The sequence below is a fragment of the Lipophrys pholis genome, assembly GCF_963383615.2.
Source record: "Lipophrys pholis genome assembly, chromosome: 7".
Lineage (NCBI taxonomy): Eukaryota > Metazoa > Chordata > Actinopteri > Blenniiformes > Blenniidae > Lipophrys > Lipophrys pholis.
This window is the reverse complement of record NC_137638.1, coordinates 15,947,102-16,091,280: the sequence shown is the minus strand read 5'-3', so window position 1 is coordinate 16,091,280 and position 144,179 is coordinate 15,947,102. Positions and strand designations below refer to the sequence as shown.

Genomic DNA, 144,179 nt, shown 5'->3' with positions numbered 1-144,179 from the left:
TGATCACTGTCAGTCCTCTTCCTGGAGAGGCGGAGCCGGAGTACACTGTGAGAGATGGTACCACGTGGGTCCTCTTCCGTGAAGCCTCACGGCGTGAGAAGTCCTCTCGACCACTTTGAAGGGGCCAGTCCACCTTGGCTCAGTCCACTTTCGTTTGAACACCTTCAGATACAGCCACTGAGATGGTGCTGGGTCTGGAGGGGGCGGTTTGTCGTTCTCAGGAGGATCTGACGCCACCTGTCTAGCAAAAGCAGAGACCAGAGCGTTGAGAGCCTCATAGTACGGCTTATACTTTACGTGTTCCACCGTGTCTCCAAGGGACAACGCTGCTGTCGGTCCTGGAAATTGTTGTCCATGTTCCAGTTCATAGGGTGTGAAACCTGTAGAGGAGCAGATGGTACTTCGAACAGACATCAGAGCAACCGGCAGTGCTTGAAGCCAATTCATGCCAGTGTGTTTTTGGATTTTTGCAGATTTCTGTTTGAGGTTCCCATTCATGCGTTCAACTTTTCCTTGTGACTGGGGATGATATACTGATCCGAATTTATGCCTCAGTCCCAGTGCTTTTTCCACAGCCTGCAAATATTTGTTATTGAAATGTGTACCATTGTCGGACCGAATTAATTTGGGAAAACCATGTGTGGGAATGTAGTGGTTAATCAAACACTTAACCACCGAGGTCGCATCCTCCGATGCACATGGATATGCTTCTGGCCACCTGGTGTATGCATCCACCATGACCAGGAGATATCTTTTACCACTTACTCTCTCCCCCATGTCAGTGAAGTCAATCACTACTTCCTGTCCCGCGGCCGCTGGGACAGGGAACTTTCCTCCGTCCGGAGTCAGTCCTTTCTTCGGGTTCATCTGATTGCAGATTGAACAGTTAGTCACAAAGTCATTCACAAAGTCAACCATATGCGGGTGCCACCAATGTCTGAGCTTGGCCAAAACTGCTTTCTGGCCAACATGTGCCGGTGAGTGGGCTTCTTCAACTAATACCTTCAACAGAACCTGTGAAGGAATAGGACGTCCACCCTTACCTTTCCACAGCCCGTCCTCCCCTTTTATTGCCCCGGAAGAGATCCAGCCTGATTTCTCTTCAGGTGAAGCCTTACCTTGGTCATGTAGTAACATGTTCAGATCAATCTTAGGTCCCATGGGCTGTTTAGGTTCACTTACCATTAGTTGTAGAGTAGATTTGTACCCAGCTGCCTTTTTAGCTTCTTCGTCAGCTTTGGCATTTCCTCTGTCAACAAATGTGTAGCCCTTGCTGTGTCCCTGACACTTGATAATAGCTACCTGTTTTGGTTTGAATAGAGCCTGATATAACCTTTGAATCTCCGGCCCATGTTTAATTGGTGTTCCTGCTGCTGTTTTAAATCCTGCCCTCAGCCATTGTGGTAATTCAACATGTATAGCTCCAACTACATATGCTGAATCAGTGTAAATATTTACAACTTCATTTTCTGACAATTCCAAAGCCCTAACAACCGCCATCAGTTCTGCTCTTTGGGCAGACTGTTGTCCTTCCAATCTTTTTGCTTCCCATACCTGATACGTGCAATCCTGTCCTTGTCCTATCCATCTGGATGCCTGCACCACTGCATATGCTGAAAGTAATTCACCTTTCTCGTTCCTGTAGCAACAGCCGTCTGTGAAAATAGTAGATGTTAATCCCTCTGTAATAGGCTGAGCAAACAAACCTTCTCTCACCTGATCTTCCTGTTGCACTCTTTCAGCACATTGGTGTGGTTCACCTTCCAACATACCATCAGCCATGTTAGTGCCTTCATGGATATAGGTCAGATGAGGTGCACACAGAATCTTTTGAAGTCTGGTTTGTCTCAACGGAGAGAGTGTGAATGACATAGACGTGACGAATGAGACAACACTATGTGACGTCAGTATTGTCAGTGGGTGTCCCAGGACCAGGTGGGATGTTTTTTGCAAAATTTTTGCCAGTCCTGCTGCAAAACGAGTGCAACTTGGCGCTCGCTGTTCAGTGTTGTCTAACATTACAGAGCAGTACATCAGTACATATCTTACTCCCCCTTTTTTCTGAAAAAGAGCACCAGAAACTGAGTGCGGTTTTTCAGAAACATCTAAATGAAAGGGTAAAGAGTGTTACCTGAGTGTGTCTCCTTCAACTGCACACTGCCTGGGCGTTGAAGTGGAAGCCCAGGCTCTTCCTCTTCCTCTTTGACCATGAAACCTCCGTCTATGTCCATTTTACCTGAAATCTGTAACACTGGGGCTTGGAAGAACGGATTAGTGGAAGAGTAGGGTGGGGGCATTTTGTGCTCCAGCTCAGACCATTGGGGACCCTTAAATGGTTTTCTAGTCCTGTCGGTTTTGTTCTTAGTCGAGTCATTTTTTCTGTCAGCAATAACTTTTGTCTGCATCGTCGCAGCCTGCGCTAATCGCAGACAGAAGCCCAGTCCGACTTCCAACACTTCCTTCTGCTTTCGTGCTTTTCTCTTAGTCAACAGTCCTCCTTTCTCAATATCTTGGTCCAAATCTTTTATTCGCGCATTTGAAAAAGCAATCAATTGTTTTAATGCGACAACAACATCCATCCGAAATTTATCATTTGGAAATTTTCCTTTTTTCTGCAGTCTGCCAATTAAATTTTTTGCCACTGTCAAACTCTTCTCTTTCTCTCTATCCGTGCCAATTACTGCACTCCTGTAAAATGGCCATATTCTCTGCAATTGCACTCCAACCGGTTCAACATCCTCATTACCATCACCGTATATATCCAAATGATACTCCTCAATTTCCCGTTCAAATTCACCTTCCATCGTCAGCGGTCTACTGCTGACCCACTTTTATCACTTAACACAATCCTTCAATAAACTTCCAAAAATCCTTTCTCAACACGCCACAATTATTTCAACACAACAGTTTTAACACAACAGTTTTAACAGAATTATTTCAACACAACAGTTTTAACACAACAGTTTTAACACAACAGTTTTAACAGAATTATTTCAACACAACAGTTTTAACACAACAGTTTTAATACATATACTAAGCCCGGGTCTCCCTGAGACCTCTATTTGGGCTAGTCTTCTGACCACTGGGCCGCCAATAGGCTCCACAGTCGCAATCAGGCATCTGATCACTGGGCCGCCAATAGGCTCCTCAGTCGCAATCAGGCTTCTGATCACTGGGTCGCATTAGTGCGCCTCGGTCGTAATCAGGCATCTGACCACTGGGCCGCATTATAAGCTCCTCAGTCGCAATCAGGAAATTATTCACAAAACTATTTATCTCACATTGATATTTCTTCCTTATCGCACACAAAACACTTAATAAAGGACTTCCACGAACCCATTCCACCCTTAATTTGAATTCACATCCAAATCTGACATTTTTGTCTTACAGAAACAGGTAATGTCTCACCTTTCGTCTTTCAGCCGGCTGGGGTGGAATTCAGTTACGCAGAACGTCCCTCTGACTCAGTCCTTCAACTGACATCCTGTTCGTGGCGCCAATTTTGGTGCTTTCAATTCGCACCACAAGTCCTTTTGTTGCCAGTCTAACTAAAGAAAGACACATGAGTCAGGTTTCTTAAAGATTGACCATCAAATTATATTGAAGTGCGATAAGCAAGCAATATTCTCAATTTACAGAATTCTGGGTCTTGGTTCCTACTCTAAACCGAGCGACGTGAACTGCGAGCAGTTCCCGTGAACTGCGAGCAGTTCACGGGAAGAAAGACGTGTCTGCCTAGGCGACATTTGCATTTATGCATTTCCTCTGCTCGCAGGCAGAGCATTCTAAATGGTGAGTCACGGGGTCTCCGCAGGTTTAGCTGAGGTTTGCAGGATGTCACGAAGCCAGCCTGGGGTCAAGGGGTACTTGAGCGAGGTCATCAAAAGGGACCAGCTGTGACGGGTTTCCACCGATTGTAGTCTAGGTTTTCGTTCCCCCAACTTAAGATGTTGTGTCTCAGGCTTTGTCTCCTACAAACACTTGAGATAACCACATGTTACAGGTCACGTCCTGCAACCATAAAATAGAGGTGTTTTTCATTAGTGCAGACCTCAGCAAATTGTTAGTCAAGCGGTCAGCAAATTCCTCAGTGCACGTTAGTATCTTTCACACAGCTTTTAAGAATAGAATCTCTTAACAGTAACCACTGAGAAGCCTATCTGATAGGTCTTTGGTTAGAAATATTAGTTTGCTTTAAATTTACATACAAAAAGTTCTATTCGGTGTCTGTCTGGCACAAACCTGTAAGTTGTTTTTGCTGTTTCTTGACCATCTTGTTGGATTTTCCTTTTGTTGCGTGTCTGCTTATGACTTGTGATGACTTGTAGCTGCGTTTATGTGTAGATGCACGGCCCAAACGCAGAGAAATATTTCCGTTATTTAAATACCCGGGTACGTGTAAATGTGGGAGTAGGTTGATTAGTCCCAACCTGTATTGTTTAAATGCAATATAAGTTTATGTCTGAGCTTATCCATAAACCTGTCTTTGGTCCAACTGGTGAAGGTACCTGAGTTCAGCTCTTCAATTAAGTACCTTAATTCAAACAAACATTTGAATATTATTAAGTTCTGAAAAAGTGAGTGTAACCTCAGAAACTGTACAGAATATCTTATGAGTAAGAATGCAAAAAAAGATTGAGTGAGCCAGCTGATAAAAATGCATCTCACCACAATGACAACAACAGCAATCAGAGAATTCTGACGTCAGCCAAAGGTTGACCTGCCTGGGCTCAGAAAATGTTTTTTTAAAAGTTTCCGGATCACCTCCAAAATTTAATGGAATTTTCCAGGGCCTAATATCTATCTGGTGAGAATTTCGCCAAAATCCATGTGGTAGTTTTGATGTAATCTTGCTAACAAACATATTACATATTGGCTGATGGTTTTAGTACGTCGTTGGCGGAGGTAATCATCCAGCTCCTTCAGTGGCAGACTGCTGCAACCACCATCCAGGAAGGAACGCTAACACGGGTCAGTCATACCTGCTGTGATTAAGGAACTGAATAATAAACAGTTTAAATACCACTCTCCTGGCACTGCTGCACTGCAAATATTGTAAATATTAATACTATTGAGTTTTTTTTTCTCCCACTAGTATTTCCATGTGTATATATGCACATATATTTATCTAACTACCTATTTATATATACATAGTCTGTTCTCTTGTGTGCAACTATCCTGTCTGTCTTTAAGTATTTGTGCAACGCTGAGCTGTTGTGATGACTGAATTTCCCCATGTGGGATTAATAAAGTCTGATCTTATCTCTTACCAGAACCATATCTGCTGAAGGCTGAGCCAATTTGCACCTTATTTCCAAATCCCTTTAAACTTTGCCCAAACCCCTCTCACTATTTAGCAAAGTGGAACATACACATGTCACATATTTATGAAGGCAAGCATGAAAGCGATAGTTCATATTGTTTTGCGTATCTGTGAATCACTGATGGTTTTATATGCTTAAAGCTTTGGTAACTCAGACCCTATACTATGCAATGACAATATTTTTTGCTGTTGCTCATAAATGGTGGTTTTCTATCCCATAATAAAAGGGGTTCATGTATGGCCGTTGTCTTCCGACACTTCTGTACAGGATGTTGGAGTATGTACTGGTAGTACTGGTGGTTGTTACTGTCTACTCAGTGGAGGTTGACATTTTGTGAAATCTATTTTTTCTCTTGTCTATTTCCTGTTTATTTTTGAAGTCTCACGCTGCCTCTGGTTTCGGGCTCCTTGACTTCCCCTCCTCGTGTCTGATTGCAGTTCCCTGCCCTGATGCCTTTCACCAGTGTGTGATTGTCTTCACCTGGTGACAGCAGCGTACATTGAGCTTGAGTTCTGTGTCTTGTGGCCCCTTCGTCTGTGCTTCTCCATATTTCCTGGGATCCTGTGTTTCGCTGTGCGCTTGCTTTTTTCGGAAATATAAAGAAGCGCTTGTCTCAGCACCTGCTCTCTCCAGCTTTTTGAGTCCTTCCTCCAACTGTGCCTCCACAGTCTATTGCTACACTGCCTGAAGAGTTAAGCTGTCCTGTGTACATCATTTTACATGAGGGTCTACGAAAATGAATTTTTAATTGGTGCTATGAGTAAAATCTTATTGTGCTTGGTGCCAACTTCAGTGTGAAGAGATGTAATTGAGACATATTAGGGGGGTGGTTGACAGTTGCGAGACTGACATAAAAAAAATTGACAGCTGTGGCTCAGTTGTAGAACGGACTGTCTCTCAGTCAGAATGTTGCAGGTTTGATCCCCCATGTTCAAATCTTGCTGTGTCAGCAGATATGTGACAATGTAAGAATGTAAAGTACTTGGGTGCTGCAATATCAGTGGAAAATGACTGAGATATAACTGAGGACCACTACCACTACCACCGTGGGCCTGAGGACCAAGTAATGAATCAATACACAGAAAAAAGGTCACTTTTCTGTTTTCACACTGACAGACAAAATGACTACAATGTCGCTTTACAGCCAAAGGGAGAGAATCTCAGCCATTTCCTTTTTGCCACGCTCTGTATTTGTAGAGTCAAAGTTTAACGATTTCAAGGTATTGCAACCATCAAAACTTCTTGGTAAATGAGTAATATCCTTCGTTGGCCCTGTGACGTCGCATGCCGTGTGTTTGTTTAGCCTTTTGCACCTGTGGTTTAGTCATTCTAATTACATCCACTGATAGCTCTCTTTACCTGTCTCTAGAAATTAGAGTTAAGGGTTTAATTACTCTTCCATGACCCTCATCAGAACCAGTCTACCTCAATATCCCTCGCCTCAATCAAGGGGAACAATAAACACATGCAGGTGCACACAAGTGCGAATGGAAGGGCCCCTCCAGGGGTGTGTGTGCCTGCGCATTTACACACAAACACATACATGCGTGCGTACAGTCATCAGGGGCAGAGGTCCCCTTAGGATTCGTCAATTATTAAGTAGGAATGCCTCTAAGAAAGAGTGGTATTGATTGATTATCACTATAGGTTGAATAATTTAGGTGTTTTAATAGCAGAGATATGGAAGCACATGAGCAAATGAACAGCCGGGGACAGTGGTGGAGTTAGAAGACGACGAAAGAAGGGGACAAAGGGAGAAGACGTCATGAAAACAAAAAAATGATGAACAGATGAGACGTGAGAAACAAGCACTCCATGGTGATGAGCTACAGAATACTCAAAGAAATCCAACAAACAAACACAATTGACACTGAAAACAAAAGCCACAGTGATCATTTGGTCTCAACTTACCCAGTAAAAGTGGTGCAGCTGCAATTCTGCAGGACATACCTGCCTGTTTAGCAATGGCAGAGCAGATTTGGTAAATCTTTCAAGGGTATAACCAAGGGTTAAGGAGCAGGTTATCACTGTTGCAAAAACTCTCCCCCCAAAAACTGGATTATTTCAGAAAACAAAATTTCCTCTACTGTTTGTGCTCACTTTATAAAATAACAGTACTTTGCAAGATATAAGACTAACCACCACACATTATCAAATACCGCTCTTAACTATAGTGACTTTAATAGCAAAACTCTCTGAGAATATATCCAGAAGTCTGACATTCACCTGAGGATAACTACTGAGTGACAGATAAACATGTAGTGGCTTCCTGTGGATCTTTGTGGAGGTCAGCAGCAGGTCTACTCACTCCTCCAAAGAAACTGCTTCTATTATTACTGGTGCCAGGATAAAAGATGATAATCTACCTGTCTACATTTAATCACATAATTACAGCATGCAGTAACTGGCTAAATTTGCCAATCACTGGGAGCTTGAAATATTGCCATCTGTTCTTTCAGTGATTGGTTGATGGCTATAATAGGAATGAGCTATAAGCTGAATCCAGTGAAACACCCTTATTCGATTACAGTTCTACTTAAAGGATGCTGACCAGGTATTTCATTATTTAGGGTTGTTTGTGCCCCAATTTTCAAATGTTGGGAGTCACGGAGCACTGAAATTGAAGCTGTTTTTCATCAATAAAACAAAAATATTTGGGTGGAGGACATCAACAACATGATTCGTCTGTCATTTCAACCTTATCTGCAGCAGAGTTGCCTCTTGGTTCTTCCAGTGTACTTATACTCACACAGCATGACACAGCAAAGAGAGAAATAAAAAAGACTAACAGTTGCTCCTGATACCGTTTTTTCATGGACCCGGCAACCTACTAATCTCAACCCCCCTCGCTGCGTGTGGGGTTAAGGCCCGAATATGCTTGAAGCTAAAACTGCAGACAGATACTGACGGAGCCTTCTGTCCATCTTCTGCACATATTTAAAGGGAATTTTTGTTTTTATTCAAGGAGTTTTTGGATATGGAGTAGTACCACGGATGACCTGTAGGAGCAATGTCAGACAGGGTTGGTGTATAGTGGATGTAGTTGATCTTCATTATAGCACCACTCTGAATTGCTCCGCCCTCTACTGGAAGCGTGGCACACCAAGGCAACCACAGCCACAGCGACACATAGGGGTATGAACGCAGTAACACACGACAACGTATGAAATTCACCTCCCAATTTAAGCGCGATAAGGAAGCATTTTTTGGGTCTTTAAGTTTATTTCGTCAGCATGGTCAGCTAAAGATCCAGGATTGATGTTGGGTCAGCGATTAAGATGATTGGTTCATTGTTCAAGTGGAGATGGTACAAATTAATTCCTATTTTGACATATTTCCTGACGGCTGAACGAAAGAGCAAACAAGCAGTTGTCAACATGTGTAAATTGGACTTCAAGTTTCACAACACAATTAGATTGTAAATTAGCACCTCTATGTGACGCTTTCCGCAGCAGCCAACTTCAACGGAGTGAGGCCCAGTGTTTGTGTCACATGAAGTTGACAAAGTGAACACTTGCTGGTGCATTTTGCCATGAAGCATCGAGTTCATGTGGAAACCATTTCTGAGTCACATGAGTAAATAAAATGCTGTATTCAGTGAGTGAGAATGAACAAAAAATAAAAAAAATTATAAATGAATGAAGGCTAAAAAGATGTCAGGATCAAAAAGATTTTTTCGATTTCTTATAATACTCCAATTGACCTCCCATGCATGGTTTTGTACTGTGGGAGAAATATGGAGTACAAAGCCTACGCACACATGGGGAGAACAAGCAAAGTCACACAAAAAGGCCCAGGTGGTAGATAATATCCAAACTGTTGAATAATTTACACCACAAGTGCCAAGTGTGATGTTCAACACCCTTAATAAAAACTGCTTGAGTTGCTGATAAAATATTATATATATATTTTTTTCTTACAAAGGATTACTCCATAGGACACCAACACATAGAGATAGATGTCAATTAATCTCAGTGTTTGCTCATTAATTAAATGATTGTTCCAGTCCTAAATATAACCACGGGTGTCAGTATCAGTGTGCGCTTTCTTCCATGCAGATTTGGAATGTGCTTCACGAGTGATTAAAAAAAAAAAAAGGAACTAAGTTGCTTAGTAATTATAGCCATGGTGCCTAATCACGGTGTCATCATGATATCATCAGCATGCAATCATCTTCACCTACAATCAGCCTCTCTGAAATTAATGTCAACGTGACTTAAAGTTCACGTCTTAGAGGAACGGAAATCATTACTGAGACGGGCTCTGTACAATTCTACCCATCCAATATACCCTGCTAGGTTCTTAAATAGCTATTTGGGTTTAGATCTTCCTTTTGATGTGTTGCTCATGAATTGATAATGATTTGTGTGTTTTTGTGTGTATATCTGATTTTTGTTGATGTCTTCTTCTTCTTTCTTCCCGTGATTCATCACGGGCTACTGAGTCAGGCTGTGAAAAAAACAAAACAACCCTCCATTGTGTGAACGGTGAAACTAGTAAGACAGCAGGTCAGCCACTCTTGTACCTGCACTTTCAATTTGTGGCATTTTGTCCTGCGTGTTTCTCCTTGTTAAAAATGCATGAACGAGCTACAGGAGAGGCTCTTCAGCCTGAGAAGTGCAGTTTGTCTGAAAAATTAAAGGCTTTTTTTTATCTTCCAGCTGCAACGGTGAAGTGGAGAGTGAACACAGGTTGTTATCTGAGGCCATCAACAAGGTGAAATCCTGACCCTGTTAGTAATGGACAAAGAAATCGTCATGTTAAGTACACAGAGCTTGTGTCCTGAGTCTCCATTTGATCTTTATAATCACATTTTTGTTAGTACTCTTAAAAAGAAATCTTCAGGAGATAAATAGATTATCCCAATTTTTAAAATTTTGGTAGATTTTTCACACGAACTAAAACATTTCAAGATTTTCCTGTTTTGCTCTTTGCGATTTTAGCATATTCTGTAAGTTATTGGGGGGGGGGGAAGTACAATGAAATAAATTGTCTGATTCTTTCAACTGGAGGCCTTAATGATCCAACTTATAATATTAAAAAAAAAATGTATGAAACTTCTTCTTGAGGGAAGAAAAAAAACAAGAACTCACTTTTCAATCATGGTTTAATTTCTTTAAAAGCATTGAAGAGACATTTTACAGTCCGTCCCACAATACTGAACGTTTTCCTTGACAAGGTTTAACATAATGTCTATTTTCCTTTGTTTAGCAGAGCTCCTTCAGTAGGAATAGAAAAAATATTCATGACAGGGTTTTATTTATTTTCAGCCCAGTGGAGCAAGGCTTAAAGAAAAAAACTGATTTATGTGCTTTGCAATAACTTGGCTCTACTGTTGTTGGGAAATTGTCTATAATATCGTCAGCAGGTTAACTGCAATAATCTGAAAAAGGCACAAAGGCCCCCAAAAATGAAAAAAACAAATAAATGGTTGTGTGACTCCAAAAATAAACCTGCGACTGATCCCACACAGGCTGCATGTTTGTGTATCCGAGTATCGCCAATGCTATCCAGATGTAGGAATCAGAACTTGGTACATCATTTTGTGAAGAGTCTTGATGTTTTGTTGTCTTGTGAAGAGATGAAACCTCTTGAACACTTTGAGGGCAGTGGGAATAACTAATTAACGCAACTAATCAGAAATATCATGATCTTTAACGTCATTGCCTCCATTTCTGACTGTCCTTCGAGCTTAGTAACACCTCTAATGTTGGAAGAAGTTGAAAACACTAAAACGTGTTTTGCAGGATATAAAAATTCCTTTGGGTGGATTTAGAAAAAAAACTCCATATTTCACATGATTTTGATGCAATGGGCTTGATTCACATGTGTTTTGTGGGTCATCAACTGAGAATGATACCATGAATGACGTCATGTGCCTGGAGGACTATTTAGATGAGGGTTTTGTGGTTTTAGATCCTATTCACACGACAACAATCTGCTGGTAACAGTATTGTCCACATTTTTGTTTGCTTGCGTTTGCCATGGAATGATTTGACGGAGTGCGGGGAGCCAAGTAGAAAAACAAGCAAAAATGGAAAGAAAAAGCTCCAAAATCGGTATTCTAAAGCTGGACATGTTTGTTTAGGAACTTATCAAAGATGCTGGACATTACAAATGAATCTTGACAAATGCACGAAAAGAAAGATGTTCTAGGATTTTCTTCGTACCTTCACTTATTCGATTACGTTGTTCAGTGAACTGCGACTGAGAAAATGCCTTCCGTCTGGAAGACGAAGCCGATAGTCTATATCCATGAAACACAACGTGCTGATAGTATCATGTCTGTTAGACTTGATCCCCTTCAGCAAATCAGGGTCAAAGTGACGAGCTGTTGATGCTGCTATCGTCTCTCTGGTTGTCGGATCTTAAACTGGTTTTCATCACAAGCTTTTTGCTTTAAAATATTGTATAACTTGAGCCAAATTATGAAAGGCAAAGTCCAGTATCTTTCTTTAGATACTCTAAATCCAGAACAGAATAAATGTCAGCGATGAAACCATCACAATTTGAAGTCTTCTCATAGATGGCATGATGTCTGTATTTTAAGAATGGAGGGGGACTTTGTATTAATCTTTCTCATGTTTTTTTTTTTTTTTCTTTTGGTGTTGCATAAGTTATATAATTAAAGACGTGTCCACGTCAGATTGACACCTCAGTGGTAATTGCGGAGCCGCTTTGAGGACTGCGAGCTCAGTGAGGCATGTTGACATAAACTGTGTTTATTGTTCTTCAAGCTCAGTTTTTCTACTGACTTATATAAACTGCTCTTAAATAGTGTTGCCTGAGGGTATGAAGTTACTGTCCTGACAAGATGTAAGATGTTTGTTTGTTTTTTCCCCAATAGAACTACCACGAGAACAGCCTTTTTGAACTCATCCATATTGTTATCTGACTTACAAACATTTGATTTAATGCAGCGATACAACTCGTTTTATTTCTATTTTTTTCAGGAATTTTAAAGGCTGGAAGCAACTAGAAAGAAGCATGAGTATTTGAGGGAAAAACTCAAAGGTCAGAACATGGTAAACATGCTAGAAAAAAAAAAGTAATTAGAGACTTGTATTATCCTTCACTGGGAGTCTCTGTCTCAGCCCACCTGCTGAATCGAATCCAATCTCTTTTAGCTCTGTTTTGAGCCTCCACCAGCTCCAGAGGGAAATATTTGGCTCTTTAGCTGATGAATGCTGCTCTATTTCAACCAGCTAGTTGCTAATTTAATTTGTTACTGGGTACTGGGGAGGTAGTACACAGCGTATTTGTTTTTTCTTAGAGGCGTTTTTCTAAAAATAATGAGGGGTGATTGTCCCTGGGTGTCCTTACTTTGGGTTTTGCCTCCAAATGAAGTGATAATGTGGCTCAGATGTGTATTTACAAGCTGTCTGATCTCCCGACTGCTGCGCATATGCCGTATTGTTCCCAGATCTCTGTGTAATGACTTTACAGAGTACAATGTTATCACCACCAACAGAAAGGATGACCAAAGCTACAGACACGAGGACGCGGTCTCGCGGCTGGCAGTCTTTCTTTTAAAAACATTGGCCTGTTCACTGTCCACACAAACAGGACCACTCAATGAATTGAGGGAAGCTGTTAAGACTCACATCCCCTGTCGGGCAGCTCTGTTTTAAAGTCCTGGTGGTTTAGCCACGGAGCTGTGAGCCAAGGCGACTAAACGTCCCGCTGAGGCTGCGGAGGTTCAAACCCCAAATACACCGCCGCTCCACTCCGACCACAAATCCCAGCTGCTCCATCGCCACTCGCTCAAATAACACACACCCGCAAGTCCGTCAATTCATGAGGCAGGTAGCCGTTTGGCCTTTAACATTGACCACACTTCACACACGCTTCCAACAGACAACAACAAAACAACCACACACACACACACACACACACACACACACACACACACACACACACACACACACACACACCATCAACATCCCTCGTCCTCTCGTGGCAGCACAGGAGAGTCACTGGTGTGATTGCATTATTGATTGCCCTGGATATGTTTTTTTTTGTTTTTTTTCTTCCTTCTTAAAAGCATTTAGCAATCTGGCAATTAGTTAGAGCTTAATGTAGGCTGTCAAAACAGTGCTATTGATCCAGCGGGGCTTGGAGGAAAGATTGATCAGTCAACTCATTACGTTGCTGGCGCTGCCTCGTCATAAACACTCCAGATGAGACTCCATCAAAAGCCCATCCCTCGTTCGCTGGCTCTTCTCCGCTGCTCTCCCTGTGTCCAGCTCGCAGTCTTTTCTCTTGTTGGCTCCTGAGATCTGATTGCACTGTCTGCACCTTCCTGGATTTTTCTCTGGTGTTTCTCTTGTTATTGTTCTCCATACAATATTTCTTCGATTGTATTACACCTCGCTGGCTCGCCTTCTTTTGTTTGACTTTTTGCTCTGTCATTGAAACCCATTTGCAAAACAAATGCGTGGGCATCGTTCTCCCAGTATTTCTGTTGTTTTCCTCCAAATCCCTTGACTTCATAATTCCTCCCACTGCTCCTGTAACATGTTTCAAATCTTGCATCTCTGCACAAACAGCTATCATTAAAATCTCAGAATGTGCAAATGAGCTGATTTGTTTCCTGTGTCACCGAGATCAATTCATTTAGTCAATCATATGAAAATCATGTGGCTGCAGACACACTTGATTCAATTAGTAGGAAACAGACGGAGCAACAGTCACTTTATAGAGTGTCGTATTGTTGAGCAGACAGGCTCATTAAAGGTGGCATATAGGCAGCCAAATAACGAGGCCTGACATTTATCAAGCCCCTCGGCGTTTTATTGTTTCACCAGCGGAGGGTGAGATTTAGAATTTGGAGTAAAATAAAGGGATCACAAAAACACATTTTTGCTCAGCTACGTAGAAAAAAAACCAAACTGTTGCAGCTTTACAGATCAAAAGTTAATATTATAATCTTGAATAACACATATTGCACTAATAGGTAAACAGTTCAAAACAACGTCATTGGATGACGACAAAAAAGAAAGTTTGCGTGTTCGGTTTCATTTTATGTTCCAAAGGTTGTTAAATATTCTTAACAGTCTCATTTTTGTGGAAAGTGCCCGTTTGTAGAACACACGCACACAGAGGAGGAAAATAGACTTCAAGCCTAAAACTATGTGTTATTGCAAGCATCGTGCGAGTCAATTGGAGCCATTACCTGTATCGATTGAAATTGGAGCATCAGATGTACATGACTCAGAACAAATGCTACTTATGCTAAATATAACTTGACTTTTTTTTTTTTTACTGTGTTTGATGCTTTCGGCGAGAGTGGGCTCAGAGAGTGACGTTTGGCTTTCTCTAGCTTAAACAAGGAGTGGACTAATCTCAGCATTTTATCTGAGTTACCGCAAATAAACAAATCAAATAAGGAAAAACAGTCTCTCTTAAAAATTCAAATAGTATTTATGTCCTTGCCGCCATTAATGATGAGAGTTGCGCTGGTGAGAAACTGAAGTGAATGCATGGTTGGCTTGAGCAAGTATTGCGTGCACAAATCTCCATGAGGTCATGTTGTCAGGACAGCCGTCACCTCGCCCTGCCTGTACAGCTTTCACGTTGTCAGAAACACAATAAGTCCAGTGTCACTCAGCTATGAACCTTTGGGCTGAAATGAGTGTGATGCCAGAGATGCATCACCTGGGTGCAAACGTTTCACCTGGTGAATGAATCCCAAACGCTTCAGGTTTTGATTTGCTTTGAAGGCGTTTGCTTTGAAGTTTAAATGATCATGTCTTGAAAATGGGATTTAGGTTTTTTGGTACATTATGAGGAGCTGGTCTCAGATTAAAAAAATCCTAACAGAGGGTGTAACTCTCAGCCATGATTGCAGTTGCTTCATCAACTATGCTCTTGTCTTTTTAATCTTCAAATGTGTTCGTCTCTCATTCTCATGTATTTTCAAGTAACTCTTGTTCAATGATTTTGCCACGACAAGGACATGCACCACACTCTGTTACCTGACCGCTGCCTTTCCCTGCAGATCATTCCAACAGCATTGCTTGGGAAGCTAATCACAGATGAATCCAAATAAAGAAATAATTCAGAGGAAATTATTAGAACACTTTATCTGTCAGAAATACGCCAAATGGACAGTGAAACATCTTCTAAGCATTTAATCCATCCACTGTGCAGTAGTTGCCATCAAGGACTTTGCTCAGGAGCACACAGTGGGAACATGTTGAACCTGCAGACCTCTGATCCCACATCTACTTCACCAACCTCCAGGCCACGACGGCCTGAGAGTGTCATTCAATATGGACAGACAAGACTAATTTGCTTTCCAACCTCTCCAGATACCCGTGTCCCACACGACTTCCCCTTGTTCTTCTGGAAGACCCCGAAACAAACAGGAGGTATAAATCTCTTGGGCAGGTCCTGACCACGGGGTCTCCTCCCTGTTGGACATGCCTGGTAGACCTTTAATGTGACTGAGATGCATCTTAATCCACCATCCGGCAGAGAAAGCTATGTATGTTTGATATGTGGAGAGAACCACAGTGTGTGCGTGCATGTGCATCTATCACATATTGAAGTGAACACACTGAATAACATTAATTTCACATGATTACAACAATCATTCTCTTGACATCTGTAATATATCTAAATAGATCATCTCTGGATCAGACATAAACTGATGAATATTTGGAACATGTGCTCACATGGTTTCTAAAACTTTGGACACGACTTCTGCTGTGATCCAGAACCAACACATGACCACAAATCATCATGTGTTGGTTGTGGACTTTTTCAATCTCTGTTGCTTGTGTTTCATCATTGTTTTGCTGAGGAAAATCTCAAGGAAGAAGAAACATGAGTGAATCATCAACAGTGGTCATGTCCAAGCCTCGGCTGAGTCTCATGGTCCTTAAGACTTGGTTTCTTTGTCCATTTGTCTCCAGTCCATTCAGCCTTTTATCACTGCTGCTTTTCTGCTTGTTTTGGTGAGAGTCTCACTTGATAATAGCTTTCAACTGGGATGTTCGAACACTCTGAGAGGAAAACAGCAGCAAAATAGATGGGAGTGGAGTTCGCTTGTTGGATCAAGTCTAGACATCTGTTGTTACCGAAATGCTCCTATCTGGGTTCCTCTTCTTCTTTTCTGTGTTGTTGTTATTCTCTCGCTTGGTGTCCTATTCCTTAGCTTTCCTCATCTTTTCCAGCCAGCAGCCTTCTCTCTCTCGCTCTCGCTCTCTCTCTCTCTCTCTCTCTCTCTCTCTCTCTCTCTCTCTCTCTCTCTCTCTCTCTCTCTCTCTCTCTCTCTCTCTCTCTCTCCAACAAGTGTCTTATATTTCCAATGATAATTTAGCTCATAAATCTTGATAAAGCCACTGGCTGTTCCATTTCAGTGGAACAGGAAACTCATACAGGATCAGAAGGAGACAGAAGATGAGAAATGGCTCCCGTTCATAAGTTTGTCCTGTTTCTCAACAATGTCCATTATGGCTTCTGGGAAGAAGTTTCGAGGGTACCTTTTTGTAATTGATAAATATTTTAGAGATGTGCAAAAGTGCTTACCTCCATATCTACTTGGACGTACAGCTTCATTTTTGTATCTAATCCATTTATCTCTTTAAGTGAGCTGTTGCTTCTTGTTTTTCAGCCACCCCAGCCACCATATTTATTAAATAAGAAACCTGTGAGAAAAAGACCATGTCTCTCTAATACCTACCTGGTAAGTGAGCTGAAATGAAACCCCCTGAAGAAATGACATTTTATAGCAGCAGAGGTGCTCCATGTGCAAAACTTAGCACATCCTGCATCTGTCATTGTCAAATAAAGTGGGCTTTATTAAACACGAGAACTTGAAAAGAGAGATTATTTTCTATGCAGAAGTGATATTATTTCAATCATTATTTCATTTAAGAGATTTTTAAGTTATATTTGTACTGTTGATGTTCAAAAAGAGATTACTTTAGGACTAAAGGAGCATGTTGGGTAACCTCCTAGAAGCCTCTCTGGATGTGTGTCTTACTTGTAGAGAGCTATTATTTTGTTGTATAACTGAATTTTCTTTTCATACAGAGGAGGAGATTAGAGCTACTTTACTGGCAGACCAGAAGAAAAACCCCAATTCTAATAAATGTATTTCAAAATATAAGTGGAGCAGGGCAGCAAACATTCATACAACTCACAGGATTAACGTTCAGCTGACGTGCAGCACGCACTTTGTTTCAGGCCAAGTGCTAAAATATTTTTTTATTATTGACAAAATCTATGCAACTGTCATACCTGTTACACTTTTGGTTTTGCATCACAACCTTTTTCATGATTGCAATTTATTTAATCAGCATTTTAAAATGGGTTTCCATATGATGAATATTTGTTTAAAACTTGCCTTTTTTTCATGTTTTCATCAGAATTTCTTCTCCAAAACTCTGGCTCAGGCACTCACAGTCACAGTAAAGATCAGTGTTTGTTGAATTTCTTCCCTGTGCCAGATGTAGCCGAGTAAATACACTGAAACTTGTTTTTCCACCAGATGGTCAACAGGGATGGAATTGGTCGAAATTTCAAACTGGGGATTTGGGGCAGTTTGTCCCATGAGTGAAGGGCTGCACATTGGGGGTTGCACTCCTGTCCGATAGCAAGATCGCTGTACGTCTCAGTGTGAGTTTGCATCTTTTCCCTGTGTGTTTGAATTTGCACTGGTTTTGTGTGTGAGGCTAATTTACTGGGAATTGGTGTGTGTGTGTGTGTGTGTGTGCGTGTGTGTGTGTGTGTGTGTGTGTGTGTGTGTGTGTGTGTGTGTGTGTGTGTGTGTGTGTGTGTGTGTGTGTGTGTGTGTGTGTGTGTGTGTGTGTGTGTGTGTGTGTGTGTGTGAGTGTGTGAGAGGTATGAGGCTTCGAAAACAAAAATCTATCTCTTCAATACCTTAATTTCATTTGTCACTATGATTTAACTTTTTGGATAATTGTGTTTAATATCTAATGTGATGAGATAGTTCAACCAGAAGTTTAACAATGTGAGGAAAACTTTATGATAAAATATATTTTTGTCAAAGGGATGTTCTGTCATTGGAATGTTTGAAATTTTATCAAAAGTGTATTCTTTAAATAAGTGGGACTGAAATGTTTGATCAATACAGCAGGTTTCCGTTTCGCATAATATTCCAATATCATCTGTCTGGACAATCCTGCATTTATGACTTTGTTGTGACTCAGAATGGCTTGCTGTGTCTGTATCCAGAAATCATATTTGGGTGGGATCGACATTGATCTGAGCTCTGTTTGTGTATCGAGATGTTGTTTCAGGCTGTGGAATAAACAGCTGTAGAAAAGGAGGGAACAGAGTCTAGATCTTATTTTATGCCGCTCAGGATCTTACATGAATTTGCTTGTTGGTTTTGTGTTGGTCATAAACAAATAAATCCAATTAAACAAACTGGTTCCCCCCATCACAAATCCTTCAGTGAAAGGGAAAGAGTACCTAAAAGTACGGAAAGACACTTCCATTTTATTTCTCAGTGAAGTTTATTATAAATTATGAACTGGCAGTTTGAAAATATTTGCAATTAAAAAACTGCAGAAACATCTCACCTTGCCTTTTTTCAAAGGATGACGATCAGTCAAGTTATTTTCAGTTCATTTGGATTGAAAGGAAACATTCTTTCAGTTGGAACAAAGCTTCAGTTAAAAGGCCTTCAAAGCATTCTGCGTTGGTATTTGCAGCAGGGAACTTGCATAAATGTCTTGCTCAGAACAGATGCAGATATTTGAGAGAGGACACATCCGAATAAACACTCCCCGCGGGTTAACATTACGTCACCATGCAGGTGCAGCAATGAGAAACGATTAACCACTAATGAATGCTTGTCATCGCCTTAAAACTCTAATTGGTGTACGTCGTTACGGCAACGCTTTGGCGTGTCTCCTCTTTGTCTCAGCTGACGCCATTGTTCTGCTGTATCTCCCAGCCAATGTTTCTGTCCTGATGATGGATTTCCGCCGAGCAACAGTTGCTTTTCCCTGCTGCTTTCACATATTGTGGGATGCAGTACTGGCTAATAGTATAGTATTAAAGCACAGGCAATAGTTGGCAGCTTCCTGGGTGAGGCTTGGATGTACAGCAGGCCTGATAGAGAGTCTGAGCTTTGGCTTTGTGATCCTTGTTCCTTTTTTTTTCTCTCTCTTCTTAGATCTGTGATCCTGTGATTCTGTGATCCTTATTCCAAGTGGCTGGAAAAGGTACTGAGATGGTTTCAGAGTGAAGCATCACATTTTCAGACATTGACCCCTTATCAATGAGGTGACGATGAGCTTGCAGTTGATATAGTTTTTAGGTTTTGGGGACTTTTCAGTTGTTCTGTGATGGGACAACCACAATGTCTGTTGTTTAACTGTGTTTTTTCTTTAAAAGAAAAGACCTTGCAACAGACTAAATGGAATAAATCACATAGCATCTTTTTTGGAAATGAATTGATGGTCACCTGGTTGTAGAGCCGTATCATATAGTGTTAAGTCTTATTGGACCGTGTCGTGCAGTATGGTGTTGTGTAGCATCGTGTTGTGTTGGATTGTCTCTTCGTGTCATGTAGAGTCGCATCATATCATATTGTGGCATATTGTAACATACTCAGATATTGTTTTGTGTCATTTTGGGTTGTATCATGTTCTGTCATAGTGTATCACATTGTGTTGTATTAGATCGCGTTACGTGGTGTTGTCATTGTGTGACTGGAGCATGACCTTGCTGATAACAATAAGATTGTTAATATTAGTGCCATTGGCATCATTCAGCAGATCACTGTTTCTGTGTTTGTTTTCATTCATGTATTCCCTTGTTCACCTGCTGTGGCCATTGCAGACCATGTGAAGCTGTTAGTCAGGTCATTTTTCTATAATGAAATTTTAGAGGACTAAATTATATTTTCCTCGTCAAAAGGGGTTCTCATAAATCTTCTAATTTACATGTTGGAATAGCAGCTTTTTGACAAGCAAATGATTAAGTGCTTCATAAAAAAATAAACTTCACCACACTTTGAGACATAACGAATAACTATTGTGACTCTACTCAAAAAACCAAAATTCCTGGAATCAGACCCAGATATTCTGACTGCGACATACCGATACCAAGCACTACACCAATGGGCCACTTGAAAAACAAACCTCGGTTATAAATGACATGGATGCAAACTTAAAAAAAGAGAGACGATAAACTGGCTGTAACGATTATTCTTATTTGTTGCTTTGATAAGTTGTGTGCAAACATCCTCTGTTGTCAGACAGGAGAGACAGATGAGCATGAAGGGAAAGGTAAGGACGCACAATGACATGGTGAATAGAGTGTGAGGGAGCAGGAGTATCAGCAGTGTCCAGAATGTGTGGATGAATGCCACTGCTGCATGTCAGTGTTGTAACGTGTCGGGGTGAAACAAAAGGAAAATGTCTAACAGGGGAAAGATCAAACAAGAGAAAGGCCTGGCTTTAGGAGTCTCAGGTGAGAGCCAGTCATCCTCATCGCCCTTCTTGCCTGCAGCCTCCTGGAAAAGGATGGGCAGTAGCACAAGAAACCAGTGTGAAGCCTGGGATGGTGTTTGTTGGTTCATGAATGGTTCATGAATACATGCAATCCCATGCTTGTTTTACCCAAAATGAATGAAAATGGACCATACCATCATTTTAAACTTAGGATTGGTATGCAAAAGTCCTATTTTTTTTCAATTAGTTTATTGTGAAAAATATAACAGGCACAAGCAGGACTTTTTCCACGTCGGAAAAAAGTGTGTCATAGTAAATGAGCCCATGCTGGGTTTCTTTCAGCCTGGACTCCCTGAATTTTACACCCCACTGTTTAAAGATGGCAGAGACAACCTGCTAACAAAGTAAATTAGTACTTAAGTAAATCACAACTTAATTCAAACCAGTCCTAATCAGTTTAAATCATGAAACGGAATCGCTTACATGCTCTTGTGGAGTCGTCTGGTCTCATATTTTCCTGTATAAAAATAGTTTCTGACCACAGTTATTGATGTTAAGCATGCATTAATTAAGATCAATGGTGTGATATCCAGAATTTAAAACTCAAGAAAGTTTAGTAACAAGTCACAGTTTCTGCACCCATCCATTCAACACAAGGATACGGTGACTGGAACTAATCCCAGCATGCAATTAGCAAATAGTAGAGTTCACCCTGGACAAGTCAGTAGATTATTATAGCACACACCTGCACTCATTTTAGCTTTGATAGAGCAACGACTGATGTGCAAACCACTACCAAAATATTGATACTATCGATACCCAAGTTTCTTTTTTTTGTATTTTTTTTCTCATGTTAAAATATCAACATTTACATTTACATCACATCATTTAAATTTGCTCTTAGGCATTACTACTTTTCAATCAGCCTGAGATGACTGATCCTAACGCAGCTGCATAAAATTCAGCTTGTTCTTGTGATTTGAACCAAACCATGATAGGACATTTGTCAAATGCGGAGGTATCACAGACTCCAACCCATTTCTAGAAAATTCTCAAAGGTTGAGTTTCTGTGTGGAAATGGTGAGGGGGATACTGATTCACCTCTTCTGCATGTCTTCTCCCAGCACGGGAAGAACATTGAAACGCCACACCAAAACACCCACAAGCCCCAGGTTTAACCTGCAGTATTGGGCAGTGGTGGTCCAAAGACTAGAAAAGTGGATTTGTGATTGGGAGTTTGCAGGTTTCAAATCCCACAGTGGACAGGTCAACACTGTGATTCTCTGAGTAAAACCACCATCAGCTCCCAGGAGCGCCGTAGTGAGGCTGCTCACCACATCCTAGAAATAAGATAAGTAAATGTGGACAAAGGAATTTCCCCGGGGGGATTAGTAAAGTATGATGAGTTTAGTTGTGCGGTGAGATTGCTCACCACTACAATGCTCTGGAACCAAACCATTATTAAAGCAGCACCACTTCTGGGTTTGTCTGAGGAGGATTTATATTAGGTGTGTGTGTGTGTGTATGTGTGTGTGTGTGTGTGTATAAAGTGTTATTTTTAAAGCTAAAATGCTGAGCACAGGAATTCCTCAAACATCAATGAGAGCAACCACCCCCCCCCCCCCCCCCCCCCCCCCCCCCCCCACACACACACACACACACACACACAAGGTGAATTCTGTGCCGACTTGTGCAGTTCTCATTTCCTTTCCAATGACATTTTTATTAAAAGATAAATTGTAGACAGCGCTCTGTGTAAAAAGAGCGTATCAATTCAGCCGTTGCTTAATTGCATCAGGGATTTAGCCGTACTCTCCTGTCCAATTTGCTACTAAAATATCTTGCAAAAGCATTCGTCCTGTGCATAATCTGCTAACCCACCAAGTGTCTTTTTTTCCTTTTTTTGTTGTTTCTGGATTTATCCTGGGATTAATAGACTAGAAGAGATGTAGCGTCATTCTAATACCCCAACTCTACCAATGAATTCAATTTAGCATATTCTTCTGTTTCTCTCGCTCTGCCCTGGGCGTGCTACAGAACTTTCTTACCCCGTTTTTTTTTTTTTGGTTTTTCAATTTACACGCAAACCTGTACACACCACACACACTTCAGTTTTTTTTTTTTTTTAAGATATGCACTTGCAGGATCTTCAGTGTGACATAACACTTTTTATTAATTACATTGTATCACGACAGACTGGTCCACCTTCAAGTCATCACCATCATTAACCATCATGACTCACTTTGATCACTGCCACCACGCAAAACCTATGACTGTACAAGTCCCCTCTGCTGTGTGAGTGTGTGTGTGTGTGTGTGTGTGTGTGTGTGTGTGTGTGTGTGTGTGTGTGTGTGTGTGTGTGTGTGTGTGTGTGTGTCCACCAGCAGAACACAGATGGGTGACATCAAAATATTTTTGCCTCTCAGCAACAAATTACAACCTGCTCGCAAAGACAAACATTAACTGCATCAATCAGAACATTTCCAGCTTTTAATTACCTTGTGTGCTTTGCGATACAGATGTTTCTTACATTTTGAAGAGCAGTTTGTAGGCATAGAAATGTCATCATTTAACATCCCTTTCAAACAGAAATGTCACAGCATCTCACCATCTGTTGTATTTTCTGCGTCGAGTAATCCAAATATCCAAAACATCCCAAATTCTCTCTCTCTTTTCTTTCTCTCTCTTTTTTTTTTTTTTTTTTGTATTTTAACCATGGTGGCAGCAGTGAAACCTCCTAAACACAAAAGACAGAGAGCACAGAAAGAAAATAAATAAATAAATAAAGATACCAAAAAACAGCAATACTGCATGTAGCGAATCACAGTTTCATTTTTTTTTTTTCTTGGTTTTTCTTTTTTTCCTTTGCAGAGAAACGGTTTGTTGTGGTATTACATTCTTCTGGGCATGGGGGGGGGGGGATCCAGAAGCATCCAAGCACAAAGGTAATCTTAAAGATGACCTTTATGATATTTCAGCTCTATTAGTTTAGCGTTGTGTGTGAGAGATAGAGAGAGCGGATTAAATGCGATATGGATCGTAACACACTCACAGTTGCAATGTGTATTTTCTCGATGTGGAATAAGCTTCGGTCCTCTGAGTCAGAAGGCATATGTGTAGGCCAAACTCAGCTCCAAATGACATTGAATGGAGGCAACAAGCAAACAAAAATGTCTTTTGATATTGCTGATGTACCTCGGTGACACCCAGTAAGTTGTGTAGAGAATAAGGCTGATTTTTGGACTCATAAAGTAATTCATTGATTCCATACATCTTAGCTGCCATAATACCAACCAGTGAGCAGCAACAACAAGTCAGTGCTGCTTCTCGTGTTGAATCTCCTCGCATTTGAACTGGGATTTGGCGAGAGTCTGAACTCGGCCCACAGATCCATTCTGACTCACTCCAGCATCAATCAGCCTCCCCTCCACCACACACACACACACACACACACACACACACACACACACACACACACACACACACACACACACACACACACACACACACACACACACACACACACACACACACACACACACACACAAGGCACATACGCAAACGCACTCCAGGAGTATGAGAAGACGCCACTCTGTCCCCGGGGGGGGGGGGGGGGGGGGGGGGGGGGGGGGGCTGTATGTCATTTCGTGTATTTCGGAGTCCCATGCAGCTTCCCATTGCTCTACCCTCCACTTGTAAGACAAACGAGTAAAATAGTACAATCTAGATACTGACACAGTCTTGGACACAGCAGGTAGCAATGCTTATTTCTTTCAGCAGCTTATTCACATTTGTACATGTATTTTTGTTCATTCCTCTTGCCGTAATTTCAGTTTTACAAAAAAGAAAAAAAAATAGCACTTCTAAAGACCAAAGTTTAAGACTATCACATACAGTATAGGCAGCATAGAAGAGGAAAGTTGGTTGAATAGTCTATTTTACAGTAGGTCACTTGAATAAGAGAGAGAAAGAGAGAAGTCTGTGATTGTCAGTCCTTCCTGGTCTGTGGTGTTCGTTCATATTGTTGTTTTTCCCTTTAGTTTAATCTTTATTTGACCAATATCTTTAGGTTGATGGGTCAACGTGAGGACGGGAAATCTGCAACGACCAACCCTCATCAGAACCATTGCTCTCACAGCCTCTACAACTGTTAAAAAACATTACCACTGTCCTAGTCAACACAGATGGTCTTGTTTTTTTTCTTTCTTTTTTTTAAAGGAAACACAGCAGTTACGTACTCAAACAGCACAGCCAGCTGAGATGTTGCTTCGATGTACGCTACTCCTTTGACATCAGAGGCTTTCGTGTGCACTGCGCTTGTTTCTCACAGTTTTGTCCAGCTCACACTCAGGCCCTCACACACCCTGCCCTCCTGTTATTGCACCGAGTTATTGTGTGGCAAGTTTTTTGACTCGTTTTGAGTGTGCTCACTCAGTGCAAACTCTACTTAACTGTACAGCGGGGATGGATTTTGAGGACCTTGTTAGCTCGTACTGTGAACGCTGCAGCCGTTACCGTTGCATTTTGACTCTGACTGGTGACAATAACTTTGCAACGTGTCAAACTGAGTGGTGACACGTCCATCCCTGTTGTAGAGCACACTGTACACGAGGACAGGCTTAGTAACGGATAAGAGGGAGCCTGACGTAAAAATACATATACACTCAAAATGATCATACAGTTTTGCTAAAACATAGTCAACTAAACCAGTGTTCAATTTCAGTCCATTTGTTGTTGCAAAAGGCAACTTCAGATATAGAAAGAAATGTACAAAATGCTTCTTAATTTATAAATAATAGTACTACAAATCAACAAAATCAAAAGTATCAAATTCACAAACATCAATACCATCAAGTGCTGTTGTCAAGAAACAAATAAGACTTATAATTCCAGGTTGATGGCTCACGTCTAAAAAACCGCGAATAGTGAAACCTCAGTGTTTATGACTTTGTAATACTTCTGTAAAGAGTAAAATATGCACCAGTAAAATGCAAAAACAAACAGTAAATGTGTTCTCTTGCATGCATGTGAGCTTGTTATATACAGTGTGTCTGCAAAGATGTGTGAGCTCTATTGTAAGTGAGTGAAGTGGTTCTCAATAATGGGAATGTGTGGTACATTACTGAGTTTATTTTCAGTGTAAGCAGTTGGTGGACTGCCAGTAAAATGAGAGAGAGGTGTGTGTGTGTGTGTGTGTGTGTGTGTGTGTGTGTGTGTGTGTGTGTGTGTGTGTGTGTGTGTGTGTGTGTGTGTGTGTGTGTGTGTGTGTGTGTGTGTGTGTGTGTGTGTGTGTGTGTGTGTGTGTGTGTGTGTGTGTGTGTGTGTGTGTGTGTGTGTGGTTGAGAGCAGCCATAGGAATGTGATGGGAGCGCAGAGTTGAAGTTGTGGCTTACAGAACATCTGCAGGCCACAGTAATGATGGATGTTCACTCTCACTTTCTCCCTGAGGACATTCACACCTCTCTCCCTCCCCTCCCTCTCCTCCTCTCCTCTCTCTTCACTCCACTATCTCCTACTCCTCCATCTTTCTTGAAATGGCCCACTCGAACTTTACCACTTCCATCGTCTTCCCCTTTCTACCCCATTGCTCCCATTGTGAAGTCTTGCCCTTCCTCTCCATTTCTTTTCAATCTGCATTATTGCGTCCTTTCTTATTTCTCCCCTCCATTGCTTCCCTTTTCAAGGCCCCTCACTTTCTCTGCCCCTTCTCTGTTTTCTTCTCCTTCACCTCCCCTGTCCTCCCCATCCCTCCATCCTTCCTTCAGAGCCATAAAACAATAAGTCTTGAATGTCTGTGAGGAGACTGTGCTAATGGAGCCCATTAGGCTGTAATGAAATATACATTACACCATTACAGAGGACGGGGCCTGGCTAAAGCACTGCACCGCTCAAATAATAAAACATGCACAATTCAATTTCCTTCTCAGTACATTTTGAGTGTCTGTCAGGGTGTGTGTCCATGGAGATGGAGGGATGATGGGATAAGGTATACGTGTGTGTGTGTGTGTGTGCGTGTGTGTGTGTGTGTGTGTGTGCGTGTGTGTGTGTGTGTGTGTGTGTGTGTGTGTGTGTGTGTGTGTGTGTGTGTGTGTGTGTGTGTGTGTGTGTGTGTGTGTGTGTGTGTGTGTGTGTGTGTGTGTGAGTGTTGTCCCCTCTAGAGCAGATGTGGTTTTCAAGGATGCCTGAGTGCTGAGAGCCTTGATGATTTAATATGGGTTGACCAAATGAACCACACCTTCTACAGCGCCCACCACCCACACATCTAACTGTGGTCTGACCACTCCAACCAAAGCCTTTCAAACCCCACCCCACCCCACCCCACCCATTACAGTCTCGCGATTGTTCGACAGCTGTGGACAAATGAATCAATTGACCTCCGACACAAGCTTTTGACATCACAAGTGAAGCATCTGTCACTTAAGTAGGGGTGTGTGCGTGTGTGTGTGTGTGTGTGTGTATGCGTGTGTGTCTAGGTGAAAAGGAGCAATCGTCATCATGTTACCCCATGTTGTGTGACGGTGCAGTCCAGGCCTGAGTCAAAGTCAAATTTAACAGAAATTTGTTGTAAATATGCAGACATTGGTGCAAAATCATGTTATTAGTGTGTTGAATAAGCAGATGTTGTAGATCAGTGCTGAGCTTTTCTCTTCTTTTTGTTTCAATCAGGTTTTTCAGCATTTAAAGTTATAGTGGATTAACACAGGATTCCTCAATTACTTATTCAGTGCAGCCTCTCAGTTAAGCCTCAGTTGGCTCCCACGCCGCTGATTGTTATTATGCATCAGCAAAATTGGCCAACCAGAAAAAAAACTTTTCATCACACCTCCCAATTTTGTCCAACAGGCGGGATTTTGATTACTTTTCCTTTTTGTATTTTCCATCTTTCTGTCACACTTAATTGACTGTATGCATACCAGTGCGTTAAATACCACCTGTGTAGCCTGGTTGAGTGGGTGCTGAACACTGATGCAGTTCTGACAGACAAAAAGACAGAAGGAGAGACGAAAGTACAGGGTGAGAGGGGAAACACAGTGTCTTTATGGCTCGACCTCTCTCGGAGCCATTTCCTCTGAAACGTCTCACCAGTCTCATATTTACATGCAAAGGATCGAAGCTTCCCGGAAATCCTCTCACTCGCTGTGCCTCCTTGAAATCTCCGGATGTTCATGTGAATCCTGTTGTCCGACGGGCAGCAAGGGATGAGTCAGTTAATTTAACGTCCTGTTAATCAGGTTTCATCAATTTAGCCCCAGTCAAGTTTAAAGCATTTAAAAAGAAGGGAGAAGCTTTTTCTTTTTCCTCCAAAGTCAAATTACTCTTTGTAAGTGTCTCTTCGGAAAGAAGGAGGAAAGGACTCAAAATGGACAAAGAGGAGGAAACTGGACGGGAGCAAAAAGGGACGATTGGGGATGAGTTGAGGAATTCTTTTTGATTGCCTTTAACAGTTCGATAATAGTTTCACATCCTGTACAGAGGCTCCTTGCACACACACACACACTTCAGTCAGGGGTGTCACGGTGTCCAACCTTGCTTGGACACACACACACACACACACACACACACACACACACACACACACACACACACACACACACACACACACACACACACACACACACACACACACACACACACACACACATACACACACACACACACGCAATCTTAAATGCACATAGGATTTGGTAACCATCCCAACTTAGACACACACACATACACGCATCCAACTCTCTTCTTCATCCTCCTGCTGCGGTCACCCCAGTATATCCAGGTATACAGGCGAAGCCTTGGCCAGATTGAGGAGCAGACCATGGATTTCTTTGATGTTGAGTCTCATGTGCGGCTCCCTCTGCCAGCAGCCCAGCATCAGATCGTACACTTCTTTAGGACAGGTCCTGGGGCGCTGCAGAACCCTGCCCTGGGTTATACACTCTATCACCTATAGAGGAGCAATCACAGGGAGAAAGAGACAGACATCGAGTTCAATATCAGCAGTAGTCTTGGCCCTTTTGCTACTAAACAAAACAAAATCACAGCAAATAAAAAATGAAACAAACCCACATCACTTCAAGAAGAAACGCACAACTTTCTGCACGGTAAAACTTCTCTGACAGTGATGGAGCACCTGCTCTGTAAACCTGCGTCACCTTGCTGCAGTGGCGTACCGTGAAAATGTCACAGTGAATAAATTATTTACTGAAGTGACAAAGTTATGCACCGGAGAAGTGACCCATTCACATCTGATGTGATTTCACTGAAGCAGTGTGAGAGGAGGTTCTCTGCCTTTACATTTATTTACATAACAAGTTCAGTGACGTTAGAGTTTCAACAGGCATCGGTTCCCATACACAAGTGCATCTCGATTAATTACAACACGACAGAAAAGACAATTGTCTTTGTCTTTTAGATTTATTAGACATACAACTTAATCTTTATACATTTTTTTTTTTTATCAATCGTTTAAAATTAAAAACAATAAAAATAGAGTAATCCATCAAATCAATTTTTTTTAAATTTAATTAGCACATTTACCATGTATAAATAATGCTTGAAATTTTTCTTTATGAGTATTGAAAAAACTTTATATTAAAAATGCCAAATTCCAATAAAAAATGTTGTGCACCTCGATCAGTTTTAGATATCCTCTGTAGGATGAGAATATGTTGTACCAGAGGCTTTTCATTAAGGCCCACCTACTGCATGCAGAGAAAAGCTCTCATTAGAAAAAAGGCATTACATCTCATTTTCTAGCACACATTGAGCAAATATCTCAATTACTCTTGGCTCATAATATAAATAAGCTTTTTGTCATTTCTTTTAATATGAAATGCCCCCTGCTGTGTTCATGGAATGAATATCAATTAAAAACTTAATCAAGCCCCTCAAAACGTCGTCCAAATCACTTAATATGCATTTGAATAAAAACGGTTACACCTGAGGATTATCTTTCAATACCTCGAATTGCTCAGGATTCAGTCGGTAAGAGAGTCTTCATTTGTTCCAATCAAGCTGCGACCTACTCCTCCTCCGCATGCTGTGAGATTACCGTCGGTTTGTCAAGCAGATAAATATTTGATCTCTGAATCTGGAGTGAAAACTCAATATCCAGTGTGAAAGTAATGAGAGCGTGGTATTTGGACCAGGAAGGGAGGGAACTGTGAAACGGCAGAGGACTGATGGACAGAGAAAAGGACCATGGGTGGGGCTCAGGGGTTAATGTGTCCGTGTAACTCGAGATGAGGATGTCCAGTGATGAAGGCCGGACGGGCCGAAGGTGAAGGTTGAACGGTTGTGACAGAATCATGATAACTGGAAAACGCCATTCGTGTTTGATTCCTGTAGATCAGGTCTGTATTCATTCAAACAGATTCATCAGATTGAAGGAGTTGATCATTTGGATTGGGTTTAATGTGAAAACTGTTGAATCGTTTGGTTGGTTAAGCCATTTATTTATGTTTTTGGTCTTTAATCTCTGACTTTATAACACAGGTCTGTCTGCTCCTGCTCTTTACACAATCATATGATGTACACTGAGAGGAAATCTTCAGAATAAAGAATCTACATTTTCAATCTTAATTTATTATCTCAATCGGCATCGGCACAACATCAAGCCACTTTTCAATGTCTAATACGCACATGGCTGCCAGATCTCTATTGTTTGAAAATAATACGACTCATAAAGCATACAATAAAGTATCACTACAGGCTTATTATGATGTTACTCTTAATGCAATTGTGCAGCATTAACACTATTCATTATCTAGTTTATCTGTATATGACATGTCGCACATAGAACAATTAATTCAAAAAGACTGATTGACATAATACGTACGCCCCCATGTCGGTGTTGATATAGAGGAAATCCCTTTTTTTAAGTTGCAAATTTCACTTTTCACTTGTCTTGTTGACAACGACAACAAGTGAACTGAAACAGCAGGATTATGTTGTTTCTGTGTCTCTGGACCACTAAAGTCAGTCTGACACCCTGACAAGAAGCCTGTGAGTCCTTTGGATGGGGCTTTATAGTCTTTCTCAAAATGTGAGAAGCTCCTGCTCCTGCACCAGCTTGATGCTGAATCCTGACAACATCACCTTCCTGAAAACATTTTCGCAGCAGCTGTGCTTTTCTTTCAAGTGTCATGTGACTAGCTTTCACCCCAGGACTGTGATGCAGCGACAACAATGAACTCATGAACAACTTAAGAGTTTCTCAGCGCAATGTGCTTTAGTTAGAAAACAGGTGATGACTCAGAAGTTTTCACACAAAAACTGATCAAATATTTAGATTTATTGATACCGAAGGCCTGTTTCCTTATATCTTGGGGCTGCAGCATCTTGTCTGCTATCACTTATTAAGCTGAATGGTGCTTCTAAGGTAACATTTTTCAAAGCTGTGTGGCTCTGTGATGCACTTTGTCATGAATCGGCTATTCTCAGAAAATTCACATTCGATCTTTGATCTTGTTTCCACTGGCGTGTTTACAAAAGCAGTCCCATGTATTATAAATGACCGTGCTGTACCTCGTTATTGGAGAGCTGGTACCAAGGCTGTTTCCCGTAGGTGAAGATCTCCCACAGGACAACTCCTAGACTCCAAACATCACTTTCTGTTGTGAACTTTCTGTACATGATGCTTTCAGGGGGCATCCAGCGGATGGGCAGCATGGTGTGACCCCCGACCTTTAAAAGCAGAAGACACACATGCAGAGAGAGGGCAAAGTCAGCATGTGCTAGGGCATGAAACAAATACATGAGAAAAGTAACAGTACAACTTGCAAATATTCACAATATTTATTTTATTGCACACAAGCTGAAATATGACAATCCTTTTTTAGTTTTTATTATTTTCAGGTTTATCTTCGAATTCATGAAAATCAGTCTCTTAAAAATGTTACAATGGATCTGGGTTTTTTTTTCTTTTTCTTTCTTTTCTTTTTTTAGAGCAAAGCAATAATTGTCACAGTTGAACTTGTGCAAAATGCGAAATGCAAGATGTGCGATGAATTGAATGAAAGCAAATTCTAGAACTGTTTAACACTCTTTTTTTCTGCTTATTCTATTTTATTGTATTAATATTTTTTTCATCGTATGTACTGCTCTATATATACGAGTACGAACGAGACAGGTCACCAGTACAACACACACTCACTTTTAAATTACAATTTGGAGTCAACTTAGCTTCAAATGCATGTTTTTCAAATTGTGGGAGGAATCCAGTGTATGGTGAGCAAAAAACAGTCATGCAAAGGCAAAACTTGCACCATCAACATTTTGGCGCTTTATTTGGCATTTATTGCATTCTATTCTGTGACATCCTGCAGCTGTATGGTCACGCTGCTTTCTACATTTGTCACACACTCGTCAATACGAATGCATTTGAAGGAAGTGCTGGGAACGTTTCATTCCACCACACTGCGGCCTGGAGCGTTTCCTGGAGGGAATTTCAGCGGTGTGGAGAAGGCAGATTGCATCATCTCTGTGACTTCCGTACAACTCGCTGCCGATAATTTTGTATAGCTGAAAGGTAAACTGTTGAAAAAGCATTGGCCTACATTCCCCTCAAAACACAGAGGGGGTGCTGAGCTCACCAGGAAGGTGCTAATCAACTGGCCGGCAAACACAATCACAGGACAAATGTGAGAAATTGTTAATGTGTGATCAGGTTTAAAAAAGGAAGAAAAAAAACCAAAAAAAAAAACCACTTCTCATGTGTCAGCCAGCAAAATCTTAGCACTTTGCATTTGTTATTCAGTATGAGTGCCTCCAGGCTGCAGTATGTGCTCCCGGTGTCCCATGTGAGTGAAGCTGAATTAATTGAATAATTATTTGATTAGACCTTCACTTTGTAGCATGAAGAAGTGTGTTCCAGTGAATCTCAGAGAGCTGATCCGATGCAGGACCCCACAGTCACTCTGACAGACGTTTGGTCATTCATTACATACTAATCTGAACCGAGTCTTCTGAGCATGTTAATTTGTCATAGTCATTTGCCATTTTTGCTCTTTATACACATTGACAGTTCATTTCAGCTGAAAAGCCACACGCTAACTGGGAGTGCCAGTGGGGCTAATACAACAGCGCCGATCAGGACGTGACCTTTCGATGCCGCGGCATGGATATACAATAAGCAGCCCCGTTTGCCATAACCAACACGGTAACGTGCAGGGACAGTCCTGCAGTTTGTCGAAAAACAACAGAGGCTGTGCCCATTCATTATTTATCAATTTCATTCAGCTGCAAGTAAAATCAATCGTTAAACTCTGCGCTGACTTGTTTTTCCCGTCACGATTAGGTTGAGACATGAATATTACAAATTGAAACCCATTAAAATGCACATTTTATAATCCTCGTTTTGTTATCCTGTTGTTTCTGAAAAACGCGACGTACGAACTTGGAGACTGTCTGAAATTCAAAAACTACCACAAAGCAGAGAAAAAGGGGCTTGACGCCCTATATTCTCGTCATTACGGAGGTCTCCCCGGTGCTCAGTATGACCTTCCAGTCACAGATAACATTCAGCACTGTGTCACACATTTGTAACAGAAGCTTCTCTGTACTGTCAAAACACACAAAGAACTGCCAGATATTGAAAGTTGAGGTTACCTTGAAAAAATGGGCAGAAGGACTCCCTTATTGAATGTTTTTATTTGACAATTTCATAGTCAGAATAGCTAGATAAATCACTCGTGATAAGTTTAACACAGAATTTCTCCTTTTTCGTGAAGCTGTATGATAAATATATACATAAATATTTGTAGGGTCTTTTAACTGAAAAATATCCCTAAACAATTATCTTTAAAATCTCCATAAAACACAGACAACCAGAAAATCCCTCTGAGAAAATTCAGCAGAAAGTTAAGACATTTTTCACTGTGAAGTCTTTGTCAGACCTCATTAGTGACCTCCAAAGCTAAAGGTTTTTTTTTATTTTTTTTGTGAGATCGTAGAGAGGACCAGTCAAAGCAGGGCTTGATGACGCCGGTTGATACGAGAGACACTGTATTAAAGCCGGAGGAATATAATGATACCTCACTGAATAAAGATAACAGGAATGACTGAGGGAAAAGTTTTACGCCGCTCAACGACACAGAAAAGGTTGAAGCTCTGTTCTCAAGATTTGAAAACTTCATGTTCATCAAAAACCTTTAGAAAAAAAATACACCGTTGCTTTCTGAATATACACTTTCATACTTTGAGTTCACTCTCTCCACAGACAAACTGAGATTTCCATCATATACATAAGTCTAAATCTGAAATAAATGTTTTGTGTGTGGGATGATTGCCAGCTTAAGCTGCTGCAAGTGTGAATCTATATATGGGGTCAAGGAACTCTGATGAGGATCAATAAGTGCCGAGCTGTCAGAAACTCATCTCACATATAGAGTGTGTAATTCTGCAGCTTCAGGAATTTAAACATTATTCAGTCTCAAACTTATTCACATCGAATAAAAGCACATCATCCAGTCAGCTATGAAAATTGACAAAAAACTGAAATGTACTAGTCTTTGTTTATGACGACCAGGCCACAAACAACCTTAACAACGATTTGCTTGTTGAATAAGGTTGGTGGTGATCCTCATGTCAGAATTGGCACAAGGATTTTATGCTTGATGTCCCTCCTGACAGAACCTTCCTGTGGGAGACACTGCGATCTGTTTGTTGTGGGATTCGAACCAACGACATCCTGTTTACAAGCTTGCTTGTTAAATAAAGGGCAGTTGGGCTCACCTCTAGAGGTGGGCAGAGTAGTTGACGTGTGGAGAAGGTCAGGTGGAGGTCTCTCCACCAGAGCAAAGTAAAGAGATTATTTCCACTTATTCCAGTCAAACATAATGCTGACTAACGGCTTTAAACCCAGAGTAATAGAATAAAATTCACTACTGTATCGAAACTACACCCACAAGTACATTTTATTCAAAAGTTACTCAAGAAGACGTGACAGAGTAAATGTGGCTTGTTACCAGGCTGTGATCACGTCTTCAAAACTTTCACTGTTCACTGACTTTCACTGTTGACAACGCTTCTTCAGTTTAACAGACGAAACTGCCTTTGTGTGTCAGGATCAGCTGTTCTTGTTACTTACTGAGCTGAGTTAAGACAACATCAAGAAGTCATTTGCCAACGTGTCGAGCTGCAAATGACAGGAAATAACAACGGGCATGAATTCACATCCCCACGAAGCTCAAACCACGGTGTCAAATACCTGCAAATCCATATGTTGTCTGTTCAATTTGGCTCTTTTTTCAACCTAAATAATTTTATTCTAATTTCAAAGCAACCGGCAAGTCAACTGACTTTCAGCGGCTCCAGATAGAAAACATATGTCTGACTGAGGTTATCTCGACTGAAATGACAGAGTAGAGTCAAGTGAAACCTAACATAGTGTTGTTGTACGTCCCTCTGACTGCACGTCCTCTCCGCTCGCCTCTGAATATGAATCTCCTGACCGATCTACGCTCCGCTGCTCCGCACAGATAGCGCCATCCATTTTCAGAGGTTTATGCCCGTTATTAATGACTTGGTACCTGCACTTGGCCTGTTTCTGTGTTAGTCAGTGGGTTATTTAATGGAGTAATAAAATGTGCACGGTCACATAGATAGCCATCAGGTTCACTCTCACGTCTGGGGAAACGTATCTGCCTGCCATCTCTGCGGCTCGTTCTCCACATACCCAGGCCTTCCGCCCCCCCACCTGTAATGTTACATCTTCTTCCTTGGTAAATCTTTTCCTCTCCATTTCTGTCAAATCCAAAATAAGCTTTATTGGTATGCTTGCAATAGACTGCAGAAAACAGCAGCGTGAGGCCTGAGATGGTAACAAACAGGACAATTGAACAATGACAAATGCTTTGTGGGTTAAATTATTTATACAGCACACTACAACACTGTTTATACTAAAACACACATTTGTTTTTTTACATTGTTGATGATCCTTAATGCATTAATTATAATGCTCTGTATAATGTATGACGTTTTATTTGCCAATCTCATACATATTTTCTGTGCCTCACTTATCCTCTCATCCAGTCCTCCATAACATCATCCATCCTTCAGGTCACGAGAGGCCGGAGCGCATCCCAGTTTGCTACGAGTGAAAAATACAATTGTGGCAGGTGTCCATTTTAAATCTAAGTTCAGTTTCTTGAGCTTTGTCTGGCTTTCTCAGCTATCCTTCCTTCACCTGTGATAGTTTCAAGATAAAATGTAAACGTGTATTTAGGCCTTTAATTTCAGTTAGGTACATTTGTTAATCATCAGTACAATTACAGTATGTCTATTGCTATTAAATGAGTTTGCCAAATACATTTATATTTATTTCTTTTCAAGCAAGTGTTTGTTCTTTTATAGTGATTTAGACAAACTAAAGTTATAACCCTAACATGCAGAGATCTATCTATCTATCATCTATCTATCTATCTATCTATCTATCTATCTATCTATCTATCTATCTATCTATCTATCTATCTATCTATCTATCTATCTATCAAACACCAGCTGATATTTCAAATGTTTTGAGCGCACTGTCAACCAAAAAAGGAATTAGTCTTTGTCACACAAGACATTACTGGCTGATTCAATAAAAATAAGACATTCAATTTGCCTGTAATTTGCCAACAAGCTTGATTAAACCAATAAACTAATGGGAACCAGGTTAGTAGGCCTATAACACCTACAACCAATAACATCTCCCACCAATGACAGAGCCTCTCCATTATCCCATTATGCTATTATCACACTAAACTAAAACACATGCATGCAGATATTAACAAGGAATTAGCAGCCAAGTCAAGCTGAGCCTGTTGCTGGTTGATCTGTTCCAGGTAAATTATTCTACTCTGTTCTATTGATAGTTTTGTGACATTATTTATTTACTGGAGCGTCAGAACCTGTTTATATCCATTAGTCTTTTTGTTTTATTCATCATGGCTGATCATTTCCCCAGATGGCCTGAAATATTAATACACGGCTCCTGAACTGCTGAGCCACATGATTTTTTATGTTTGTTAACTGTCTGCCTGTGTGTGCGTGTGTGTGTGTGTGCGTGTGTGTGTGTGTGTGTGTGTGTGTGTGTGTGTGTGTGCGTGTGTGTGCGTGTGTTTCCGAGTATTCAATGTAGACAGCAAGAGGAGGAGTGAAGGGTCGTCCCTTCAAAGACGCTGAATTTAATAGACAAACAAAGACTGAATCAGTGACGTTGAAGTCACATACACAAATATAAATCTGTTTTATTGCAGTCAGTAGTTATCTAAAAAGTAGTGTAGGTACTTTAATAGTTACTGAAAACAAATACAAAAAACCCCAACTCTTTACCTGTTAAATTAACACAGGGGGACAAATTGAACCATAAATACGCATATTTGGTTTGGGGCTGGACTTCATAATGTTTTATATTTCATACAATATTTGTGGTAATAATAAACAACATCACTCTTTTTGTTCTATACACATGCTCGGAAATGCGAATATCTAGTTCATATGTAGGAATTGATTCACTAAAATCCTGCATAAAATGTGCTTAAACGCAGGCTTGTGCAAACACATTGTGCTTTCAGCTTGTGTGCATTTTGCAGGTGATCAACTGAGAATAACAGTAAGTGAAATCATACGCAAACAGGAGTATTCAAATGAGGAGGTTGTGTCCATGAGGTCTGTTTAATCGATGATTATCTTTGAAATGATGTCACTTCAGTGTTCTCTTTCCTGCATTGTCCATGGAGTGAATGGAAATGGAGCGTTGGACGTGTTTGTCGAGGAAGCTATTAAATATGTCGTGAGTGTTACAACATCATCTTTGCTGAAGGATGAACCAGTTTGAATGTCATGTTCAAACTCATTAAAAAACGTAAAAGCAATCATAAACGACACATCTCTTCGATAAGTGTTATATGTTTTTACACACACACACATTTTGGGTAGATAGTGCCTTCATCAGTTGTCTGTGATTGCAGTAATTGGAAGACTTTTTTTTTTTTTTTTTCCCCATCATTTCCCTTTTTTCATGATTTTGTCACAGAAAGTTAAAGAAAAATACATCCTCCTGAGCCCCAGAATTTACTGGGTTTGTACTTCGGTGTAGCTCTGGCCCAAGCTAAACCTGCTCTACACTATGAAGACTAATGCTGCATGCTTGAGTGTTAGTAACTCTTAACAGAAACATATTTATAAGTACTGACAAGGAGGATAAACAGCAATGAAGGTGATATAAACTATCTCCATGCAAACAGCAGCATATATTTCAGGGGCATTCTTTTCCAGTAAACAGGAGTTTTAGTGAAATAGCAACGTTAGAGCTGGCGGTATGCTCGTTGAGCAGGACAGACCCAGCAGTATTAGAAAAACCAACAGTTTTAACTCGCCAACATCCAGATGGTAATCAGCTCTTCTTGTGTAAACAGTGGCGGCACAGTAAAGCAACACTGGAGAAAAACACATGAAAGAGCAGCAGAGGAAAGCCTCCGATTAAACCTTCTCGTCATTGGTGAGGAGGGGTGCATCAAATATTAAGAGAGTCGTCTTTACAGTGGAGCAGTCGAAGGACCAAACGGTCTCAGAGACTCTCTGAAGCAGAGACGCCGCATCTCTTTCTATCATCAGCTCATTCTCTGTTTTCTCTTTGTTGTCAGGAGTTTCATCGTCAGTCGTTGTTTCCTCTTCTGTTCCTGAATCTCTCTCTCTCTCTCTTTCTGTGCCCTCGCATGTTCTCACCTCCTTTTACTGTCTCTAAGCCCCCCCCACTCTCTCTCTCTCTCTCTCTCTCTCTCTCTCTCTCTCTCTCTCTCTCTCTCTCTCTCTCTCTCTCTCTTATAAATATGCATCATTTCAGTGAGACCACTGTCTGAGTGTTCTAGAAAAGTCCTTTTTTTTTTTTTTTTAAAAGAGGGCCACAATAAAAGCATAGGAGGGTTGTGAGCTTAGCTGTAAGTGACCTCATAGAGGCTGTTGTATCCACAGCAAGTACGAAAAGAAGGTATTATGGGATATGGTGTAGGAGGGGCTTATGTGACTAACTCCACCCACCCGTTGTTACTCAGAAAACAAACCTTAATCGCCCTTTGTGTTGCTATAGAAACACAAAACTATTTCCAAGAATGCTGGTATCAGCGTGTGTGTGTCAGTGTGTGTGTGTGTGTGTGAGTGTGTGTGTGTGTGTGTGTGTGTGTGTGTGTGTGTGTGTGTGTGTGTGTGTGTGTGTGTGTGTGTGTGTGTGTGTGTGTGTGTGTGTGTGTGTGTTGTGTGTGTGTATGTGTGTGTGTGTGCGCTAAAATAAGCAAAATAAGCAATAAAATGAGAATCACTGAAAATCGTTCAAAAATAATTGAAGCTTTTGGACTGATCTACTGCTGTCTTGCGTTTGTACAATAACTAAGTGTCACACAAACAGGCTCTTTATTAGGGAACAAGCCTGAAAGGAGGTCATAGGAGGCCTGGAGGCCAGGACCCTTTTGTTTTTCTGACGTTTTTTTTCTTTTTTGACTCCTGATGCGACATTGAGCCCAACTTTGAACCACTAAACACGCTCAAAAACTCACCAAATTTGGCACGCTCATCAAAACTGGCGAAAAAAATTCAGAAAATGTACAAATTAACCCTCAGCGTGCCAAAGTTTGCTTTCTCGCGGCACCTAGAAACACTATTAGGCCACAATGGCCTGTAGGAATGTCGTAGGGAGATCAAACCAAAACTGGAATCCCGCCGCCTGCCTCCTCCTCATTCAAATACGTGGGAAAAGAAACATTTCTCCTGAAAAAAAGGAGCGATAGAACACCTCGAACAAGTGGCAACTGTGGCTAAACCGTGACTCTGATCGACAAAGCGAGCAGATCAGAAGCGCGACAAGAACCTGCTGAACAAGACGATGTAACATATGTGGGCAAAACATGACCTTTTTGACGAGAGAGACCAATGCTGTCATTGCCTCAAACTTCTTCAAAATAAAAGTCCTTGTTTATCAAAAATTACAATTTTAACTTCAAACTGGATATTAAGTGTTTAGCTAGGCTTGGGGTGAGCTGGCTTTCAAAATAAAACATTTTTTTGGTTAATATGTTTTGATGAATATTTAAATGGGCCAGAGGCTATGATTGGGCCGACCCCGATGGGCCAGAGGCCAGAGTGCGAGGTCCTGATCAAGGCTGCTTGCAGCTTTAATTTTATATTGATTTTAGATGGATTTTACATGCAGAAAGTAGCCATTATTGCTGCAAATAAAATGAAAACATGAAAAAAACTAAGAATTTATTTAAATGAAGCAAATACTTGGATGACACATCTGTGAATTTAATGCATCACAGCATTTTCAGTATTTCATATAATTTCATACCACGTACAAATTGCACTCACAGTCAGTACAGAGTATGGTAGTCGATTGGGTTTTTTCTTTTACGCAAATAAATGTGCTTCACTGTTGACCAAACAAATTGTCACAATTTGATTTATACAGTTTATTTGATGAAGTGGATTTTCCACACAGATATTTCACAAGTCCACTGAATGGAACCCCTGCCGTTGCCAAAGCAACAAACATCCAACATTTTAAACAAAACCCAAATTGTTAGTGGTTTGTAAATATTAGTATTTTAGTTTTCAGCACTCTTCAACCTCTCTCTGCATTACCATTCTACCTGCATGCTGAGTTTAGATTAAATTAGATGAGATGTTTTATTTGACACGTTACATATTTGCCTACACTCTGCCTGATACTTGTAAAGAGTACCAACATTTTTAAACTACAGTCAAGTTGTTTTCTCCACTTAAATGTGTCTTGAGGGAACTACAGTAAGTGACACAGGAGTGGGAAACACTTTGGAAGAATGAAGAAAGTAAAGGGGGAATTACTTTATATGCCACATGCATGCAGTAGTACATTGAGATTTCTCTGCAGCAGGTAATGCATGTCAAATAAGCCATGAAAGTTGTGGGGTGAGAAGAACTTAACACAAACACAAACATCAAATTCATTCATCCACCATCCATCTACCTGCCTTGTTCATTTTAAGGTGACGTGGGCAAGAACACAAATTCCAGCTTTGGGTGAAGAACAGGTAGACCATTGACGGAGTGCGAGTCACTCACAAGACCACAGGATGCAACAAAAAAATATGTATAACTATATATATATAAATGACATTCAGGTGGCAAAGTGTAATTTCAGGGGGTCAAGAGTAAGTTGAATTGCATGATGTCAGTCTCCACTGAATCAGACAAAAGCCCATGCATCTTTTGGAACAATGTAAAGCTATACTTGTTGGATGAAAGATGCAATAACAACAATAACCATCCTGTACATAATCATATCTATATATTTTCAGTGCCTTTAGGAAATAAAGAAAGAAGTAAACCAAGAACTGAGCAGTTGTTCTTGTTTATAAACAGGGACAATCCTCAGTATGTAAGTAGGAGGAAATGTGAACAAACGGGAACACAAATAGGCCCTGGACTGGACTGCTATCTTAATGTTGTTGTTTATGTTAGTTGTTATGTTATGTACCGAAACATTAGATATTCCCAAAAATATATTTCTTTTTTTTACAAAAAATTTACTATTATATATGGCACAAATTTTTAAAGGACAAATCTTGAGACCATTTGAACAACTTAAAGAGGAATTTCACTCGTCTGCTCTATTGGACTGTTTGAGAGTGAATATCTATGGTAGCAGTCAATTCTATGTTATTTTGACGTTGGATTTATGTTTAACTTTACTGATAATTTGTATGGTATATATGTAGGATAGGTCATGTGATTTTAATCAAGTTGATTATAAATTGAAACAGGTGTGGGTTTATGTTACATCTTTATATGCTTTGTTTATATTGAATAGATACAAAATTTAAAAAAAAAGAAGAAGTAATTCTTTATCAAGTCAGCTGGCTGAACGAGGCTGCGTTATATAAGGCGAATACGACACTGTAGATTGTAGCACATGCCAGCAGTATCACCTTTGTGTTGATGTGAGCGTGGTCATCGGAGTCAGCAGCGGTTTGTTTATGTACTCCTTCACATTTAACTGTTCCAGGTGATCCATTAGGCTGCTGTTTCTCCATGTTGGTCGAGACCCAGAGATGGGTTGTAAAAGATAAAACAGGCCTAGTTGCTCTGTGGAGATGGTTTAGCCGTGCCTCGCTCTCAGTGTTTTATTGTTACAGCCTGTGTCAGCAGCGTAAAAATGGTCGGACTCTCACTTTCACTCTCTTTCAACATACACGTTTGGGCATAAAATCACTTTTGGGAGAAAAGAAAGCGATGTGCTGTGGCGTATTGACAGAGCGTATTCACCTCGTCCCTCTTCAACTAGAGCCGAGCCCCTCCCACACACACCCCAAACACACGCATGCATCAAAAAAAAAAAAGAAAAAGGACGGGGGTGGGGTGTGGGGGGGGGGAACTCTGAGAGGCTCCAGGTTTGCTTCAAGACATCGTGTCTGTCTTGAGAAGTGCCTGTCAGGTTCATTGTGTAACAGGGGATTCAATGACGTCATCGCAGCCCCTTCGGTCTTACGCCTCTGCTTCTATTTCCTTACACACCACACACACACACACACACACACACACACACACACACACACACACACACACACACACACACACACACACACACACACACACACACACACACACACATATATATATATACCACAGAGGGAGGGGAGGGAGGGAATCCAATTCCTCTATGACTCATCTTTGCTCCTGTCTGACGCAAAAGCATGACTGGATCCCTACACTCTCCACCTCCCCACACACACACGCACACACACACACACACACGCGCACAAACAAACAAACGCACTCATACATCTGTCTCTTCCGGATGCTGAAACATGACAGAATTGCTGTCTTTTACCTCCCACCATCCTGTACCTCTGCACTTGTTTGCTGTTTCTCTGCTGTCTGTCTACCACTCTGGTTTTTTTGTTTTTTTTCTTTTGTCATTTCTGGCTGTTTCCTGCTCTTTGTCTGATACATGGCTTTGTGCTTAACTAAAGCTGTGGCTTCTGTATTTTTTTCGCCTCTCACTGACTATCTCGTGCATTGGCGTCTCCACAGGCTGCCTCGACTCCAGACCTCTCTCGCCTTTTCTCCTTTTGTGTATTGGTGTTGTTTTCTCCCTCGCTGGCCTCCCACTCCTTTTGCTCTCCCTTGCTCCCTGTTCCTGCTGCTCCCCACATCTCTCTCTTTTCCATCTCCCTTTCTTTCTCCTTTCATCTCTTTGCCACCCTCCTGCCTCCATCTCCCACACTTCCATCCCTCTCCTGCCCCCACTGCCTCCACCACTGCCTCAGCATACTAAACAGAAGTTCTCTGATTACTTTTCTTCCTGAGAAACGTTTGGATTCAACTCCGAAGGCTCACCGCCACTGCTGCCTTCGCCCGTTGTCATGACTACAGCCTCAGCACTTAGCTTTATTGAGGAGGGGTGAAAAGAAGCAGGAGGAGGAGGAGGAGGAGGAGGAGGATGAGCGGGTGTGTGTCGTCACACAGAGACAGAGTACAAAAGAAAGCAACAGACGAGAGGCTTTAATCTTTTCCACATTCTAAATTTGATGCCATGTACAAGCAGTTATTCCAAATTTATTCCCAGTTATGAAAAGTGAATTCTCTTTGTGAATAACAGTGAGGGTCTCATTGTTTTGAGCGTTGTGACACTGTTTCATAATTCTGTGGATAATTGATTTGTTTTTTTAATTGTAGAGAAATGAAGAGGATACGACAAGTAAAATAACAATAATTATATGCACTGTGTCCATAGTAGAGAGGCAAGAAATATGCAGCTTTTTCTATCAAATTCCATTCATCTCATTGGAACCAGAATTGTGCATTCAAATTAATACATGGAAACAAGATACAGTGAAATCCAAACAACAATTCCTCAAACAACATTGCTGAAAAGACATTTCACCAACCAACCGACCAACCGACCAACCGACCAACCGACCAACCGACCAACCGACCAAACCCCCCAAAAAATCTTGTTCCGACAAAACACATGATCCTGCATCTAACATCTAATTCATCAGTCCAGCTCTTTTCTTCAATGTCTGACAAAAACAAGTTCTTTATTTCTAAATAGATTTTCTTCTCCATTTCATCTGATGTTTTACTCTTTTCATTTCTCTCCCTCGTCCTCTGTCAGTGTGAACATGTCACACAGTATATAGCAGAAAGGGCAAAAGGAAAAAGACAGTCACTATCCATCCACCAATAACATTTAACAGATTTATACATTTTGGCCATTTGGAAAAGTGGCAGATTGACATAGTGGAATAAAAACAACAACAAAACTTCTACTGTACTCCTGAGAGTCAGTGCCACTCAACGTAAAGATGCTAAATGTTGTTGACGCACAGGAGTTCATGTAACTTCAACTAGTTTGTGGGAAAGCAGCCCAGTAATGAAACACCTGGTCAGGGTCGTTGAAGTCACGCTGTGTGACAGAACAAGGACATTTTAAATGAGCCCGCGCGTGTTACTCAGGCCCCGCCCCTTTACCAATAACCAATGGACTCCTGGTTGAACAATTCAGTTGATGCATTATCACGGCTCCACTGTTCATTTTAGCCAAGTAGCATTAGTATGATTGAGCAATATACAGCATGCAGCCAGTAATGTATAGAGTGAAACGTCATTTGCTGAGAGGTGGATTATCGTTTTAGTTACTTGCACTTGTCATTAAACACAAACTCAAGATAGAGTAACATGTGGAGTGTCCCAGCCCTCGGCCATCAGGAGAATCTGTGGGTATACAGCACTATCCTTGTGTCTCATGCTCACCAGTAATCTTTAATTAAGTGCTGGACCTCTTAAGATGTCCTGATACATTTCAAATAAAGGGATCATAGACAAGTAGAAGACCTTGTTTGTAATTTTTGGTCTCTTTTACTATAAAATGTACAGTGAGTTTATATACAATCTTATTCTTTAACCATTTCCTCTATAGCTCGTTTTGTTTCGAATTATATTAAGTCCTATTTATGTGAGTGGCTTTTAATGTATTTAATACTTTCTTCTCAAAGAACTCCAGGTGATTTTTTTAAGAAAGTCACATATGTTTTATATTGTAATGTTTAAAGAAATATAATTGGGGCTTCATATAATCTTGATGCAATCTGTAAAATTAACTATCAATTAAACTTTCTATGACATATCTTTTGCACTGTTTGTGTAAGTCCTAATTATATAGATTCTGTTCATTCATCTTGTTATTATGTCCTGAGTCTTTAGTAAAAAATGATCAAACTAGTTCTTGTGGGAGTTTCAGATTGAATTTGTGCAAAAATTTATATTGAAATAATTTGCCTTTGTTCGTCATGCAGCTGTCTACCAGATGTGAAGACACGGTTCATAATTCAAAGTAAGCACCTGTTTAATAAAAGAGCAGTGAATACATTATATAATTAAAAAGGCTGCTTGTATATTGGTTGTCAGCAGCATAAACTGCAGTAATTATCCAAATGAGCAGCACTTCTGTTTTGTCAGCACATGGTATGACATAAACCGATGCAACAAGCCATGCTAATTATTTTCTCTCAACATGAGGTCATTCAAATATTTACGGCACGGGATCACAGTGCGCTCCACATGTATGTTTAATTTCCCTGCACTGTGCTCAGCAAGCATCTTACAGTGACTCTGTCGGAGTCCGTCAATCATGCCCATGCAGGGAGTAGCAGAGAGAGATCCATGCAGCAGGGAGGAGGGAGGCTGGAAGAAGGGCCAGAAAAAATATCGACACATACACCTACCCTGTAGTAGTCAGTGCTGTACACATCCCTGGACATCCCAAAGTCTCCGATCTTCACCAGCAGGTTCTCACCCACCAGGCAGTTCCTATATGAACAAGAAACAAACACGTTACCAAACAAAACCCAGCAAGAAAACACATTTTCAAATGTTTTTCATAAATATTCAACATAAAAAAAGTCCTCTGTTAAATAAATTAATTGCATTTTTCATTAACAAACCAAGATTAGACCGGAATGAAAACTTTATTACTATTCAACAGAAACAACAAACTGAATTTTTCTTTAATTCTGTTAATGATTTCTACACTATTGTAGCAATGTTCCTCAAACAGACTCTTAAGATCTGCTTCAGATTTTCAGACCATCTTTACTGGAGGCAGGAGTTTGTGCTTGACTGTATTCATCCTTTTCATGGTCGTTTTATTCTTCAAACTATGCTCGTTCATCAAACTAAATTGTTTTTTCATTTACAAATTATACTCGCATGAATAAATACTACCTGTTGTGGACCAACCGCCTCCAAGAATTTCAAGGGAACTGAGTAACATAACCTATTTCATTCATAGATGTTTGACAACACTCAACAGTTTAAAAAAGTTGGGGTCGGAATGTAAATTTGAACAGGATTCAATGATCCATACATCTCACAGCCATGTATCTTTAACAAAAGAACCAAGACAACATATAAATACAAAACAAAAAAAGCATTGATTTGATGACAGTTGCACAGACAGTTGGGGGGACATTCCCATAAATGTACCGCTATGCAGCTTTTAAAGGAACAACAGTCTGGAAACATTTGGGAAGTGCAAATTGGCAGTTTTTCAGTTTTCCTCCATCAAGTGAGCTTTGGCTCAGAGAATATGGCCTTGGATCGTATGACTATTTGTGGCACAATACAGCTTAAATTTACATTTTTCCATTCACCTTACAGTTTTACCACAAATCTTAAACTGTTTTTCATAGAGTTCTGCACTTCTCATCATCTTTACCTTTGAAGAGACTTTCCGTGCCTGTCTAAAATATCTTTACGTAAATGACCTGCTGCCAATTGAGATTATTGAATGAAAAATGCTTAAAATACAGTACATTGTACTTTGTCATATTGTGAAGATTTTTTAATATTCATAATTTACAATAAAAACAGAAAATTGGATTATATATAAATATTAATAAATTTGATTTATATAATTCTATTAAAAAATTTTCAATTTGGGCTCATTGGGGGGACGTTCACTGGTGACCCTAAACTGCTCCAAGGTGTGAATGTGAGTGTGTGTGGTCGTCTATCTTTATGTGTTGGACTAGCAACCTGTCCAGGATGAACCCTACCTCCACGACCCTGAACAAGATAAAGCGATATGTAGAAGAAGATGGAGAATGACACAGCATTCAGTAATAAAAACATACCTGGTGGCCAAGTCACGGTGCACAAAGTGCTGTGAAGCCAGGTAGACCATGCCAGACGCTATCTGCTGGGCAATGTGCAGCATCTGAGACTGGGTCAGCTCCACGGGTCGAGTGGTCTGACCCTCCGCCATCAGAACTGCATCTGGACCATGAGCCCTGCGAGGGAGCAGGTGGAGGGACCGGCATTAGAGCATTTTGTTGAGAATGTTATTCATTTAAAAACAACCACTGGGATTTTGTTCACACCTTAGGAATAAAAGAAGAGAGCCATACCTGAGGAACTTATTGAGGTCTCCATGTTTCATGTACTCGAACACCATGATGAGAGGGTCGCTCTCCACGCACACGCCATAGAAAGTGACGATGTGTTCATGCTGGAGATTGGTCAGCAGCTCTGCCTCACGATGGAAATCCTTCCTGGCATTTTCACTGGCCTCCTTTAGGGTCTAGGCACACATGCACACATAAAAGTGAAAAATAAAAATCTCCAACATTAAGCCACATATATTATTACCAATTAGTCATTTTCACCGTGGATCCAGTCGCCTCTAATTTATCTGGCTGTTGTCCACTATGAAAAATAAAAGCCTCATAAAAATAAGTTATATTGTAACAACTCAGCAGATAAAATTACTGGCAGATAAGAAAGACTGATACAATTGCAGAGCTGGAAAAAAAGGAAAGCCTTTACAAAGCAAAGCACTGTTTACATTCATTATATTCCCTTGTTCCTTTCTAAACTAATCTTTGTCTCCCATGCATGAATCAGGAAATTTGTCGGGGAGGTTGTGTAATACAAGCATTTGTGACAGAAACAGAAAGAAAATGATGTGAAGGAGGTAAAGAGAGAGAAAGGAAACGAGTGAGTTACAGGAAATAAAAGTGATACGAGGGTCTGTATTCATTTCACATCTAAAGCAGAAAAATATAGAACGCTCCTCTTGTCCTACATGAATAATTGATTGTCTTCCTACAGTGTAAGATATGGATATATGTGAGTTTTCACCTTGTGTATGTGTTTGTGTCGGTCTGTCTGTCTGTGTAGTAACAACCGACAGAGTCTCTTATTACAAGTACAGGTCTAAAGGACAAGGACAGGTCAGTGAGAAAGCTCCAGACGAAGAAAAACGACCTGTGACCCTTCATTAAGAACGCTGAGTTGCCAGAAATTGAAACCAAAAGCAGCTCCACCCACCCGTATTCACCCAATCATCTATCAGAAAAGAAGAGCCTTGGTCATAAACATTAGACGTAATGTGATACAAAAAAGGAGGCAGTAGATTAGTACAGTGCAGATACTGTATGAAAGCCTGTGCTGCATTCTCAACTTGAAACATGATATCAAACATGTATGGGAAATGTTAGTTGGCTGACTGGACCAACTTTCCTCTGATGGATTCTTACATTTGGGGACTGAGAGCGTTTTAAGATGATGTTTCTGTTTCAGATCATGTGACAAAGTTAGTGATTGATGGACCTATTAATGGTTGAAATGATTAATGGTACCATATGGGTCAGTGGAAAACACTCAAAAGAACAGCTTTTGGGTTGCCAGATTGTGGGAAACAATTTTTTATTGGGTGTTTTTCCATGTATTTTGTAACACTGCACATATAAATATTGGAAAGCCATTTACAGCAAGGAGTGAGCAGACTTCCACAAAGGCCAATGTCTCCCCCCCCTTCTGTGAAATGCAAATCTGTCACTGCAACCAGCAGAGTGCTTCTGTATGTATTGCCAAAACTCAAAGAAATAACTGAGTCATTTATAAGGTTTTATTTACATGGATGGATCCAAAGAGTTACAAGCCTTCAGTCTGGGGGTGAGTGGTATACATAAAGTGGCTTTTTCAGTTTTTAACTTTCGGACTACAAACTTGTAAGACACACTGATTTCTATTTAACTATATGGTGTATTTATTTTTTCACATTACTTTTCTTAGTTAAATTAATAATGTCTCTTTGTTAAAAGCGTGCATTTTACTTCTTCATTTTTCACTGTCAAGATTATTATTAAGTTGGGCACGTTCGCCTAATTACATTGTTCTCTTCAACATCTGGTTCTTCGGCGCAATTAGTGAGTTATCCAACAGGTCCCCAAGCAGTTTCACTTGTGCAAAACAATGATAACACCATCTTAACGCTGTTAGTTATCACTCATAGTCCTTTCACACATCTATCCTTTATGCTGTTTTATCCAGCAGAATGCAAACACTTCTGTATTGAATGTGAATGAGGAGTTACAACAGCTCAACAACTTCATGTCTCTTCACTATCAACTCCAACTGATTGTAAGCAATACAAACGGGTACAATTAGTAGTTTAAATGTCTCCAACTCGTTTCATGACATACTGTTTTCTGTAATCTTGCTACAAACCAACTAACACAAAAAAAAACAAAAAAAAACAGATTGTTGGAGGTTCATTTTGTAAATACGAAGTTTGATATTGGAGAAGAATTAACCGCTGGCACAATCTAGCAGCACAGATGTTGCTGTAAATTGATGTGAAATTTGCCTGTAAAGACCGAGGAAATCATTTAAAAGTTGCATCACAATGCCTATTGTGCACTATTACACTTCGTGGCCATCGTTTGTTTCATTGATGAATATTGAGTGTTGCACTGCCTGCTCCTGGCACAAAGGAGACCTGGCATACAAATTTGCTTAAAGGGGGGAAAAAAAAGGTTTTATTTTTTATTTTTTTTCTCCGAACATCTGGGCTCAATCAGCTAACTGTTCACTCTATCAAATGACCATTGCAACGACTATTAATCATCACATATTGAGGTTGAAATCGGGAAAGTTGCAACAGACACTTTCCCGTGAGCCAGAAACATCTATGCGGGAACCATCACGCTGTGACGAGCTGAACTCAAAGTTGCATTAATTCCCCGGCCAAAAGCTGTAATATTACACTGTTAGTCATCACATCCAGGCATAGTGCAGTCCTTGGACAAATAAAAAGCAATCAACAACCTCTTGCTTGAGAATGTAGTGACTCATTTGCATGTGCGAAGGCAACATTATTGGAAGTGCTCGGCATTCATGATTGATGACTTGCAGGAGTGCGAGTGTGTTTGCATGCTGGTGTGCACGTGCATACTTTTGTGTGAATGTGCATTTGTAAAAGCGAGCTGGTGATCGATGGTGCCTCTGCTTAATATACAGATACAGTAAAACTTGCTTCTGTATGGATGGCTGGCTGATTGATTGTCGACTCTAACGCCGGGGCCATTAAGCTCTATTAGAGACTGCAGCTCATTGTAATGTGGCGGCCTGTACAATCAAAAGCATGTTCCTGTAATGTAGCATGCATGACAGACTGCAATGTAACTACAATACTGAGTATTTTAACAACATCAATATTTACGTACACTTCCAGATACAAATCACAGTTTTTCGCTCACCATGTTGCGTGACGGCAAAACAGGAAGGAACAGCAACAACTCTTTAGAGCTACTTCATGTACATTATTAATCAGGCTCCCTCAAACTTTTGCCCAAATTTGAACTGAACTCTCAAAGAGACGGCAAAGAAAATGCAAATCAGCGCTTGAGAAGATTATATAATCAAAAGACTTCCAGCGTCTCTTTCACAGAACTGGTATATTACTTTACTTCCCTCCATGTGGTGTAATATGTCATTTATATTACTTCAATAAATTATTTTGTGTCCTCGGTTGACACGGTTTGCATCAGAGAGGGCCAGGTGCCTACACAAATATTCCAAAAGGGGGAAAAAAAACAACCCAAAACGGTTTCTCTGCAAGTGGTGTCGAAGTCATACGGACTATTCTGGTTTTGGATGGTAAACTTCAATCTGAAATGAATAACAGAAATGACTGGAAACGAAGTGAGCCTGGATGTCCTGGAGTCGTATCGGGACCTTTTGTTTCCTTGACAGGGTCTTGGACTCACTCTCCGCACGCCAAGTGTCACTTCATCTGTGTAACAAATAGGACGGCCGACACTGCTCTGTTTCCTGCGCTGTGACGCAATGAAGTAGGCTTTTTAGTTATCGTTGAAGTTTTGAGGAAATCTGAATCTCAGTTCTCTGCATTTATGCAACGTGGCGTGTGTGTTTGTGGTACCACCGGAATGATTAAACTTCATCTGTCGACGTAGCGTGCAGTGAGCAGCTTGTCATCCACGTCTTACACTTGAAGTGGGCCTTACTGCCTGTTTGTGTGATTTCGCTGCACAGTCCTTTTAAATAGGAGTGAGTGGAGGTAGCGTGATCATTTATCTGAAAAAATCTCCATCACGCCCTCATTTTGTTGACGCAGCAACAAGTAGGCAGCAGGATGAGTGTAATGTGCTGTAAGCAAGTCTTACATTAGCTAATTGGAAAAAAAAAAAAAATCTGATGGATTGGGGGAGCGAAATCAATGACGTGATTAACTGATCGACCTGCATCATACCTTCATGCTGCCACATCCCGCAGTTTAAGAAATACAATTTGTGCGTGTAAGTGCTGATTATATAACGTTCTCCTGCCGTTAACATGCAGACTGCATCCTCCTCTCCGATTGGGAACTCTGCTTTCCAGTATTTTCAGGTGCATATTTTTCCAGGGAGCTCAGACTGAGCTAAAACTAAGCTGGCACCGTACTTCTGCAGGCGGTTTAGAGCTAAGCCGGAGGAGCAGGAGGTGTAGGAAATTAGGTGTAGGATTTGAGGAGAGGGAGAGAGTGAGGGTGACAAGAGAGAGAGAGAGAGAGAGAGAGAGAGAGAGAGAGAGAGAGAGAGAGAGAGAGAGAGCAGAGGGAAAGTACTGCAGGTGAGAGCAGAGGAAGAGGAGGGTAGCAGAGGACAGGGGGAGAAGATAGTCTTTCACAGGTCATGTATTGTTAATGAGAAGTTCTTCACCAGCGGGATAATGTTTCACTGCGGACCAGCACAGAGAGCAGCCTGGATGGGAAACTGATGGACAGATAGATGTGATGGGAGGATGCGCCCTGGGAAACCCTTCAATTTGACCCCGGAAGTCAGCGGTTTTCAGTGCAATTCCACCTTTGTCTTTTTATTTATTTCTTTTTTTAAATCTTTGAAGAAATGGCTTTCTAACAATAACGGAGGAAATATAGGTGAAGATGGGTACAATATATGAAGCATCGTATTTCAAAATGTCACGTATCCATTTCAGAAACACAAGATTATCTGCTATAAACGGTTCAATATTTGGAATTTATTTCAGGTATCAGGTCTCACTGCTAAATATTGTTGGGAAGGCAATAACTTCACCTTCAATAACAACATGAAGGGCTTTTATTTTTGTGCCGTCAATTGTTGTGCGGAGCCAGGGGTTTTCAAAAATATCTCAACGTGAAACTGGACCCCTCTGGAAATGAAATAGGTTATATACTTTTTTTTTAATGCAAACAGGATGTTATATTTATTTTATTTACCGAAGACAATCTGACCTTCAAAGTCTGGGCTTTTTCATAAAATCGGGGGAAAGTAAAGTTTGTGAGTTTATAGGAGTAGATACAGATGTTTTCCTCTCAAGTCAAACAGTAATTTCATATTTCAGAGAATAAAATGACAGAAAATAAAGTGAAGATTGACACATTTGGTGAAATTATGAGTGTTAAAGAGTTTCTTTGCCGTAGAAAACATTTTATCAAAGGAGACCAGGCGGCTGTGTTATTTTATGATTTTAATCAAGAGTGCGCAGAGTGATTTGGACATTTTTCAGCCTTCGAAATGAGTTTTTTCTCTAAAACTTGCAAATCATTTCCTTTCAGCTTACCTTAACAGCAACCAGGATCTTCTCCTGGTCAGGGGAGAGGTTGTAACACTCAGCCAAGAAGACTTTTCCAAAGGCTCCTTCTCCCAACTCTCTCTTCAGCACGATGTTGTGCCTCTTAATATGCTGGACGACTGTCAAAAACAGAGGAAAGCACTTTAAGTAAAGATACACTACATCCTTTTTTATATATATATATATATATATACATACATACATACATACATACATACATACATACATACATACATACATACATACATACATACATACATACATACATACATACATACATACATACATACATACATACATACATAGGAGAGGTGCCTCGTGCTGTGTCATCATGCCAAGTAGACTTCAGTCATGAAACTTTAATCATGCATCATTTTTTATTTAATGAGTTCATTTTATGTGGTCTGTTCTGTCTGTCCCTGTAACTTTATGTGTTAGATATGATCGGTTGCTTCACAGTTCAATTTAGTAATACCATTACTTTTGGTATTAACCCTTTATAAGTTACTCACTAATATACGTGTTGATTGGAGATGTTAACCTAAAGACGTTTTTTTTCATGATCTATTTATATTAGGAGAAATACAATAAATGTATTTATTCTACACATGTCAAATGAACTCTGTTAATGAGCATCAACCATAACGTACATTGCACTCTCCACGGTAATGATCACATATGATATCTGTATTATAATGTGTGCTTCTTGCCTTTAATTACACAGCACAAAGGCACCGACACCAGTTATCTCAGATGTTATTGCTGTCGCTCTGAGCTCTACCTGATACATAAAACAATACTTAACCTTAGTTCTTCCTACAATGAGTTTTATCATCACTTCAGACCTGTCTCAGTTTTATTAGCACTGTTTAAATACAATAAATTAACCCTGTTGACTTCTGCTTGTTTACATTATGGCTGTTTGGGAAGAACTGCATTACTGCAGCTGCAGGGCACACTAACAGTATCAAAGAGTGAGTTTTTCTAAAGTTTAAAATAAATTAAACTGTGTGTTAACCGCCATAAAGATACGGTCCTGCTCTTGGGGATATCTTATCTTCACTCAGGCAATTTCATTTTGAAGAAAAACATAGTTTTATTAATGCATTTCCTTCTATATCTAGGATTTGTTTCTGTTGCTTTGAATATTTCATCACGTTTATCTCGTACAAAGGCAACTGTAAGTTAACAAAATTGCTGATTCTTTCCACATTTTTAGTGTACAATAAATTCCAAAGAAAAGAGCTTGCACATAATCGAGTCCTTTTCACCCACAGCTGGAATAGAGTCAACAGCCTCGCTGTCTGTTGCTAAGTAACTGGCGACTCTTTGCCAGCTGATTTCAAGAAAATTTGGCATCACATCACGGTTATGATGCAAGGTTTCTTTCCTACAGAATGATTAACAGCATGGCGCCCTCTCTATAACCCAGTTAAGCCCCATCTTTTGATTGCGGGCCAGATGTGCAACTGTCTTCATGCAAGAAAACACATTATTCTGATATGCATGCTAATGGCTGTGAGTCGCACACGCACGCACGCACAAAGAGGACACCCAGAGTTGTGATTTATGTGTGATGTGATTAAGAGGTGCATTTGAAGAAAAGCTGTCCACTCAGAATATCACATTAAAGCCCAGCTCCGCTCTCAGAAGAAGCAGCATCGATCCAAACTGTAAGCTCCTGAGCTCTGCCATATAACACAATATTGTACGGGCAGACAGAGACGAGCAGAGCACAGACCACAGAACTGAAAGTGGCTAAAGCTAGGTTAAGGCTGCAAAGTATTTGCATCTGAGGAGATGAGTGGAACAGATTATAGCGTTCTACTATCCCAAATTTTTATTTCATCTCCAGGTGAAGATACACTGTGCGATTTGGGCCTTTGAGGGTGAATACACTAAACAATAGTTTGTAGAGTCCAATGATGGTAAAGTCCTAAACTACTCCCCCCCCCCCAATTACATGAATACTAATAGAACAATGAGTTGATTCTTGGTTAGCTTCATTCAGTTATTTTCTGGGGGCACAGGCTCCAGATAACACTGTCTATTCTTCTTAGTATTTCTTTCACTTGTGCTTGATGCTCCCATTAGTCAACGTAGGAGATTACTCAACAGCAATGATGTAAAAAAAAAAAAATGTGTTACTCTTAGAACCACGTGTTAAAAAAGGTTTAGTAGACACTGTTTTCACAAGTCACTTTTTGGAGATTAATGCATCTGTTGTCACCAAGTCCAAATAAAAGTTGGACTTGGCACTGTTTAGAATAAAATAAAGCATCATGGCTGCTCTTGTAGGGTGTGTACGAGCAAAATGTTTTGACATATTTGTGTGTATGTTGGCGTACTTCCCGCAAAGTTTCTCCATGATTTTATTGTCAGAAGAACAGATAGCGCAGAAAAAAAAAAAATCCCAGACAAATTAAATTAATAGTTGCATACTTTGTATTAACCCGGCTTTACTCTTCAAATGCCATGAGGGTTTGGTGATGCAGCATTGCTTGTTGCCAATCATGAAACAATGGGCAAGATCCCAAAACGCACTGAATCTCTGTGGTGGGGTTGTTTTTGTGAGGGCTTTATGTAAGACACATGCCTCTGCTTGTATGTCTCTGTTGGTTTTGTGTGTCTGTCTCCTGAAATAATGTGTTTAAATTATACTTAATTTGCCAATTACATTTCGGGACCAAAATAAATTATAATTGTGCACATTTTCTAAAATCAATACAATCTTTTCTTTTCATGAAAGGGTTTCAGGAGTTCCTCATAAAGGATGAGCTTCCACCTGATATTCAACACCATCAAATACATACTTGTGGCCATTAAGACAATAATAAACATGTTACTGAAGTAGTTTCACGGCTGCTACACAGTCAAGTTTAGTTGATTTATAAAATCAAATTTTTTTCAAGCTTCAATAACAATCCTGATTTCACATTTTCACATTTGGCATTATTTAGAGCGCTGTTTTTAAAAGTTGGAACAAACATTTCCAAGGGTATCAAAAAGCAGCTGCTCTTTAAGGGGTCAGGAGATTGTTTCTTAAATGTCTGGGGTGAATGAATAATGATAAAAAATAAATACATATTTAGAAGCACACATTTTTAAATCTGAATTGGGTGATCATACAGAAATATTGCACTCATGCATGTATGCATATGGGAAGGGACAGGATTAAATATGCTTTGCTTCTTCTTTCCCTACTCTTTTTCAGACTCAATTAAATGTTTGTATGCATGTGGAATTAAGTGAGTCATAATCACTATGGCTGTAGGGAAATGGGTATATTTCTACATGAACTGTAGATATAATTGTGGATACATGTATAGAGTTAAGACACCTTGTATGGTATCACTTTGCCTTTTGAATTAAGATTCCTTGGAGCACCTGAACTAAAGCTGCAGCATCAACAAGTGCCAACTGTATTTTATCCTGTGGTACTAAAGGAAAAGCAAATTGGGTTCAACATTTGAAATGTTGGGAAGCGCAGTCATTATAAAATTCCCACACTGGAGATAATCGAAGACATGCTTTTATCTCTTGGTACAGAATGTGTCAGTGTGACTGAAAGTACAGTGTGTTGGTTAAATACATTATTTATCGTTGCCTCCACGTAGCATTATGTCTTCATCTCAAAAACAGCAGTAGCAGGTTACATATCACCACAATTTCCCATGTGACAACACAACACAATAAACCCAAATCCCCACAAGACAGCTACCCACCATTTAACCAGCTAATTACCTCACCGCACCACTTCCCACTGTGGTGGTATAATAAGCATTCACCCATGAAAAGGCCTTGCACCACTTCTCCTTAATTAACACCCTCAAATAGCAAATAAATTGATGTGTGCAGACCAGTGCCTCCTTTATTGCTTTTCTTCCTCTTTGGCAGGAAGATTTAATGGTTCTTACAGCATTTCCTGCTGTTTTTGTCTTTCATGTTAGATTTATAAAGCACCCTTTCAAGTATTTTTTTATTTGCATTTATATGCAGAACAATTTGCCGTGATTGCTGCACATACCAGCCCCAAACTTTCACTATCAAGTCGTTTCATTTCTTAGAACCATATATCTGTCGTGAATTTTCCAAGTTGGTTTTAGTATTAGACTGCAGGTCGGAGCATGGTACCCATCAATAGGTGTCCATGATTAACCTCGATTGAAATATGATTCCTCGTTTGTCAAACTTTCCACAGCTACTCTGTATTTTCCCCTGATTAGTACCTGTCTTCCATGCTTGTCACCCACATTCATTTCCCCTCATTTAGCTTCACTCCATCCACTCTCATTATATTATCTTCACTTCCCTTATAAAACATCCCTCTGCTCCCAAACGTTTTCTCCCTCCTGCTATTTGGCGATAACTTGACAGATCTATCTTATCATGTTGACCCATTAGTCTTTCTCATCAATTGTTTGTGACAACATTACCACAAAGAGGAATAACACATTTCATCAGGCATCTTGCCTTCCGTCCTTTCCTTCCTTTACCCGTCAGTCTCTCCCCCTCTCCCTTCAGAGTCCTCTCTCGCACCTATCCTCCTTAATCAGCATCCTATAAACAACCAGAGAAATTAATGTCTCGGGACATAATTATTCCCCGTCTGCCATCTGCCACTTCTTCTGTTCCTCCTCCTCTCATCTGACTGAAATCTTTCCATGACCCCGAGACGCTGACGTAAAACAGCCCGAACAGCTCGGAAATCGTGTGTTTGGTAGTTGGAACCAGGCATTGCGATAGGTCAAAGTCACAATTGTGTTTGACAGGTGCTTTCAGGAGAAGACAACCAGAAACGTCAAACTGTTTCTCTGTCAAAGTCCTCAAGCAATTAATGCCCTGACTCTGATTCTCTCCTCTGTTTTCCACCTCCTTTTTCTCTGGCACCGCTCCCAACTAAATGCCATCCTGTCAGGAACCGTAGCTAAATGTGACCTAAATTTTTGTAACTGTGTACACTGTGTGTGTGTGTGTGTGTGTGTGTGTGTGTGTGTGTGTGTGTGTGTGTGTGTGTGTGTGTGTGTGTGTGTGTGTGTGTGTGTGTGTGTGTGTGTGTGTGTGTGTGTGTGTGTGCGTGTGTAAATGGGTGTTTTCGAATACTGTGAGCACGTGTTGTCTGGTGAATAAGATTTTCCAGTACAACGTTAATCCCCATTCCCTGGATACAGGCAAATACAAACCTGAAAAGCTCTCCTGGGATACAACTGGTGGAGGAACTGAGAGATAATGCACACGGAGCCAAGAAGAAGGTGTAACACAACAAAGATGAACAAAGACACACTCTACTTTCAGGCTCCTGCTGAAGGCCGTCCAGGTATTTTATACGTCAAAACGGATGTCCTTCAAGAAGTTATGGCTTTCATCTAATTGCCATAGTTTGATGGGAATATTAATACCTTGATGTCTGAGGACTGAAACAAGCCTGCAGGAAGTCGCTGTGTCCTTATTGTACCTGGCCAAGCAACAGTTCAGCACATGAATCTAATTAAAACCAGAACAAAACTTTTGAAAAACAACCTTCAGTTTTTGAGGTCTACGTAGGCAGATTGGAACTCAATCAGGATTTATTTTTTTTCTTCTCATCTGATTTTTGTGGCTCTTCACATTATTCCAATAAATGATGCAGAACGGTTTTAAAAAGAGTTACACAAGTTTGTGGTTAGGGCTTATTTTTCAGCTTGTTGTGCAGTGGAGCCAGAGAAGCTAAGAGCAGAAGAAATTGAAAAAGATTAAGAGACAATGTAAAATGTCAAAAGCCTGCTATGGTGCAATGGCCGCAACGTCGGCATATGTTTGTGATTTTGGTTTAAAACAATAACCACCTGTGTCAATGCATATATGACCACTGCCACGTCACAGTGATCATTACTAGGAATGAGTTGTGGCTGTTTCAAATGAGATCGCAGCTGATTTAGAGCCACTTTTGCCAAAATCAAACAAGCGGCTCACATGATCGACTGTGACGACCCTTGAATGGAGCAGCTGAAATACTTTCTCTTTTAAAAAGTCCTTTTTTGCAACATATGGTGCTTGATCTCAACCTAACTGAATGAAAAAAACACGTTCACATTCTCTCAAACAACTATTTTTAAATAGATAATTAAAAAACACCTAAAAGAGAGTGGATATGAAGTATTAAGGAAACCTTTAATTAAGAAGTGATCCACTAGTGATCTCCTCTCTACTGCACTTTTTACTGTAACTCCATGATTTAGTGTTTCAGAGCTTGTTAAGTGATCTGACGTCATTATTGGGAAAGTTGCACAGATGAAACTTTGGAACATTTCTCGTAATCACATTGTTGCTCTATTGCTGCCTGGAGAGGGATCGTACAATGATTTCAGCAGAAGTGCATACACGCTTCTGGTTGGTCCCTGTATTTCACATTACCAGACACACGCTGGTTTGGCCCTCTCTTTAAAAAGAGCTCGGTTCCTGGCACACATCTTAGTGCCACTTTGCCAAACTGTCTCCATCAGAGGCCATTGTGCCGGTTTGAAAAGGCCAAGTGCCAAATAATCTGTTAGCTCCTCTCAGTATTGATGCCGCTTGTCTACAAGTCAACGAAGGACACAGAGCAATAGTTGTAATGATCGTAGTGTATTAGAAACACACATGCAGGCTGTAACACACACACACACACACACACACACACACACACACACACACACACACACACACACACACACACACACACACACACACACACACACACACACACACAGCAGTTGTGTGTGACTAGCTTTCATTGATTATCAGCAATTTCATTCTAGTCCTCAGACTGTAAAATCCCAACCAGGCATTTTGGTTGTATCACAGTATAAAAGCGGTCGACCTTCAATTCACCATTATTATACCTGCTACACTGTGCTCTCGACGCATGCACGTACACACTATGTTTCTATATGTTACAGGGAACATTATGTTCACTTACACCTATTTTTATTCAATACCATTCCACCTAAGACTAGGCTTCTCTCATTTCCCATAGAAAGTCAAGCTAGTACACACCCAGGTAGTGAAACACTACACTTACCAACACGAGACACAACATTTAGTCAAGTGTCTAACCGTAGCCTAATGTCAAAACATGTCTTCACCAAATATTTATGTATTTATTCATTTGAGGGCTTACTTTTTCTGATTCTTTCTATAATATTAGTGTGTAAAGAGATTTTAGCCCCCACAAAAAAAAGGATTAAATAGCTGTCCACGCACACACATGCACACACACACACACACACACACACACACACACACACACACACGCTTCTATAATTTACTGCAACACAAGGCCAAACCCCATAGAAGCGACTTGCCAATAATCATAATGTCATGTTGATGGACCAGGTCAATATCCTTGTGTGCTCTCTGTCAGTCGATTCGTCTCAGGTTGTTCCTCCCTTTCTCTTTCTTCTTCCTCCCACATTTCCCCTGTTTTTCCTCATATTGTATTTTTTCTCTTTCTCCTTCCCAATTTCTTGTTGCCCCTCTATTACACTCAGCTGAATCTGAAGCAAATACTTTTTTTTTTGTGGAGAGATACATTGAGGTATTGTCAAAAAACTAATTCAACAGTCTTGCTGTTGTGACTCAGAGCCAACTGTTTCAGAGCTTGTGGCTCTTTGCTGCAAATGCAGGTGTATGAGTCACACAAAGAAATCTTGAATTTATGAATGGACGCACACACACACACACACACACACACACACACACACACACACACACACACACACACACACACACACACACACACACACACACACATATTTCTCTCTTTTTGCTCGGACTTGACAGTTTATCGTCAGTCGCTCCAAGGTCATTGCCATGACAGCAAGAGGAGATGTATCACCTTTGTGTGTCACACATGTACAGTTAATGTGCTGACAGGCTAATATCTGACTAAAAAACGTGGTGGTGTTTTACACACAAGTAGTGAACTTGGGCCGGGAAAAGCTTTTGTTTTACTCACATGTGTCCGTCTTCAAGAGGCTGTTGGTGCTCCTGAAGTACTGTGGGTTTTCTATCACAGGGATCTTGGTCATGCCAATGATTACAGCGTCAGGACCCATCTCTGAGGAGGAAGGAGTGTTGCTGCCATTGGAGACGTGATGAAGAGGAGAGGCTGAGTCATCGTCATTGCTGATCACCGAAGACGGTCCTGGGTGAGCAAAGGAAGACAAGGATAGAAAATCACTTTAGCCATGTGTATAAAGTGAGGACACCAGGGAAGCCATCTGAAATGAGATATTTTTGACTGGCGGTGAGGAGGTGAAATCCCACACACCTTCTGATGCTCACAATTCTGTGCAGCTCTCAAATACTGGTAATCATGCTTTCACACACATGCAACACATTGATTTGGTCAACCTTGTGTGAATGTGAGAATCCTTGGTAATAACTCTTTCTTTTATTAAGGCACTCTCTTTGTGAACCGTACAAAGTCTGAAAACTTTCCCCATCATTGTCATTCAAGCAGCTCTCTCGTCTCCCCCTTCACTGTGATCGTAACCTTTTCACCCAGTTTTTGCCTGCGGCTGGCCAGAACAGCCAAACATAACTGTGATCATGTTATTTCAAACACATTTCTTTCAAACGGAGTCAGAGTCTTTGCCTCACAAATCTCATTGTGAGCAGTTCTGTGCCAAGTTCAGCACTAATACACAGCAGTACTGCTGCCAGCAGAGGACTTCACAAAACAGTTGAATGCAAACCCATATAATTTGCAGTATCTTCCAATAGAGCTGTGCCAAACCAGTTCAATACTTGCTAAAATGCGACTACACATTCTGCGCGGATAACTTTATCACGTAAATGCTTTTTTTGTCAATTGTTTTTATACTGATAACCTTTAAGTGCAGACAATTGACATGGATCCTAAACCCAACTAAACATTCATTCAAACCTCTCTAATAAACTTATTGTTGCCTGAATTTCCAATTAGTAAGGGAGTGTATGTCAGAGGTTACAGTATATATGGAAGAAGACAACCCAGATGCAGGCTTGAGCATGACAAGGGAAGCGCATGGGAGGGAAACAGAACAGAATGAGACACAGGCAGGATTCAGGAGATCAGACTGAGACAACAGAACTGTACTGACCGGAGTCAGAGAAGTGCACAGAAACATGATGAGATAACAGTGCTCAAGAGAAACACGAAGGGATTTGATAAGATATGAGAAAAGAACACCAGAACGCTGGAGAGAGGGAAAACTGAGAACGATGTGGGAATAACAAAAATTGGGAAATAACCTTGAAGAAAACTGAAAACCACACCAGAAGTACATACTGGGGCTGTGGGAAGGTTTGAGTTTGAGCGTCAACACAGTGAAAATGAACAAACTGGACAAACCTAAAACATGTTGTATGAAGGTTGAGCTAAAGGGAAGCTTGCGTTTGCACACGTATTTGTGTTTGTTAAACTTCAAACAACAAGGACCTGACATTCTGAAGGTCTGTGCATGTCAAAACACATACACACATCGTGCTACACAGGCGGAAGCTGATCTACTATCTGGTCTGATCTACTACACTGTTCATTTTGTCTGGAAGAGACAATAAATAACATGCACTTTCCATTTACCACTATTGCTTAAATGAATGCTGTATGGGGCAGGTCTACTACACTATTTCATGCCAACGTATCGATTTAACATGCAAAATGTCATCAACCAGGTTTAGAAGAAAAAGCCAGTGTGTCTTTGTTTAAGGTATTTAAAAGGAAGTTGCAACTCAGCCTTGAGATGCCCGCTGTTGTTCTGCTAAAAGGAATTTCTAATATAAGAATTTCTTTATTCTATTCTTAGGTTTCGCGGTAATTTTTTCATCTTTTCAGTTGTTCTTGCTGTTTGTCCCACAGCACTGGATTTGTGACCGATCATCTCTCATATTGGGTTTTCCAACAGATTTGTTGACTTTCTCTTTGTCATGAAGTTTCATTATGTGTTCCCAATATGATCACCCACTATAGTGCCCTGGATTTGAATAGGTCTACTGACGTGGCCAATCAGAGACTACGTTGGAATTGCTATGGTGATGCTGACGAAATCATCTGATGTTACTCAAACTGCTCAAACTTCAATCAGCATTTTTTTGGATGTTAAGACATTGTTTTTACCTCTAGTGGTATATGCTGTGCAAACTTCTCAGAAGCTTCTTTGATCAGTGTATCTTTTCCATCCATTTAATTCACTTTTTAAAGATTTTTGGTCTCATTAGTTGTGGAAAGGTAAAATATATATATATTTTCAAAACAGATTGACATACTATAAGCTGAAAGATCTGTATGAGTTGGCAGATGTGTTTTTGATGGACCCCTCTGCGTTTTGACAAGTTGCTCCACTTTCGAGTGAGACCAGGGACAACAGATCTTACAGTGCAAAGAAATGCATGAGGTATAGCCGAGTTAAGCCACGATAGTATTGTAGTGTTCAGAAAAATGTACGAGGAGCAGAAGTGGTTGTTCTTGTAGCGTTAACTTGGGTCATCTTGTTTGAGAACACGTTTAAAATTCTCTACCTGTTAACAATAAGTGACGAAGCCTGTAAGAGTCCCATTGCAGGGCCAAGTCGAGAGAATGTGCTGTAGGTGGTTCATCAGCAGTTTGAATGCGGTTTTATTTTTTAAAATCTTTTTTAGGTCAGGCTCTACAGCTTTTAATGATGCAGTCAAGAAAAGACAACCATCAGAGTGTATTTCTCCAAAGCTGGAGGGGAGCTGCAGCAAATTAAAAATGTATTCAGAAACAAACACACACACACACAAAAAAAAAATCCAGATTCAATGATAATACTATAATATAGCAAAAGAAAATTATACGCGGAGAATAGATTGTTCTTTTTTTTTAAATTTAATAGATTTTTCTGTATGGAAATGGAGAAAAAAAAAATCCCACTGGATATTGAAATTCGTGTTTCACGCATCATACCAATTTGAATGCAGAACTGCAGTAACAATAAGAAGCCTCATAAAACAGAGGGGAGATTGGATGGCGTGAGTCACACTCAGCCCAGCCCTGTTACAGAGAAATGGTTTGTTTTGACAACAAAATTGAGAAGTGATTAGTTCCTAATTAAAACAGTGAAAACAGTCCACTGAGTTTTTTGGCTTCAGAAAAGCCTTCATGGCACTGCTGCTACTTTTCTTAGTCTATAGAGTGCCACAAGCAAACTGAACTCGCTTCTCTCTCACTCACACTGCATCACTCAGTGAGAACGACATGTGCAGGTACGGACACGCTCACTTTGAAGGTTTGTTTTTTAATCACCTTTAACACCATAATGTAGCCTTAATGCTGACTGCATCAGAGGATTGGTTTCTTTGTATGTGCGCAATACCATTGTTACAGTAGCATCATTTACAAAACTCAGGGTTTAAATATCATATTTGTCATTAATTCCTGAACTGTGTATAAACGTCCCTCAACTGCTCCTTGCTCCCGCTGTGGAAAATCTCTGTGGAGAAAAAAGGAACGCTCTTGTTTTAAACTTTGTGAGACACTCATTTGATTTATGTCACGCAGAATGCTGCAGCCTCTGCTTAGATATTTTATTCCGACACAAAATAATGAGGACTGTGGGTTTTCTTCCCCCAACAGCATTGTAATGCTGATATAAACTATTGTGAGTGTTTTCAAATACTCTCTGTAAAACTCAACTCACTTCCACACCTAAATTATTTGTGATGCAGGAATAAATGTGTGTCCTGAGTTATTGATGTTGCAGATAATCCATTCAAATCTGACTTATTGAAAACAGCTTATACTTGATGGGAGTTTTTTTGTTTTGTTGTTGTTGTTTTGTGTTTTGTGTTTTGTTAAAAGCAGTGAGACCAGACGTGAAAATGCAACACCCCAAAGCAAATTATCATGAACTATTTCCACAAAATCAAACAGTTAATTAGTTTATAATTTCTCATTGTTTTTCAGAAACAGATAAATTACTTTTTTTTCATCCATGAGGTAGTTGGCCATTTAGGATCTAAAAAAATTTATGGTTTGTATTAAAATGTTGACATGAGTGGCATATTCAGGGTGGAAATTAGTGGGATGACCGAATAACCGGATATCTTTCCACGTGAAAATTTTTCCTGTTGTTTGAAATTATATTGTCAAATGTCTCAACTGATGACAAAAAGACTAAAAAAGTTATTTTATTTTGAACAAAATAGCCTGTAACATATCCGAAATAATCATGTATATGTGGACGTTAACAAATGGCTGCTTTTCAATGCATTGTGCGTGAGTGTGTGTGTGTGTGTGTGTGTGTGTGTGTGTGTGTGTGTGTGTGTGTGTGTGTGTGTGTGTGTGTTGTGTACACTCCACATAATCCCTTCATGTCAATGATAGAACATGCGCAAACCTATCGCTGCAGTTGAAAGTTGGAAGCTGATGAAAGACCAAGACAGCAAGGAAGCATCCAATTCTACAGGAGAATTTCACACACACACACACACACACACACACACACACACACACACACACACACACACACACACACACACACACACACACACACACACACACACACACACACACACACACACACACACACACACACACACACACACACACACACACACACACACACACACACACACACACACACACAACACATACTCACACACACATTTCTTCAATACATTTCCCTAAACAAAACATGACCTCGAGCCTGAAGACCATGTATTGTGAATTCACAATTGATTTCCCATGAGCACAAAATACAGTAGCTGTCCTGCCTCTCACGTGGTCGTCCGTGCTGCATTACAATACTGGTTGACGTGGTTCATTTCCTATGTCCCTGCCCTCATATCAGGCTGCAGGTAAGTTGACAGATTGAGGGGGTGAACCTGAGAGGGTTTGTTTGTTTTTGTCTGAGAGAGACCGAGTCCAAAACCATATTGTGCTTGAGACTCATGTGAGAAAGGAGGGGAGGTTTAGAGAGAAAAATGAGGAGAGAGACAGCACAATATAGTTCTGGAGGGGGCTCATACGTGCTGTGAGCTACCGCACAGTGGTTAGAGTCACAGTAAGATGATTTGATTATGGGCTTTTGGGGGCTTTGTATGTTCTTCCTGAGCATGTGTTGCTGTTCTCTGGGTATTCCAGATCCCTCCCACAATCCAAAGACTTATGCGTTAATTGTTCACTCTAGGGGGCCTAATTTACTGAGATCCTCCATGAAGCTTACTAAATAACATGCTTATGCAAGTAAAATGTGTCTTTGTATTGTGTGTGTGTGTGTGTGTGTGTGTGTTGCAGGTGATCAACAAAGAATAACACCATGAGGGAAATAAGGCACAAAGGGGAGTATCCCAATGACGGTTTTGTGTGAATTGTTGTTTCCATTCACTTTGGAATTATTGGAAATAATGATGAGACCTCCACAAACACAAAATTTAATGTAAAATTATGGAGCATGATATGCCAAAGGAGAAAGGTATCAAATATATCTGAGCTTTAGAGTCGATAGATCTGAAAAACAAGAACACTAAAAGAGATTCAGAAAACATTGCAAGACCTAAGACGTACAATGAAGATAAAAGTTGTACCACAACATCTCTACTAAAGGCCGATCTGATTTGACCCTTCTTTTTAAGCACCCTATTAGCTGACAAATCATAAACAACAATTTAAATATTTCCAGATGTTTGAAATCACATTTTACTTTGTAGATTTGTCCAAAGTATCAACAGAAACTCCTCCCATTGTTTTGCATGATCAGCTATTGCATTTTCTTAAAGTGAAACAAGCACTTTATGGATTGTGTGTTATGGAGCTTAAAGCGGTAATTCAACCTGGAAGACCAACCTCCAGCCATCGTCCAACCACCTCTCGTCTCCAAGCACACCAACTTGCGGCAGCCAATCCCTACCGCAGATCGCCTCCGTCCAGCCAATCATCCGCCAGATTCCGCCTCATAAAAAAGGTTTCTTCCTGTTGGAGGGAGTTTTTCCTTTCCACAGTCGCTCTGCTTGCTTACGTGGTTCAGTTGGGTCTCTCTCTGTTCAAAAGAACTGAATCACCAGCTTGCCCCAGGCCATCCTCTTCCTCGCCACTACCAATGTCCACACTCCGGGGGGAAGACTAATCCGAGATCATCGCGCCCATGCATCCATTACTGTCGCAGTCTTCCGCCGGGGTCTGAGCGCCAAATAACTTCTTAAGCCAATAAAGCTCTTCTAATGCATGCCCGTGTTTGTGAGTCTTTTCAGGGGGATATATCTTGTATGTCTGCGCATCAAGTTACAAGATCAGCTTCCACATGCAACATCGAGTTTTCTAATTTTCATAGATTATCAAGCCGTAAATCAACTGCAGGTGAAAATGTCTGATTGTCTCCGTTTGCCTCGTAAAGCGGACGGGTGCAAAGAGGAAAATATGCTTCGAATTAAAACGGGTTACATCAGGATCAAATGCCTTTTTCATCCTTTTGTATGAGTGCACATTACAAATGGCTGCAGCCTGATGAAAATCTTATCAACCTCTCTCAAGGTTAACTCATCAGGCTTTTAACAAAACATTGTTGTTGTCAGTTATTGTTGTGATGCTTTTAAATCTAGTTTGTTTAATGTTTTTTGTAATTGAATCAGGATTTCTGCATACATTTTACAACATTTATTCTAGGAATAAATGGAGACAAATTCAACTTCAATTGAATTTTTTTTTCACTTTTTCTCCCCCCAGGGTTTTGATTCCCACAGCACCAAAAAACTGTTTTTGCCAAAAGGCTAATGACTTTGTTATTCAGTTCAGGTCACCCAAAACAAAACCACAACTTATATATAAATCTGAAAATATCTTGTTGTTATTTATTTTCATTTAATCTGATGTTTATGAGCAACAGAATAATACAAATTAGTTTAAATTCAGAGAAGACATGACTGAAGATTTAAAATTTCCATTGGAGTCTCATAGACAGAGGCAGCTAATTGGAAAAAAAAAATATATATATATACATATATATATATATATATATAGAGTGAGATTTTTCTGTGAGCTCACATACTGCCATTTTGCTTTCACTCTGAAACTGAATCTGAAGCTGCACCGTCATTATTAGATGTGAAGGAGCCATTTTGTCAGAGCAGACAGACCCAAACAATGAGTGGCTCAATAAGAACATTGTCTCTGAATTCCTCTTTTTGGAGGAATTCTTGCTCTCAGGAAATAAGGCTGTTAGTTTATGATGGTTCACATGGTCTAATTATCTTCTGTCTACCTCTCTTCAGCTCATATCGACATAACAAAGTGGAAAAACAACATGATGCTCACAGGAGCTCGGGTTATTGTCTGTCGGGGTGTGCATGTTTTTGTATCTGGAGGGGTGGAGGATCATTAACGCAGAGGTCCCAGGGTCAGATCATTTTAAATAACGTTAAGCCGAGGGCCACCATCGGCCTGCGTGCGTTTGTGTGTGAGACGTGGAAGGAGGGGGAGATGGCAGAGGGTCCACTGGGAATGACATGGGTAAAAACGGGAAGATGCATCGGTGGGAGGAAGTGGGAGGAAGGGACGAAGAGATGGACAGCAGAGGTGAAGGCATAAGTGGGGTCAGGTCGAGACCCGACTCTGTTAATAGACATGAAACTGGTGTTTAAACTGGTGGAAGGAGACTGCTGCTCCACACAGTCTGGTGGGGGTAAAACAGGGTTAACAGTCAATAAATTATATTGTGCTGCTTTCAAAGTTCAGGTCATGACATGGAGGTGGGTGGCACAGAGAAAGACACTAAAACTGCCAGTCAATGTCTATTTATTTGTTTTTAATGACAGGTAAAAGCTCTTTACCTATTGCGCTCTTTACTCACAGTCTCATTGAGCCTCTTGGCTTTGTTGTAAAACAAAAAGTGGTTAATTCAAAGAAAACTTTTACGATTTTTAGCCCTGAAGATGGTATTTAAATGACGGTTTCTGTTTATTGCGGCTGAGATCTTGTCTGGATAGTTTAGTCTGTCATTAACAGTCTCTTTGTGCTCGGTGAAAAACAACCTTCATGATGTGGAAAATCTCACCTCATGACATGGTTAGTACAATGTTCCCAAACAATGAGCACAAAAAGCTTTCAGGTGTCTGTGCTATACTCCTACTTACGTACTTGCTTGTAAACAGTTTGGTAGAAAGTACTTCTCACATGTATAAGCTTGTTTACATTGGCAGCAATTCGATTTGTCTGTTAATTCAAAGAAACTCTGGACAAAAAAGTAAATTTCTGGTTTTTGCTGTTAAATCTCTGCTGTACCAATGCTTCGACATGGAAACTCTTGTAACAATGGAAAGCCTGTTTATTTCCCTTTCAAATAATGGCACATTTACAAGGAAAATGCATTTGTGGGATCGAGTAGATCGAGCTGTTTGGCATTGACAAGGAAGATTTGGGGAGATTTATTCACGATAATTGTGTCAAACTAAATGAGCAGTAGTGTAATGTGTTTTAGTATGTCAAAAAGTACAAGTAATCAAACGTGTCTGACATGTCTCCTTAAAGAGAGTCTTTGCAAAACAGGCCATTTTCCTCCATCACATTTCCACCTATCCACACAGTCCTGCTGCGTGTTGCTGTGACTCCCAGTACAGCAGTGGTAAATGGATCAAACAATAGGAGATTACAAATGTGTGTCTAAAATGTATATGTGTCCTTTCAATTTTCATCTTTAGTCCGTTTATAGTTTTATAGCTTTGTTAAATCAAAATCAGAACAGAACTTATTCTCAAAAAAAAATACTAATATTAAAAAGAAATAATACATTGTACAAATTAAAACTAAGTGAATAGGGTTTATGGTTTTGCTGCTTTAGTTGAGTTGTTTAGGGTTTAAAGCAGCAGTAACTTGAAGGGCAATAGGAAGAACAAATTAGCAGGTTCATTTATGTTAACGGCTTCTTTGGTAGATGTTCAGTGTAAATGACTGCGGAGTGGTGTGTTTGTGATGTCCTGTGCCACCCCCACCGCCTGCTGGGGGTCCTTGCTGGCTGGAGTGTTTATTGTGCTTCTATTTGATTGAGGGTAGCTGCATTTTCTTGGTCTTTGTGGTGTTGATGTCCAGATTATTTGCAGATTATATTATTTTTATTACCTATTCTTTAGAGGAAAATTGGATCCAGAAACATTTTAACATTTTGCAAACTTTTGTAAATGATCTTAGATCACATTTAAAAAAAAAAAAAAAACGACAACAAACAAAAACACACATGAAAGAGTAACAAGGTGTTGGCAGTAAAGATGTGCAGGTTTGCCCCAGACGTCACTCACCACTATGGCTCATCTAATTCTTGATGAGTTCTGTGTACTGTAACAAATGCCCTTTAGTGTGTTGCAACAGCTGCTTTTGTCAAGACAACACAGACAATATGACATCCAATCAGAAAGCGCAGCTTGTGAACAAAGACACTGTGAAATCAGTGACCTTCAGTCAGCACAGCTCAGCCTGCCTCATTATAGAGTTACATAGGAGAGCTGGAAATGAGATGCTTTGTAAGACTGAGCAGATGTGATCTGTCAACATACAGTGGTTGCATTGGGAAATTTAAACATCTTTCCATTTTGAGCATCTAATGCCTGAAGCCACGATGGGAATTTATACACTGGCTGATGCAAAAACATCGGTTTTCTAATCCTAAACAGGAGGACTGATGTGTGTTTTCCACCTCTTAGCATACTTGACCTACACTAGTTTAGAAGGCCAAAAAAATTGAATCAATAGCACTTCAGCCAAAAAGTAGCACTGAAGCATTCTGCAGAAATCCTGAGTTGAAACGGTTATAGTGACAGAAATGGTGACAGCACAACTACAAATACTACACGTCAGTGATTGTGTATGAGACATAATGTCACACAGTGTGGAATATACCCATGTGGACCGTCCATTCTTAAGCTTATCACATGGCAGCTGTGACACCAGTTGGGTTGTGGGGGCTTGGGGGTTTGGGATCTTGAGTTTTATGGCAGGAGGCTCCACTGGAGGTAAGTTAAAACGACAACGGTGAGTGACTGTATTGATCTCTCCTTGGCTGTCTGGGTACACCTCAGACAAACTGAAGCCATTTACTGCTACATGTAGCCCACGGCAATAGACGTAGACGGGTTATTATAGGATTTAAGAACATCAGGGCCTGTCAGTCAGTTTGTTAAAACAACTTGGTTGACTTGTTCCCGGGGAGGAACAATAGGATCACTTGTTCGCAGATTGAGGAGGATTTCGTGATTTGATGATTGCTGGCAGCAGTCAGCGATGTCAGGCTGAAATATTGGTTTAGATGTGCTTCAATGGTGATGATGGCCAAGGAAGATATGAGGTCAAATCTACAGGAAGTCTTGGTGTACTCCAGCTGTTGACTTTAGTATCACATTCTAGTGGAAGAAAGTGCCTGGTTTTGAGATATTGAGTAAAGCCTGAAATTTGCATGTTATTGATGAAAAAACACAGAAACAAACATGTAAACGCGGTTGTTTGGGTGGATTTTTATCAATGCAGTCAGCGTATCAGTCATTCAGCTTTCAGGGCAAAAAACTGTCAACACTGTTGACCCTGAAGGCCTCTGTGACCCCTCAAGCCCTTCATGATATGTGCACACACACCAACACACACTCACAGATGACTAGTAATATGAGCCCCATGGTCTCTAAACTATGCTGCCACCCTGCCCAGCACAGGAAGTAATCTATCGATCCAGGAGGAAGAAGGATGGAGGGATGGAGTAAAGGGAGACAGACGGATGAGGGAGAGTAAGAAGGGGAGGAAGTTCAATGTGTCAAGAAAGAAGAAAGAAAGATTGGTGGAGCGACACAAATAGGATTAAGAAATACTTAATCATCTGGGTTTTTTTGTAGCAGGTAAATCCTACAAAAAAACAAAAAAGAATAACACAACTGTGTTTTCTGTTCGCTTTTAGCTATTGGCCAGGGGAATTAGGATTAGGTTTTAATTGCTCTCACTGGTGTTAACTACAGCATAAGCACAGTGATGCTTTTGTAAGACTCAGCAGTGGCTACATTTTCAATGTAAGATCACTTGTTAGTTATTTATAGTTAGTGTCGGTTCAGTCTGTTGAAGCCACACCCCTGCTTCCCTGGACCTTAATGTCAAAAAAACAACACAAATTTGCTCATTTGTTTGTGTGTAATCCATCCATTCATCAGCCAATATTGGGCCAACGGAAGAACTTGGACTGAATACGAGTCAATTATTGAACAGACGGAGATACAAAATCATACATATTCACACAAACACACAGTTGCACCTACATGCAATCTATGGTCAACAATCAACCATATACATTGTGGAGGTGGAAAATCCACAATTTAGGAAGAGCATGCAAACTGAATACAGAAACCAGACCTCTCCACACTGGTGCAGTAGTTCGCAGTATTAGCAACTGTATTGATATGATCATTTGGCTTCCTTCTTTTAGGTTTTCTTCACTTCTTTTATTTATGTTAGATATATTGCAGAAGAAAGAAAGAAAGAAAGAAAGAAAGAAAGAAAGAAAGAAAGAAAGAAAGAAAGAAAGAGAGAAAGAAAGAAAGAGAGAGAGAAAATCAATGGGTTATGAAGTTGTTTTGTAAAACTCTCTAGAAGATGCTTTTCTTATGAGCTGGCAGATTGTTTCAAACCACTAAAGTCAATAAACAGAGCATGAAACAAAATGTTCTTTCATATTTTGTCTTTGGTATGTTGAGCAGACCAGCTCCAGATGACATGAGACGATGTTTGGAAGATCATCAGACAAGCCGTCAGACAGGTGTGAGGTTACAGTTTTTAAAACCATAAGATGTGATGTTAACACTGCAGCAATATAATCGCTTATTCTAACTTTTGTAAGGACCTTCACTGCAGCATTACTACGAGAGTCCAGATGAATGAAGCAAATGCATGCGACAACGTTTCAGCGTTATATAAAAATATAACGCTGTCAATGTGGGAGGTAAAACTCAGGTTGGAGTCAAATATGGCACCAAGGCTTTTCACTAGAAAGTATTTTATCCAGACCTATCAAGAATGTGTTTTTTTTTTCTATAAAAGTAACAAGCTCTGTTTTAATTTAAGGAAAAATTCTATCACCTATGTTTGCCAGTGAAGAGACGTTTCATGACTGGATCATCTGGTACCACAAATAAATAAATAAATAAATAATTGCATATTGTTGAGAATAATCTCTATGATTATTCAGTTATCACATCTTTACATTTGATAACATATAAAGCCAATATTATAAGAAACCAAGAATGGAGCCCTGAGGAGTACCACACAATATCTGCTTTTTCATTTAGATATTTTCACCGAAATTCCTTTGACACAACAGGGTGAAACCCAGAAAGCCAGTTCAATTCTCTAAACAGTATGAAAACATGTATCTATTGAAGTATTCTAATTGAAGCATTGCTGTGGTGTTCACTTTACTGTAGCAGTAATGAACCCTTTTTTTTTTTTAATAATTGCCACAGCTTATGAGATCAATTTGCTGTTCCATTAAACAACACAAAAAATAAACTTGATCCAATACTGCCAGTCTGATCAAAGTATCCCAAACCCACAATATCAAATTACTGGATCGATGTTCAAAAAGGTTGAGCTTGTTTGAGCTTTTGGTTATTTCCATTGTTTTCCTCTGATGATAATATATTCTACAGCTAATTTTCACCACGCGTCAGAGCAGGACCAAACAAGCCGGTTCAACCTAAACAGTTCCTGCAACGTCCAAATAAATTATATATACTGTATATTCAAAAGAATTATTCTCTTCAACATGGAGCCACGGCCTTTCAGAGATAAAGTGGTGACACAAAGAAACACTGAAGAGAAAGAGTAGGAGGGAGAGTGGTTAATAGAGAGAACTGGAAAGATGGATAGGGTGGTGGATGGGTAAAATTTCCTCTACACTGCACTTAGTTAAATGCTCACATGAATCTGCTTGTAGAAGCCAAAATCTTTCCCCTTTTTCCCCCCTAATGCAGGGAGCGATCACATTCCCCTTCTCTTTGTCCCAACCGTCGGTAAAAATAGACACTTCCTCTCCTCTTCCCGTCTCGATGCACCTGTCTCACATTGTGTATCTACAATCTTATCTCCATGCATGTGTGTACCACCTCGCTATCTTTCCCACATCCTCCTCTCTTCCTCTGATCTCTCTTTCATCCTCCTAGCCCCGTTGGTCTGATTTTTTCTATTTATAATATTCAACCCACATTCACCTCCTCATATGACATGCAGGAAGGCCGAGTCCTCCCGCTTAGCGCACTCTGTGGTGGTCAGAAATGCAAAAATTAAGAAGCGTGGAAGGAAGCGATAGAGAAAGGAGAATAAAGTGAGAAAAAATGGCTCTATGTATTTTGGATTCTGTAATATTACTCATTTCAGAGAAGGAAATCGCCACAGAGCATCTGTGCAGCATGAAGAAGAACACCTTCAAATAGTGAACGTACAAATTAGAACGGATTCAAACTTGATTCCGATGTGTTCACTCTTCTTTCAGTTGCATCAGCAAAACAACTATCTGCCCCCTACCACAGTTACCACATGAGAGATTTGTGATCAATGATATACACATTTTAAAACAATCAATCCATAGCTTCCTGTGGTGGAAGTTCAAGCTCAATGTAGCTCATCAGGGTATTTACATTGGTGTCGCTATAGACTATAAGCAGGTTTTTACATAGAGTGCACAAATATTAATCTCAGAATATTCTCAAAGGATTAAATGAAAAAGAACAGCTGTTTTAACCAAAGTTTGATTAAAGTGTTTGTAACTTTTTTTCCGTTAGGGCTGAACATTGTGTTTTATTTGCTTCACATACAATTAATACCTATCAGTCAAATATTGCCTGAACAATTTCTAGATGTTCCTGGAAATATTAAATTCGCATCTGGGACTTTGTTTTAACAGCCGGAGACTTAGCAGCTCTCCCCTTAAGGCCTTGTTACACAAATAAAACCATATGAGGAGTCAAAAAGTGCAGCCATTAATGAAGCAATTCAGATCAGCTTCCGTGTGAAAATGAAATGAAATACTTTCATTTAAACTTCCAACAACTCAAGTTCCGTAACACAAGGAAACATTTGATAAGTAGTTTTGGTTGGTAGTACCCGCACATAATGTCATTAATACCACAACTGTTTTCCAAAGCTTGTATCTAAAAAAAACCAACCTGTATTTTGTTTCAGTTGGCATCACAACTTCTTCTGGAGTAAACCATACACATAGGCTTTACTGTCTACTCATTGAAGTTTAGTGTTCAAGCTTAACGTGTGTCAATACATTGAAACTCATAAAATGTATGAGTATAAAAGGTGAGGGAATAAAGTTTGCATGATAATTAGATTGGGCCATGTTGAAAATCAGTCAATCAGAAAGATTAAAAATAAAAAATAAAAAAATCTTCATGACTTTAAATACTATTGCGGCCTACTGTTGAGAAAAAGGCCAAATCAAAAAGACCGGTGAGGAAAAGATGATTCAGGGGTGACATGGCTTGGTTAATAGAGCAGCCGTCTCCCAATTTGAAGGTTGCAGGTTTGATTCCCACCCCTGCCTGCCCACATGCTGAAGTGTCCTTGGGCAAGACAGTGAAGCCCATACTGCCCAGGTGAATGCAGTGTGAGAGTGAGTGGTTGGTGGTGGTCAGAGCGGCTGATGGCGCAGTCTGCCCCAGGGCAGCTGTGGCTACATACTTAGTTTACCACCATGGAGTGAATGAATAATGCAATGTAAAGCGTCTTTAAGTGTCCTGAAAAGCGCCATATAAAACCTGAGCATTGTTATAAAGAAGAGAAAAAGAGTGGACTTAGATGTGGCGTTGATTTCATAGAGAACAACCACTGATATAGTTGGTTCAATTTATTGTTTTCGATTGAGTTTGTGCAGCTAAATAAAAGAAAACTCAAAGTAATCAGACAAAACATTCATAGACTGACAAACAGACTTAAAAGCTCAATCACTGTCATAGGAAAAAGACACATTTACACACAAGGGACACCAATAAATGATTTATTTTATTGAAAAGGAAACCCAGTCTTTCTTCTGAAGAAGGAAATATCTTTCACAAACGAGCCTTTTAAGCAATTATACAGAGTAGCTTCTTGAATGCAGCTTTTAATGCCACGATACATAGTTTATGGAGGACTGTAGCCAAAAAGTCACACCGGGACTCCACGTATAAGCTTTTTATGTTCTTGTTGAATATTCTGATGAAATGAAGACGTGGTTATAATTATCTTGATGACCGTGAGGTATGAAGGTCTTCACTGTACAATTCCTTAGATTTAGTGTTCCTTTAAAATAAGCAGTGGAGTGTTAGGGGTAATGACTAATGCTGATCAAGACATGACAAAATGAGGTATGATCATGAGTTGGAAAGACACGCCGGTACAAACAGGCACTTGATAACAGTGCACTTAGAAAACACCAACAATCAATGTATCACAGAATGTACAAAGGAAATAAAGAAAAAGAATAACATTTTGAAATAACATTCACTTCCAGTTTAGAACCTATTTTATATATTCATACCCCCCCCCCAGTGTTAACATGTTTTGTTTTTTGTTGTTGTTGTTGCGTCGTCTCAGCTCAAACATCTTTCCAACCAAACTAAAGTATGTCATTTACAATGATCAAGCATAAAATATGTACAATGTGCAAAAACAATCAAAGAAGTCCAAACCTATTAAGACAAGTAAGTAATATGAGACAAAAATAGCTTCCTGGTGGTGTGATTTCTTTAACTGCTGGAGAAACTGTGCTTATCCAAACCCCCAATTCTCCTAGGGCCTTTTAAGTGTGAAATATTCTCGGATATGGGTAAATACTGATCTAAAGTCAGACTGAACTGTTTAATTAGACAACTGATGCTGCTTTCACTTGAGTCTGCAACAGATTCTGAACTTGACTCGACGCAAACTGGTGACAGGAAACAAAAACACCCCGGATCTCTGGGAAGATCCACCTCGTTTGTTTAATCCTTATAAAATCCGAGCTCGTCTTTACTTACCAACCTGTGCTGTCTAATCGTGTTTTAAAGAGCTTTGTGTCACTCGGTTTTGCATTTTGCTTTGCTCAGCCATAGAGTTCAATCTCATATCCTGAATGTCCATACAGGGTTTGTAAGAACAGAGAAATCTGGTTTCTTCCAAATGGCTTCACCTGAAGACATCATCTGATTTTGTTGTCGTTTCTCATTGAGGGTCTTACAACTACTGGGTGACAGATCAGAAATTTGACAGGGGTGTGGTTAACGTAGAATTAGATCATATAGTTCTTTTTCCATCTCCTTCCAGAAGATCTGTATTGAAGTTTCGCATAAAGTATGAAGTTCTATGGCCAGAACTGAGTTTCTTTTTCTTTTTGCCACCTTGAGAAAACAAATGTCTCTGTTTATGAGGAGCATGAGTTGAGTTTGTTTTATTTGGGTTGTTTTTTTTTGCAGAGGAGACGCTAAAGTGAACAAACTCTATTTCTATTAGATGCAGAATTTTACTGCAAAAAAGCTCATGTGCAGAACGAGTTGTCAGACATTTCACATGTTTTACAAGAAGAGAAAATGATGGGAGTTACAGATCACTGGATAATTTAACAATATGTCCATAAACTAAAGATCAAATGGGGGGGGGGGGGGGGGGGGGGGGGGGGGGGGGGGACAAATGGGTCTTTAAACATGGGTCATCGTGACAGTTGTTGCTTTTATCCAACTACCCTCCTCCAATGATGGAATTATCAAGCCAAAATTAATACAAGCCTTATGAAACATTTTGTAGCGGTGGCTGTGGGATGTTGGCGACAGTGTAAGGGATTATGGGACGTTGTTATGTTACTTACCAGAATGTTTCACTAGGATTATTACAATTACACCTGTTGGTTTTGTGTTTCTATTATTGTTCGATCACCCTGCTAATGGCTATGGCTCTGCTCAGTGAAGGTTACCGTGTGGGTCAGAGGGGTTTAGCGGTCGGTCACACCACTCTTTTTATTTTATGATGTGTTTGAGTTTATATTAAATAAAGTCCAAATTCTAAATTCCATTATTTAATCCATTTATTGCACGCCCTGTCAACACTCCCAACGTGTATGGGCGACGTGTGGTGGAGTGGGCAGGTTTATTTCATATTTCTTTCAGTGGGCAAATATCACCACCTTAAAATAAGTTACATTCAAGCTGCTGATGAAGGTGTAAGAGTTTCTACATAAAACAGAAAATACAACCATGCCTTTTTACTTTCCAAAAAAAAAACCCACACACCTCCCAAACATTACTCACCTTTATCTCATTAATTATTTCAGAGCTGTAAATTTTTATTATATTAACCTATAATTTGTATTCATTAAAAAAAACAACAACATGTTTTTAAATTGCTGTGATTTTGTTTTACTTGTTAAGTTTCTGGCATCTAATTAGCACGTTCACATTTGTTTAATTTGTCTTTCTGTAGCTCCAGAGGGATCGTGAAGTTGGTCTTTTACTTTTTGGAGGCGAATTGAACAAAACCTCCTGACTGGGAAAGTCCAAACAATCAAATCTCTCTTGCTAACCGTTTCATAATCCACATATTTAATTTAATCAATCCAGCACTGTAAAGGATTCAGAAAGCTCTGGAGGAAATCTCACTGCTAATTCATAATTTCCGTTTTAAATATCACATCCTTCACAGAAATAGTTAACCAAAACAACTAAATGAAGAATAGGCATACACATTACAGGATGTGCAGCTCACATTGGTACGCATATGGTCAATGAAGAGAATTAAAAATGTGAATTCTTATACATCTTTGAGAGTGCACAATTCCATCTTTTCCTTTTATTAATGGATGTTGCAGCTACTCAAGTGCACACTCTTAAGATAATGTAATTTAGAAACATCAGCCTTCTAAAAACCTGCGATAGTGTATGGTTTTTTTTTCTCTCAGTATTAAATTTGCTGACCGGTCGGCTGTCTGGGGTTCAGGGTAAACAAGGTTGTACTCTATTAAAGGGTGATTTGCTTGGAAAAATCTTCCTCCATGCCAAAAGAAGTGTCTGTGTTTTAACCCTGTAGCCTTCTTAATCAAATATTCCCCAAACATCTGCTCTGACCTCAATCTCAGCCAACACCGCCTCTGTCTCCCACTGTGTGTGTGAGTGTATGACACACACACACGCACACGCACACGCACACGCACACACACACGCACACACACACACACACACACACACACACACACACACACACACACACACACACACACACACCACACACACACACACACACACACACACACACACACACACACACATCCCACATGCTGTTTTGAAATGTGCACAGATGGTGGACTGACTGCATGCCTTAAAACTCTACCTGCATGTGGACGCACAGCGCACATGTGGTGCACTTATGTGCGTGATCATTAATTTATGTGAGCATTTGAAAATATATATGCATCTATCTGTTCTCCATAATGTAACCGAGATGTAACACAAAATACTCGTGTGGATTCGAAATATGACATGGACAAAAAGGTTCAGTAGGATTGTTTGTTTTGATCAAAAAAACCACTGCTGTGCACACTTTGACAGTAATCTGGATACAATATGAATGTTCCTGTGCACTGCTCATATGTTTTATGGTATGACGCGGATGCATGAGTGCATTGATCTTCCAGAGAGGAAAGGTTAATTTAAAAGAGACTTTAATATATGTTGTTCTACGTGACAGTACTGACAAGGCAAAAGTTCTCTGATAAACCACAGACAAGGCGTTCAACATTTCGAACATCTATCACTGTGAAAATGCACCCTCCTCCGAAAAAAGGAAAGAAAACCTGAGTCTTGAGCATACCTTGATTTATAGGGCTGCAAATTTCCACTTAACCGTGCCGATGGTGGAGAAGAGGAAGGAAAAGAAATCTCTTTTGTAACGGATGTTTTGACAAGTGCGGCGAATACCTGCAAAACTAATTTGATGGTTACGCAGCAGTATGGGAGAAGCGTCCCCCTGCAACAGTAAGGTAGCATGCTCTGCCACTGCCGGAGGAAACCGTCCGCAGGAAAAACTTTTAGAGACCTGCCTAGCTCATCACGCAGTCGCCCTTCTCAGCATTTGTTGCATCCAACAGCAAGGCAATTTATAAGCAAAAGCTCTCCCTCTCTCTTAAACGCACTCCAACATCTCTGATCCTTTTTATTACTTGTTCAAACTACGACTTGCTGCAGCACGGAGTACACTCACTGGAAGCGCCTGTCAAATTCAAATAAAATCTCTTTTTGCCTTTAAAGCCCATTTTTTTCTCCCCAGGCTCAAAACTTTTTAGAAGATTTCTTTCACTTCTCCGAGCGCCACGTCTGAAGGTTTGAATATGGCTTTATTGTAAAAGGACGGTCAAAGCAGGAAAAAATTGGCCAGACAGAAACAAGGGTCCTGGAAGCAGCATTGTTCTAAAGTTTGTTTTCAAAACAAAAAAAAAAAAAAAAGGCTTCTGTTGAGTGCATGAAGAAATAAGTGGGTGAGCCTGTCTGCATGGGCACTCAGGGCGATGAGGGGGAACCTTTGAGATCAGGAGGCGAGGGCGCATAAATCTGCGGGAGGGTGTGTGTGTTGTGCAGAAAGAGAGGCCTGGGTGCACGGAGGAGGGAGATGTCTGGGCATTTGGGGAAGATGTAGGTTAATGGGTGTCTCTGATCTAAATTATTCATGCAATGGAAGGCTTTTATGTGTCTCTTAAGGCTCCTTGTGATTGGTTGACCATGCTGGTGCATCCCACAGCTCTACCTACTTCTGCTACCTTTAGAAGATAATAGTGGACAGCATCTACCTGACACCCGTTAGTTTCACTAACCCCCTTCTGGGCCCATTTGCTGCATATCAAAGACATTGTTTTTGTTGCTGTGCTGGTTGGATGTATATATGCCCCCCCCCCCACACACTTTAACTTCCATCTCCAATTTTCCCTTTTTCTTGCCCTTGTTCCTTTCTATCACATACACACACACACACACACACACACACACAAACACACACACACACACACACAAACACACACACACACACACGCACACGCACACGCACACACAATTGTGTTATCTTTCTTTTAGTCTTTTGTGTGTCCGCCTCTGTTAGCGTGAGACCACCTCCACTGGGATGTTCTGAAACAACACACAGCCTGAAGGGAAACACAAAAAAAAGCATAAACGATGACAAACGAAAGCAACACAAATAATAATAAATAATAATAATAACAATAATAGTCATAATAATAAAAGGTCTAGCTGCTGATAGTGTCAGTGAGACAGAGACATCTGATTCTTAGTACATTTGTTAATATTGTTGTACTGTGGAAAGAGAAACTGCACAAGGTTTTTTTTCATTTACACTTGAAATATCTTTAATTTCTTTTTAAGTTTTAAGAAAAACAATATCGTGGAAAGTGACAGTTTAAATAACCTTGCATTGTTTTTCCAGCATTTACACAGTTAAATGCACTTTGAGGTTAATCAATATGAGGTTAAAAAGAAATCTAGTGTTAGAACAGAAATCTTTCATTACATCATTTGAATTGAAACAAGGCAGAGACAGATTTTATGTAGCCATTAAGTTTGGCTGTGAGTGGTTGAAAGTATAGTTTCAAAACGTGGCTAACATATGTACAGCACATACAATTCAAGAAGAGGAGGATGAGCATTTAATGGTGAAGTGAGAGAGGTTATGGAGCCAGCGTCAGGTGCAGAGCCCAGAAAGGAGAAACGTGTGGAAAATGGTCTCATAACCAGTTCATCTCCGTCCGAAAAGGTTCACAAATACAAAATTCACAAGATCCCTTAAGCAGGTAACAACTGGATACGCCACTGAAGGCCCAACCTGCACTGTGATCAACAGATTGATCTGATTCATGCCACAGCTCCACCTTCAGTCTGTCGTTTGATCTGACCGACTGGCATCTGAACTGCTGCAGACCTGCTGCTCAAACCTGAACCGCTTTTCTCTCACTCTTACACACTAATATACATTTCTAAAATCCATTCGTCCATTTTTCACATCACAATGACAGTTTACACAATTTTCATTGAGCAAAACGCAGAGATACTTCATGAAACAAACACAAAGAGAGCACAACTATAACCAATGCAGCCAACACATCAAGTGCCAGAAATGACAGTGAAGTCCACATAACACTACACTGACTTAGCCACACTTCAATTATCTATCATTTGTTTTGGTAGCATTTTAAATGCAGACACAATGAACTGAGTTTTGTGCACCGGTGCCAACCCATAAAGTTATCATAAGGCCCATTGATTGAGTTGGCTGGTTTCTAAGCTCATCAGTGACCGTGTGTGAATGGATTCATGATCGTCTCCCAAACAACTGATGCTGTGCGTTAACACAGAGATTGAACTTGTTGGAATTTGTTTATTGCACAAAAATCTGTGTGTGTGTGTGTGTGTGTGTGTGTGTGTGTGTGTGTGTGTGTGTGTGTGTGTGTGTGTGTGTGTGTGTGTGTGTGTGTGTGTGTGTGTGTGTGTGTGTGTGTGTGTGTGAGGCCAAAACACGACGCAAAGTGTTCGTTTTGGGAAATTAACTGTGAAAAGTCTGTGATCACCTGATATTTCTCACCTTCCCACTCACCCTCTTTCACTTCCCTCATTAGCTCTCCTACATACCAGCCGTTAAGCATCTCAACATTAGCCAGATTGTCTTTGAACTCGTCACCAAAGCGCTGAAGCTTTGACTCAATCTGTTTCTGCCTGTTCTGACCCGACGTGATTCCAGGGAGTTTATCTTCCTCTAGAAAAAAATTAAAATAAAGAATACGTAATACAACCAAACTTGGAGTTTCCCTGTACTTGACTGTTGCTTTTGCACTTTTCAATATGAAGCAGGGTGCACATTTGGTACAGACCAAAATCTAAATTTGACACATGGGAGGAAGTACAGTCAGTTCCTCTTGCACTCACTATATCTATGTGTGACACAAAATCAACTATATTTATGAATTAAATATGCAACAAAGGTCACAATCTCCCTCATATTTTATGCAACAGAGCAGCTTCCCTGGAAAGTACTTGTTTGTTTAAAAGATAACACTTCTCTAACAGTAGGGGTGAAGTGACCTTTACCCAAACATGAACATGAATAAACTCATTGATCCTACACACATCTGAACTTGCTTTATAATGCTCAAGCTCCCGACCGCGCTCTAATGAATGGAGACACTCCTCTCGTAGCAGAAAGCACAATGGGTTGTTTAACATTTCCAACCGATTTGCCTTTGTGCCACGTCTCCATGTGCCGATATACACACACACACATATATATAACTCATTAGAAATAATCGGTGGTGTGTTTCTTTGTCATATTCCAGACTGATACCAGCACCTGGCATATTGCTGAGAGCCTCTGCACCAGCCTTATCTGTGTTGGAGGATTACGTGTGCATTACCAACCCGTCCGTTTACGACAGGGGCTGAGCCAGCCAAGAGAAATAACATCTCTGAGCAGAATGTTGCATTCAGGTTACAATGCATGCCAAACGCCACAAATAAAATGAGAAATGTCATGGGGTGAGAAAAAAACCTTCTGGTCATAGCTGGCGTGCGTGTCTCGTAAAACATCAAACAGATGAGTGTGGAGAGATAGTAATGAGGCAAAAAACAAACCGAAGTCCCGCCACAGCACCTTTTCCTTTGAGTTTCATGGAGCAGCTTCATGTTCTTGGTGTCTCAGTTACATTTCAACTGATTTCTTGATGCTATGTTACAAATGTTTAATGTAAAATGCATGTCTTTATTAATTTGAAAGTTATTTGGCTTCTTTCCTCTCACCGAGGAAAGTTATGCCAACTCCTGCAACCAATCAATAACAGAGGAATTCTGGGAGTAAAACACATCAAAATCCAGGAAAGCCTTAAGTAATACATAAAGAATATTGATAATTTTCTGTTGTATTCTTTTTTTATTTTGAGATATAAAAACCAGATGAACTATTTCAGTAAAAAAATAAATAAAAATCATCTTTCAAGTTGAATTTTTTTTTTTTATAATGTTTGTTTCTCAAACAACAGAACATTACTTTCAACTTATTTTTACAAAATGTTCGTGTTAGACTTTTCTCTGGTTAATAATAACATAATAAAGAATGCAAAATGAAGTCAGGTTTTTTCCATGACATTACACTAAGGTATTATTCCCCTAGCACTTAATGATTAATACCATCTTAATTTGAATACATACATTTGCAATGTATATTAAAATTGTTTTGCTATAATCATTATCTAAAGTTCAAGGAATACATAGGAGTTTAGCAGCTCACAGTATATTAGAACTACAGCATTACGAGTCTGTTGTCCAGAGCCCAACACTTGTGCTTCTGCTGAGCTGTCTGTGTTTCTCTCAGCTGACAAAAGACAACTGACAAAAAAAAGTACTTACAACCAAGCAAGAAACAGCTTGAAGCTGACATGCACAGAAAAAGGGAAGATTTCTTCTTCAGAAAATGCTGACCAGTTAGAAAGGCTCACTGAATATCTCCAAAACAATGAGGGAAAAGTATGCTGTTAGACTTTATACTCTATGTATCAGTGTCCTGTGTTGCTCACAATTCATATACTGTGTCACAGACATGACTGGAGGGCCAGCAGCATGTTTTTCAGTGAGGTTATGACATTCTTGCTTCACTCTCACACATGCTGTGTACAGGTGTTTTGGCATACGGTACTTTTTAATGGGTTCACTGTAATTTAAACGCAAGCAGGCTGTTCGGGTCACCTCACCTCAACTATATTTGTTAATATTATGAGCTGTAATGATAAACAGTCTTCATATAAGTTTCTGATTGACAATCAGTCAATCAGAAAATCACTTTCTAATGCAATTTGATGAATTTTTTGGCCGCCTATAATAGGAGCAGGAATTCGCTCATGTGATTGCACATGTTTACTCATGGCTGTGGGAAAATTTTAACATAAATTGACATACACACTAACCATAGTGAGCAACACAGCCATTGTTCTGATCCTTTACACCCTTCAACTCTCATGTCAATAAAAATGTTCAGTCAGGCGAATGAGTAGATCCCCAGCAGCTCATAAGTATCAGACAGATGTGTGATAACATTGCATTGTTTAGCAGTCTGCTAGTCTGCTAAATTGTCTGTTTGAGCAACTCTGGATGTTTTCTCAATATATTTACAAAAGCTGGCAATCATTAGATTTTTAGTACCAAGTGAACATGTGTTTGAAGGAAACCGATCTATTCATAGAGACATAACTGCACAAAAATCTAAGCCATAAAAATAATTACTGACAGAGTTTTTATCCACAAATAATTTCCATTGGTTCAGTATTGCTTTAAAAAAATCAAACTGCACACCATATTTATACGGAGTATCTACCAATAAGCCAACAAGCTCAACAATGGCCGGTGTGATTGAATTTGTCTTTTTTTGTGGAAGCGTCATGTAGGTTACATTTGTAATGATGATAAAAGAAAAAATCTAACTGGAAAATGTATACCACTGTAGCCGTTCATAGAATTAGCATTGCATTGCATGCTAGAGGTTCCTAATCAGACGTTTACTGGGACAAATCGTGTTGTCAACAGTCCCAGAGCAAGGCCTGTCACTGCTTCACTGCTGAACTTGTTTCAGAAAGAGCATGCAGCTTCACCTTTGTGCCATATGGATGATAGGATTCACTGTGGCAGCCACTGAAGAAGATAACCAGACGCAGAAATGAGGGTAAATAATCATGAAGTGCAAAGGAGGTGATCATTGTTACTTTTTATAGCACATGTGTTTGAGATAACGATGGCTTTTCAGAGCTGATTGTGTGGGTAGAGTCCGTGAGCAGCTCCGTCTCTTGCGTATCTGCGTCTCGTGCTGCACGTGAGACGTGAACATTTTGGAGAAGGAACTGAGAAACTAATAGAATGTGTGATTCAAAAGAACATTCAAACTGAAATTACGCATGTGTGTGCAGTTGTCACAAGGTCTGCAGCGTGACACGGTAAACTTCCGTTGCCCGTTGCATGCTGTTGTCATGGCAACCTGCGTCATTGCCAACCTGCGCTGCTCCAAAACTAAATCATTATCACTCGCTGAGTCTGGGAGAGGAGTGAATCACTGCTTTGACACACACACGCGCACGTGCACACACACACACACACGCACGCACGCACGCACGCACGCACGCACGCACGCACGCACGCACGCACGCACACACACACACACACACACACACACACACACCACACACACACACACACACACACACACACACACACACAAAGTGACACCTGGTACCATCTAAAGTCAGCAGTCGGCACTGAGACGGGAGCAGACAAAAGACGTCACACCGTAAATCCTGGGTTCATTACCGCAGTATGATGCTTCAAGCTAAGATATCTTTTCGTCTATTTACCCATCTTTGCCTATGAAGTGAGTCATAGCATGAAAACCATTTTTCGCTCCTCCTACAAGGACTGAAAAAGATTGGCAGCCAGATATGACAGTGACATGCATTTTGAGGTTAAAATTGTAACTTCGAATCTGGGTGACATGCTGCGCGCCCAAAAATCTGACAGATCTGTACTGAAATATAGTTTCATTGAATATTTAACAGCAAATCATACAAACTGGCAGACATTGACATAAACCTTTTAACAGGTACTCATCGGTAAATGAAGAAAGATAGCACTGAAAACATCATTCAGTGTAGAACTACAAATTCACTATTGATCAGTTTAAAACCTCAAGTCGATTCAATGGATAAAGTTCATCCTACATAACCAAAAAACTACTTCTACTTTTCATGCTTCGTTAGAATTTCACAATATAATTCAATTGCGACCATCGTGTGAACAGTCTGAAGTGACCTGCATCTGCAGAAAATAAGAGTAAATATGCATGCTCTTCGGCTCAGAATAATGACGCCTGTCTCACGTGAATGATGTTAAAGTTGCATCAATTGCAATCCGTCAAAAAAACGAATGAATATAAAACTTTCAGGTCAATTGGGTCATTTTTTGTCAAGGTAGAACTTCAGTGCTTCAAGGGAGAAAGAATTGTGAAATATTAGGCGAGAAAGACTTATTCTTGCACATTTTAACCCTGCCTTTTGACTTCTTGATTGAGTTTTACTCTTCTAGTTCCCTTTCTGACATCTGAAACATATATAGAGCTTTTACATACAGTACCTTTCTCGGGGCTGGGCTTGACCCGGTTCTGTTAAATGCATAAACCATCACATGGAAACCGTCTGTGATACCAATAAAGGCCCGTGATGTCACATCCCCTCCGGGTGCGCCCTGGGATTGTTAATCCATTAAACTTCCACTGTGCACATACACAATAATTCAACCTGATCTCTGCCTCATGAAGATCAGTTACAAATTAGCACCTCGTGTGGCGTCTCCTGTGGGTTTTGGTCACCGTGTGCCTGAGAAAGCTCAAGAAGCTTTACGAAGCATATAGCGGGTTTGCTGTCTTCACCGTCATTGCCCGGGAGTCGTAAAGTGAGAGTTTGTTGTTCTTGGCATGTTTTTTTTAAGTCTACTGCCAATCTGAAAAATTCTCTCATACTTTTTCACCCCCCCCCCCCCCCCCCCCCCAAAAAAAAAAAACCCCAGACAAACCCAGCTTCAGGAGCAGTGCAGGTTGTTGTTTTTGGCTCGCCTCCCCCTGTCCTTTATCATAAAGTGTCAGCTGCCTGGAATGGTTTTCTCCTTTATGTTCCCATCCTGACAGATGCCTCAGCCATCGCTTTGTTGCTATAGTTGCTGCTACTCTGACTACTTTTTCCACTGTTCAAGCTCCCTAATTACACATCCTTTCTCCTCGGACCTGCATTGTTTTTGGGACCAGGCTTAACAAGTGTGTTTGCAGTTATTGTATGATTAAACGCAATCTGGATATAGCTCTCGCAGTTGCAAGTTTACTCATTAGTGTTGGGTTTTGTTTTTTTTCCAGTTTCAGTAAGCAAACAGGGAGGCTAATGGATGATGAGTATTGCTATCATCCCAAATTCTCCTAACCTCTGGTTCTCATTAGTTTTTGGAGAGGTGCCACAGGATTCGTGCTAATTATTTCTGTCCAGCTTGCAGGCTTTATCCCTAGCTCAAGCAGAATTACATCCATACTGGACAAATCCTCATGATTAACTTGTTACATCAATATTCAGTGTAAATTGAGAAAGACAGAGAGCATGCTATTTAGGAAGTGAGTAAATGGATGTCGCAGGTGTGCCTGGCCATGTGGCACGACTGATTCTCCTTCAGGTGACGGGACTCGGGGGTGTCACTTCACATATTCCCTCTGCCGGAAAAACAAATAGCAGAGACCAACACTGTTGTAGTGTTGGGTCTGATGCTGCTTCTTTTGTTTTTGTTTTTTTTAGGTGTATCAGTGCTGGCATATCAATTAGTCTTCAGCAGCCTTCCAGTACACTCAACCAGCATAGACCAGCATGAAAACCATTATGCATCTCAAAAGCGCTATGAGAATGAATATACACTTAAATTAAAGGCTTGTGTCATGACATAAACCAAAACTAAAACAAAGATAAAGCGACATTTGTTTCTATGACTGCACATATTACGAAGCCCCGCAGTTTACAGAATGTCCGAATTTACAACACAAATAAAAAGCTCAGTGTGCTGGGTCCAAACATGATCTGCCCCCCCCCCACACTGTTGTTTTAGTTATTTCTGTCAGACGTATCACACAGCTCCAGATCAACCGCAAGCGTCGTCTCTATTTTCTTGGTTACCATAGTTACGAGTACAGATTTATCTCACATGGTGTGTTGCCCAAAAAGAAAAGCAACTTTCACCACAAAAGTGACGTCATAAAAAATGGCCACTGTTGAAAATCGCATAGCCATCAAAAGCCACTGCAATAAATACTGGCAGTCAGAACGTGTTGACATGGACCTTTAACCTTAAGTTGTTGTGGATGAGCAAAGTTGGCACCACGAGTTTCAGACCTTATAACTATTAATGACTTCTATTTTCAGTAACATTGATTTTATTGCAGTCTACTAAATTCACATTCATTTCAAAGTTTGTAAAAAAAGAAAGTACAGTGAGAAAAAAGAATAGATCCAAGAAGAGATATAATTATAAGGGATTCATTTAGTGGGGTCTCTACGTGTTTCCATATCGCACATTTGACTGTCTGCTCTCTGAGGCTGCTCACATGCGCTGCAGTTTGCACGGTCGTCTGAGGCGGACTCTCTTTCATGCTTAAAGAGAAACACAAAAACAAAGATTATGGACTCCTTAGTTTTCCATTTCTTCTTCACCCTCTCTCGCGTTCCATTTTCTCCTTTTTTGTGTATCCCTCACAACCAGATCTGTTCTTTCCATCAGACAAAGCCTTGGCTGCAGCATCGGCCACCTCATGCAATTTCCCTCTCCTATTATTTACCGAACAAAAAGTAACACGGATGTCTTATTTAATCTCAATTCATATCACCAGGCAGGTGGTTCACTTTTTGTATTGGGTTAACTATGTTCTCAATAATAAGTTGAATAGTTGAGAACAACTTAGCTCAAACCCCAAAAAGGTCCTGATTGAGACGACTCATCAGCACTACACAACAAATATTTAATAACTACATATCTTTCTGTCATCTATTGCACATTACCAATTTGTTTCCATCTGTATACTTGTTTTTTTTTGGGGGGGGGGGTTCAGTAGTATCTCTGTGACGAGCATTTTGAACCAAAAATAATGGAAATTGATGATCATATTTTGGATAAAACCTACAAATAATACAAATAAAGAAATAACAGCTTATACAATAACAAACATAAACAAACACTTCAACAATATATGAACAAATATTTCTTGGTCAATAAACTTAAATTAAAGCTGTTGTTTTGGGAAAATGTACTAATTCCAGAATATTTAAACCTAGTTAATGCACTATAACAATATGTAAAATTGGGGGGGGGGGGGGGGGGGGGGGGGGGGGGGATATATATATAAACCGACCAAAGTCCGACCCTGTGAAAAATGCACAAATATCAGCTTTTGACAGTATTTCAATGGCTTCTGTTTTCCCTATACATGTCAGCAATGCATACTGCTCCAGCTTGATTGATTGAGTTTTGACAGCACTTAAAGAAACTGCTAAAATATTTAATTAGTTGATTTTTCAACCCAAGCAGGAGGGAGGGAGAGAGAGAAAGAGAGAGAGCGATCAACCCAAGTGGCTGAAGAGAATCACGTGTGTTGCGTATAAATGTGTAAAAAAAAATAACAATCAGTAACTGATGAACTGCTGGGTCAGTGGATAGTTTTTCTTCACATTTAATCACTTCTATACTTTGACAGGTGCTACAGGGTGGCATAGTGGTTAGCACTCTTGGCTCACAGCGAGAACGTATCTGGTTCGTGTTCACGTTGATCCACAGGCTCTTTTGTTTAGACAGTGTACATGTTGTGATTGCTGCATGTGACCTCTGTGTTTTCTCTGTCCCGGGTGTATCCTGGCTTTGCCTCACACAAGGAAGCCCAACTTTCATCATTGTGATGATCACTTAATTATCATTACTCCCACACATCGAAATAGTAACCAATCATAGTCCCAATAGAATGTATGAGACTTACAGCAGTTGACTCTATTAAAAAAATCTACTTTAGTAAATCAACATGCATGTATTGGATTTTTTTTCACTTTGAAATACAATTAAGAGGGTAGATATGTCGTAATTAAGCATTAATTAATTGAAATGTGGCTAAATTGACCTTTCACCGTCCATGAAAGCAGTAATTTATAGAGTTTTTTTTAAATTGACTCACTGGTCGAATAGAAGAGAAAAGCCAGCCATATGTGGCCAGAGGGCCACCATTTGTCCAATATTGCTCTGCGCACACACACACACACACACACACACACACACACACACACACACACACACACACACACACACACACACACACACACACACACACACACACACACACACACACACACACACACACACACACACACACACACACACACACAGCCGAGCAGATCTGCTGACCTTAGCACGAGGCAGTAATGGGGAAGCATGGCCAAGAAGACGGAGGCATCCTGGCTCAGTCTGGACAGGCAAACGATCAATTGATCCATCAATAAGCTGCTATCTGTTATAGTGCTGTTTCCAATTGCTCAGTACTGCGGCTGTCTCTCGCTCTCTCTCTCTTTCCTCTCTCTCCCTCCCTCCTTCTTTTTTCTCCATCCCTGCTGTGCAGAAGATGTGACACAGATGCACAAATATACGACACAATAGCAGCCAGACACAGTAAATGATATTGGCATGCGAGTTTGCCAACTCTCATGCATATTCAAGAAATATGTGGACTTCTGTGTGTGTGTGTGTGTGTGTGTGTGTGTGTGTGTGTGTGTGTGTGTGTGTGTGTGTGTGTGTGTGTGTGTGTGTGTGTGTGTGTGTGTGTGTGTGTGTGTGTGTGTGTGTGTGTGTGTGTGTGTGTGTGTGTGTGTGTGTCTTGGCTACTTGAGTATCTAGGTGCTAGGTGCTGATTGATAGCTAAAGCCTCATTAACATAGATCCTATCAGATATTCACTGTACTGCCAAGGAAAAGCCACATTGATGCAACATGTACACACTCTCTGGCAGCAGTGACATTTCCTCAGTGAACAGCAGGACTTTGAACAGAAACACACCGTCACACCGCCTGAACAAAAATATCACACTGACATGACGTACAAGTTTACACAGTAAAATACGTCTTGCACAGGCCAATGCCAGCGGCATGACCTCAAATGGCTTGGGCTCATGTGTGCCGACTCAAAATCTGACCAAAACAAAAGGAAACTCAAACAGTTAATCTTCTTAACAAAAACGATCAATTTGGACGGCAGCTTGAAAGGATTGGCAACACAACCAAGAATATTGAATGTGAAGCAAGTATTTACATACATTATTTGATGGATGACGCTTTAGGAAGAAATAAATATTTAGATGGATGGATGGATGGATGATTGATGGATGATGGATGAATGGATGCCATGAATGTTTAAGACTTTGTGCTTTGATTTAATAGCAATGTATTACTCGAAAATCAATTACTTTGCCTGAAACTGACAAACATGACACAGTGTGAAATGTCAACGAGGCAATGAGTCCAAAATACACAAATCAACTTTAAGAGCTTCAAGTAAAACATTGCTTTTTCCAAAAATGTTTATACCCCATTATCTGACTAGAGAAGCGATTGAATGCTTTGTGTGTGATCAGGCATAAAGAGAGCACACTTGCCTTCTCGAGAAGAAAAATGTCTCCAGCTTTTGTTAAAATGGATGTAAACAATGGCTGAACATGTCTAAATACTGAAATCTTTCCTTTCTGAAGTAATTGTGTTGGTTTTCAAGTGGCTCACCGAGTTCAGTTAAGCAGAAACAGTGGCACCAATTATATTTGCGGTGTTGCAAAGTGAATGTAAGGATACACTTGAACAACAGCTGCTCTGACAAGCTCTCACTTTAAGGCAAATTATGGTGATGTTTGTGTCGTGATTACATGACAGTCAAGCCTTCCTTTATAGTCTTTTCTATCCTCAGGGGAGAGCCTCCATCTGAAAAAGGTATTAAAAGGCAAAATATTTACATTAATAAATTACTGCTGCCGCCAGAAAACCATCAAGTCCCAGACTTTGAAGTTTTAAATGTCCTAAACATATAAATATGTCCGTGCTGTTTAAGCTCCATGACCCCTTGGATTACGTTCATTTAAAGTCCATTTATGTTTTCTCATAAGCACAGTTGTCAATGAAAGAAAAATGAAAATGAGGCCACATAGAGCATTTTAAAGTGCAGTTTTAGCTGGAGTGGAAATAATATAATCTGTCGAATGGAAACAAATTTAAAAGACACAGCTGCTTTGTAATAATGTCATCTGTGCCCTGCTCACACAGGATGTACACACAATGTCCCGTTCCCACACTGTACGCCCAGTTTGAGCGATCCAATTTTTCACTGCTCTGACTGTTTGTAAAGGTCAGCCTGACCAATACAAGACAGGAAATGATGTACAGCTGCACAATGAACTCCTTAACTGAGACGAGAAGAGGGACACCAGCTTACGGTAACTATCTTCATGTTCTTTTGATTCTCACTCCCAACATTCTCCCTTTTCACAAAAGACCTTCAAGGCGTTTGATTGTTCTTGCTGCCTTATTTCACACCCGGCTGCTTCCATATCCTCCGAAAAAGTAACAGAAAATAAAACCATTGGCGGTTTACATGACGATTAAACCTTGTTACTCACTATTCCTCTGCGTTCTATTTCCTGTAATCAGTTTACTCAGAAATCCAATTTCTGCAAAAATGTGACTTTTCCTAAATAGTTGCCATGTCTTTAATGACGGGAGCCTGAAGTGAATAGCATCTGCACAATAAGTGTTGGTTTGGTCCAATCAAGTACCAGACAAAGTTAAGTCTGAGGGCACGTGCCGTCTGTCTGTTGAATGAAGTGATTCACTTCTGCAATATCCTAAAAAGTGTTACACAGAGAACTGAGGAGGTTCCAGGCTTCAGAAAATCATAACATTTTACATTGTGTAGATTTTGTATGGCAGCTACCTCCACTGGTGTGTGAGTGCTTGTGTGCATGTGTGAGCGAACGGGGGGGAATGTGATTAACAGTGTAAAGGACTTTTGGGACTGCTCACTCAGTGGAAAAGCATTATATAAGTGAAATTCAATCCACATGATTTCTAAATGGTTTAGATTAAAAAAGTACACAACTGAAAACATTGTGACAAAAAAGGGAAATTAAATCGTAAAAACAAACCTGCGGTCATTGAAGAGCACAGATGATGTTTTTAGGCAATATTTCAGTTTTGGAAAAGAGTCATTTCCATTTTCAGAGCACTTCAAGCAATCCCTGCCCTCAGGGTCTGCCACAGGCATTTAGGCATTTCTTACTCCATTTTAAACATTACAATATACAAGCAAACCAAACTACTCCATGGAGAGTTTGACCCAAGACACGAAAATAAAATAAACAATCTAACTAGTCTGGGAGCCGTATTTCCTTCCAGTTGCCACATTAAGGCTAAAGTCTGTTTCAGCATGAGGCACAGTGGAGGGGCTCTCATTGTTGATTATTTGATATTTTACAGATTAAATCCAATCGAAACTACGGTTTATTACAATTTAATTTGCATTTCACACACTGGCAATGGTTTCACTAAACTGGTGTAATAGCTTTTCAACACTACAAAAGCACAGGATCAACTAACAGTTATTCTATCTCCATCTACCTCTACTCCCACTTCCACTTCACATCAAGGTTGTGTGAGGCCAGAGTGAATTCCAGTTGTTGAATAGCCGGACGCACAAGCCAGCAGTTCATCACAGGACAAACAAAGAGACAAACCCATTCACAAATAACCAAAAAAGCTCGGTCCTTGAGGGCCCCTGTCCAGCATGTTTTAGCTCTCTCCCTGCTTCAGCATACCGAAATCTAATGATGATGTCATCACCAAAGTTGTGAAAAAGCCCAATAAGGAGCCCCTCATTACATTCAGGTGTGTTGCAACTGGGAGAGAGCTAAACCCTGCAGGACAGGGGCCCTCAAGGACCGAGGTTGGACAACCCTGATTTAGAGCTTTCAATTCTGGAAGGAAGTAGGAGAACCCAGAGAAAACCCACGTAGGCACAGTTAGAACATGCTAAATCAATATCAATGTATAATCAAAGATATACATTTTTATATAAACATGGTAGAATTATACAGTACAAGAAACAAAATAAAAAGGTGTCTGTTTTTTTTTTTTTTTTTTTCTTTTTTAAGTAAAATTACTATTGGACTGTCCAGGGTGGACTAATATTATTTGACCATGTTATGACATATGCAGACACACAATGATTGTGTATGAGTGTCCGTAGACTCACTGCAGCTCTCCAATGACTTAAGAATAGTTGAGGTTTATCCCCAAACTATCCACTGACCTGCAAAACAAGCCGGCCTAGTTGCTGTGGAAACATCTGTTCTAAGAAGGACAGCTTTATTAAAATGTAAAAACCAGCCTATCTTTAAGTGTGTCTTTCTTATTAAGCACAACATTTATATACTTGTACGGTATAGTTTAAGAATACATACACACAAGCTGTATGTTTTAAATGTGTTTGATGTTTTCCATACAGCTGCAAAGAGTCCACCAGGATGACCACAGATATTTTAAGGACGCTTTCGCGGCTACTGATGTCCAGCTGTCATTTGGTGTCACTTTGCTCCGTACTGAAATTTCACAAACTATCACTTGTGCTGCCAAAGAGATGTTGTTCAGATGTCAGTTCCCAGTGAAATTGGCAGACGCAGTTTGGACTGGCACGAAATTTGGCACATGTATTTTTTCATGGAGAGTGACATCTCAGATTTTTTTTTAATTGTTTTTTTGCTCTCGACATTTTGGCAGCATCACACACGTACCTGCAGCGTTTAGCAGAGGGCTGAATGTGAAGTGTTTTACATGTAGATCAAATCTGACTGCTCGGTTCTTTCACAGAAAAGGCTGTGACACGGCCCCTCCAGGCAGGGGAGAAACACCAGTAGTGAGGGGTCAAGTAGCTTGGTATTCAAAAGTGAGCGGATAAGAAGGCTCATGAAACCAGCCGCAGGTGGAATGTGGTTGCTGAACTGAACTTTCACTTAAAACTCAGCCCTCTTTTATTTCATCCCACAGGCCTTTACTTTGCGGTACAGTTCCGACTTTCCAACATTAAAATGAGCCGGTCCAGGTGTTTCAGAAGCTTAATGATGATGCTTGCTAATTCCATTCCATTGGACGAAGCAGAGATGAAACTTTGAGGTCTTAAAGCTGGTAGCAGCTCGGGATCATAATCGGCTTGAGCTGCCAAAGGAGGCTGAATAGAAAAAGGACCTCCTAAATTTTCTGCTGGTGTTATCGACGTGTGACTACAAATACTGCGATCCCTTAACGTTACATCTGGGGTCAACTCCCTGGTAAAACCTCTGTTTATCCATAGCTTATGACCAAATCCCGCGAAGGATAGTAACAATCCTACAAGCTTTAACTGTAATCCAAATCCATCCCCAATATCAAAAAGAGACTACAAAGACAGAGGGTGTGAGTAGGCTTTTGATCTCAATGTTTGATACTACCTTGGCGCGGACACATTTCAGTCAGCTCTCTAAAAAGCACAGAGGTTCGATACTCTGCTAAATACAGACTCACACAAAGTTGTGGGTTTTGTTTTTTTTTTCCCCAGCCTCTTCACTGCGGAGCTCATTTCATTCAGTCGTTGATTCAGCTACAAAAGTTTTGTTTCGGGATGAGTGTGCAACAAAAACCTGGCGAGCTGCAAGCCAAAGCTGCTTTTCTGCAGGGAGAAGAGGAGGAGGAGGAGGAGGAGGAGGAGGAGGAGGACGCGGCGGCGATAGTGAAGGATATGCTGAGCATGCTCGGTAATGCCTTGGGCCCAGAATGAAGCACTGCTGACCTTGAGGGTGTCATATCGATCGACCAACAGTGAGGAGCGGTGTGTGCATGTGACGGAGAGAGAGAGAGAGAGAGAGAGAGAGAGAGAGAGAGAGAGAGAGAGAGAGAGAGAGAGAGATGGAGGCGTGCAACTCCGCCAAACAAGGAGAAAACTGAAACCTGCACTAATGATGAATCATTGATAAGTGGACAAGAGGGGACTTTTCATCTCTCTTTTCCCCTTTTCTTGCTGTACTCTATGTACTTAAATGTCGTATTTAGAAATTTCGCTCCTCTGCCATCTTTTTCTTTAATCTAGTCTGTTCAGTTCAATCTTGGCCACTCTCACTGCCTTCCTGTTTTCCTCTCTATATTTCTCACTGTGACTTCTTGTCAAATGTCAATTTTAGCATCCCCCCCCCACCCCATCTGTCTCTCACTTTCTCCCACTTCACATTTACAGTTTTGCTTTCAATCACTCATTTTTTTTCCTCATCTTGACATTTCCGTCTTGTTCCCTCCTGCATCAGAACTTGGTTTATGTAGACACGTCCCTCCCTACAGGTGCTTCCAGGGCATGAGCACTTATAGATGCAGCTTCATCCTCCCTTCCTCGCACAGTTCTGTCTGATCTGTTTTCTCTTTCAGGAGTCTGCAGGCAGTTTGGGAGGGTCGTTATGTGTCATTTTGTGGAGTGTATTCAGCTTCCAGCTGGTTGAGCGATTCTGCTCTCGTGCTTTCTCCCATTTGCCAGGGCCTAAATCTTTGGGTTTTCACTCTCCTGAGCTTTGTATATCAGTGTGTGACACTGTGGCCATATGCTCTTGTCGTTTGGATCTGTGAATTGAACTGAGGTTTCCAAACTCAACAAAACTGAATATTTGGGGATGCACTTATTTCAAAAGTGAAATAACTTTGAACATCTTTACTGATATAAGTGAACACTTGACAGCCAACGCTGACAGACGCCCTTCTTTGTTAGGCAATTTGTGGAAAAGGGGATTAATCCAAGACCCAACTCCAAATTTTGTTACGGGAAAAGCAGCCTTTGGTGTGGTATTCTGGGCCCAGACTCAGACAATGTGGCAGACCGTGCAATTAGTCTTACCAAATCTGATTTGCTTTCTCCCTGGAGCTTTATTGATCAGGTAGGTTTAGTCTTATTTGGGAGCAGGTTGGATCTTAAATGCTCCTGACAAGTACCAAGAAAACCAAAAGGGTAAGAGAAATTTCACAGCTCAGTGTCTCTATTGTAAACCTAAATCACTGTGATGATGCTGTAACCTTTAAGCAGCATTTAACGTTGATTCAGCGTTTTTTTTTGTTTTTTGTTTTTTTAGTGGGTCTGAAAATGAAATATTCATACAAAAATCACTGGAGCTGACGCAGAGCATCTGCATCTTGTTCTTGCTTGTATGCTTGTTCTCATTAACATCTGAGATTCACAAAAGCTCTTTCATGAATCATTTTAAGTAAAATATTTTGACCAGTGACCCAGAACACAAGATCTGTGGTTTTATTGTCCTTAAGTTGTTTGATATATTGATTAATGACTATAAATATGTTGTGTGACTAAACTCATGGACTGTAAGAAAACCTTTAGTCCGGATTAAAATCAATACTGTGGAAACACTGGATCAATTTGATATGTCTTAAGCTTTTGTAGACTTCTTTCACTAAAAGTGTTGATCACATCTGATTTAACCATCAAAGCTTCATTCAGTACATCTAGTTTTTAATGGCACATAAGCAGAGATGAACACATTTATTAATTTCCTCTTTAGACTACATTATTTGACAAATTATAAGGAAACATAAGAAAAAATGGGGGCTATCGCAGTTTTGTTGTGCTTGGGATTATTTCCTGACTGAACCTGTCTGTGTGGATTCTATGCGGTACTCTGGCGTTCACCCACAGTTCGAAGACATGTATGTTTGCTGTGATTAGTATAACGGGAGTATAGCACTTGGACATACAGTTGCTGCATGAGACCCTGTTTACAATCCATTCCTAAATTCTCCATGTTTCACCAAACAACACAAAATAGTTGATGTTCACATAAACGGTATCAATTACTTCGATCACCTACATACAGCTGTATCCACATAGACACACTTCAGTCTCAAGCGTCAAGATTTGACTCTGCTGTGAGCACAAAAACAATCCAACTCTATCAAGCTCCACCGTATGAAGAGGACTAAAAGAAAGTCGGTGTAATGTTTGCATACATCAACTACAATTTCCACCTCTTCAAACGTGTCATCAGTATAAGCATTAAGTAAAATTAGAGCGAGCAGTTGTCTAACACATTTGAGGTATATCTTATTGCACTGCTTTATGTCTCACAATTTTACAGTTTGGTTTTACTCTGACAGCTCTCATCACTCCAATTTAGCAGCTGTTTTCTGTCACACAGCCAACGTAGCTGGTAGAAATATTGCACATTTATCAAGCTTAAGAAACGAGCCCAAGGAGATGATTAAGACCGGAGCAGAGTTAAATGATGAATATAAAGGAAGCGTGTCACGTCACTTCAGTATGAATGCAAACATCGCTCAGTGTCTGCTTGATATCTAAATGTGGGTCTGGCTCCTAACATGTATGTGACATTTTAGTACTGAAACGTTTCCAATTATTTTCTGTTGCCATACAGGCTTCAAGATTATCTTGCACTTCAGCGCCATTCACTCGCTCAGCATCATCACGGTCCCAAAATGTCGACGTCATATTCAACCACGCTCTTCCCTCTTTTGACACAAACCTCTCACCTGCTGTATATCTAAAGTCTATGAAATGATCTTGCATGTGTCAAGGGGATTGTGTGAGAAAACCTGGACCAACTGTTGTCCATGTGTTATTGATGAGCGAGGAGCAGAATAATGCAGTCAATATAAATAATGTAAACCAGCTCAAGCTTTTTACTTGGCGATCAGAAAGCGACGGTCAGCGATTCATCCAGGTCAGTAACACGGGTTGCACTTTTTCACTGCACACCTGTTAATGTGATCCAAGGCCTGACACGCACTGTTCACACTTTGTGATCACAAGCCCATCGTCATCAGGACTGGCTGGATGCATGCGGGGTAAGTACATGCATCCATGTGCATGCGTTTGTGATTCAGAAAACCATGCCTCCTTAACAAAGTGCTACATGTTTTACATCAGTACTGGTTAGCTTTACGCCATCTGCAGCGATATTTCTTTTTTTGACATGAACTTTGGTCGTTGCTCTGCTAGAAAATAGTAGTCAAAACCTCATTTATGTGGGCACAACTGTGGATTTCTCACAGCGGTCTAAAAGTCTCTGTCTGAGTCTGCTGTTTATTCTGACACCACCAACTCTCCGTGTCTTTTTTCCATTCAAACTCACCTCGATGTCAACATGCTGGAGGGCACCTACATCTGGGTATATGAGGGGCACAACGATGCAAGCTATTGCGTAGTGAAGAGCGTGGAAGGAGCCAAGGATGAAGACTCAGGGGATACAATCAGAAGGGAAAATAGTAATGTGACCTAACATCCTACACACAAATTTTATTTTATTTATTTATTTAGCCAGGAGAACCACATTGAGATTAATAATCGTCAGTGAGTACACATGCAAAAAACCTTACACACACTTTACACACACAGGCAATGGAGCTCATTCCTTTCAGAGCAACCCTGCTCACCTCGCCTGCAGAAGCAAGCAACCGCACATGAGACCTAAAATCCAAACACACATGCACACAATATACGCTACTGCTCCATCTGTCTTGCAACCCTCCACTCTGGGGAACCATGAATCAATCACTGTCAAAATACTGCACTTCAACAACTCAGTTGAGACTCGGGCACGCACGCACGCACGCACGCACGCACGCACGCACGCACGCACGCACGCACGCACGCACGCACGCACGCACGCACGCACGCACGCACGCACGCACGCACGCACGCAGAAATAGATAGAGAGAGCTTTATTCTACATTAGCATTCACTTTTTGGTGCGCTAAGATGAATGTCAAATGTCTACCTCCTCTGCACCAAATGCTAATGGCTCAAGACGTTCCAAAATAGCATTTATTCCTGAAACAAGCGTATCTTTTAGCGGCATGAATATGCTTCCTTTTGGATGTTAAAGTCTTGAATTTCTCATTAATATATCGCATTTTTTTCAAAATAAATAAACTAAAGTAAAGAGAACTCAATGGAAGACACAACACCACTGGCACACTAAGTTCACGTGAGAACAAATTCTCAACTCAAGATCACTTTTGAGCCAACTGAGTCAATCAAAGTCAGAGTGAAGATCTGTGTTGATGAGATTGTTTAGCTTTTCACAGACTATTTTCAGATTTTAAAAAAAACCCACAATTATATGAAATGTATGTGACATAAAAGGGTCAATGTTAGTTCACAAAGAAAGAGGAAAAATAAGCTGAGCATTATTAGAAAAAACAGAGATAAGTCCATTCTAGTAAGTCAGTATAAAAAGGATCACAGGAAGTGATAGATTAATTTGTAGCCATTGCAGAAGTCACTTGTTAAAGAGGTTTGTAAATGTGTCAATAGGTGTTTGTATGTGTGCCTGCATGTGTAGAGTCTGAGGCTTCAACAATGGCTACTACAGCAGTTCCACAGGACAAAGACAGCGGGAGTTCATTTTAGTCCACATGCATGTTATTTAACACAGACCCAATAAAACTCCTTCAAACAGCAGCTGGTTCCATCTGAACGTGATGGATTCATGGATACATGATGGCCAACTTAATAAATGAGACAAAGATGATTAATGGAAAGGACTTCATAGTCCTGAGTCCATAATTCAATTGTTTGGCTGCACATTACTCAACTGTGGCTCTCCATTGAAAACCATTTGTTGATTCAGAAATGGATCAAAGTTATATACTTTCTGTATCTGTTTCAAACACAGTCTACCTATATTTTTGAATTCATCTGATTACATGCAGCTCACTAACACTGACATACTTGGAAAAAAAATGAGTCTATTAAAAAAAGCTGCATTCGAAACATAAAATCACAATTTATTTTTACTTTCCTCCCTTTATAATTATAACCATAAATCTGAGTGACAGTGATAAATATCACATGTTTGGCCAATTGCGTATCCATGAAAACATCCGAAATAACTCTACACTGGTAAAATATCAGACTTGGATATCTACAAATGAAAATCAGCATTAGTACGGTATGTACAATACACCTGAACTTCTCATCCTCTTTTAAAGGATACCTCGCCGGAAGAAAAAAATAAAGTCTTACCTTTGATGCCAAACTTTGAGTTGCCTCCAAATTTGAGAATAACCAACATCAGCAGGAAACCAGTGAAGGCGACAGCAGCAATGCCCACCACCACGTACACCTGAAAAAGAGGAAATCAGAATCACAGGCTGTCCAGAGTAATAATGTTTGACAAGATATATAATTTTCCTTTTATAATATGGCTCAAATTTGTTTTATTCATTTTCGTAATATTTATTATATATATAAGGGTTTCTTGTGATCTGTGTTTTGGTACAATCAACAAAACAAAAGAAAGGAAGTAATTCATGGGAAGAGGTATACTACAATTTAAGTTGACCCTTACTTTTACCTTGTCATTTTTTAAAGCGTCTGCAACATTTCAAGATTTTCAAGCATACAATGTTAAAGGCTACAGGGTGTCACTGTATTGAAAAGAAAGGTAACCACCTCTCATTGATCACTGTGTTTGAATTAGTCATTTATGTTTAGCGTTAATGGTGCGATGCGATCTGGGTGACAGTGCTAGACTGTCACCCCCGCGACCCGGAAACGGATAAGCGGAAGAAAATGAATGAATGAATGAATGAATGTTTAGCGTTAACATTAACATTAGCATTACTCACACAGACCCAGATTGGGTGTTTCCCAACTGGTAATGCAAAAGAAAAACAGGTACACAAACAGTAAACAACCGACAGCAATCACAAATGCAGCTGTAGGAAAACAATCTGACGAAACTTACAGCGACTCTGTCTTCTGGTGAGTCCGTTGTGGGACCCTCTGTTGAAAAGGGAGAGATGGAGAGAGATGAAGACAGGAGAAAAGCCAACAACATGCAGCGCTACAGAATAATAGCTGATGAAACATTTTCGTAGTAAGAGTCCAATCGTAGCTCAGCAATGAAACGAGGCTCTGTTGGGCTTCAGCCTCCTGGACATAAAAACGCGGTGTGTTTGGAGATGGCGCACAAGCTATAACACACAAGTATTTGGAAGGTACTTTCTTTTTATGTAACCTCTAAAAGACAAAAACAGACAAATAAAAGTCCTATAACCTCTAGTACAGCTCGCAGTCATTAACCAGACCAGAGCAGCAACCCAACATTTATAAAAGGGCCCCAAACTTCAATTTCATTATAAACTAGTCCTAAAACTACAAAGGTTGTGAATCCTCCAATGTTCAGAAAATAAATTGTGTGTATAACTAAGTGTTTCAAAAAACACACAAAAAACAAGCCAAAACTGAAACTCATGGTTGTTTGTCAGTTTAAGCCAGTCAACATGGGTTACACTACAATAAGTTCTTGAAGTGTAACCCATGTTGTCAGTTTAAGCCAGTCAACATGGGTTACACTTATTGTAGCTTTCTTTTTAAGCATCAAATCAACTTGTGAAAGAAGTGAGTTTTTCCAATTCAGGACACATTATCTTTTTGCCCCGGTCTTTCTGCAGCGTTATGTGCAAAACAGATTTTTTTTTTTTTTTTTTTTTTTTTTAAAAGAACCTTTTGAGTGAATTTAAAAAAGAAAAACAGGTCAAGTCAATTCGGTAGAAAGAGCAGCTTTACTAAGATGTAACTTGTGAAATCTCCAGGTCAAACAAGTTATGGTCCCTGCTGTGGAATTAGAAGTCTCCTTATGTCTGCTGCTGTCTGAAGTCAAGGACAGTGTAAAAGATGATAGCACATCGGCCACTATTGTCACTGTGAATGAATTGGAGGCCTGATAGTGTGGTTGGTCATTTAAAGGGGGCGGTCAATGAATTCATCTGCGTTGCTTGTGAAGAGGGTGAGTGAATAAAAGACGTGACACTACCTGTGATGAGCTCTGCAGGAAAGACGAGGTGTTGGGAAAGAGGCAGAGACAGAGACAAATTAGATTCCAAACGGTAAAACAAATGTATATGCAATCTATCTGTCTTTCTTCTATACCGCTTAATACGGCCCATGTTCCTTGTTCTGTCAACTGCTTTCAAGAACATGATCCAAACCAACAGACATTGTACACTCAAAGTGCACAAAATCCAAAGAAAAGAAAAATTACATCAGGGCAACAATAAGGAAAACAAATAGATGAAACATCAATAATCACTGTGCACCTTCATCTTGTTGACAAAAGAAAAACTAACAAAAGTTGAATTAGTATTTTATTATGCTGTATTCCAGACAAGGGCACATTTTAAAATGAATAAATAAATTGTATTGGAATATAAAGGTTTACTCACCATAATAGGTGGGCTCCTTCTCAGTTCCTGCACAACAAGAAAAAAGTTGAGAAAATCTCAGCTATTGCGATAACATATATTACAGAAATTAACCACACTACAGATAAATTATGTTTCTTCCTTACAGATGTTAGTTGTATCAGATATACATTATTGGTCCAAAGTTTTACATCACCCAAATCTTTTCAGTTCTTTATTTCAATTCGGGTCATTCAAGTCCAATGAATAGATTGAAATGGAACAAAGGTAAGCGGTGAACGTGCATAACTGAGATACTCAAAACAGAAAAATAATGTGCAATTTGGAATTTCACAAGAACTGGATTGACAACTCCTTGTCTCTGCAGCAGCAGAGGTTGATCAAGCCTTAAAGCAGAGGTGTCCAAACTCGGTCCTGGAGGGCCGGCATCCTGCAGGGTTTAGCGCTCTCCCACTTGCAACACACCTGATTGCAATGAAGGGCTCGTTATTGAGCTTTTGCACAACCTTGGTGATGACATCATCATTAGCTTCAGGTACGCTGAAGCAGGGAGAGAACTAAAACATGCAGGACACCGGCCCTCCAGGACCGAGTTTGGACACCACTGCCTTAAAGGTAGGCGATACTAATTCCCACAGGTGTTCCAATCTTTCCGGACAACCTCCTCTGTCTAAATAAAAGTAGTGTTGGACCACGCTGTGGTACCATTCTCTTGTGAGCATCAGTTGAACAGTATTGTACTGCAGAAAATAGTGTGTTGCTTCAAAAAATGGCAAGAAATGCAATTGCCAATGGAAGAGAGACAGACCGTCATGACGAATAAAAATGTAGGTCTTTCCGACAGAAACATTCAAAGAAAGTCACGGTGTCAGTGAGTACAGTTTCCTTCACCATCAAAAGGCACTCAGAAACTAAAACTCTGTCAGGAAGTGGTCTAGCAGACCCAAAGTCGCAAGAGAATCACAAGACAAGTTTCTGAGAGTTAACAGCTTGCGTTTTCTTTAGTTTTTTGTATATAATCTGATACAACTGACAAATTTTTATTTGTCAATAATCTTCCAATTTTCAGATATCTAAAGGAATATACCTGTTTTTCTATGCGTTTACCCATCATTTCTGTGTTTATACTGTATACAACCATGTTTTTGCATATTCCCAAAATATTTTTAAACATAAAAAAATATATTTCAGTTTTCCTTTAAACATGCAACATGTTGCTGAACAAAAAGTGACGCACACCAGTGATCGTCGTCACATCAAAATTCTACATTTCTCATTTAGTGATCCTCCATTTGCATTCATTACAACAGCCAAGCCCTGATTATCAATCTGTGCCCATTACCCAGATGGAATAAAATACATACAGAATCTACACAGTCTGCATTCTTATGTAAGCTTTGAAACTGCATCAATGACAGGACGGTGCTTTAGAAGTCCGAAGGGAGAGTCTGCTGGCAGCATTAATCAAAAGCATTCCCCATGTAAAAAACAGAAATGAGTGACAGCGAACAATGAGCGGTGAGCCGACAGAACCACAGAATAGCAAAAAGTGTTGATTTGTTTGAAATAAAAAAATAATAGCTCAAAATAAAATTGCAATGTCTGCCAATATAGAAAAAATTAAGAATTCTGTTTTATTTTTAAATAGCCTGTTGATTTTTTTCCCAGTTCCGGTGAATGTCACCACAGTGAGCTTGTTTCCTGCCATTTATATTGTGTATAAATATATGTGGAGCTGTAGACCTTTGCAATGCCAACGAGCTGAATGATAGATTTTACCAATAGCTTAAGCTGTTGTCTAGTGATTACATTTCACCTAACTCATGTTGACTGGAGAAGAAGTCACTCATTGTTCCTGAACTAACAAATATCTGATGACAGCTACAGTATCCACAGTTTATTTGTGATGTAAGTATAACCAGTATTACGTAAACATTAGCTTACCTAACATAAGACGCTCACAATTATACCTAGGTGCAGTTTAGGGTCAACAACAGTGACCACTTTTTTCATTAACGAGTAATCTAACACACTACTATTTCCACACCAGTAACCAGATCAAAGTTACTTATCCAAGTCTCTCAACTAATCACAGGCCAACTTTCTGAAACGGTGCGTTCAGGTAACAAAAAGAAAATCGGAACCAACAAACATCATCGCTAAACCTTAACAATGCAACAATAACACATCTGCAGAGATGTAAAGAAGAAAAGAAGAAAGAAAACAACTGCAGAGATGGTACACTGTCATGTCCTGAGTAATAAGATCTATTGGCAGGATGCCCATGACAGAAAAACCAAAATACCTGGAGGAAACTGATGCACACATGGGAAGTACATGCAAACTCTGCACAGAAAGCCCTGGCTGGTATTTGAACTCAGACCTTCTAGTTTTGAGACGAGAGCACTAATAACTGCGCCAAAAAGCAGTAAATCAATTCCATTACTTTTGAAATGAAGTATTAGTTATTGTGATCAATAAATCATTTTCAGTCATTTGTACCGCCATCAAAAACAGACATAGTGTCAGTCCTCACCGTTCCAGGGCGTGTGCATGAAATGAGCCTCCACCTCCCTTTGGTCAATCCCGAACCGGTTCTGAGCCAGCAGCTTGTAACGCCCATTGTTGAGGTGTGTGGGGCTGTCGAGCTGCAGGCAGCCGTGGTACTCTCTCTCCGTGACATCGTGGATCTTGGTCGTGATGTAAAGTCCCTCTGGCACAATGTCATCATCTAGAAACCATTGTAGCTCTGGCTTGGGGTTTCCTAGTAAGGTCACAAATGCAATGCAACTGAGTCAGTGGCCTAAAGTGGCAACATTTTTCAAAATACCATGAGACAGTGACCGATTCTCACCTGCCACACTGAAGGGGATGCACCAGTGATGATCCGAGACTGCATCACTCAGTTTGGTGATTTTGGGAGGAACTAAGTGAAAAGGCGAGAATGGGGAAATTTAAAAGAACGGAGTGGAAAACAAATGAGAAGACGCAAGATAAGGCCAAAGATAAAAAGTAGTGAAGCATGCAAAAACACTGATTAAAACACGAGGAGAGAACTGCTGCCTTTTCAAGCTTTTAATTCTTCTTTTTTTTAAAAGACTACACTGCAGGGACAGACACTTTGGCACATTAATCTACCCTGAATAAGAGTTGTTTGCCAGAGGGTAAACGTACAGAGTATATCGAGCAGCAGCGAGGACTCCATCTCTCCAACGATGTTCTCAGCTGTGCAGCTGATTTTTCTGTTGTGATCAAGCGATGACAGGTTGGAGAGTCGCAGCACCGAAATCTGTCCCGATGTCTCGGTCTGAATGAGGAGTAAAGCACCATCAGGAATTAATTCTCCACACAAACAAGAATCACTTGTCTCATGATCACACAACTTTTAGATCAGGTCAAGCTTTGCTTCTCCAAACAAACGAACCATGCGCCATTATCGCTGAACACAAAATAACTTGAGCCATTTGTGAAGCCAAATTTTTTCCAGGATTCTGATTGGCCAGATGGCTTCATGCTTCGCGTTGCACTGCGCCCTACAGGTTTGGCATGTTCAGTGTAGCTCTGAACCAGATGTAAATACAAATCCATGTAAATGAAGATTTTGTTTTGTAAGCCAAGAGGTGGAAATATCAGTTTTTGTAAAATCCCGGGTATAGATAAATGTGGCCTTATACACACTCACAAAGGAAGGGAAGACAGACACAGCTGGAAGCAGTCAGGGACAAGGCTATTCAACATGGGGATGGAGTTGAGGGACACATGCACACTAAGTAGACAGAGGAGACGGAAACACGGGTGTGACAAGAGGTGATCAGGCAGAGACTTAACGAAAAAGCATTGAGACTGTGGATAAGGAAGTTCACAAATCGGTGACAAGGAACACTACAAGCAGGTATTTCTGGGAACAATGTAGGAGTACAAACAGTAGAAAAACACTGATGGAAAAATACCAATAAAAAACACAAAACAAGGTAAACTACTAAACTAAACACTGCAGCTGAAACAAGTTGCTCAGTAAATTATTTTTTAAAGTCTTTGCTGATTGTTTGTGAGGTATGTGTAGTGAGCTATGTTACTCGTTGACAATAGATTTAAACATTTAATGACCATAAAGCAAAAATTATTTCCTAATGTATAAAATAACACAAAAGCAATGCAAGTCAACGTTCCATCAAATTCAAAATTTTGTCCAACACTGGATCGATTTCATGTGCTCTTGTATGAAAATAGTGAGCCTGCATTCCTAGTTGACTATCAGTCTGTAGTAGGATATGCATAGTATAGTATAAACAGTACATACATTATATCCCAAGTAAATTAGGCCTCTGTGAAGGTAGGCTGATTTACTGTCCCAAAACACATTTAAATTATAACGTGTATTGACACATATAACACTGAGTGTAAATATTATACACAGTAGAATTTGGTGGCGCGTCAAAGTACAGTTCCAGTAATGTCCATAAAGGTGATTCAACGCCTCTTTCAGTTTACAGTTTCAACAAAAACTGAGCATTATAAGGTTCATGAAGGCTGAATTTACTGCCACGTTCTTGCAATAAACTATACAATTTTTTCATTCCCCTCAAAGACTAACAACTGAGGTGTGTGGAAAGTTGAGACGAGTATAATTTTGTTATGAAAGATGAAAGTTAGACACAGTAAATGATCAAAACCATACTTGTGCGTGTGTGTTTTTGACTACAGAGTCACATTTCCCCACATTATAACATCATAGGAGACTGGTGTGAAATATGGGGACAAAAAGCAAGTCTCCATAAGAAGAACTTTTTTGGGGTGAAGGCATGACTTTAGGTTTGACTAATAAGGATTAGATGAGCACATGTGGTTAAGGTTAGGGTACATAATCTGGAAATGAGTGTAGTGAATGTCAATGCATCTTTTGTGTGTGTGTGTCAGTCTTCACCTCATCGTTGGTGACTAGCGTCATGTTCCAAATCAGCTGAGGTGAGGGCACGCCAGATGTCGTACAGGACAGTTCCACGTTTTCCCCCTCCAATACAGTCACTTTGGATGGGCTCAATGTTGCCATGGGAACCTCTACATACAACCAGGGAGTGGGAAGGAGGAGAAAAGAGAGGAGGAACAGGAGAAAAGGGGGCACAGACATGGAGAGAGAGAGAGAGCAGAAGGATGGAGGTGGGGTTGAGGAAAGAAAGGACGCAAACTTAGGATTCACGGCCAACTCTTGTCTTTTCAGTTGAAACACAAGGCACGTAGCAACCTCAACAATAAAAGTGGAAGAGCAGGCAAATACACACCCACCACCGCAGAGCCAAACGAAACACACACAAAGAAAAGACCTCCAATTCAATCTCTCTCTCTCTCTCTCTCTCTCTCTCTCTCTCTCTCTCTCTCTCTCTCTCTCTCTCTCTCTCTCTCTCTTTCATTTAAGCGCACTCACCCCAATCAAACAGTCAGACAAAGGGACAGAGTTCAAACACAGTGATGGTTACACTGATTACCAGTGCATGTCTTCAGCAGCACAAGTACTAAATTGATTGGACACAGTCTGAAGTCTGAAGCGTCCGTCAAACCAAAGACATTGGGGACGCCGTGTGTGGACGTGTACATAGGTGAGTGTGTGTCTATAGTGCTGACCAGGGGGTGACCTGAGTATAACCAATCAGGCTCAATCAGAGTCTTGCCATCCTTGTCCCCTGTCCAATAAGATTGATAGAGAAGAGAAGAGAAGAGAAGAGAAGAGAAGTGAAGAGAAGAGAAGAGGTGTAGACAGCTACTGCAGATAAAGCTGGACAGATATCTTATCACCCCCACCCACCCCCACCCCACTCCCCTGTCCGTTGGCAAAATGCTTATCACCAGGGCAACCCACTTATCACTACGGCAACCCACTCAATCACCATGAGACGCAGTAAAAACCAGTCATTTGAGTGGTGGCAAGCCAACTGCCTTATGTGAAATCATGAGGATTTTCTTTTTTGTAGTTAGCATTGGTAAGCCAGTCTGTGCCTGTGACAACATATGAGTCATGACGTGGAACAATTTCAGCTGATGTGCATCAGCATTTGGCCCGTGCCGCTACGCACCTGCAGCCAGTGGTGAACATATGGAAAATACTGACAGTCAAATGTCTGCTGAGCGGCAGCCAACAACACAAAACATTTCAGGCAAAACGTCGTAGAAGGCAGACGGCATTTAAATGTGATGTAATTAAGATTTGACGAGAAACAATGCCAGTTTGTGGTCCAGGGCCATAGATGGATTTTTATCAGCGAATGACGTTTAAGCCTGTTAACGACAATTTTTCAACATGTCAACTCGGTTAGCTGTTCACATCAAGGTTTAATAGTTCCATTTAATTCTCGGTGATGAACATCATGTCAGTTAATACAGTAAAGACTTGACATGAATGACACTTAAAATTCAAATACAATAAATAAGACACCCAAAAATCCTACTTTAGTAAGCATAAATCAATCTCTTTCTTCTCAGTGGGGCCGGGACAGTATAGAAGAAGAAGCCATTAAATTCAGGCAGCTTTTGTTGTCTTTTTAGGAAGAAATACCAGAATATGCAAAAAAAAATAATTAATGAAAGAAAAAAAAAAGTGCAATCCAAAATCCGATCTGCTGCAGTGTTTCTCTCCAGGCATCTTCGATTGGTAAAAGCAAGTTGCTTCCTTGGCCACAGGATTTCAGAAACCCTCAGCATGCATTATGCAAACTTGTCCTCATCTTCGAATAAGGCAAATTTTACGACTGCACTGCTGCTAGCTGCTGTTCGCTCTGTGCTGTCTTATGTCTCCCCAGAGGGAAAATTGGGAATGGCAGTTACTTGTATTGGAAATTTACATTCGACTTTGTATTGTTTATACGATGTAAAGTCATCCCAAACTGCCCAAATTGGACTGTCCAATGTTTAGGATCAGTCTAATAAGATAGTGAGAAGATTTGTTGAAAATTTCTAAATCTAAATCTGAGACCGAGTGAAATGAGAAACCAAAGAACTACTTTAGAACATTTTTTTCTGAAATCATCAATGTTCTGTCTTTTTTTTCTTTTTAGTTTTTCTGCATTGGTTTTATTTAAATACCTCTAAAGTAAAGAAAAAACACAAAATTTAACATAAAGAGTCTCCACAAGGGTACGAGTCATGAGGAGTTTTCCGAACAGCTTCATTGCTTTGGGATATTTTCTTCAAACACGAGTAAAGAGAGCCGCGTTTTGTATGAAAGATTAGTGTCTCGTCTTGTGTTTTAATTAAGGTGGTGGAGGACCCTGTAGCGCCCACATAGAATATCACATATTGCATGGATTACCAATTATGAACAAGTCTACTTCCATATGGATGCATTTGAAATTCCCGTATTGTCCCCATTGATGCATTTGTGTCTTGACTGTAATTTATGACCTGCATTTGCTTGAAGGTCACACACTTGCAGTAAGAATACGGTTTATAGTGTCCATCAAAATTAGATTTGAAAGGTCACCTTTTTTTCTTTTCACTTCTTTATCATTTTATACTTCTAGTTGAGATAAAGATGTTTTACTTGGAAAGCAACTCATTATTCATTCAACCTGCTGATGAAATTAGCCTATCTGCCTCCTTGTGGCTTATGGGAGGTAGGACATGCATACACGTGGTCATAACTATGACGGGTGTCCTTGTCATTGTTAAAATTATCTCCCACTGCCAGGATGTATAATTGGAAATAATGCACTCATGTCAGGAGAAGAGGTCTTACCTGTAGGACAGCACTGAGATAATGTCCTGGAACTGTATCCTGGTGGCATTTATTTTTAATAACCCTGGTTAATGTAGGTTCTTAAAGAATTTTGGCTTGTGCAGGACTTATGTAGTGTCCTTTTTGCTTCTTATTTCATAAGAAATATATTTCTCTGTCAATACTTTGGCTCTTCGGTCTATTCACATGACTTTGTAGGGCCCTGTGGTGCCATTTGCAGCTTATTTGCATTTTGTCTCTTTTGTGCCTCTTACGTTTGATTTGAAGATGAATTTCTAAAAAAAATCAGCGTCACAAACAAAATATTATTTTTGGAAAAAGCGACTTCCCTTGCAGAGAAATTTGTAACCCTTTTCAAACCATCTAAATTGAATGTGTGTAGGATTCACTGAATCAGCCATGCTTATATATCCATCTGTGATGCTCCTTCACTTCTTAAATTCAGGCTCCCTTCATTCACCAGGAGCGCTCAGAGCGTTTACTGTACTATGAATGAGCTGTGAATTACAAGCACAGCATCTCGGATATGCCCAGGTGATGTGACACTGAATATCTGCTCACAACTCGTATTAAAAGGAAAGCAGCTGCTCTGTGGAATGAAACTTCCACACAATACAGCGCTGCATACTTGATCTGCATTGTTGGAGGTGTCATTGTTGTCACCCCTTGTCACTTCTTGTTACATCCACAATAGCTACATTTGTAGAGATGTTTACAAAAAAATATTCCCGTACAGTATATAGCCCTGTTTTCTATCTACAGGAGAGAGAGCGAGAGAGAGCGAGAGAGAGAGAGAGAGAGAGAGAGAGAGCGAGAGAGAGAGAGAGAGAGAGAGAGAGATACACCTTTCTTACAAAATATTGTACAGCGCAAGTGAGGAAATGCTCTGAAGGGTCACACAACACAAAGTCTGTCCGTGAGTTTGCTCCTGGATGGTTGTATTGTTCATGAAACTGTCAAAACGCTGTCACAGTGATTCACACCAGCATGAAGACGGACAAAAAAAAACCTGCATGAGTAGCATTAATAGTTGTTAATGATTACGGCTTCATCTTTTTTTCTTTTTTTGAGAGCCAATCATTAACACCACATTTGAGTATGACTTCAGATCATGTGAAGGTCTTTATTATCACCATTAAATTGCATTGTACTTTAGATAATGAAGTACCATACTGTGCCACTTCACTCGAGTATATTGATTTTTTTGTTTTTGGAGTATTTGTAATTTATAGGATTCATTATCTCTGTTTTGCACCACTGTTTCCTCCTCTACAGTCAACACTGATTTTAGCCTTAAAGGATAGGATATTAACATGTTGTAAACGGTTTGGGTTAGGGTTAGATGTATAAGACTTGTAATGAGGAGGAGACTTCCCCACTCATCAAAGGTACCCAGTGAATGTTTCAGGGAGGAGCGTCTACTACCTTGACCTCTGTTCCATGCTGTTCGGTCCTCAACGCAACATCCTGCACTGGCACTCGCTATGAATTGTGAAGTGTAATATAGGATTCGGTCTTTAAACGCACACATTTTCCATCATATTTCAAAGTCATAGCAATTTCTTTCTTCTTCCTCCCATAAAAATGATTTAATGAAGTGTTTTGACCAGGGGAGCTCCTCTGTTTTTATTTTAAGTCGTGGTTTCTTGCAGGAGTTTCTGAATCCTTTCCTTGGCAAAGTTTCCCTCCTAACAACAGCATCGCCTCAAAAAGAAGGCAAGAGACCTAAATGAAAGTAGAATAGCACTCGGCAGCGTTTCAACTTCTTACTAGATTACCTCAACTAACTTTAGAGAAATCTCAATAGAGTAATTGAGAGTGCATAGTGTTGACTTACTTTGGTGTTGATAAAAGATTTTGTATTACAGCTTTCATACCTCTTTTAATTACTTGCAAAGTGAGCAGTGAAAAGGATCTAACCAATTTAGTTGCTCTGATCTTCCATTTACTATTTGTGCACATCTAATGCATCTTTGTTTTATGCATAAAACTGCGATACACAAAAGGAGGAAGACTCAAGCCAAGATGAAACACAAGCCGAAGAGGGGAAAATGACATGATTTACAATCAAAAGACAGAAAAAGAGAGGGCAAAATGTCAAAGGAGCCCAGGAGACAATCATTCGAGCAGAATAACTGATGAACTGACAGAATGACAGACAAACTCAGAGGAAGACAAGACAGACTCCACCTGTGCTCTGATATGACCAGAAGAAGTCTGGTAATCCATCTGTTGTCCGTCCCACAGCCCATGGGACACACCTTTTCTCAGGACAGCTGGATTCAGTTATTCACTTTTATGCAGTTTGAAGTATTTTACAGAAACCTAATAACCAGCAACGCAAACTTTACATCTTTCCATCCTATCCTTGAGTAAAAGCACAGCTTGAGGAAGAGAAATGTAGAATGACAAACTCTTCAGTCCTACAGGGCTTTTGCGTTGTCTAAATCAGGGCTTTTAATGTGAGGCACACACAACTTGAACCCTCCTGGACATATTTGATTTTAAATATTTGTTAAGCCTTGATCCAAAAAAGTTCCCTACAGATTTATTAAGTATTTCTAAATTCCAATTCTGATCTGCAACTGCCCTAATTTTCACACTCAATTGTTTACACTTTTTGTTTTTGAAATATATTAGGATTTTAGATTCCACACAGTTGTTTTTAACGCAATTTTGTTTTTTAAAACGAATCCTGTGGAGAAGGCGTCCCGAACACGTTGAAAACCGCTGGTTTAAATTATCTTATTAACAAATAACGGTGTGGGGGTGTGTTAAGACCTGCAGCTGTTTGAAGGCCAGCATTTTTGCTGAGTGACATAGTGGACTTGTTTCTGTATTGCTCAGGCAGTGGACTGACTGCAGTAACATCAGAGCAGCACTTTTGAGTAGAGTTGAGAGAGAGAGAGAGAGAGAGAGAGACAGAGAGAGAGACAGAGAGAGAGACAGAGAGAGAGACAGAGAGAGAGAGACAGAGACAGATATGAGGCTCATCTAAGAGATCAGTGGCAGCCCGGGGGCATCATTGGGCATTTCCTCTCCTTTGTGCTTTCCTCATAATGTCACTCAGAAATGTTGAGGCACACAGACAGAAGGATATACATAAAGCAGGGGGACAGATGGAAAATGAAGAGAAGGAATGATGACCACAGAGAAGGAAGCCGGCAGTTTGGCCAGACTGAGAGGTCTTTTGGTGTATTAGTGTCAGCCCTGGGGCATTATTTGGTACCCCCTCTCCCTGACCAACCATGTCCTCCTACTCATATGTCACTCTGCCAGGGGGTCCCCTGGCCACCTCTCCAGGGGCCCCGCTGTAACTGTGCTAATGCCAAAAATAACCTCTGCTAATGGAGGAGAGGCAGAGGGGACAGATCAATAGGAGTTATCAATGACATTTGTAGCTTCCTGCAAGCAAACTTATTGTTTGTGTCCTGCACGTCCCAATTGCCCCAAGCTATTTTTGACCAGATCCATTTACTTTGTCAACAACAGAGAAATACTTCCAGATTTATCTTTTGGTTTATGAGGGTGAAAATCCGATTAGATTTCAATCCAAGACCTATAAAGCTGTGTTGACTGCTCTCATTGTGTGTTTTATATATTTAAACCAGACATGAAGATTTTGTTATAGGCTCACTTTACAAAAACAAACTAAATCTGACTGGACTTTTCAGCCCCCCAAAGGCTGGAACAAATTTAATTTGTTTACTTGGATTAAACTCAACCTCTAAATTATTATTATTGAATGTCAGTTTTCGCTCAGATATGTGCCTCGAAAACAAAACTAATCCAGCCTCAGACTTTCAGAGACAGGTCAAGTTGTAATTTGACACTGTTTATGAATAGAAGAGTGTTCAAAATAGAAAGATTCATGAAAAATTCATGGAGTGGGTATAAAGTAGGAAAGAATAAAGCGTCAATTAACTGCTGACATTTATACATTCAAGCTTGATAAACACTCCCATAAGCAAGTACATAAAAAGCTTGTGGTCTGTGGAAGCCTGTCCCACACCGACAGTGAGCTTGCTGGTTAGCTTGACATTAAACTTTTACTGTAAGTACTGCTGAGTACACAGGGTACACACTGTAAGCTTTCTCTGTATGTTTTAATGTCACGTTATTTCTTATCAGATTTTTTTTTTTTCAACTGAGACATGGTTATCTATTTTTGTAATCAAATCTGATGAAAAATGCATTTTATTGGTCATAAAAACAGACTGTTGCGGTTATAGTGCGGCTTTCCACAAATCCAGAATGGATTCATAGGTAGATGAACAAAACATGATGATTCAGAGAAAGAAAAAGGATATGAAATCTGCTGCGTGACAGCAGGTCACCAGTGCTATAGGACATAGTGCAGATGGTCTATATAACACTTCATTTTATTGTGATACATGCAGTGAAATTTCTCTACTCAGCATCTTTGAGACTCCCTGATAGCATCTGTGTGTTGAATTACACAAATGTTCCTCCTCGGTATAATGTGCCTCTATAACGTCCTGCGCACTGACCTTTCTATACCTGCGTCTCGGGTGGCGATAACCACTCTTTAAGATGACACAACTCAGCACATGGAGCACACGGCGCACACACACCTCCATCTGGCAGCTAATCTATGTATCACATCCCCCCAGCACAAAGATCCATCAGCCTGTTTAGTGTTGATGGCATTTTAGTGACACACGGCAGAGACCTAAGTACAGTTCTAAGGCCTCCATGACAGCAGGGCTCTCAGGGTGCATGCATGCTTTCATTTAGTCATTTGTTTGCTTGTTCATGTGTGAGAGCTTGTGGCTTTCAGCGCGGCACAGTGCCCAGGGAAATTACAATTTACAGGCTAAGCAGAGCTCGGTGTAAGTGGAATACAGTATGTGGAGCATCCTCACTGCAGACTGTGGAAACTCACATGCAAGCAGATATTACAGACTTCGACCGCAACTTTACTCAATGCATGAATTGTCCTCTTTGTACAGTAACTCTTGCAGGTGTTAACAGCGAACTTGACTTCCTCAAGTCGCACACACACACAACCGGACAACTAACAGAACACTTAACACACTTGTCTGACAATAACTGTTCTTGTATTCTTAATGTCCTGCACTTAAACACATGCACATTTGTGCAAACACACAGCCCTTTACAAAAAAACAGATGTGCCCATTACACGAGCAGGAACGCACAAAATCTAAGGAACGATTTGGAAAAATCTTTAAACAGGAAACTGTTATAGATTGCTTTTTTTTTTTTTCTTTTTCTTCTCCAGGTGTTTCAACGCTTTACACGCCACTGCAGCCTGTCAATGTTTTTTCCAGCTCCTCACTCTCTCTGGGAGCATGCTCTATCTGTGTGTGCCCTTACCACAGTTTGGTAGTGTCAGTCTGGACAGGAGTTTGCGTCCTCCTCCATCCTCAATGCAGCGCAACTCCTGAATGTCTGCTTCCTCTCCTAACCACAACTTGATCCACATGTTGTCGCAGGAGCAGTGCAGCGGGTTCCCTGAAAGGATCCTGGACACACGCACACACACACACACACACACACACGCACACACACACACACACACACACACACACACACACACACACACACACACACACACACACACACACACACACACACACACACACACACACACACACACACACACATGATCAAAACCTGTGGGGAACAGCAAGCAGCAGAGCATCATAGAGAGACTTTTAGAAAAGAAGAAGAAAAAGAAGGAATGTTTGGCTTCTGTCTCTGCACAGTTTAAACGTGTATGAAAGGAGTAATTCAAATGAGGATTTTTTTTATTTTTTTTTTAAGTAAAGAATTTATGAAATGTTATTTCCACACTCAGTGTTTCCAAACATAAAGCAGCAGCTATAATCGTGTTCGCTTCACTTCGCATAAAAACTGGAAATGGTGAGCGAGGGAGCTGAATTTAAGAAAACAAGAAATCTGTCTCTAATAGCTTACTAATGAACAGTTTCGCCTTTTTTCGTTTAATCCAAACAAAAACCAAGAGGTTGAGGTTCAAATGTTGCTGTTTGCAGAATCAATCCCGAGCCAGAGCCAGTGATTTCCTGCTACAGCCCATCAAAACACCATCTTATTTCTTTTAGTTTAACCTTCGTACAGATAAAATATTAGATACTGTGTAACCTCTGACGCAAACTGAGCGATTAACTTCTGATCTTTAGACTGAATCAACAATGACAAACCCTAACGAGCTATTTCATGAGAGTCATGAGCCAATGTGATCCAGCCCGACAGTATTTGCCTCTCAAAAAAATGTTGATCAAATGTTCGTTCAGATGTTTACAGGGTCTGATTTAAGAAGGTGGAGTCATTCATCCATCTTTTGTATGGACATATAGCATATAAGTACATCGAGTCAGTGAACTAAAGCAAAGTGATCACCTTGCTGCACACCAAAGGTTTTAAAAGTATCACAGTATGGGCCCCCTGTTTACAAAGCATAAACCAAACGAGGCCTCTCGGCCCACCCAATTTATACACTAACTGAGAATTTTATTGCCAGATTTCTTATTCTTTGTGACATTATAAGACATCAATGGCCATTGAGATCTGTTCATTTTACCTCCAAGTATTTCTTTTTATGAGGATTTCTTCTCAGACTTTAAAAGGGGAAAGATCCTGCAGGGACAAGGCATTCCCCTGAACCACTGATTTATCTTGCTGTTGTGCAGAAGCGCCGGAGCAGCGAACCCCTCATTATGAGAAACACTGCCTCATACCAAGTAGTGCATTTGGAAGCCAAGTTTGCTATAGCATCATTATAGAAGATGTGTGAGCAGCTGATTGATCTGCAGTGAAGATGCTGAAAGTAAAAGCTCTCATAGGGCTCTGAAATCAGCTTACGTGCACCTTTAATTATTTTTATTTTGTCTTCATTACACCATTACAAACATGGCATTCATTTTAGTTCAAATAAAAATGTTCTAATCATTTATCTTCAAGTCAATGGTGGTTTACCCTCCACTCATTTATTTTATGTAATTTGTTAGCCATACTGCTCATTTCTAAAGATGTGATTTTGCTGTGCCTGGACCAGTCTTTCTATAGTGTTAACCTGCATTCTACCATATCTGGGTGTATTTAACTCTCCATATGAGAAAGCAAACACTACAAACTTCCTTCATCTTGTTCAGGGTATTCAAGTAATTTCAAAATGTTCCCTTTATAAATTCCACAACGTTACGGGTTTCACATAATTCTAACACGTCAGTAACTCAATGAGCAGCGAGTTAAACATCGCTTTATTGCAGCGTTAGGAGGCGGTGGAATGGGTGCATCTGTGTTTATTGACAGGTGCCGCAGCTTATCGGCCTTCAGCTCCTATCTGTCATCACTTTGTTGCCTGAAACTAAATTTTAAAGCCTCCAGGGAACTCCAGTATTAAAAGAAACCTATTACCCAGCTTCACAACAGAAACCTATGCATGACATTACCGAAGCTATAGGTCTCTGTACATCTAAACGCCGAGATAGGGACTGGAAGGGAAACCAGACTGACAGACTCCGAGATAGAGAGATGGAGAAAGCTCCTGTGAACTCACAGATAGGAGATGTTGAGGTGCTTGAATATCCTCCAGGACAGCGACGACAGGTTGTTATCTTTCAGATTCCTGAAAATTAAATCGAATAGGCAATGAGATTGTGTGTTTATAACACCACAACAAAGTATAAGGTTGTATAAGCAACATCCGACTGCAATGTCTCTCTTCCTGTGTACACTTGTAGACCTCCACTATATTACTCATTAAAAGTTTCCCCCTCTGTGGGTGGTGGCAATTAACCTTAAGTATAGGGAATTAGTTTAAGTATCATAAGTATCAAACTCTAATAGTTTGACAAGATTAACAATTATAAATCTTGTTAACCTCTTCTGGACTTCATTTTCCATCAAACTCTCAGCAATCAGTATTTTTCCATCGTAACATTACAAATTAATTTTCTTCAAATTACAGCACGATTGCTCCAGAGCTACACATCCCTGACAATATTTACCACGAGTATGGTGACTAAGTTACTGCGGTGACATCATTGCAAAGCCATGAATAGGCAGCAGGAGTTTCTACTTACAGGTACTGGAGCTTGACGTTGTTCTGAAAGGCCAGCTTTGATACATAAGTGAGCCTGCTGTTGGTCACCGTTCTGATGCAAAACAAAAACATCAGCATTATAAACACATCCATAAACCGTGAAAAACATTCGATAACTGAAAAACGAGAGAAAACAAACAACTGTGCAACTCAGTGGGGCATTTCTAAAAGTCATCATATCAGGAGTACAAACACCGGCAAAAAGCCTTTTAGGGATTTCCATAAAGTGACGTTACATGCTTTCAAAGTCTGAGGACACATTTGGTGTACTATGGATCCTAATGCAGCACCAGAGTTAGAAGTAATGTTATATGAGTACAGGACTGCAGTGTAAACTGAGACAAGGTAGACACACAAAGGTTGTATTTACCTGACCTCACAGTAAGGTGATATTTACAGAAATAATGCCAGATAAAACTGTATCGATACCGTGTACAATATTAGATATATTGGGAATATTAAAAAAAAATAAAAAATCTATCTCTGTGAAGACGCCTGGTCATCCAGATTAAAGTATCCCGGTCTTCAAATACGAAAAGGTTTGCTTAAAAGTCTTAAAGATGTTTCAACTCTCATCCAAGAGGCTTCAACAGTTCTGAAATGTCAAGTTGCCTTTAAGGACAAGAAATTGGACATAAAATAGAAAGCATTTCCTAATCTATTGAAAGAATCGGGTATCTTCAGCATTTGTATCAGAATTGAGATAAAGCTCCCCACTCTTTATCAGCTGAAGTAACATGATAAGACAAAATTACAACTATTCCTGTCAGGATTCCAGAAACAGGAAATGCTGCAAAATCAGGGAGGGGGGGAAAGCCGAAGATTAACGAAAATCCAATTCCATCTACTGCACAAAACTTTCAAAAAGAAAAAAAAATGCTTCTTTTTTTTTTCACAAGAAATAAAGTCCATTTTATGTCATCATTGCATTACTGGCTGCAGTTATTAAAATTTCAAAGGATTTTTATTCAAATGCTATGTCAATCATGTAATAAATTATTACATTATTGGCAAAATGTTAATATGAAAAGTAATCAATTATCTTATTACACTCCTGGCATGCTATTACATTATAGACTTTATTACATTGAAACATGCCTAGCTTATTACATTATTGACACGTATTCCATTATATGTCATTACATGTCGTTCAAGCATTTATTAATCTTTTATATGACCCTCACTGAAATATTCTGAAATTAAGTGTTTGCACCTTTAGTTATTTTCTTATTTCCACTTTTGTGATATTTTGTTGACAAAATCAGCTGAATCGTTCAATCTAAAGCTAAAAGAATCTCTACATGAGATACAATTCTGACTGGATTTCTGCAAAAACTGTCACATTCCTGTTGTTTAAGAAAAACAACACTGGAAACTACTTCCCTGCAATGTAATGTGTTAGTTTCAGAAACGTCATGTGTTCTGTAATTGTCCATAAATGTTATTGGTTTAAAAAAAAAAAAAAAGACCAGAAGAAATCACAAGTTACCGTCTATGTTCAAAATGCATTAATTCAAAGGTTGGAATTATTTGCCTGACCATATCAACCCTCTTGTCATTGAATAATTTCACAGCACAAAGTGTAAATGAGTTTTGACGTACTTCATTGACGCTACCATTTATTCTCCACGATGCCTCAAACACAGCCGCTCTCAATAATGCATGAAAAGTTTGGTTCCAATCATTAGGTCCAGCTACAATTAAATCATATATTTCCATATACATGCATATTGTGATTAGTAATTGTTCGTCTGCCGAATGGAATATTGGTTTGGAAATGAGGTAGTGTCTACTTAACAGATGTTTATGTGGCCTGTTGGAAGAGGTTTCTTTAGATTCAGACAATTACATAAAGGCATGTGGCACACAGCCACACGCCCACACAATTCGATTTTAGAATCAAACATAAATGCTGTTTTGCTCAATTTCCGCATGTATGTTACAAAGTGAAGCACATTGAAACGAACAAGTAACTCTGTTGACGTGCTTAACTTCCTGGATGCACCCTATACATCAGGATCACTTAGAGCACAATAACATCAACAATATAGTCAATAATACAAACATATCTAACATGAAAAAATGTGTGTAATGATATGCCTCGGGCCAAAACTTTGGTTCTTTGGTAATGCGCGCCATGAAAGACTCACAGGTTCCTGAGATTCTTGTAGTAGTGCAGGTCTTTGTCGTTGATGGAGGAGAAGCTGCTCTGGTTTGCAATGTATCTGTCAGGAGATACAAGTGTGTGTCAGACAGCTCGTTTGTCAACAGATGAAAGTGTAAACAGAAACATGTCAACATGACAAAGAAACATAATAAGCCTTTATAAGTGGAGACGATCCTTTTAAAAAATGGACTCCTGAAGGATTGCAGATGATGTACGGTGCACAGGGGGGACTGTGAGTTATTCAAAGGTGGGGAGGAAGGAATAGTTCTTGCCTTTGTTCCTCCGTTACACTCGAGCAAGGCACTTCTTGACCTGTTTCTGTTTGAGGGTCATAGGGGACTAATGTGGACAGCATTCTTGTGTGAATGAAAGTATTTGTGCTGACCAGTGCTGTGCATGTGGGTTTTTCTTTTAAATATTACAACTGAGGAATCACATGTTTGAGGTGATCTGGAGCTGAAACCAAACCCTCCAGAGTGAACTGAGAACAACCTCTCCTATATAGAGAACATGCTGTAACACTCACAGCAGAGCTCTTTGTCTTACACGAATCCTCAGTCCTATTACTCCCTGGTTAAATCAAAGGATGATGTTTTTTCATGTGGGAGACATACGGTGAAACCAGCATGTGTGATTAGATGTATTGATCTTGTATAATGACAGCAGGAGAGGAGCTTTTTCTTGAAGCACAGGTGTTGCATCACTCAAGTCTGTCAATTCACATCACAATAACTACATTTTGGCTAATGCACGTCAGAAGACGATTAAAGACTAAAAACACAGCATTTGACAATTGAAGAAATCCTATAGGGGCGCCCTTATGGTACTGATGACAATGCAGCCAGGGTGAGGTAAAGGATTTACATGTTTCCCTCCCTTTCCCTACCCATATTAGCTCTACAGCAGGATACAAAATATATTCGAAATACAAGTGAATACACTGATAAATGAATCCCCTTCTCAGAAAAGCAGCATATATTTGCTTCCCCTCAAGATTGAACGTGCCTGACAACAGTGACGTACAGCTAATCCAACGAAATGGGATTTAGGGGAAACAATGTTTGCAATCAACAATCTACCAAATAGTCATTCAGTGCCAGCAATTAAACATGTATAGATCTACAATAGGAGAATAGAGCAGACAGTCTTCCAGTTCAGCTGAGGTTATTGAATATTGATGCTATGGCCAAATACCAAAGAGCACAGAGTGCATCTTTGTTTTCACATCAGCTTTGATGAATGTTTTACCTCGGGTTGGTTTTACTGAGCAGGGAGGAGTTCAAGTAATCCTGCTGCATGCATGCATTATACTTCTGTTTGCTATATTTGTCTGTGGACAACAATCTATCAGTGATATAATACAAATGTTGTGACTTTAGATAAGATGACTATAGATGTCAATAGCGTGTTTTTAATGCCTTCATTCAGGTTATATATAAACTATTTGAAAGTCACCAGGACAAGCAATGTTAACCACCAAATGCTCACATTGCTATAATAAAGTAGTACTTTTATGTGTATTTTTCAGGATAGAGTTCAAATCAGGGAGGATGTCCAGAATATCTTCTTTCTTATGTCCAACAATATCTTTACAAATTCAAATGATCTTTTGAGATCTTTAGTGGTGCTTATTTGTAGCCAATATGTTTATAGAAATATCTTGCTTTACGTCCATATCTATTGTGGTATATCTTACTATTCTGTATTGTTTGTCTGAGAACTGTACTCTCACTGTATGCAGATGAATATAATGAAATGTCTCCAACTGCAAATTAATTATGTTAAAAAGTACGTTTTTCTTTAATTTCTGAGAAAAGTATTGTGTTTGTGTATTTTCCAATCAAATACAACAGAGTACAAATTTCCAGTTCCCCTCTCACCTGCAGTCAGCAATATCAAAAACATAACCCATACTACAATTTTTTTCGGGTCTTTTTTTGCAGACGCAGTATTTTAGTACACCCACTCCCTGAAGCAAGTCGTGTGAATAATATCATTTCTTAGCAGATGGCATCCACATATGAGTTGTTTGAGTCAGCTTTTATCCCAGCGCGCCCATGTTGTGTATATATATATAACTGGGCAGAAATGACACAAAGCGAAAGGTGTGTTTAGCCTTTTAACAGCTATTGTGGAGGTTTCAGGAGAAGATGTCATGGAAATCAAGACATCCCATCAATTAACAGAGACAGCGGACGCGATAACCTATCTCCTTGTTTTTTTGGCAAGGTCGTTTGGACTGAGACATCGCATAGTCATCAGTAATTTGTCTGTTTACATTATCCGAGCTGTCACTGCGAGCCTTTCGCCAGACTGCTGCCTCATTTAAACAGCTTCCAAGGCTTCACCAAGGCCGCCGATAAAGATTGTTTATCTCTGACAAAAGTCATTATCAACAAGGCCGCTCGTGTGTGCCAAGGAAGATGTGGCCGCAATTAAATATTCTAATCTCCCCTGTAATTTCTCCCAGCTATATGTGTGTCAGAATTTACTCCTAAACCAGAGGACGTTTTATTAAATGCTAATTAACCGGAGGTACAGTAGCGCACAAGCTCAGATTTGTGTCATCTTGAATTATCTGCCAGGAAAGGAGGATCCCGGCTTCCAAGGAAAAGGTTTACTGTGGCAGTGTCGGGGAGAAGGGGAGAAAAAACAACACCGTTTTCTCTTCCACCAACATTGATTTCTTGTGTTTGTGCCTGGTTCATTTAAATCCACTCATACAAGCCATCTTGGGAAGTGTCTGAGCTAATATTTGGACTGTCTGCCGAGTGCGTGTCTCCACACAGACGCACGCACGGCTGCGCAGACTCGGGCTCTATTTGTCAGAATAAAGTCTACCAGCTTCAGCCGCTTTCTTTCTGCCCCTCTCTCTTTTTAACTGCTGTGTCCCCACGCTGCTGCTGGGAGACTGATGTGCCTCTTGATGGCTGTTATGCAATGTAGGTTACACATGGTACGCGGCTATAAGGGATGCAACTTAAATCTCAATAAGAGCTGAAGCGTGTGGGTGAATTCGCCCTGATTTTACGCACAAGGTTTAAATCTACCCCCCCCCCCCTTAAAATAAATATAAAGAAATAAATAAAACACCCAAGATGTGGGTCGCTTCTGGCTCTTTCTATGCTCCTGTGTGAAGGGTGGCATTCCTTTATGTGGAGAGAGCGTGGAAATCCAGCAGTGTTGAAATCACAACAGTGATGAATGTGATCTGAGTGTCTCGCCGGTGTATTTTCGTGGTGCTTCATGATGGACACTCACATGTCGGTGATGTTCTCCATCTCCGCCTGGCTCTGCAGGACGGGGAAAGCGCTGATGTCCCGCTCCGGGTCCACGCAGGAGATCCTGGTGCCGCTGCAGACACAGGACGAGGGGCATGCCTCCGCGGACAGCCACGGGTCCCCCGAACCCACCGCCACCCCGATGACCACCACCCACCACCACCAGCACTGCCACGACCGGGACCCTCTCCCCGGCGAGGAGGGAGTTCGGCTCCCGGGTCCCCAGGCGCTCATCTCGGATGCCAACTTCAGCTATAAGGCTCGCTGGACAGCCCCGCGGCCCCGGCCCAGGTTGGCTGGGATCGGCCCCGGTTCGGCCAAACGAGGGGAGGAGAAATGAGGCAAAGAAAGATTTAAAAAAAAAAAAAAAAAAAAAGGAAGGAAGGAAGAAAAAAAGAAAATCCGATGCTGAGGTGGATGCAGGCGGCGGGGCTAGAAGGAAACCATCGGTCGTTTCAGCGATAACAAACAAGAAAGTGAGAAAGGTGTGAGAAATCAGAAGAGAGGAGTCGGTCCCTTTCTTTCCGGCGTGGTTCCTCTACGATCCCCCGTCAGTCACTCACAATCCCACTGCCACAGCACCGATGTGTGCCAAGGAGGATCCCTCTCTCTCGCTCTCTCTCTCTCTCTCTCTCTCTCCCTCTCCCTCTCCCTCTCCCTCTCCCTCTCCCTCTCCCTCTCCCTCTCACTGATGATGGTGGTGTTGGTGGTGCTGCCTCCGGATGGGTGGGTGGGTGGACAATATGACAGCCGGGATGTGAGAGCTCCACATCGGCTGAGAGAGAGACGAGGAGCAGCATCAAAGCAGCTCCTGTAGAACGTGATACATCATTGATCCCCTCCCTTGGGGAAATGTTACTTGTTCTGCTTTCAGGAAGGTCTGGGGAAGGAGGGTCAAGTATGATTTGCTCAAGGGCACCCAAGCAGCATTCTTCACTGTCACTCTCATGTCTCACTCCGTGATCATTTCTTAGCTGCATGGTGGACATCCTAATGTCTTTTGGGTTCTTTTCTCAGGTATTACTATTATAACGAACTGTCATTAAAGAGCATAACTCTTCCCATGCTATTTAGATGCATTTGATTTCATCAATGAAGGCTGAAGTCCTATTTCTGACAGACTGTAGTGGCCTTTGCGCTTTCTTATCCTTACCTGACAGTAGAGTGGCTACTGTGTAGAAGAGGAGCCCTCTTTTATGTGGTTGCAGGCCTCTGATTGTCGGGTAAATCAGATAAAAGCAGCCATCAATTTATAGACTGTAATTACTGTAATCACTCTCATCAAAAACACGGCCATTATGATTAACATCGAGTTGTTGTACACATTGATCTCAATGTAAATGCAATTACAATATGTCTGGTTTCCAGTTGAAGTACATTATTTCATGTCTTGCATGGAGGGACTTAGAAGATAAGTCACATGGTGACAATCATGGTGGCAAACCCACATTAAACAGCGCATTACAGTATATTTTGAAATCCTTAATTGGTTTCATTGCCAAATCTACAGATGGATCCTTACGCTGGGACATATTCAGCAGCACATGTGAGAGAAGGAAAGAGCAATCACTAATCATCAAGTCTTTAGCTGGCATGTACTAGACAAAGTGTCACCTTATTAAATCATTAGGCCATATTTCATAATCACATAAGGCTCCCAGCCAAACCAGATCTGAATCAATAGCATGTCAAACTCAGAGTGGAGTCCACACGGCTGCACGCCAGCCCACCTGGTGCTGTAGATCTCCTTCTGGTGGATGCATTTCTCACTGGATCCACCTTCAACACTGCTCAGTCTTTGAACAACAGAGCCTCTTCCTCTCAATCTTTCACCTTTCAAGTGAGAGACAGAGCATGGCAGCACATCTGCATTTGAGCAGCAACAGTCCCAACACTTAACCACGGTGATGAGCGCTCCTCTTCTCTCCTCTTCTCTCCTCTCCTCTTCTCTCCTCTCCTCTCCTCTCCTCTCCTCTCCTCTCCTCTCCTCTCCTCTCCTATGTGTCCCCATGTGCAGCACTAATATGACGTTTGCGCTGACGCACGGGCAGTGCTGCTGAATAGAGGAGCGTAATTATGGAGTCCTGTCTGTGTGTGTGAACCAGTCTGCTGGATGCCAGCCTCAGAATCTGGGCTGTACGCATTCTGCACAGAACAATGTGGGCGTACTAATTAAAACATTGTCTGACAAACAGAATATTACAATTACTCTCTGTTCCCTTTGAAACGTGGCGAGAGATGCAACCTGTGTTCAGGGCTTGTGACATTTTAAACATATAATCACCTTCCTGGACTGTCCGTCACAGACAAAGCATCAATCAGGGAGTCATCTATCTATCTATCTATCTATCTATCTATCTATCTATCTATCTATCTATCTATCTATCTATCTATCTATCTATCTATCTATCTATCTATCTATCTATCTATCTATCTATCTATCTATCTATCTATCTATCTATCTATCTATCTATCTATCTATCTGTCTATCTATCTATCTATCTATCTATCTATCTATCTATGGAAATGACTGGTGCTGATTATGTTATCATATGTGTCTATTTGAAATAACACCTTGTCTGGGACTTTCACAGTTTTTATTTGTAACTTGGAACCAAGGGTGATACTACACAAAAAGGAAAAGTTTCTTATAAAGCTTTAGTAGAACAAAAACCAAAAATAAACAGTGGAATAAAAAATGTTACTATTTTTCTAATATCTAATAAAAGTTTATTATTTGAATGAATTTTAAAAAAAAAAAATTTTTTAGCTACCTGTCCGCATTACAACAACGTGATGAGTGTGGAGTACTGGTGTTCCCTCACAGGCATCTGTTTTTGGATGAAAGCAACCCTCAGTCCTGCGTCAGCATCACTTTTTCTTGTATGATTACAGTAATACACGTGGCGCTATTTATTGCATTCCAATAACCAGTTTTTATATAAGCGTCAATTTACACAGTCTTTGCAAGTTGCATTAAAAAAACTAAAATAAATTGTTGCACTACTGTTGCTCATTTTGTTTTTTTTTCTTTTGTTTTTAAGTATGTGAAGCACTTTGTGCAACAAAAACTGTATGAAAATGATGAAAATTGCCATAGAAATAGTTTGATTTGATTTGAGACAGACTCCTGCCTCACTTTAATTTACCATTGCATTTCAATGACCTGTCAGTGCATCATGGTTATTTGTTGTAGCATTCCAAACTACCAGTTATATCCTCAGTACCACCACAGTTACCATATCCTAGTTAATTGATTTGCTGCCAACATCAACTGAACAATCATCTATTGTGGAATCCAAACCATTTGATATTACATCTCAATAAGTTGTTCTTGTGTTGCAGTGATCACCTATTACTGCATTGTAATAATGTTTTGTGTCGTATCTATATGCCATCGCATTCACTTATGTTTGGTGATAACGGCTGGTTTGTGCCCTTTACATCAATGCAACCGATTTTGAATCATCAACACCTTTTGTGTCATGATTGCCTTTGCATTGCATCAGAATTGCAATTTTCACTTTCTTTATCACATGCTGTATCACAACAATCGTGTTGTTTTTCTCTTTGCGTATGTCTACCGACGTGAGCTCGCTGAGTTTCTCAGTAGAAATGCTAAGAAATTGCTGTGCGTTACATATGAAACTGAATTAAATTGAATGTTATTGTACTGCTGTCACCAGGGTTTGCAACACTTACACTTGATGTACAATCACATGTGTGTCATAACAAACTGTTGTTGCATCACAGTTAGCTGGTACTGTCCCACCTACACCTTTTCTCTCTCATGACTTTACTCTATATCATCTTCAACTTGCATCTTTATGCAACAACCTTGTGTTGTTACATCACAATCAAGTGTTTATCCGTGGCTGTTATGTAAGTGACAATTACATTATATGTCATCATAAGTGTGAGGTTTTTGTTTGCGTCACAATTTTGGCTTCTTTGTATTTTCGAGCCCAACTATTGACCACAAACTTTATGGTGGTTCAGAAAAGAGTTAATGCTCCACTATAACGTGAGGCTATGTGCAACAGGGTCATGGCCAGGACACCAGACACAGTGAGTATTAGTGAGTATTTAGAGCAAACATCCCATTGGCCTGAACTGCAAAGCGGTTTGACACATGATCTATGACCAAACAAACTTCGGTCAGTAACAATGATTTCTCAGTCTTTTCTTTGTTTGGCTTTGCGGTTTAAAACTCATGGATTTTCAACATCGACATGTCAAACGAGAGTAGGCGTTGGTGGGGTCAAAGTCGTGTTATAAATCATTAGTTAACTCATTCAGCCACTCTTCAGGGTATGTCAATTCCCCATTGACTCAGTTATGTTTCACTCGAATTGGAAATGATATGGTGCAATTGTCTTTACATCATAGTTGTGATAAGGTGTTGTTTGCAATGGCTTTGTTCTAGTCGAACATTTCAATGGTCACCTGAAGAGTCACTCAGTGTCCTGTGGACTTAGTTGAACCTGATCTTACCTCAACACACAGGCCACCGGCAGTCAAGTCCTCACATATTATACACTGGTGCCCTCTAGTGGCGGATGACGTCAGCATGGAACTGTAGTCTTATTCGCAGAAGCTAAGTTTGTACACACATACCTATTAGAGAAGCAGTCATACTTCTCTGAAACTATATTGTAGATTTGATTTTTGAAAATGGCTAAGTCAGTGATAACTGTTGACTAATATAATGTTATTAATGCCATCCTTTCTATTTCTATTTACAAGTGGTGATCCTTTCGGAGTTGTGGCAGGACTGATAGAGGTGATTTTAAACTGGTCAAAGTTTTCTTCATTTAGAGTAAATGAAAGGATGTAATAGCAGCTGCATGGCCTACAGTCTGTACGTTACCCTGTGTGGATCTTGTGAGTGTCTTTGTTGAAATAATCCCTAAATTACCTTTTGCCTTTCAACCTGATGACAGCTAAATAAGGCAGAAGAATCTGTAGTCGCTGAAAGAAAAAACAAAAAAAACAAACACACAACCTAACAGTATCACTGGGTGGAAAGGAAGGAGGGAAAAGAGGAGGGGAAAGGAGAAGACAGGTGTGCCAAAACAGTGACTGAGCAGCTGAGCCCTTGAACACACATTCACATCAGGAAAATGGAGCTAACACTGAAGAATTGTCAACATGGAGAAGACAAACAGTCATTTGAGTCAGAGGTAGGGAAAGAAAAGTGTTCAACTGCAGCTTTGAAAATGTATTTCTGGATAGGAAACTGCTCCCTTAAAAAATAAATTCATAGACAGTGTCAAACCTCAGGTAATCCAATGCAGAAATATTTATTTTGTCAACATTACTAGAGCAGAACAAAAGCATCGTTTTCAAGCAATGTTTCGCCTAGAAAATGAAATTTGCTTGATTCAGTGAATGTGTAATATTGCTTTGGTTTAGTTGTTAAGATAAAGATAGTTCAGTCTGCATTCAAACATACAAGTGTGAGAGCACACGTGTAAATATGTCACATTAGACAAGAACATTCGTATAGACGGAGTAATTCCCAGTATCTATTTGAAATCTGTTTATGTGGCAGGAAAAGGATCAGGTGAGCATTGATGTGGATTCTGCTCTTGGGCTCACAGCTGATGCACAAAAAGAGACAAACCAACGCAACAAAAGGTCTTTGTTTGTTCTTTTGTTTTTGCCAAACAACCATTTCTCTTCATGTTCAATTTTCCCTGTGTCTTCTACATCCTCGTCCCTTTGACTTTTGTAATCATTCTTTTTTTCCTTATTTTGCTTCCCACTGTGTTTCTAGTTGGCTGGAGAGGAAAATGGAGGCGTTCAGGCTCTGTTTGGAAGAGCACAAAGCCCGGCTTTATCTGACTCTGTGCTGCGTTTTGGCAGCGGGTAAATGATCTTTATTAGTACCTGTTAACTTGTTACCTGGTAACTCTATCTAGTTCACAGGTCTCCATCAGGAGGCCTCCACATGATGACAATGAAACTTCAATATTTCAAGAGATTTGGAATATTTGTGCTCCTAAAGAACATGCCGTTATAAAACTCTTCCAAGCAGCCTAGAACCTTCATGCCTTGTGCCCTGAGGGAAATAAGTGGTTCAGGTTTTGCTGGTGTTGTGTCGACTCCTGTTTACACAGCCACCTCATGAGGATGTGTCTTCCTCATGATAAGCCAACCTCATTACTTAAACCATTCCATTACGTATTGAATTTAATGTTAAAGAGTAATTGAAGTTAGATCATATTTCTTTCAGAAACCAGAAAGACGTCCGACTGTGAGTCACACTAACATTAACCCAGTAAGCATTAACCGACCATTATAAAGTTTATCTCAGCTGTTTCATTGTTGCTTTGTCTTGCTGTCATTAGTTGACACTTAAAACAAAAACAATGTCCAGATGTGTAATGAGGTTTTCTTTTATAATTGATGTAATGACTGAATCAAGCAGTCATCAGACAGACCGACACAGTCCTGACAGCTCAGCAAATGTGTTACAGCTGAACTGAGAGAGCTCTTTATTTCCGAACAAACAACTAGCGTACGTCCTCAGAACAACTTGCATTATATCTTTTTGGGAAAAAGTAGCCAGTGACTGTAATTAAGTACTGATTTCAGTGACTTGTTTAACATAGATGATCAAGAACTGTCCCAGAAAGACACACACACGATTCAGTCCGTCCACTCTGTCTAACTCGGTCCTTTCTGCAACCATTTCTGAGGGTCTGTATATTGCAAAATAAATTCAGTTATTCTGAGAAACAAACAAGTCAGTACTGCAAAATATGAGCACACTCTCTACATAAGGTACTCCAGAGGCTGAACACAGTCCAAAGTGTAGTTCCTGTTTTTGCATTTGGGATCACCCAAAGGACAGTGGATATATATATATTTTTTTAAATCATAATGAAAAGATACCATTTTGAAATAATATACCACAGAGAAAGGTTTGAATATTTCCAACACTGATTCTACTTTAGTCATGAGCGAATCTGATAAAAATGCTAAAAACGCTACACTTATGGTCTTAATGTCTTTGATTTTAGCAATGGCAGGTCTGTGTTTCTGTGAATATTAATCTTTTCGAGTATATATTTTGTTCACATGCGACAACAGGAACATGTACGCATGTACAGTGGGACTGTATGTTAAACAGTTTTGAGGTGTTTCATTTGATTTAACGGAGAAAAGTATTTACTGCTCTCCCTCTCTATCCCTTTGAAAAGATTTATTTTTTACCTGAAATTCCTACTGTAATGAAGACTTGGCAGTTAATGGAACCCATTTACATCTTCGATATAACAATTGTGTGAACATAATCATTGGCATTGTTAATGTTGATGTATCATTTGCGAAGGTACACCAAACCGATGTCATATATACATAAGAAACAGCCACAGATGAAACATACCATGACTCTTACTGATGTGTGTCTTTTGTATATTTGAATTTATTGTGAAAAGCTCTCGGGGATCCAGGGTTGGGGAGGTGGGTCATGGTTTTATTTTGTTGGCTTGTCCCTGTTTTTTCTTCTTTTTGTTTTTATAAAAATGATGGAAAGTGAATTATTATGATGACTGCTGTGCACCGTAATTCACAATTATTCTACATTTATTTCAGGCTATGTTGCCATGGTGATGGCAGCATGTATTGTAAACCTCCAGCAGGCTGTGGCGCTCTTGGTCATCTCCTTGGTAACAGTCTTCTTCCTGGTTTGGGATTGGATGATGGAACGCTATGGCGATCAGGTGTGGGAAAGGCTGTCTCCAATCAGAGAGGCTCTGAACAGAAACTGGTGTAAGATCCGCTGGTAAGAATCGTTGTTACTTTCCCCTGGGGGCTCTTCAGTCACATGGGGAGACTGTCACACGGGAATAATTCAATGATTAGACGGAGCACCTGTGGAATACTACTTTTGTGCCTCTAGGTCAGGGGACTCAAACTCATCTTAGTTCAGGTGTTTGGTAGAGCCCAGCTTGATCCCAGCTGGGCTGGACCTGTAAACAACAGCATAATAACCTCGAACAACCAACTACCCTGAATATTTATCTTCTTCTGTGCAAAAAGTATCTTTCAAAAATATGCATACAGTATTTGATGCATTTTTTCAAAGGCTTTTTCTCCATCCATGCATCCCACCCATCCTGTGGTACTGGAGTTTATCCCCGCTCACTATGGGCTAGAGCAGGATACACCCTGGACATGTCGCCAGGCCTATTGTGTCCTACTTTAAATTTCTTTTAAGAAAGGATCCTCTGAAATCCTACTTAACACAGTGATTCTGCTGGATTCAGCAAGCATGTTTTCACCAGCTCACCCTCACGATGGATTAAATCCTGACATCGTTTCCTCAGCAGTGTTCGCTGGCTTTCACTACAGATTCCTCATGCAGTTTGGTTGTTGTGCTCTGGATCTCAGCATTGTGATATGTCCATTGATTTAATTAAACTGAGGGTCATGAAGGCCTCAAGCTCATTCCAACCTACAGAGGGAAAAGATAGGATGCGCCCTAAATAGGTCACCAGCCCATCACACGGCCAACAGACAGCTAAACCTACAAACACACATTCACATCTGCAGGGAGTTTAGTCAATAATTAACCTCAAACCAATGACCAAGGCACCCTGACCAGTCTTGAGTCCATGATATTCCCACAAGCAACCATATTCATTACAAAACATTTAACATTTAGAGTAACTTTGTTGAGGAATTGCCGTTTATTTTAATTCTCCACTTTACTTTTTGAACCGATGGAACCTCTCTGGCACGCCACAAAACCCTGTGTTTGACATCCCTGCTCTAAATAGTCTGATGTTTCCCTCTGAATATCAAAGAGGACTGTAAGCTGTGCCACTCTATCCATCTTCTACACACACTTTAACCCACTTCGGGGTATTTATTTCTGGAGCTATAGCAGACCATTTTTCACATTCAGAAGTAAAAGAAAAAAATTGGTTGAAAATTTTTGTAATAATTTTCCTCGAGTTGAAAATGTAACAATGACCATTTTTGGAAAAGATTTCACATAAGATTTTATCATCATCAACCATACACTTCCTCTCATTGTGAATCCGACAAGTTGATTTCAGATTTAAACTTGACTTAGATAAAGATAAGATGAAGATAATTCAAGGGTTCAAAAATATTTTCTAGTTATATTTCTAACAGATGTAATTGTAACATATATATATATAAAAGCTTGATGTTTAAGTTAACCTTTATTATAGGATTCTGACCTTTGAAAAAAATTCATAGGAAAAAAGCTAATTACCACAAACTATGCAGGGGAATAAATGTTATTACATCAAGGGACAAGAGAATGTAAGAAGTATGTAACAATGAGATGTTTTGATTAATGTGACGACGTGCCCTAATATCGCATACAATTTCATTATCAGAACAATCCCTCTCTATTAACAACAGTAATAAATAAAACACACACAGCAGAGTAAATACAATAGGCAGTCATTCTCAGCACATTCAATGTGAATATAGTACATGACAGTTCATACAAGTTGAAGGTTTCCTGATTTCAAGGTAACAGTAATGACCTCCGATGGAGGAAATTCATTGTTAGTGAATCAGTTCATGAGTGCTGACTTCAAACTGAGCAGCATAAAGGAAACAAGAGCCGGTGATGTCAGAGTGTGAGAGGAACTGCTGTGCACTGCAGTGTGTATAAAGTACAGTGATTGCACTCGCCAAATAGTACTTCACTGGCAGTTACCTCAGTGGAAAAGTGAGGCTAGAAACATATTATATTCTCCAACAATGCAGCAAGAATACCAGAAAAGTGGGTTAAAAGAAACTTTCACCTATAGAGAGAGAGAGAGAGAGAGAGAGAGAGAGAGAGAGAGAGAGAGAGAGAGAGAGAGAGAGAGAGAGAGAGAGAGAGAGAGAGAGAGAGAGAGAGAGAGAGAGAGAGAGAGAGAGAGAGAGAGAGAACCTTATGTACATCAGGTATGTGGAGGTCCATTCAGCTTATCATATTATAATTCATAGTAAAATGTCAAATTGAAGACTGCAAAGTCACACCACTTGGTTCTGTGACATTTGACCTTTTCTGCGAAGAGAAACAGCAGATACTATATCTTCTCTCTGCGCTGGTCATTGCTGTCTCTATCCTCAGGGTCCTGGGTGGTTTAGGACTGGTGCTGCTGCTGTCCTGGCTGGTACTGGACACAGCCCAGCAGGGGACCAGGCAACTTGTGTCTTTCTTCGGTTTGCTGCTTCTCATCTTCTTAATGCTGCTGTTTTCTAAACATCCATTCAGGGTGAGAGATTCAAATGCAGGCAATGACTTGCACACGTGCATACACGCTCACACAAGGTACTCTGTGATTTGCATTGTTCATGTGTGTTCCAGTGGTCTTGGCAGACTCTGGTGTGGGGGATTGGGCTACAGTTTATCTTCGGTCTGCTGTTTCTCAGGACTACATTTGGCTTGAGTGGACTGGAGTGGCTTGGGAAACAAGTGGAGGTATGAATACACACAGACACACACACACACACACACACACACACACACACACACACACACACACACACACACACACACACACACACACACACACACACGCAAACACTTGTCATTAAATTGTCATTAATTTTCAAATTGAAGAAAATTGAAAATGAATATCATATTAGCAGGGGAAGTCATGGAGATCTGCAACACCTTTCTCATAAAAACTAATAATTGTCTCTCTGATATATCATTCCAGTAAACACTGGAATTTCAAGTCGCATATCCAAAAACTAAAAGCGCTTACGATAAGTGATGCATTTTTCAAGTTAGACAACTAAATGGATCCAGTCTCTGGCAGCTTTGATAGTTATCTTTTATCCGATATGAACTGTCATTAAAAATAATATCTTGTAATGTGTAAAGAAAGAAAAAGAAAAGTCAACAAAAATGATGTGAGACAAAGTATATGTGGTCTGAGAGTCACCGGGATTCATCCTCTCACACACTGAGACCTTCGACTGTCTTCCCTTGTTTTGTTGTGTTTTGTTTTGAACATATTCTGTCTTTCCTCTCTTGCTCACCCTTCCAAATCTTCTCCTCGCAGATGTTTTTGTCCTTCACACTTGTTGGATCCAAGTTTGTGTTTGGTGAGACTTACATGGATCACTTCTTCATCTTCATGGTATGACACGCTCACTGTACGCCACAGCTACACAACCAAAAAAAAAGAGTTGAACAAATGAAACAAAATGACAAAAAATGAATCATTTGTGTGCACAAACATCAACATGTAAGTGTCCTTGATGTTTTAATGTATAGACAATAAGCAAGTTTCTGAAAACTGGTGACATGATGCATGTACTTTTTAGTTTTTGTTGTGTGTTTATTCGATGGGATGAAAATGCAATCGTGCAAATTGTGAGAATTTCAGCTGCACTTGTGTTTTAAACATTAGTGAGCGAAGACAGGAGGCATTTAGCCTATAAGTCAGGACTCCAGTTTGCAAAAGAATATAGTGGCGTTGCTATTTGTGTTTTCTTCACAGCTGATGCCTGTAGTGGTTTTTCTAAGCGCAGTCACTTCCATACTCCACTATGTTGGCTTTATACCCTGGCTCATATGTAAGGTAAGAACTGAAATATTTTGACGTCTGTTGGATATAAGGAAACATCATTCAAAGTAGAGACATAGAAGCAAACAAATATAAGATTGTAGGCTTTTCTACAATTTGCTTTTTCCTTTGAATGACTGTGACAAATTGTTTGCTCCCAGATTGGGTTCATCATGCAGGTTACCATGGGAACGTCTCCGGCTGAATCAATGGCTGCAGCTGGAAATATATTCCTGGGCAACGTAAGCAGATGTAAAGAGTCGTCGCGAACATTACAGAACATTGCTGAATATCGACCCAACATTTCCTTGCCTATCCTTCAGATAGATGCGCCTCTACTGATCCAGCCGTACATCAGAAAACTAACTGTGTCTGAGATCCATGCAGTGATGACAGGGGGCTTTGCCAGTGTCTCTGGGACTGTTTTGGGAGCGTTTGTCTCTATGGGGGTGAGAAAAACAATGTGCATAAGAAAGTGATTTATACAAAGTTATGCTTTATAAGTATGTATGTATTTTCCTGACTGACTGAGACAAAGGGGACTTTGACAGCTCAGAAAATGAATTTATAATTTTTTCTGAACTTCTGTGTCTTTTGTAGGTTGAGGCAGCCCACTTGTTAACGGCATCATTAATGTCCGCTCCAGCTTCCCTGGCAATCGCAAAGATGTTCTGGCCTGAAACGGAGACCTCCATAACAGTGTCTGATCTCAAAAAAAAGAGTGAAGGGTAGAGCTCACATCAGAATAAATGGATATGTACATAAATATGAAGATAACATGAATTATGTTGTCTGCGTCAATCAAAGTAGGATCATCTACCAACATGGATTTCCTGCCAGATATTGAAATTCTGTACTTATCCTGTGAAAAAAAGGATCAGAAGCATGCATTCATTCATTCCACAGGTTTGATAATTCTGCAGGTGTAAAATTAACAGAGCAAAACAACTGTCCACCATGTCAGTTTGCAATCTGCTCAGTCTTTTTGTATCTTCATCATGTGTCTTTATGCCAGCATTTAAGCCCTCAGTCTGGCTTGGTAGATAATGACTAACCAAATTAAGACTCAACAAACTTCCCTAGATTATTTAGGTAAAAAAAAAAAAATTATAAAAAGAAGAATGAAGGGAAAAATATTCTTAGAGGTGTTGCTTCCTGAAGATTAAATAATAAACATTAAGCATTATTTACAATTGTAGTGTGCATGTGTTGTTGTTAAAATATTGAAATTGAAATCCATGCTTCCTTTGGATTATTCAACCATGCAAGCCCAATATTTCTATAAGTGAATATAATAGCAGAGGCAACATTGCAAATGTTAATAATGTCTGTACAATTTTGACATGATTGTGTTCACACAGAGTGATCTGAGCGTTACCTTTCTCCTCAGAGGGTGTAAGAATGTGCTGGAAGCAGCTTCCCAGGGTGCGCATCGGGCTATAGAGGTTGTGGCCACCATTGTTGTTAACATCATTGCCTTTGTGGCGCTGCTGGGGTTTCTCGATGCTGTCCTCTCCTGGCTGGGCAGCTTGTTCGGCTGCCCACAGCTCACCTTCTCAGTAAAAGCTCAGGAACACGTTTGCTCAGCACATAAACACCATGACTACATTTAAACACAAGCCAACACTGTCCTGACTCTGTATTGGCTTCTTTGTTTCTCATCCTCCTTCAGTTCATCTGCTCCTACATCTTCATGCCTCTCTCCTTCATGATGGGTGTTTCCTGGGAGGACTCTTTCATTGTTGCTGAGCTGATCGGCATTAAGACCTTCCTGAACGAGTTTGTCGCCTATCAGAAGATGTCAGAGTTAATCAAGAAAAGGAAAGCTGGAGGGCCGGAGTATGTGGACAACATGAAGCAGTATATTTCTGTAAGTGCATTGTTACTGTTTCTTTGAGAATTTGTGAATATCTGATACTCATGTGGTTTTCTGTGTAACTATGATGATAAAACCTTTCAAATTATGAAATTGATTAATGAGCCCGATTAGCAACCAAATGTTTGAGCGTAGCCTACCTAATTGGTATGCTGAAGATTACCATTGAGAAACCGATGAAACTACTAAGAACAAATATTAACTCAAACATTTCTGATTGATATGCAACCATCATCTATCACTATTTACCAAGTCCATGCACATGTACATAAGTATTGACAGCCTTTGCTCAATTACAGCTAAAGTCATTTTGAATATGATGCCACAAGTCTGACACAACTATCTTTGGCCACTTTTCCCCTTTCCTCTTCGCAACACCTCTCAAGCTCCACCGGGGTGGATGGGGAGCATCAGTGTTTACCAATTTACAGATCTCTCAAGAGATGTTTATTGAGATTCAAGTGCAGGCTCTGGCTGGGCCACTCAAGGATTTTCACAGAATTGTCCCGAAGCCACTCCATTGATGTCTTTGCTGTGTGTTCCGGTCATTGTCCTGCTGAAAGATGAACTGTTGCCCCAGTCTGAGGCTAAGAGCAAAATGCAGGTTTTCATCCAGGATATGTATGCAAATTGTTGCTATTGGAGCCATTATATTATTATCCATGCTTGATTTGTTTATCTTTTAGACTGGCCATATATACAGTTATTCAGTTTGCCCACTGGGTGGAGCTTGGGTCAACGTAAGGAGGAACTGAAGCCCCAGGTGTGTGTGATGGGAGAGCACACAGATTTTTGACACTTGTCAGTGTGGCAGAGGGTCTGATGCAAAGTTGTTGTTTGTTTTGTTTTTTTGTTATATTGGAGTATTGGAACTGATTGTTGTGTGGAACAGACGATAAAAGCACTGATTGTGGAAAACGGAAAAATAGTCAATGGAACATGAAATTCAAGGAAACACGACTCATTGGACGTTGGTTTCTTTGTATGCCTTGAACACGCGTCCAAAACAAGTTACCCGTCTGCTCCTGAGCAGGCATTAATTTGGTTAAAGTTCCTGCCGCAGAAAAACATCCCTACATGATGCATGATGCTGCCACCACCGAGCTTCATTGTAGGAATGGTAATGCCCTGGTGATGACTAGTGACACAGCAAAGAGCTCAATCTTTTTTTTCATTTGACCAGAAAATGTTGTTTCTCGTGGTCTTAGAATCCTTCAGGTGCACTTTGGCAAACTCCATGTGTCTTTTACTAATTTACTAATAACTTGCAAATTTCTCCACATGCGAGATAAATAAAGGGATATCTTATCTTATCTTAAGGAGTGTCTTCCATCTGGTCATTTCACCGTACACGCCTGATTAGTGGATTGCCGTTACATCGCTGTCCTTCTGGAAGGCTTTCTTCTCTCCTCAGAGGAGCTATGGAGCTCTGATGGTGACCATCGGGTTCTTGGTCACCACCCTGACTAAGGCCCTTCACCCTCGATTGCTCAGTTTCGACGGCCAGCCAGCTCTGTGAAGAGTTCTGGCTGGTTCCCAAAGTCTTCTATGTAGGGATGATGGAGATCACTGTGCTCACTGCCAGTAAGTCACTGAGACTTTCAAAGCAGCAGCACTATAGACTATTCTTTTGACCTCATGCTTCTCTATTTTGTGGTGAAAGCATTATGCTACGAAAGGTCTGATTTTCAAATATAATAAGAAATCATGGGATGGCACATTCAAATCAACTGATGATTGGAAAACCTCAAAAACTGTACTTGAGCAAAATAGATGACAGTGAATAGAACTATTTTACCAGGAAGAGACCACCAATAGAGCCAGACCCAGATGATGTGGCCGTCTGTTCAAACCATTGGGGACTAGAGAATAGTAAGAAAAAAAAAATGATTAGCCCATTTTATTTTTTTTTTCAAGCCTTTATTCTAGTTGCATAATGCTAAGAATGGACAATTCCAAATGAAAGAATCAGGACACCATTACTGTAAAATCCTGTTACAGTTTGTGTATGAATTTCAGATACATTTGTATAAGACATTTGATTATTTCAGTTTGAGATGCAGATTCAAGTAATTTACACATGTGATATCCTTTAGAGAGTTATTAGCACAGTGCAGCTATCTTTAAAAGTAAACAGTATTGTGTAAGATTACTATGTGATGTCTAAAAAGTATGTGAAGCCCTCATGATTTGTCACGCAGTAGTAAAGAGTAGTAAATGCTTTTTACAAATCTTATGAGAAACGAATGCAAAACATGAATCCTTCTGGGCCAATTCTTATAAGAAACAAAATGTACAATTTCATCAAATAATCATTGATAATATTAATTTCTCTCTTTCTAGGTCCACTCTGAAGCCATTGCAACCTACGCGTTGTGTGGATTTTCCAACATTGCCTCCCTGGGAATGTCGACAGGAGTACTGTGTGAGTGCTCGCACAGGAGGCAGAACAGACACGCAAAACACAAACAGTAAAGTCCGGAGATTTATGAGAGCACACACCTATCATGCTTGAATTCTGGTATTGTTGAAAATGTAAGAAAGCTCAGCTCCTTCAGAAAGAAGAAAAATAAAGCCTGTCCTTGATTTTCTTATTTCAAATGTTTGGGGTGGCACAAGTGGCAGTAAGTAGTGAGGAATCCATTTGGTATCGCATGTTACAGCGTGTGGGTTGAATAAGAAGTTTCAGTCAGCTTTTGGCTTCCTTAAAACACCTCAAAACAAACGTGAAATAGACCAACAGAAGAGTGAATGTGTCATAAGTATAAAAAGAACTAAAACTCAAAGGCCATGGTGACAAAAGAAGTCATGAGCCGAAGAGTAAGTAAAGGAAATATTGTGTATAATAGAGAAAAGGTTGATAAATATTCTCCGTAACTCCATTCGTAAGAGTTTTCTTTCTTTTATTTCAACTCTGAAATACAAACATTTAAAGAGGGTAATGCGTCTCTGTTGAGTACTAGATACTTTGGTGACATTGTTTTGCTTCTTAGCTGGGATGGCTCCAGAACGTCAAGCAGACATTTACAGCTGTGGCCTCAGAGCTCTGATCGCTGGAAGCGTCTCCTGTTTCATGACAGCTTGCATTGCAGGTGATTGTTAAGTTATTATTAACTCCGTCTGTTTTTCACACACACAAGGTGTTTGTTACTGTTCGACCTCAAACTTTCCCTCCAGTTGTTTTCAGTGTCACAACACGTCCACTGTCTCTGAGGCGCTCAGCCTTTTGCCTGGAAATCCAGTTCATCAAGAACAATGTGTTTATCCTTTTAAGCATCATGGCATAAAGCTTAAATCATGTATTTGCATTCACTAGTTTGTTTGTTTATTACCATTTTAAACCATTAAAAATTCCTCATTCTTTGGAGTTGAGACCTTTAGTGACACTGAGGTCTGAGGACTTTAACTACTCTGAGGGTGTCAACATTAGTATGGAACATGTCAAAGAATACCACATCACGACACTTTCTAGAATGTAGACCAGCAATGACAAACAGATTTATTTTGACGGCTCCTGTTTTTGACTGTTCACTAATCGGGGGGGGGGGGGGGGGGGGGTGGCGGTGGCACATTGATTTAGAGCACATTTACATGAATATTCACACTTATGTGTCATACTAACAGCAAGCACTGCCACACGAGGTGCTGGCCTGTAAACATGTACCGTACAGTCTGTTCGTCATAGAAGCCTTTGGCGACTTCAGCTTTTATATATAGAAGTATAGGCTTTTTACTCGCAGTGACTCATAGCTTAGAAATATCGCATTTGAGTCCAATCAAGATGCAACGTTTTGCAACTACAACACTGAAACTTTTAAACAGTGAATGCAGTTTCAAATGATTGATGTGATCGCAATTTATTATCCAACATTAGTTCAGTATCATGTAAACGTCTCTGTAGTCATTCACAACCCACTATGCAAATACTCTCCCATCAGATTGTTTGTATGTTTAGTGAAAATGATACAGATGCTTGTATTTTGTTATTGACGCAATATATTAGCATTTGATGTTAATATCAGTTAAAAAAATATTCTCATCCTATTTTGCCAAGTTAAATGCTGATCATACAAACCATAAATTGTAAAGAACGAAAGAAAGAAAGAAATATGGCTAAGTGAGGTGCATATGCAATACACACAGCACACTGTATAAACACTATATCACTCAGCTGTTTTTATGGATTATTTGTCTGCTTTTATCTATTGATAAATTATTTTGCTCCGGTTGTTTAGGTGTGTTGTACATCCCCAATCTTCAGTGCCGACATTTCCTGAGTATGGAGTTCAACAACATCAATTTCACCAACACCTCAAACCTGTTGAGTTGCTGCACACAACTCTACAACAGGTGTGCATAATATTATTATATCATTTATGGTTTCAGAGCAAAAGATTCCAAGTGATAACCAGATATTGTTATGGTCTTGTTGTGAATTTGCTTAGTATATTTAGCTAATCTCCTCAAATGTGTTCAATTATCTGGCTGCAGTTTAAATGCATCACAAAAGTCTTTAGAATCGCAGCTGATGGAGGAGGAAAGAGATTATAATTCCCTGTGCGTGTGTGTGTGTGTGTGTGTGTGTGTGTGTGTGTGTGCGTGTGCGTGTGCGTGTGCGTGTGCGCGTGTGCGTGTGCGCGTGCGTGTGTGTGTGTGTTATCTTATTTGCAGTGTGACGGTGCATGAGTTGTCGAACGTGACAATAGGAGAAGGATTCAGTCTGAGCAGTTTACAGGGATGCTGCACAAACATGCCGTCTGAACATTTCAACTGCAGCCTGGTGCTGTGATTATCCCTGAACAAAAGAGCACACACACACACACACACACACACGCACACACGCACGCGCACACACACACACACACACACACACACACACACACACACACACACGCTTTACTACGAGTTTCCATTTGAAAACACATGATTTATTGACATTGTCCTTCAATACTCACGTGCATGGATGAAGTCAATGTTATTGTCACTTTGATGAAAATATACTTTGTCGTCAACCGTAGATGCTGTTGATAGCAGAGTTGATGAATGTTATGTAGTCATCTATGTTTGATTCAACCTATTTCATTTTGATATTAAAGTTACTCAATATCGCTACTGTGTGATGCCTTTGTCACATTTTAGTGATAAACACCCAATTTACTCTTGAACAAATCATTTTTGTTTTGTTGAATGTTTAGTCTTTTGTTTGAATTCATTCGTTTTTTCAACCCGTCACTGTCTGGGAGATGTCACACACTGTCATAATTAAAGGTTTCAGTACAAAAGCTTAGTCGGATTCAAGGCCAGGTAAAAATCAACTAAAAGCTGCAAACCGTCAGTTACAGACTGAAACTAACTTCTTACCTGGGGGCGGCTATGGCTCGGTTGGTAGAGCGCTCATCTCCCAGGTTGCTGGTTCCCACCTTCACTTGTCCATATGTCAAAGTGACCTTGAGCAAGACACTGAACCCCAATAAGGGAAAATACTGAGAACTTGATTTCAGCCCATGTTAACTTTTTACTGAAAATAAAAAATAATTTCCACAGAAACACTTCAGTTACTTTATTAAATCACATTTATGGCATTGTCAATAGCAGGCAATATACACAATTTGCCGTTATAGATCTACTAATTAAAAAACACTTCTCAGAAAGCATGGGAAATGGCATACTCAGTACTGATTTGGAATTATAAAAGTAGTCAATTATTGTACATAAATATGAGTAAAAAATACTTAAAAAAAAAAAAAAGAAAAACAGGAACGTGACTGTTGGAAGCGTTTCTTCTATTTTCTTTTGTGCTGCTTGGTTACAGTAGTATTGCAGAACTCGAACACTAGATGTCACTGGTGTCTCTTAGTTGACTTTCACAGCTCTGCTCTAAGTTCAGGTCACCAGAAACTTGATAAGCTCAAAGGTTTGAGAGGC

General features: G+C 40.2%; 2 protein-coding genes across 2 annotated transcripts; one reads left to right on the top strand and one right to left on the bottom strand.

Moving 5' to 3' along the window:
* Positions 1–28,514: 28,514 nt before the first annotated feature.
* On the bottom strand, positions 28,515–125,459 carry ntrk2a (neurotrophic tyrosine kinase, receptor, type 2a; the record flags this gene model as incomplete). Its single annotated transcript, XM_080466707.1, has 19 exons — positions 124,801–125,459; positions 121,523–121,597; positions 119,353–119,424; positions 118,827–118,895; positions 116,621–116,769; positions 108,461–108,594; positions 106,711–106,843; positions 106,391–106,462; positions 106,073–106,300; positions 103,558–103,584; positions 102,078–102,115; positions 101,354–101,453; positions 60,651–60,839; positions 52,664–52,794; positions 47,185–47,357; positions 46,912–47,067; positions 45,502–45,586; positions 31,283–31,441; positions 28,515–28,700 (listed from the first exon to the last, which is right to left on the bottom strand). Exons 1-19 carry the CDS (start codon positions 125,052–125,054, stop codon positions 28,515–28,517), a joined length of 2,430 nt encoding a protein of 809 aa, XP_080322833.1. The 5' UTR covers positions 125,055–125,459.
* A 6,391-nt stretch (positions 125,460–131,850) lies between these two features.
* LOC308111596 (solute carrier family 28 member 3-like) lies at positions 131,851–143,043 on the top strand (the record flags this gene model as incomplete). The annotated part of the gene is made up of 15 exons (XM_080466558.1): positions 131,851–131,857; positions 132,423–132,612; positions 134,932–135,076; positions 135,169–135,282; positions 135,872–135,949; positions 136,313–136,393; positions 136,540–136,620; positions 136,702–136,827; positions 136,979–137,106; positions 137,769–137,937; positions 138,051–138,248; positions 140,598–140,679; positions 141,248–141,346; positions 142,490–142,604; positions 142,926–143,043. The coding sequence occupies 15 exons, from the start codon at positions 131,851–131,853 to the stop codon at positions 143,041–143,043; spliced, it is 1,731 nt and encodes a 576-aa protein (XP_080322684.1).
* Between the last annotated feature and the right edge of the window lie 1,136 nt (positions 143,044–144,179).